Source organism: Eretmochelys imbricata, chromosome 11, assembly GCF_965152235.1.
Source record: "Eretmochelys imbricata isolate rEreImb1 chromosome 11, rEreImb1.hap1, whole genome shotgun sequence".
Classification (NCBI taxonomy): Eukaryota; Metazoa; Chordata; order Testudines; family Cheloniidae; genus Eretmochelys; species Eretmochelys imbricata.
The window spans coordinates 35,731,923-35,853,818 of record NC_135582.1 but is presented as its reverse complement, the minus strand read 5'-3'; the positions used below and the strand labels follow the sequence as shown (position 1 = coordinate 35,853,818).

The window sequence follows — 121,896 nt, the reverse complement described above, 5'->3', positions numbered from 1 at the left end:
TGTCTACACTGTGATTAAATAGCACCTTACCCTGAACCCCACAAGCCCAAGTCAGCTGGCATGGTAGTATGTCTACGCTACCCTTTGAATAGATATGGCCCAAGGAATGCTTGTGAACATGCATCCAGGCACGCTCAAGCCTCCAGCTAGGATGTATAATCTTTTTGCATGTGTCCACATTCCTGGAAGGGCCAAACCCCAGCCTGGGATCAGTTCATTGTTTTGGCACATGGGTGTTGCCTTTTCCAGATCTGCTCATTTCTTTCTGCTCCAATGTGTAAAAATACATTTCTATCTCACAGAGGTATTGGGAAGTTTAGTTAATGAATTATAAAGCACTTGGAACATGCGTATTATTAGTGGTCGAGCTCCACAAAGAGATTGATGAGAAGGGATTTGAACAGGGGTTATTCACCTGTCAGATGGGTGCCCTAAACCCTAGACTATAAAGTCACTTGCAGTGTTTCTGGCTTAGACTGGTTTCAACAGAAGCAATTGAGAGAGAGATACAGCAGAATAGGGGTAGTTCTGGGGTTAGGGTACTCTCCTGAAAAGAGGGAAACTCCTGTTCAAATTCCTTCACATCATCAGGCAAGAGAAGGAACTGAACCAGGATCTCTCACCTCTTGGTTTAATACCCTAATCACTGGGCTAAAAGTTATAAGGAATCCGGTCTTTCTCCCCACTAGTGGGTGAGTTCTGCGTGGAGTTACTCGATCAAACCCTGCATGAAAGAAAGGCGGGACAACACCTATGGTCCTATGGTTTGAGAATCCTGCTGGGGTGTAGGCATGATATAGGCAGCTGGTTGCCTGCCTGAGGTAGCCATATGCATGCTCAGAGGTAGAAATTTAGGTGGGGAGGGAACTTCTATAGCTGAAATGTTAGCACTTAGTGATTTTAGGCACCTAATTAGCTGAGTGGAGGTTTTTTTGGCTCACAGTAGTACCTCAGTCTGGAATTTAGGCATCTAAGCTCCGTGGTGGCTCCGGGCAAATGTGTATTAGTACTCACAGGTCCCAAGGATGACTCGACCCCCATTGGGCTGGGGCTGTACATACACAGTCAGAGACAATCCCTGCCTCAGGAGTTTACAAACTAACCAGACAAGTCCAGGGCGAGGGGGAAAGGCAGATTTTAACTTACTTTTTACAGAAGAGGAAGGGGGCCAGGGAGAGAGTAAGTACCCAAGGTCCCATAGGAGGAATGGGATAGAGGTGGGGATTGAATCCCAGGCTTCCGGAGCCGAGGTTAGTGCCTTAGCCACCTGCCTACGCAACCCGCGGTGGAGTCAACCCATTGCTAAGTGTCCCAAGGAGCTGCAGCTGGCCAGGGAGCCAGAGACTCTCACAAGGAACCGCCCCTGTACCCAGGTGCCGAGCGGGAACAAAACTGCCCTTCCCCTCAGTACGTTAAGGGTTAGTTGTGTCTCTGTTTCTGTCGCTGAGCAGGGGGACGAGGCGCGGCAGGAGAGTGACCCCAATAAGACCCCGCCCGGCGGGTCACAGCTCTGGAGTGGGCTCTCCAGCCCGCCCTTGTCCCCGGGCACCTCCGGGGCTGGCTGCTGCGCAGCTGACGGGGTCCCCTGGCTGCGCGGCCGTGCTGGGGTAGGACGGGCAGCGGGGCACTGAGTTTAGGGAGCCCCCTCGCCCGGGGTCCCTAGCGCTGGTGCCTCGGCAGCGCGGGGCGACTTCGGGCAGCAGGGGGCAGCCCGGCCTCCTGCCGCACGTGAGTTGGGGAAGGGGCTTGGGGGGCTGCTGCTGCCCGGGCGGCGCTCGCGCTCCCCCCGCCCCCCACGTCTCCACCCTACAAGTCCGGCCCGCCGGCACTCCCGCTACTGCCTTAGTGATCAGCTGCTGCTGGTGCCTCCCGTTTGGGCTGAGCCAGAGGATGGTACCTTAGAGGAGGAGCCGCCGGCGCCGCCGCGATGGCTGCCCCGCTGCCACATTTGCCGCGGAGCGCAGGGAGGGCTACAGAGACTCCGGCTCCCTCCCAGGAGAGCAGCGGTGACTTGGCTCCTTCCCCCTGGCTAGCCCAGCGGGCTCCTCTCCTCCCCCCTGCTGTGCCCCATTCCCAGGCGGGGCCCCGGCTCGGGCCGGACAGGTAAGGCTGAAGGGTGGGGGGCAGCGTCTCCGCCGGACGGATGCCGCCTGTCCCTCCGCTCTGTGTGTGGCTACAGGTGGCTCCAAGCTGCCGGGATCTGGCAGAGAGAGAGAGTCACTTTCAGCAGGGAAGCGTTAGCCCACCGCAACGCCCTAGAAACGCGCCGCCTCCCCTCGGGAGCCTCGCAGGCGTTTTGCGGGCAGGCTCCCGGGCGACAAGAGGCTCGGAGGTGAACGTGTGTTGGTTACACGAGGCGACGACCCTGTTCTGATGCTACTTACGCCTAGGTGGTGTGTGATCAAAACCAACCCGAGGAAGCCATCGCAGAGGTCTGATGTCTGAGCAATAGTGGGGTCGGACAGGAACAGGCTAAAAACTATTCGCACAATCTTCGGAAAATACTATCAAAGGTTTGCCACATCCAAGGCAGAGTAAGGAATTCGTAGCTGGAAAGAGATGTGCGGTATCCTGTAGCGGAAGCACCTTTTTCTTCAGTTAAAATCCCCCCCCCCCACCTTTTTTTTTATTGGCTCTGAACACAAACGTTAGTCCCCACTCCTGCAAACGCTTAAGCATACGCTTACCTTTCCTACTGCGAGTAGTCTCTGAAATCAATGGAATTACTTACAGTGGTAAAGTTAAGTACACGCACAAGTCTTTGCAGGATAGGGACCTTTATCATTTATGTGGCAATGTTTTAGGTCTTCTCTTCTTTAATTTGTCCCTTAAGAGCTTTTAATCCACGTTTTACTTTTTAAAGGGTTTTAAAATTGAATCTTATCAGCAGAAAAATATTTCACACAAGCCATCAACTTCCACTGGCTTTTTTTGGACCTAATTAATATTGCTGTTTGTAGTTTCAGAACTTGATCTGGCAAGGCTATGGGCAACATTATACACCACACTTTTAAAAAGTGAAATGAACCAGCTTGTAAGATAAGAGCGCTCCATTTGCCAGGAACATCTACTATTAAAGCCGCTTCTGTAAGAGTTATAACCACTTTAAGTGATATTTGTACCAGGTACTTTCACCAGTTGTTAAGCTCATGCTTCAAAAGGAAGATAGTTCAACTTGTATTAAAAGAGAGAGAGCTGTTAGGCTTTTATGAAGTGTCTGATAGTTTGTCTACATTAACTTCTCACACACTTCAAAACATTGTGAGCACAATACTTTCCACTCCTGCTAAACACTATCTATTCCCTGTAAATTAATGTTCTCTAAATACTTCAAGAAATAAAAGGAGCCTCAAAAGTAATTTAATGATGTGGAAGAGTCTAAACATTTTTATCATACCAATTAACAAGTGACCCATAGAATGACACTAATATAGGTAACTAAGAGGTTAAATATTAACCCGTCTTCAACTCCCAGAACTGGGGAACGGGGCGGGGAAGGAATGCTTGCAAAATCAAATCAAGATTTATGGTGTTTTGATTTCTATTGCCTAGAAGAATAGGCACAAATTTATATTTTACATGTCAGAAAATTGTGTAATGTAGTGTGCACAGCATTCTAAAAGCTTAGATGTTGCTGCTTAAAATTATTTATTTTTTTAAATGAATGCATAAGGGCTCTTGCAAACTGATTATGGAATTGGTAATCTGCTCAAACTCTCGCAGGTACTGGCTGGTGGTATTTGAAACAAATACGAAGTTAGATTTTTAAAAACATGACCCTATACTGAGTCTTATAGCTAATTAAGGAGTTATTAAAGAAAGAAGACAAACACGGAGACAGTTAGAGACAGAAGGGAATATTTTTCCTACGTGAAATTCCAAGCTATAAATCACCTTGGGACCGGACCCTACCAAAACTCATGCAGGTGCTTTACTTTTTATCATGAGTAGCTCTGTTCAAACAGATAGAACTACTCCTTATAGTAAAGTTAAGCATACGCCTAAGAATCCGGGGACTGAGAATATTTGCAATACTTGAGGACGGTATGGACACACTTAAGCCCTGGTGCTGTAAAGATTTACACTAGCAATTAACTTTACAACCATGGGTTGTCACTGGGATTTAATCTAGTCTTCCCCATTAATTGAAATTAGAGAAGGGTGTTAAATTTACGGGGGAGGGTTGGAAAACGACTAAATTGGCAACACTGCAACCACTGCCAGAGATGGGAGAGTTCTGGGGGTGTAAGGAAATCCTGCATGTGCAAAATTAATCATTTGCATTTTAATCAGTATACCCTTTTGACAAAAAAAGTGCTAGTAATGTGACCAATAACTAATGTGGCAAATCCCCTAATATTAATGTCCTAATATATACTGTATTTATATAAACCATGTTGTGCATTTTGTTGATGTAGGATCAAAAAGAAAGAGCTTGATGTGTTGGCAATCCCATCAATTCCAAACCCTTTTCCTGAGCTATGTTGCTCTCCACTTTCATCGGTTTTGTCAGCCAGCCTGTTGCCCAAGGCAACTTCAAGAAAAAAGCAGGTAAGATTTATAAATTATTTTTTGTTAAAACACTTAGTTCTACAAAAGTGTTTTTTTTTTTTACTCCAACCCTCAATGAAATATACAATTATCTACTTAACTGATCTATTTCTAAGTTCCAAAAAATAAATTCCAAACATTCTCAAGAAATTAAGATATACAGTCCAATAAACAGAGTATTAATGGTGATAATGACTTTTTGGAATCAAACCTAGGAGGTATGAATATTTTTCACAATTGAGATGTGACTGACTAACCTGTGACAGGTAAAGAGAAATCACGAGCAGGTTATGCTTTGTCATCCCTAAATGAAAAATTAAATGTATACCTTGCCCATCATTATAATTAGACTGTAGCAGCTGGGTGTCCACAGTAACTGAACAGCTTTTTATCTAAAGAGTCTAATGTTGTTAGTAAAGCTGTAAAAACAAAACATATTGATAATTAAAGGGCTCAGATACCAAGCTTTTCACCATGCTAGGTGGATAGCAGGTTTATGTCCAAATTCTGTGGCATACATATACAATATTGTATTTTAAGTGAATCTCTTAAATGCGAGTCAGAGGAAGCACTGTCACAGCTTTCAAGAGTTCAGGTAGGATTTGCACTCCAATAGTGGGTCATCTTTTCTGGCAAGAAAAAAAATAGTTGCTGGAAATTATTCTTTTGTAGTCCATGTTCCCTTGTAACATGCTTGACCAGGGATGGCTACTAGAGATCAAGAGTAGTTAAGCTTTCATTTCAGCATTGAATTGAAGAAAGCAGCGGTGTTCAAACTTTCAGTTTGTGTCTCAAAAACTGGCCTATCTCAACTCTTCAGGTTGTTTTTGTGTTTTTTTTTTTTTTTTTTTGGTGGGTGGAAGAACCTTTATCTGGGTGGAACACTACCAGTGGTGCTACCTCCAGGACATTGTCTCTTCATGCTTGTTCTCTGTGGGATCTTTCCTGTGAGGTGTTTTAGATGCAGGGCAAGTGGAAGAGGAAGCAGAGCTGATGAGTACCTACTCACTGTAGTACTGTTCCTTTCTCAACCTTCAGATTTTCACTAAGAAACTGTGGAAGCTAACATGGCTACCAGCAGCATTCATTTATCTGGAGTTGACCCCTCCATGGGTGCTGCTGTTCAACTGCAGGGAGACTGTCATTGGCAGCATAGCTTCTATTGGAAAATGTCCTCCTGGCGTATGTGAGGTGTCAAATCTGAGAGGGCCCTTTTGTGTGGAGGATCTCTTTGATAATCCCTTTAAACCTGTCCTATTACAGGGGGTGGTGTTCTGAAAGAAGTCCATCTGGATGGCATTTTCAGGCCCCTCTGGTTGTCCTCACATGAGTGCCCCTGTCATGGAGAAAATCTGGCCCACTGTTCCAAATGCTGTGTTGCTATGTCTCAACTTCTTCCCAGTCATAGTAAGCTCCTTTGTAATATGTGTCTTGAGGCTGATGCAAAGGATGGGTACTAGGCACTTATCAGCAAAATGCAAGGGTAGCACTTTGGATGAGATGCCAGTTCCTGACCTCTAGCTGGTGGCACGGTCCCTCTTTATAGGCTCTGTCTTTCAATATTGGCCTCTGACAACTTCTTGCTTGTGGCTTATAGAGCTTTGTTTCTCTCTCTCAACCCCTTTTTCCCTATGACACCTTGTGCAAGAGTGTCCATTACTTTACCTTTTCTGCAACCTCCCGCTGTGAAGGTTGGCAGTGTGTGGTGGGGGACTGAAGCTAGAGATCATCACTACTTTAACCCTCCCCACCTAATTCTGTTTCCTTCTCATCTTCACCTAGGAATAGCAGTGGTGTTTGCTTATACTATTATTGCTCTGAGTTTTGCAATAAGGGAGTAAAATTGACATCACTCTTGTCAGTTTCATAACTGCCCACAGGATTTTGAATGTCAGCAGTGAAACTGAGCTTACACTTGTAATTTTAATGCCTGGGGAAGCTCTAAACGGCAGCAGAGGAAGGAAGAATACATTAAATCAACTCATGTTTGGAAAATTCTTTGCCATCATAAGGGCTAGAAACTTTTTTTTAACATAAGTTTAAACACCTCATATTGAAGGCTAAGACCTGTATCTGCCTCCACTCAACATGTCAATCCTCCTACTTGAAACTAGTAAATGGATTTTTCAAGTCCTGCTTTAACATGCAAGAGCCCAAGTGCATAATGATGTAGCCCGTCAAGTTAAAAAGTGTGTGTTTTCATTAGTTAACTTGATCCTGAGGTTGGTGTATGAGTATAAATGTAAGTTTCATATCTTTACTGCTTTTATTGCTGTCTAGTTCAGTTAAAGGATCTTGCCCCAGGACCCAAATCTTTGGTCCCATTCCTACTCTTTGTACTATCTTCTTATTTCCCATTTAAGGAGAAAAATATTGTGTGTGGTAAAAGCAGTATCAGTGGATTAAAAATCTAGGGACTTCTTCAAAGATGGAGTTAAAATAACTATATTTCATAGGGCTTGATCCAATGCTCGGTAAAGGGGTCTTTTCTATTGATTTCACTGGGCATTTGATCAAACCCATAATATCTGTCCGCTGAGAACGCGGATTCAGATTTAAACCTTCTAATATTTTTTTACAGTAAAGTATATTTTCCTTGCACATGGGTAAACAGATGTGCAGAGAGCTGAAATAACTTGTCAAAGGTTTCACAGAATAAGTGTCAGATTCTGTGTGCTAAAATTCATAAGACCCAGTTCCCAGTGGTTGCTTTAGCCACTTATTTTTACTCCTTTGTAACAGAGCTCCAGTATATTTAATACATACACAAACACTACTGTGACTATATTATAACTCTGCTGAAGTACATGAATGTTATAGTCTGCTGGAAACCTCAAAGCCACCTACAATAAAGGAATTCATTATCTCACTAAAGAGAAAAATATAATTTGTTACTGTCAAATACTTTATTATATATAGTGCTCATGGCTAAAGGGTTTTCTCTTTCATACCTCTGATCCAGATATGTTTTCTCAGACTATCATATTAGACTGCTTCCTTCTTACCTTAATATATTTTCCTGATGGATTTAAGCAATAGAGACAAGTAAAGGAAAATTTACAAAGTTAGCTTCTACATAAGCCTAATGTATCATTATCAGCCCAGTATGCCTCTAAAAGAAAAATACCTAACATTATAAAAATAAGACAAACTAGATATATACAACAGAACCATTTCATATATCCATAAAATAACTTTTCATTTTATCAAACCCTTTTTCTATGCGAGTCTGACTAACTATTTTACAGGTACTTGGACCATTCTGGAGATGTCTTTAGGTATTTAATAGATTTTGGGAGGGATTTTCCCTATAATCTTTGGTCTCAGGAAGGAGAGGTTTAATTTGACTTCAATCTCATGGGCTATTCAAGATATCCATGGTTTTCCTCTATTAGTTTGTCCCACCACACTACAAGTCAAAGTAATCAAACACCTTCCTCATGTGGCTTCCAGTTTTAAAATAACTACAGTAATTCTCTAATTTGAAAGAGGTTTAGATTATTTATTAGGATATTATCAGACACCTGATTGGAATAGACCTATATCCCCTAGATTCAACAATAGTGTCCTCCTAATTTGCATATCGTTATTTGTTTATTTTTATAAACCCTTTTAGCTCTCAAATATCCATCACACAGCCTAATTCAAATTGTCAGCTCTATGTTATTAGGATACACCCAGAGATGGAGTTACCACTTAGTCAAAAATGAAAGATTGCTTAAAACTATTAACATTAAGTGTGAACTTTTACTTTCCCAAGCTGAAGTTTACTGTTCTGTTGATCTTTTGTCTTTGTTTAAAGCATTGTCAAATACAACACAGTGCATGCTGACAGACTAGGACACCTGTTTAAGGGGGCTGACTTGCAGGACTTGAGTTTACGTGGGCTAATAACTTGCTTTTATAGCAGAATGATCAATTGCCTATGTGCTTGGGAAGTGGGCCATCTGTGTTTAAACGTTATTCAGTTCTGCACTGTCAACACAGCTGTCACTCTCCCATTTCCTCATACAGTTTGGGAAGTGATTGATTGCAGTCCTGATATTATGGCAACATTTATTAGAGCAGAATTTTGTACCACAGGTGTCTGAAACTTTCTGTTAAAACATCGATATTCTAATGAACCAACACCATATAAACAGAATAGCTTTTACTGAATAAACTTAAAACTCTTAAAATTTGAACAGATAAAACTACACCAGAGCTTTGGTTTAATAAACAAAACAAACAAACAAACAAACAAAAAAAGACTCTGTACTATAGGACCAGCAGGGTCACAAGTCTTGTTCTTTTCAAGTGGTGAAAGAGGGACTGAGATGGGTATCCCAGGGAGTGAGCTGTATACAGGAAGTACCCCTGTACTTGGAAGAACTAATACCTGTCAATCTATTTTAGGTATTTGTAAGACTTGATTTCAGCAAGGAAGTGGGTGTGAGATTGCCCCTGGGTGGGTCTGATTGCAAGATCAGGCCTTGGTCTGAGAATACAAAATGCTGAGTTGTATCTCTCTGCTTAGAGAGAACCAATCTGTTCCCTGCTCTTTTATTCTCTTTCCTTAGTGTATGAGTAATACAAGAACAGAGACAAAATGCGTGTCTGTCAAATTTAGAACAAATAAAAGGAAACATTTCATACAGTAACAGGACATAAGTAATCAGTCTGTGGAATTCACTTCTGTAGGACAGTGGTCTCCAAAGTGGGGTGCGCAAGACGATCGATTGGGGGGCGCAGCAGGAGCAGCACCACCGTGGGGGGGTGGGGGGGGGGGGAAGGGGGCGGCCCTGAGTCCTCCGGCCCGTGGGGGAGCAGGGGCAGCAGCGCAGCCACCAGCTGGAAGGAAGCGGCACTTCAAAGCCGGCCGGAGAGAAGCGGCGCTTTGAAGGGGAAAGTGCCCTTCTCTCCGGCCGCTGGCTGCGCGGCTGCCCCCGCTCCTCCTGAGTCCTCCAGCCCGTGCTCGCAGGGCTGCAGGCCAGGGCCCCGGGGTCCTGAAGCCCCTGAGTTCTGGGTGGCCCTGCCTGCCGGGAGGGGGGGGAGGGGCAGCTCCCCGAATCGTGGCCATGGGGGTGGTGCTGCGCTGCGCAGAGCTTCCTGCACCAAACAGGAGCTGCCCCAGGTAAGTGCTCTGCACCTCCTGCCTGCCCCAGCCCTGAGCCTCCTCCCGCACCCCCACCCTGAGCGCCCGCTGTATCACAAAGTGTTAAACCAAGATTTTCAAAAATAATAAAACATATTCAATCACATTGCTCTCACTAAAAATATTATTTTTTTTTTAGTGAGAGCAAAAGTTTTTTGTACCGTTAATAAATAAAAATAAAAAAATATTTTAAAAATATTGTTTCATCTCTATCTCATCGTTTTTTAATTTCTATTTTTGTGTGTGTTTTATAACTTACACAATATATTAGTACAGTAGTACATGTATATAATTTATACATACATATATTGGGGGTGCATGCTCAAATTTTTACTGATAGGGGTGCGCCATCAAAAAAAATTTGGAGACCACTGTTGTAGGAAATCACTGTCAAGATGTATAATAAGATGGATGGATAGTTTTGGCCATAATTAACTCATGTATATATGCATGCTTAATGAAGAGTAATGAAATATCTTGCTTCAGGGCATAATATATTTCTCTGCAGGGATCAGGAAGAAAATTTAGCCCTAAAGTACAGCTTTGCAAAATTGGCCAAGTGTGTTGGTGGGGAATTTTGCCTTTCTCTTAAGAGGTCAACCATTTGTTATTGTCAGAAGTATATAAGAGTTGAATCTATGGTATGATCAGGAATGGCAAATCGCATTTCTATCTTTGGTATATTTTATTGGATTCTATGCATTACTATACTACATATATTTTTATGTTCCTTGTAGTTTCTTAATTTAAAGAGGAAAATAGATTATAGTTCTGATCTTTGTTTTTCTGATCATTAGCAGATTACCCAATCAGTACCCATTTTACTGTTGGATTCTATTTTATATAAATTACAGAAGAACGTATTGACCATTCATATATTTAATGGTCACACTTTAAAGCACAAAACAATCTAGTTTTATATTCTTTAGTATATATTTCCATTTTCCCCATTCATGTTAAATAAAGACAAGTATTTAAAGGGTTATTGAAATTATTAATGCCTAGAGTCAGTTAAGTTTCAGTTTTCAGTGCTCTATGATGACAAAACAAGAGTAATTTGCCTTGGAGTGACAGTTCTTGCTCAGCTCAAGGATAAGCCAAAAACTATTTCATCACAAAAGTCATTCAAGGTAATTAGTGCTTTGAGTTTCCTTGAATCCAATTTCAAGTGTAAAAATAAAACTACAGTGAATCTCAAGGTGAAGAACAGTTTATTCCTTGAAATGTTATCTTTGTGTGTTTCTCTCTTGATGTTCTCAACAAATGGATATTTTTATCATTGAGACCAAATACACTTTAAATAATTCCACAATTTTCATTTTAGAAAAACAGTGCTGTAAGAGAATCTTAGATACATATTTTAAGTTCCAGTATGATTGTTTGCTTCCTTTCAGAATTTCCTACCTTGCATTAGTAACTTTGTTTAAAATTTCATTGCAAAGAACAACTTTATGGCATAGAACATGGCCTTTCTTTAAATATTTACTAATCAAAGGTTAAAATTAACATTAACATTTGACTTTATAACCCTTCTCCTTTACTGCCACTATAGTTCAAAGTTTTTCAGCATTTCCATTTGAAACCTCATTTTTCACAGAGTTGCAAATAGAACTGTTAGTAATTGTGCATTGCTAAATATCTGACAAATTTGCTAAGTTCCAGTGACAAAACTTGATAAAAACAAACATTATCTCTTGACTTAGGGTTGATTAACTGAAACAGAAAGGGGAGATACCTGTGCTCCCGCTTCAATGGTTCATGAATTTCCAGTTAAGTATTGGTGGTTGTACTTGTGAATATTAGTTCATAGGCATACAGGACTCCTATCTTATTTTTAGATTCATTTTTGCACAAGATATAAATGCTTTTAGGACTCAAGAACCTTAAGGTTCCATTTCCTTCAAATTTTGTTATATTATGCTCAGATTTTTAAGGCTGGGAGTAAAGCAGGGAATTAAATGCATTAATGACTATTAGATTTTTTTTTTAAAAAAAAGCAAAAAATGAATGCAAACTACAAAACAATAACATCAAAAAGTGTTAGTGGTAAGTAGGTAGAAACTTAAGGATAACTGCCATGTTTCAGCTAACCTGGAAAAGTAGTCTGCTAAACAAAGGCTTGTTCTACATATGGATTTTTGTACTAGTATAACAACTTTTGGCTGGTGTGTGTGCACACACCTGTGTGTTAAATGAAAATAGTTATACCAGTGCAGCCCTTGGTATGGATGCAACTCTACTGGTATAAAGGGGCCTTATATTGGCATAGTTTATTTCTCTTTCTGTACACTAAGATATACTGTCATAACCACACTTTTATACTGGTATAACTGTTGAAACTAGGGGAATTGTGCCACTTTAACTATATCTGTGCAGTTAAAACAGTACAACTTTTGCATGTAGATGAGGCCTAATAAGCTGCCATGTATTCTCTACATTTCCATTTCTGGTAATTGGAAAGATGTATTAAGATGTTTCCAATCTATTGTCAGGATATATTTAGCTGATGCATCAATTGATGAATACTATGGTTAGATGTTGATAGATATTTGGCTGCATGTGTGTGTTCCCCCTGTGTGCTGCCCAAGCCCTGTGCAGACAGTTGGCCTGGCAGACCTTGAGCAAACTGCCCAATGACTGCAAAATTAATTAAGGGATGAAAGCACCTACCCAGGTTTGTCAACAAAGCATGGTACTAGTATGCTGCAGACTCTGCCAGCCCACTAATACAGGGATGCCCGTACAATGGACCAGCTCAGTGAACTGTGGGACTTTCCATTCCTCCCTAGGCTAGACAAAGACATTCCATCTGAGATAAATTTGTATACCCCGATACAAACAAGTTACGTACTGCTCCTTTGACAGAGTTATTTACTACCCCCTGACGTGGCTAGTTACTACACATCACCTTGAACATGTTGGTTTGATTAAAACATTTCATTACATACTGTTATCCTGATCTTATCTTTTAGGAGGGGTCAGTGTGTTCCTGTTATCCTTGGGGAATGTTTTTGTACCATCCTTGATATTAGGATGTTTCGGTACCACTTGATATCGGGATGTGTTTGCGTGAGTACGTTGCCTACTACATTCCCCTGCCTTTTGTCTTTTTATGGAGAGGATGTTTACCCATTATCTCGGAAAAGCATTATGCACAGACTGAAAATGACCCAGTGGGCTGAAAACTGCTTTTTGGCCATTTTGCTTTACCCATGATTTATTTCCTTCCTAAATGAAGTACTTTGTATGTGGTTTTTATTGAATTTAATCTTGTTGAATTCAGACCAATTTGTCAAGGTCATCTTGAATTCTGATACTGTCCTCCAAAGTGCTTGCAACCCCTCCCAGTTTGGTGTCATCTGCCATTTTTATAAACATACTTTTCCCCCATCCCAGAGAGTCAACCACTCTCAGACTTTTCTATTGCATAAAAGGGTGCTGGCAGGATCTCCCAGAGCAGCTGGTCTTGGAGTTAACATCCTACTGATATACATGGTGTAGCTCATGTCTCTGAGCTATTGTCTCAGACTGTCTCAGGCACACCATGCAAAGGTTACGCTTGGTTCCTGTATCCAGTTAATTCCTGTTGCAATCATGAGGGCTAGAATCTTTTGTTTAAATGAAATCTAATAGATAATCACGTGACTCCAAGAACTGGGACAAGACCCTCTTGTCTTTATTTTCATAGGCTCCAGAGTTCCCTGACTTCAGTGTCTCTACACTAAGTGCAGTCTCTGTCCCAGCCCTCTCAGCCCAGATTTGTTTCTCACCCTCAGGAGGGCAGCTGCCAGGTGTGCTACTGATGAAGGGAACCTGGAATTGTTTGCCGTCTTCCACAATACAGTGGGAACATGTCCTTCCCTTCTTTCCAGCCAGGTTGGTGCAGCAGAGCTCAGCCTGTTGCCTCTAATCTCTGGAACCAAATAATTTGATTCAGAAATGCCCTCATGGGAGTTGTAGTTCAGGTATCTCATGCTCCTGTTCTGCTCTATAGGCTAGGCATATGATACACTACAGCCTTTCCTCTTGGTAAGGACACGTGTGCATCGTGGGATACAAAGTCTGTTCGGGTAGCCTGGCCCATACAGGAGAAAAGGGATATGAAGCACAGTGGTGGCATGTCCAAAATGAAATATTTTATGTTGGAAAAATCAAAATTTTCTACAGAAAGCAAACACTTCACAAAAAACACAAAGTTTTGACAATTTTGTTGTTGTTGTCAAAACAGTATTGATGGAAAATTTCTGACCAGCCCTACTGTAGACTGTTTGTTTTTTTGTTTTTTTTAAAATCTAGGAGAAACTGACAAGGGGTGTGTGTGTGGTGGTTTTTTCTTCTTTTCTGTATTGATTTCCTTTTGCACCTTAGCCTCTATATGGAGACACATATAGAAAGAAGTGTCATCTTCATCTATGTCTCTAGAAAGGCCAGCTTGCAAGATATAGAAATTTCTTCCCACCACTCTGAGGTGCCTGGAGAGCTCCCCCTTATTTTTTTTATTTACCCTCCAAGGCAACACATTCTACATGGCCTTTTGGTAAGTGCTTTCTTAGGCCTGGTCTATGCTGGGTGGGGAAGATTGACCTAAGATACGTCGACTTCAGCTACGCTATTCTTGGAGCTGAAATTGTGTATCTTAGGTAGACTTACCTCACGGCGCAGGATTGACTGCTGCCACTCCCCCATCGACTCCGCTTTTGCCTCTTGCCGCAGTGGAGTACAGGAGTTGATGGCAGAGTGATCAGGGATCGGTTTATTGTGTCTACGCTAGATGCGATAAATTGATCCCTGATAGATTGATCACTACCTGCTGATCCAGCGGGTAGTGTAGATGTATCCATATTTGCTTCCACACCCATCACGCAGTCTTTGGAAGCGTACTTACTGTCCTCCCATTCCACTGGTACTACCTTGCTTTGGCTCAGTGCTCTTGGCATCTATGAACAGTGAATCCCCAGCTAAGTGAGTTGGTGGTGCACAGATAGATGAGAAAACTGCTTTAGCCAAAACTTGGAGCCTGCTAAGGTTATATGTAGTCTCCTAGAAACATGATATACTTTTGTTTTTATTTGCAACCATTTCTGTTTCTATTATCTCAGCTTAGCATCTTTTAAATCTCTGTTCTTTAGTAATACTTATTCTTGTTTTATTATAAATTCATCTCAGTGCTGTTATATTTAAGTGAGATGTACAGGCTGGTGTATATTCTGTCCCTTTGGAGACAGCAGATCTGTATTTCTGTGGGCATACAGTGACAGGCTGGATGCTGCAGGGAGATCCTTCTGGAGTGTTTGGAACTGAAGTACACCAACGGTTATCCTGCAAGGCAAAGTTAGGAGTGGCAGAGTCCTAAAGAGTTTGTTTGGTTGGCTAACAGACTGGGATGGCAGGGAGCTGCCACACATTATGGCATCCGCATACCCCTCCTTTGCTAAGGCAGGAGGGTGATAGGGTGGCTTTCAGTTCTGGATGCCGAGAAAGCATCACAGGTATACCGGAGACCTAGTGCCATACACTTTCAATTGAAGTTAATGGAAGATGTGTGGTTCATTCCCTTTTTACTGATTTCAAAATCTCAACCAATTTTCTTTTCCCAAAGAGCTAGAATGTTAGACATGCCAAGTAAGGATAACCAACCAAAACGAGGGTTGACTGGAGGCAAGATGTGAAGAAGAACCAGGGTTGCAATAATCTCATCCAGTTTATGTTTTAGACATATGGATCTCTGTATTCTTTTGCTAAGAGTATGCCTGCATTGTCTGGGCCTCAATCGCAAACCATGAGAGCAAACCTGTGCAAAGTCTCACTGAATTCAGAGATGTTCCATGCAAGTGCAATGTTCTGCTTGCACAGATCCAGTTGCAGGATCAGGGCATTGTACTGTATATTTGTAAACTAACTTGGTCATCAATACTGGATGAGATATTAACTACTTGATAGCTTTCTCCATAAGCTGTATTGTGCGAATTTCCCAGAAACTAAGATGTTTTGGGATCAAAGCTTTTATTATGACTCTGTCTCCACCTTGTGCGTTTTTGGCTTTTTTAATTTGTTACATCAATGTAAATCAAATTCAACATGGTTTCTATTCTTAGTTACTGTGCAGCTTTTTTGTTGCAGAAGAATGGTGTGATCCTAATGCATCTTTGGACTGCTGCATTCTAAATGGTTGTGAAGCTCTTAAGGGTGTGTATGTGTGTAACTTTATTTTATTCTATTTCTATCCAAACTAAAAATAGGAAACGATTAAATTGTGAAGATGTGTACTCAGAGGTCTCTGAAAAGAGAAAGTGACATGAATTTAGGGAGAAACACTCACAAAATAAAAATGTAGCTGCAACAGGAAGAATTTATATTGAAATATACAGAACATACTGCCAAGCAGATACCAACAGCTAAACCTGGTCAGTGACATTAAGATTTGATAATGTATATAAAGTAATTTTAAAAAGTAGCTGTTAATTAAAATTGCTTTGGCTTGTGCATGTATTTACTTTCCAGTTATACGCTATACAGGGATATCTGTGATGACACTTGATCATTCTAAACGGGCTGTCATTTGAAGGCTATTAGAATGCAAGGAATTTCTAATCACACTTGGATCCTAGTTGTCACCTACATAACTAAGTTTACCACTGCAATGTCAGTGCATTTAAGATTATTTCTAGCTTCCCAATGAGAACAGTTCATCTGGACATGAGACTGGCTTTCACTCACGTAGCCCATGAGAAACTGAGACTTTGCTACTTATCTTGTTTCTCTTTCTGTTCCTCAGCCTGTTCACTCCCCTCAGCACTAAAAACTTTGAATCGGGAGAACCCGGATGGTAAGGAAAGCCTGCTTTCAGTAAGAAAGAGGATGGTGAAAATTACTTAAAAACTCTAAGGCCACTAAGATCACAGTTTTATGGTAGGTTTCAGAGTAACAGCCGTGTTAGTCTGTATTCTCAAAAAGAAAAGGAGTACTTGTGGCACCTTAGAGACTAACCAATTTATTTGAGCATAAGCTTTCGTGAGCTACAGCTCACTTGAAGTAAGCTGTAGCTCACGAAAGCTTATGCTCAAATAAATAGTGAGCTGTAGCTCACGAAAGCTTATGCTCAAATAAATAGTGAGCTGTAGCTCACGAAAGCTTATGCTCAAATAAATTGGTTAGTCTCTACGGTGCCACAAGTACTCCTTTAATTTTATGGTAGAGCATTTGGCCATCCATTGGTTACTTAGAATGTAAGGGGTTTGGGAGAGGGGGACCATCTTTGTGTACGGTGTTTGTACAGCACCTAGCAAAATGGGGTCCTGGTCTATGGCTAGTGCTCCTAGGCATTCCTGAAATGCTGCTGCTACTACAACAAATAATTATTAATTTGGTGCACTTTTTTTTTCCTGCAGGGCCAAAGACTGATACAGCATATTGGGTTTCAGAGCACCCAGACTTCAACTTTCTACTACGACATTTCAGTCTTAAGCCTGGTCTATACTACACAATTAGGTCGACGCAAGGCAGCTTATGTCAACCTATCAGGGCTTCCCAGAGGATTCAGGGGGCCTGGGGTCTTCAGCGGCGGGATCCTTCTGCTCTGGGTCTTTGGGGCACTTTGCCAAAGACATGGAGCGGAAGAAGTGGCGGCGGGTCCTTCACTGCGGGTGTGTTCGGCGGCACTGAAGGATCCGCTGCTGAAGTGCTGCTGAAAACTCTCAGGGGGGCCCCTGAAAACTCTCGTTGGGGCCCCACAGGGGCCTGGGGCAAATTGCCCCACTTGCCCCCCCCACACCCCCCCATATGGGTGGCCCTGAAACCTATCTGTGGAAGTGTCTTCGCTTAAATTTAGCTCCTGCTGACATAAGTGCCTCTCTATGCCAATTTAGTAACACCACCTCCTTTAGTGCTGTAAACTCATGGTCGATGTAGTTAGGTCAATGCAGCATCAGTGTAGATGCTGCGTTGCTTATGTCACCTGTTACTGTCATTCAAGAGCCATCCCACAATGCTCCATCCTGACAATACAATCGATACAAGTCCTCCTGGTGAGGATGCACCCTGCTGACACAAGAAGCCAAGTGTGTGCACACACAAGTGACTTAACTGCAGTGGCTGTATGCCAACATAAGTTAGGTCAACATAATTTTGTAGTGTGGACTTATTAGGGAGGTGTAGGGGTTAATTCTCTGACCTTCCTTAGACAAGATAGGCTTCCACTATGTATGCCCTAGCTGCAGAGAGGAAATTAGGTAAATTCCAGCTGGGGAAAGTTTTTTTTTTTTTTTTTTTCCAAGCACCTAGGTTTGGGGGAACTTTTTCTTATGGTATGTTGCAGGAAGCAGGGGTTGACATCCTTTAGGAAAAAGAGGAGTAATCTAGTTTGGAGAAACCACTATCCTCCGGAGAGCACTCTCACTCCAGAAAAAGCCATATAAAGCAGAGTTCTGCCATAAGCAGCTGGTGGTGTAAGAGCTGCAGTGGTGCAGCTGCAGCATTTTAAGTGTAGACACTCACTACAGCGATGGGAGGGGTTCTCCCATTGCTGTAGTTAATCTACCTCTCTGAGATGCAGTGGCTAGTTTGATGGAAGATTTCTTTCATTGACCTAGAACTGTCTACATGGGGGGTTTAGGTTGGCATAGCTACATCTCTCAGGTGTGGACGTAGCTCTGCTGATATAAGTTCACAGTGTAGACCACCCCTTAGTTATGTCTAAAGCTCTTATCACAAGATATTCTTCCCTTGCAGGCTTGCGTAGGGAGAAGGGAGTTCTTAAAGACAGTGCTTTTGCAAATGGACTCATCCTGTCTTATAGCTCTAAAATGAGTCTCTTAGCTAGGGAGATCTAAAAGAGGTAACCTCCTCTTCACACAAAAAAGGCAACTGTGGGGGGAGGAAGTAACGACAAGATGGAAGAAATGAGATGGCCAACAACAAGGGAAACTCCCTCCTCTTCTCAGTCCCTAACTCTGATGCTTGTCATGGGAAGGCATTCTGTTGCTAATAAGCTGCCAGTTTGGCCCAGCCATTTTAATGACAGCTTTGTTAATATGTGAAATTACTCACTCAAGCAGCTCCAGATAGAGATTTCATGATATTGCTTAACTTTGAGAAGTCACTGTGTTTGTTTGTGTGCGTGCATGCATGCACATCTTTTTTTTTTTTTTTTAAATCAGTACACAGATACACTGTCACGTTCCTATTTCAGGTACATATATATATGCTGTGTGGCAAGTATATGTGCTAAATACTGGTATATATGTGTATGCATTTCAGAACTTGCTACAATATTCATGATGTGCAGCAAAGCAAGATAGTATAAATTGTCTTGTGACCCCAAAACTGAAATTTTCAGCTTGTGCCTGCACTTAGGTTATAAATAGGCTTTTATATTAGTTCTGTTATGAGAACTCCTATTACTGATTGCTTTAAGACCTTGAGTTTGTGAGCAGCTGCAAGCACTTGATAATGACATAGAAATGCTATCAAATGTTAAGAAAACATTCTTACAAACTTCCAACCCTCTTCTTCATTACTATGAGTTATTGATATATTAAGGGGAAAAGAAAACATGAAATACAATGGTTTTGTTATGACTGAGTTGGCAGAGCTTTGGAGTTAATCTTCTTTGATTTAACTTGAGGATATCAATTAGTACATGAATAGCAAAGAGTTGAAAAATACACAGATTTCCAGGAATTGCTTGTAACGAGGAGTTTAGCAATCTATAGAACAGGAGGGGCGGAATGGCCAGAGGAGCGGGAGAACCCTGTATTATGCTATCTAATGTGACTTCTCTCTCAATTTTTGTAGTCAAGAACCTAGAAGAAAGCAATCTTCAGCTGTCTCCACTGTGTATCTAAACTTAGGAACAGTTGATATGCATGGTGGGGACTAATATCCCTACAGCAGCTGTGCAGATGAATAGTCTAAGGCCACAGAACATTCCAGCATTGATTTTATTTTTATTTATAGGTTTTTTCTGTGTTCATCACCATAATATCTGAACGTTTCATAGATATTAATTTAGCCTCTCATATAGGGAAGTATTCTTCCTATTTTACAGTTTGAGCAAGACACTGAATCTTTCTCAGTTCCCCAGGCAGGGGCACAACCAGAATTTTCCAGGTTACCTCCCACTTTCCTCCCACACCCTGGTCATTACCTCAGGATCTCTTTCCTCTCATAACCTCAGGGATTCCCCAGGGACTCTCTGATCTCCTGCCCTGTCCCAGTGAACCTTGCAGGGAAGCACTGTTCAGGAGCCAGCACTCCCCTGCCAGGACTGAGGAATCTAGTTCCACCTGCTGAGAATCCAGCACACAAGTGGGGCCCCACCCTGCCCCTTTCCTGACCCTGATGCTGCTAGATATGCAGCTTTGCTTGCCACACTGGGCATATGTAGGGGTGGCTCATAAAATAGATTTGGGGAGGCTCTAGCCCTAGCCACTTGCTGCCTATGGCAGCCCAGGGTTCACAGAAGCGGGGACCTGCGTCTGGGGCATCCTGGTAAGTGGACCAGGCCTGGGTAAGAGAAACCTGCTGGGACTGGCCAGGACTACTACTTTTACCACACCACCTGCTCTGTGGCCAATTGGGAGGGGCTGCCCCCCCATAGTGCCCCTGTTCCTAGCTCATACACATAATCTGTAGCAAAGATGGAGGTAAAACCCAAATCTCCTGAGGCCCTGTTAGTGTATTAACCAGATGACCATACCTGTAGACTTTGGTATGAAAGTGTTTCTTGGTTGTATTTACTATCTGAATGTCTCTTTGGTCTCTTCTGACAACTGTTTGTCCCCACTGAAACAATGTTTTTAAAACCTATTTTAATATTAAATTAAATGTAGTTGCAAGTTGTGTTTTTGTGTAGAGCTAAAAACAGAGACTGACAGTTCCGTTTCACAGCAACGTTCAAGGTATCAAATTTGTTCTTGTTCCATGCTGGAATGTCAACAAAACCTTTTGAACATTTTGCAGAAATACATTTGTATTGAAATGTTTCTTTTTGAATCAAAACCTGAGCTTTTCAGTTCAGGAAGGTCTTTTTGGGTCCAGGGTGCTCTCTGGTCCCTTCTTATGAGAACTGACTCTCTCCTTGTACCCTGGTGCTTAGAGCATTGGCATGGAATGTGGGAGGTCCAGTTTCAAGTCCCTGCTCTGCTAGAGAGTGATCTGGGATGAAAAACTCTGCTCTAAGTCACACAGACTCTGACCTTCTTTCCCAGTGAAACTGATATATCTTTGCAAAATATTTTGGTGAATTTTCATTTAGTCAAAGATGGTCTGACCAACTTTAGTTTTGTTTGCCTTATTAACTGGAGATAAACTATACAAAGCTGATGATATTCAGCCATCTTTGGAACATGGTGCATTTGGGCAGGGGTCTGAAGATAAGTAGACAACTAACCAGTGTGCCATCTACCACATTTTTTTGTTGATGGGTGAATAATTTGTGGTACTTTTGAGAAATTTTGTGGCTACTAAGTTCCATTAGAATGAATTAGAACATTATACCACTGTAATTTTCACCTCTAAAATTCAATTAAGGAACAAGAATGAAAATATGTGATTTTTGTTTTTTAATAAATAGAACATAGACTGCATCCTTTAAATTACTCTTTAGAATAGACAGGCATAGGGATAAAATAGGTACACAGCATTGAAAATTAAATGTTACCTGCTTTACTTCAAGCCCATGTTATCTGACAGGAGTTCTATAACTCACTTTACTCATTTTAACTAGGGCTGGCAAGCGATTAAAAATTAATCACGTGATTAAACAACAATAGAATAGCATTTATTTTAAATATTTTTGAATGTTTACTACATTTTCAAATATATTAATTTCAATTACAACACAGAATACAAAGTGTACAGTGCTCACTTTATATTTTTATTACAAGTATTTGCATTGTAAAAAACAAATTGTATTTTTCAATTCACCTCATACGAGTACTGTAGTGCAATCTCTTTACCATGAAAGTTGAACTTACAAATATAGAATTGTGTACAAAAGAACCTGCATTCAAAAACAAAACAATGTAAAACTTTCGAGCCTACAAGTCCCCTCAGTTCTACTTCTTGGTCAGCCAATCACTTAGACAAACAAGGTTGGTTACAATTTGCAGGAGATAATGCTGCCTGCTTCTTGTTTACATCACCCGAAAGTGAGGAGAGGCGTTTGCAAGGCACTGTTGTAGATGGCATTGCAAGATATTTATGTGCCAGATGCGCTAAAGGTTCATATGTCCCTTCATGCTTCAAACCACCATTCCAGAGGACATGCTTCCATGTTGATGATGGGTTCTGCTCAATAACAATCCAAAGCTCTGCAGACTGACGCATGTTCATTTTCGTCATCTGAGTCAGATGCCACCAGCAGAAGGTAGATTTTCTTTTTTGGTGGTTTGGGTTCTGTAGTTTCCAAATCAGTGTTGCTCTTTTAAGACTTCTAAAGACATGCTCCACACCTCGTCCCTCTCTGATTTTGGATGGCACTTTGGATTCTTAAACCTTAGGTCGAGTGCTGTAGCTATTTTTAGAAATCTCATATCAGTACCTTCTTTGTGTTTTTGTCAAGTCTGCTGTGAAAGTGTTCTTAAAACGAGCATTTGCTGGGTCATCATCTGAGACTGCTATAACATGAAATATATGCAGAATGCAGGTAAAACAGAGTGGGAGACCTACAGTTCTCCCGCCAAGGAGTACAGTCACAAATTTAATTGACTCTTTTTTTTAACAAGTATCATCATCATGGAAGCATGTCCTCTGGAATGGTGGCTGAAGCATAAAGGGGCATATGAATCTTTAGCGCATCTAGCACATAAATATCTTGTAATGCCAGCTACAACATCGCCTTGCAAGCGCCTGTTCTCACTTTCGGGTGATGTAAATAAGAAGCAGGCTGCCGTATCTCCCGTCAATGTAAACAAACTTGTGTGTCTTAGTGATTGGCAGAATAAGAAGTAGGACTTGTAGGCTCTACAGTTTTACACTGTTTTTGTTTGTTTTTGAGTGCAGTTATGTAAGCAGAAATAAAAAATCTGCATTTGTAAATTACACTTTCACGATAGAGAGTGCACTTCAGTACTTGTATGAGGTGAACTGAAAAGTATTTCTTTGTTTATCATTTTTACAGTGCAAATATTTGTTAAAAAACCCTCAATAATATAAAGTGAGCACTGTGCACTTTGTTTTCTGTGGTGTAATTGAAATCAATATTGAAAAGGTAGAAAAACATCCAAAAACATTTTAGTAAATTTCAATTGGTATTCTATTGTGATAAGTGCAATTAATCACAATTAATTTTTTTGAGTTAATCACGTGAGTTAACTGCGATTAATTGACAGCCCTAATTTTAACACATGAAGCAGGGGGCTAACAGGTGGAGGATTTGTACATGTGAATGGTGACCTTTGAAGTCCTGTAATACATTTGAGCATATTAAAGGACAAGGTGACAAAAGCTGAAGTAATGCATGGACTCTCTATGGCAACAATGGATATTAGTTTGAAGACTAAAATTTGCATGGTAATTATGCCATATAAGTGAAGAAAAATATTCAATGTGATTTATCAGCTGAGACAAACTAACTCAACTCGGTTATTTTTGTCTTCATCTTCTGGGGTGCTTTGAATTAGAGATGCGCCTGAGTCCTGAACAGGTTGACAAGTAGAAGCTATTCAGCTTCTTTAGCCAGAGTGAGGAGTTGGTGGTATATCTGCAAATACAGTAGATGGGGGATATGACAGGGTCTTACTGGGGAGAGGAAATGAGTCACTAGGACTAGGCTTCTGATAAAGATAGAAACTGAGGTGTTGGGAAAGGAAACAAACAGTAGTAGACTCTTTATATCCATCTAACGTGTGTGTGTAGTCAACAAGCCCATGTCGGGTCCCTGGTGTCTGCTTCCAAAACTCCTCCAGCCCCACCACTAAAACTGACTGGGGAATTTTTCAATTAAACCTTTTTTTGATGAAAACTAAACTTTGTGTGGGAATGGGTTGGTTTTAGCACAACTTTAATCAGGAAGTTGTCTCAGGTCCACGATGGATTTTCTGGGCAGAGAGAGAGAGAGAACCTCTCTTGACCCACAGTACCCTGGTGGTTTTGGCACTCACCTGGGATGTGTGAGACCTGGGTTCAAATCCCTGTTCTAAATCAGGCAGAGCAGAGATTTGAAGCTGTATCTCCCGTCTTCAAGGTGAGTGCACTAACACCAGGCTATTGTGGGGTGGGTTGGTCTGTCTCTTTTTTGCAATATTTTTTGAAAGGTCTCAGGTTCATCCCAATGTGTAATGGGAAAATTTTCTGAAATCTTAAAAATCTTTGCAGGATAGGAAAACCAGTTCCTGCCTACCTCTAACCCACACCTAAAGAAACTGGCAGCATTTTACCCACGTCCCAGAACCACTTCTCACTATTTCTGTCTGGGGGGAAAAAGGGTGCCTTGGAGTGAGGCTGGGAATGAAATCTATTCCTGGCGCTCTGCAGGCTGAGAAGGGGGACACATGTGCCCTGCCCTGCCTGCAGAGTGGAGCAGGGAAGTAGCTGTTCCTTCACGTCTGCATGCCTGAAAACAAAATGATTATAGCCAGGAGTCCTGGATTTTGTGTAGTGTTAACCTTAAGAATTTATTTAAACCCTGAGCTTTGCCAGAAGGTTATAAGATGTGTGAGTTCCATGTCAGTGGTTTTTGAAACCACTGTGAACTGCATGCTAGTGGAACATATTACTTAGTGAGGCCTCAAATGAGTGACTCATGGTAATTATTCCCGGCGAAAGTTATTCCTGCTTAGCTTCTGAGGCCTTGAATATGATTCTACTCAGGATGATATTTGTATCCTCACTCTGTTTCATGTACTCTCTGCTAGGTAATTATGTGACAGGACTCCATGTTTCTAAAACTAAACTGACTCTTTATTAAGAGAACTATTCCCAGTGGTGCTGCATCTGCATCTAACATTCCATTCACATGTATGTAGAGAGGCTGCTCTGATATCTTCGCCCAAACTCTTCTCTCTTGCAGCCTGTGCTCCTTCTGTCAAGTTCCATGCATATTACTACTTACTCCCATTGGGAAAATAAATATTGAAACTTGACAGACGTTTGTCTCTTAGCACAGCCTGCAGAGCTTGTAAACTCATTTTAGAACAACTGTTCTTGGAATAGAAAAGTGAACCAGCATGTGTCTAGGCCTTGTTTGTCAGTCTGTCTCTCTGGCAGCATGCAAGTGCCAATTTCCATCTCCCCAACTCCTTAGCTATTTACTGGGTCAGTCATGATAACATGATGCAAAGAGATGTGGGGTGGGAGGACAATGGATCAGGGGTCACGTCTCAATTCATAGAATCATAGAATATCAGGGTTGGAAGGGACCTCAGGAGGTCTAGTCCAACCCCCTGCTCAAAGCAGGACCAATCCCCAACTAAATCATCCCAGCCAGGGCTTTGTCAAGCCTGACCTTAAAAACTTCTTAAGGAAGGAGATTCCACCACCTCCCTAGGTAACGCATTCCAGTGTTTCACCACCCCCTAGTGAAAAAGTTTTTCCTAATATCCAACCTAAACCTCCCTCACTGCAACTTGAGACCATTACTCCTCGTTCTGTTATCTGCTACCACTGAGAACAGTCTAGATCCATCTTCTTTGGAACCCCCTTTCAGGTAGTGGAAAGCAGCTATCAAATCCCCCCTCATTCTTCTCTTCCGCAGACTAAACAATCCCAGTTCCCTCAGCCTCTCCTCATAAGTCACGTGTTCCAGTCCCCTAATCATTTTTGTTGCCCTCCGCTGGACTCTTTCCAATTTTTCCACATCCTTCTTGTAGTGTGGGGCCCAAAACTGGACACAGTACTCCAGATGAGGCCTCACCAATGTTGAATAGAGGGGAACGATCACGTCCCTCGATCTGCTGGCAACGCCCCTACTTATACATCCCAAAATGCCATTGGCCTTCTTGGCAACAAGGGCACACTGTTGACTCATATCCAGCTTCTCGTCCACTGTAACCCCTAGGTCCTTTTATGCAGAACTGCTGCCGAGCCATTCGGTCCCTAGTCTGTAGCGGTGCATGGGATTCTTCCATCATAAGTGCAGGACTCTGCACCTTTCCTTGTTGAACCTCATCAGATTTCTTTTGGCCCAATTCTATAATTTGTCTAGGGCCTTCTGTATCGTATCCTGTCCCTACCCTCCAGCGTATCTACCTCTCCTCCGAGTTTAGTGTCATCTGCCAACTTGCTGAGGGTGCAATCCACACCATCCTCCAGATCATTAAGGAAGATATTGAACAAAACCAGCCCGAGCACCGACCCTTGGGGCACTCCACTTGATACCAGCTGCCAACTAGACATGGAGCCATTGATCACTACCCTTTGAGCCTGACAATCTAGCCAGCTTTCTATCCACCTTATAGTCCATTCATCCAGCCCATACTTCTTTAACTTGCTGGCAAGAATACTGTGGGAGACAGTGTCAAAAGCTTTGCTAAAGCCAAGGAACAACACGTCCACTGCTTTCCCTTCATCCACAGATCCAGTTATCTCATCATAGAAGGCAATTAGATTAGTCAGGCATGACTTGCCATTGGTGAATCCATGCTGACTGTTTCTGATCACTTTCCTTTAAGTGCTTCAGAATTGATTCCTTGAGGACCTGCTCCATGATTTTTCCGGGGACTGAGGTGAGGCTGACTGGCCTGTAGTTCCCAGGATCCTCCTCCTTCCCTTTTTTAAAGATGGGCACTACATTAGCCTTTTTCCAGTTGTCCGGGACCTCCCCCGATCGCCATGAGTTTTCGAAGATAATGGCCAATGGCTCTGCAGTCAGATCCGCCAACTCCTTTAGCACTCTTGGATGCAGCGCATCCGGCCCCATAGACTTGTGCTCATCCAGCTTTTCTAAATAGTCCTAAACAACTTCTTTCTCCACAGAGGGCTGGTCACCTCCTCCCCATGCTGTGCTGCCCAGTGCAGTAGTCTGGGATCTGACCTTTTTCATGAAGACAGAGGCAAAAAAAGCATTTAGTACATTAGCTTTTTCCACATCCTCTGTCACTAGGTTGCCTCCCTCATTCAGTAAGGGGCCCACACTTTCCTTGACTTTCTTCTTATTGCCAACATACCTGAAGAAACCCTTCTTGTTACTCTTAATATCTCTTGCTAGCTGCAACTCCAGGTGTGATTTGGCCTTCCTGATTTCACTCCTGCATGCCCGAGCAATATTTTTATACTCCTCCCTGGTCATTTGTCCAATCTTCCACTTCTTGTAAGCTTCTTTTTTGTATTTAAGATGAGCAAGGATTTCACTGTTAAGCCAAGCTGGTCGCCAGCCATATTTACTATTCTTTTTACACATCGGGATGGTTTGTCCCTGTAACCTCAATAAGGATTCTTTAAAATACAGCCAGCTCTCCTGGACTCCTTTCCCCCTCATGTTATTCTCCCAGAGGATCCTGCCCATCAGTTCCCTGAGGGAGTCAAAGTCTGCTTTTCTGAAGTCCAGGGTCCGTATTTTGCTGCTCTCCTTTCTTCCTTGTGTCAGGATCCTGAACTCGACCATCTCATAGTCACTGCCTCCCAGGTTCCCATCCACTTTTGCTTCCCCTACTAATTCTTCCCGGTTTGTGAGCAGTAATTCCTGTCAGTATCCAGCGCAAGCTGAGAAAGCTAATGCTACAGCCAGCTGACCAAATTTGGTGATGAATCTACTTGTAATATGCTCGCATCCCACCTGAGGGAAGAAGTAGAGGGGTTTCAAAATGTACACAGTACACCTGTTTCTTTGCCTCCTCTTGGTCCTGGTTGCAGTACCAGCACCTGGCTGTCAGCTGAGCACCACCAATTGACTAATCTGGGTTCAGTTTTCAGTACAGGGCTCAGAATCTCAAGGCTATCATGCTTTGCCCTTAACTTGCCCTGAAATGGATGATGTTATACATGGCTTGTACACGATATAGGCTGGAGAGGTCGATGTGGTGGTATCCTCCTACAACTGAAGAGCGTGCTGTTGGAATTCTATACTGTACCATGCTAGTTTTAAGAAGTGCAAGTTAAGTAGGTGGAAGATGGATGTGGAGGAATAGAGGTACATAGTTGATGATGATTATTTAATCTTAATTGTAAACTTCCTAGGTATCTAGAATTCAAGTTTAAATATTTGGATATATATACTGTGAATGTTGTTTTATGGCGTAACATTTTAATGCAGCTGTCTCTACGTGGGAATTAATAAATATTTACTCCAGCCCTACTTCAAGCATATCTGAAATCACATTCCATGTTCAGTTTGGAAATAAGACCTTGTTCCATTTTATGCAAGGAACCAAATTGCACTTTAAAGTCTGAAATTTTTTGTCTTGTGTACTTCAGTTTTACTTATAAAAAAATACTTTTTCAGAAAAATGCAACTCTACCATATAACGAGTTTCCTCAGTAACCTTGATCGTATAACTCTGATTCTTCCGGTAAAGAGAGAAATCCAGAAGGATGATTGTCTGACCTATTCAGTGTCTCTGGTAAAGAAATGCAGATGGTATGACTAGCAGACTTAACTGAGTATATACTGGTCTTTTATGGTCATCTAATACTAATGTATTAGGTTAAAATAATAGTTCTGTAGCATTTTCATGTAAAGGTCTCAAAGCTCTTTCGACAAACATTAATGAACCTAGCTTCTCAATGGTGGTATCCTTATTCTAAAGAAGTAGAAACTGAGGCACAAAGATTGTGACTCGTCCAAGTTCACATGCTGTATTTGTGGCAGCAACAGAACTCGGCTCTCATTATTCCTGGGCCCGGGCCTTTATAAGACCAGCCTTCCACCACTAGAAGTGTATCCCTATTGCGTGTGCTATTGATAAAACAGTTGATTGTAGCTGCTGATTTTCATGAGCTTTCCACAGGTTTTAGACATTTTCCCGCTCCCTCTCCTCCTTAGTTACTTTTTTTTAATATAAAGAGAGTGATGACAAATGTAGTTAGCTTTTCTAGAATTTATTATCCAATATGACATACATTTAAGTGTAGTTACTCTCAAAAGCACTATGGGAAAAACTGGCACCTTCTTACTCAGCTGATCTACTCCCTGTATGTATGTAGAGTAATATCTGCTATTTTAGTGATTTAAACTAGTTCAAAGTGGTACAAACATAGAGTGGGCTGGATTCTATTTTTTGTGCATCATCAACATGGACATTTACTAAGTTGCTGCTCTAGAGCCAGATCAGTAATAACTTCAACCCACAGAAGGCAAAGGAGTTGAACACATGTACAAAATGTGTTAGTTAGCCTGAAAAAAATCTCTCTTTGAAGTTGATGAATGAGGTAAGCAGACCTCAACTTAACTTTGCAGAGCTGGCAGTTGAAAGTTCGTCCTGTTCATCCTTTTCCTTTAGGAACCATAGTAAGAATGGGATTGACTGAATTGCTTTCAATACGCTTGCAATGCTTGCAGCTCTGCACTATAAGATAATGACTATAATCAAATCTCATGCTTCAGGGCTTCAGCTGGTCACCTGTAAGGATCAGGAAGGATTTTTTTCCCCAAATGCAGTTGTCCATATGTTATCTGGATTTTTTGCCTTTCTCTGAAACATCAGAGATGGGGTACCATATGGGGTGGACCAGTGCTCTGAGGTGGTGCAGAGAATCTTCTTTCTAGATGAAATAGCTAAAGGTAAATAGCTAATGGCATGGGGGAGGTGGAAATTGGCACTTGCATGCTGCCAGACACACATGGAAACGGTCAAACAAGGCCTAGACAAATACTGGTCCCCTTTTCCTTTCCAGGAAAACCACTGTCAGGTCTATTCCACCATCTTCTTGAAATATTATTTTGCCTGAGTATTTCCTGTATTTTATTTATATTCCATGCACACAGCTTGTAACTGAAAGTAGCCTAAACTAATTTCCCTTGAGATAGCTCACATGTTCAGGGTCATACTAACTGCCATATTTGGCATCAGGAAGGAATTTTCCCCCAGGTCAGATTGGCTGGGACCTTGGGGGTTTCTCATCCCCCCCCCCCCCTACAAAATGGAGCATGGTTTGGCTGCTGGGATCATCTGGACATATTTTACCTAATCAATTCTCTGCCACTGCAGGGACCTCAGGCATTAGTGGCACCTTAGTCTCTGCTGTTTTCTGCCTGTGGCACACAGTTAGTCTCCCAAGGACCAAAATGCTTTGGTGTCACTAAAATATTTTGGGTTTAATGTAGGTGAAAACTCATGGCCCGTGATATACAGGCGGTTTAATGATCTCTTCTGGCTTTATCTCTATGCAAGTTTAAAAGATGTCTTTTCTAAACTGTGTGCTGATTTGATTTGGAAATAATTAAGAAATGGAAGTATCCCACAGTACCATTTTAGAATGACTTTTGAAAACAGACATGTACAATGTGGGTAGGTATGGTTTTGAAAACAACATCATCTGAATTATGGCTTCCTGTTAAACTCAAACATTTGGTAAAACCTTGGAAAGTAAGAAAATACCTGGTGTGGTCAATATGTCTGCTTGGAGCAGAAAAAACACAAATAGTCTCACTGGGGAAAATAATCCTCTGCCTCATCTTATAGACAAACAGGAAAATATTATTCATACAATGAAAAGCATTGAAATTCTTGGCAGCAGATAAGGAACTTCAAGACCCGAGGGTAAGAACCAAAATCAGTTTAATATTTTTATTCTCTTTGCAGTAAAATGGTTGGTGCAATATATTGGGATTACTATTATTGTTTTTTAAACCTCACTTTTTCTAGAAGATTTTAAAAAAATCATCATGGGATCTTAAAGCCCTAATGCTGCAAACTTGTGCATGTGTAACTGTATTCCTGAGAGTAAAGTGTGAAGCCCCAATCCTGCAAACACCGTTTGTGTCTCAAGTTTTACTGCAAATTTTTTAAAGTCACATTCTGGGGTAAAAGGTGAAAAAAAATATATAATCAAACACTTGACATTTATTGTAGCCAATCTGAGAATGGTGGTAGTAGAAGGAGATGCTCATTCGAGATGCTATAGAATGGAGATTAAAATTTGACCTTCAAGAGTAACTGCATCCTAGAAAATTTCCAGCACATAGATATAATGAATTCTTTACCTAAAATCTTGAGATAAGCAGAGTATAAAGTTTGAGTACCATGTCTAATATTTGGGAGATTACATAGTTACCATGAGTTTGGTTTTTCTGTAGCCCGAGCGTGAAACGAACCAAAGTGAACACCGAGCATCTTTCATTGAGCTAACAAAAAGATTTTTGGCACATTTTAATTGGTTTCATGACTTTACTAAATGATTCAAGTTAACTCGACAAGGATCAGATTCCAGCCTCCAGTCTAGATCCCTTTATGACTTTGCGTCAGTTTACATAAGCTATTCATAATGTCATAATCAAGGCCAATAGATTTTGAAACTGCAGGAAAATGTTTGCCTGTACTTCCTATTATCTGACAATATTTTGTCATTCTTTAACAGCTATGGGTAACAGCATCAACATACTACAGGTTAAATTGTTGTTGTGGTTTATTTTTAAATCTGCATATTGCTCTGTGCAAAAGAGCATTAAGGCTCTGATTCAGGGCTGAATTCTGCAGAGTACTTAAGAATGTGATTAAGCCCTATTGACTTCAGGGCTCACCAAGGTGATCAAGCACATGCCTAACTTTAAAATCATGAATGGGCACATTGAATTTCTGAGCTCTAATTGTGCCCTATCAGTACCAGTGGCATGTTTAGATTATATATTTTTGCTATTTGAAAGACTCTTGTATTGAGTGTTTAATTATAGATGATAGTATTGTTTCTCTTTAACGCATCAGCATTTAATTCTTTAAATCACTGACTAATGTGGCTTGTAATCAGTTTTTCCCTCCCCACCACATTCTGAGCATAAATGGCTATCTTCATCTTCCAATTATTCTTCTCCCCGCCCCCACACCATCACAAGGATAAGGTGGTTTTGGCATGGATTAATATAGTATTTGCCAAGTCAGCTCTGAACATTTCAAGGATATGTACAGTACTCAGACATGCACTAAATAATTTACTCAGTGGTTTTTTTTAAAAAGACTGCAATAGCTGTGTATCTTGCACATCATTGTTTGAAATGTTATGAACTTTTGACTTGAACTGTTGTAGATTGTTTACCTTGTTAATCTAGTATGGGTAACATTTTAGAACCTACATACTTGATCAAAAGAGGCTTGTGTTTAAAACATATTTTAATCTCATAGTTCTAACCATATCTACCGCATAATCTGCTTTAATTTAAGTCCTTTTAAGAACAGCATGTTTTAAATGTAATCTAAATATGCCTACTTTTTTACAATTTAAAAGTATAATGATGTTCTGTCTAAACAAAAGGCACAATTCTTTCTCTCCGACCAGCAAAGAAGGCATACAATTGCTCTGTTTTTTTGAGGATGGGGGGATGGAGGTGTAGGGGAGAGGCTCCTGTGTGATTTAAATACTTGTTAATCTGGTTCTTTAAATATCATCCATAAACAAAAGTATCAGAACATATTTACAAGGACAAAGGAGGAGTTTGCAAGCCCTGTGATTGGTTGGTTGCTAGTTAGTCCTGTCCCAGAGTCCTCCTTAATTGGCTTTGGGTAGGGTTGGATTCACATAAGCAGGGTGACATTTATTGCATTCTTTCTTGTTTCTTTGCACGGACTCTAAGGTACTGGGTTCTGAGAACTGAGGCTCCAAGGAATATTGCCAGGGACTTACTTTATTTCATGTATGACCTGAACGGAGACTGTTAGTCTAATTCTGTGAAGAGCAGACATGAACTTATATGCAAGAAGGGTAACTTTGCCAGCGATTACTCCAATAGTTCTTCAAAAAAGGGTAGGGCATTTATTATAAGTTTGTAACATTCACTGTAGTGTCTGTGCGGGATAAGTGGTTGCACAGTTTAAACAAACAATGCTTTAAATACATATAATGTAGCCATATATAAGCGCATATGATTTTTAAAAATCCTATAATATCTTAAGAAAATAGTGAAATGTCTTTATTTCATTGAGTTGATTTAATGCTTATTAGACTACTTGTCACACATACCTTTTTCTCTATCCTAATTTTTGTGGTTATTGTACTGTACCTTTATGGAGAAAATTGTATGTATAGAATATCTTAGTTGGGCCGAAAATATCATAATTCTATTTTTTTAATGTTAAAATGTGCATTTTTTATAGGGGTTTTTAAGGGCTTGATCCAAATCCCACTGAAGTTTGGATCAGCGTCTATGTTCCTATACTCTCTTTCAGACTCTTTTGGCTAAGTTTCAGTTTAAAAGTTGAATGTAAGCATTAACGTTTTAAAAATAGTTTCTAACAGATTTTTTAAACTAAACTTATTTGTTCCAGTTCTTAAGGATTTAACTTTTAAAAATGTACATATGATACAGAATCATACAATTTTGATATTACACCTTGTGAATAAGAACCAGAGTTAGAAACTAGCCAGTCTACGTAGTGTAGATGTATAGACACTTAAAAACAACAAGGTGATGGAGGGAGATGTTCTTCTTTTCTAATACAGTGATATTAATTTATATTAAATGCAGGCATCTCTATTTTAAAAAAAACTCATATGATTTAAAATAAATTTGCAAAGGTAGGTTTCATTGCCATGTGTTGTTAGCTTTATTTTCTCGAAGTAAATGAAATCCTGGTAAATAGGGCCTTTTGTTACTCAGTTACTAAGATGGAATTTCAGTGAAACATCATTGTAGTTTTAAGAGGCTTTCAAGGCCATCTCTACAGAAATAAGACATAGTGCGTGTTTGTTATGACTTGTTTGGCCCATGGTGTCTACACCATTTGATCACACAGCTTTTGTATCTCTTCTTACTCAAAAAACAGTTTTGACTCAAGTGTTCTATCAAAAAAAGAACATTAGGAGAATGGTAAGATTACCCAGTTGAGCATTCAAAATTCAGGAAATGCAGTTAAGGTTTTACGTATAATACAAATACAGTTAAGGTTTTACATATAACTTAATTTTTCTATCTTATGCAATATGAATTATGATACTGTCCTAATTAGATGATTGCATACTATATCTAGGGTATAATATTCCACCCCCAACCTTAGATATGCATATAGCATCTTGTAAATGTCTGTGTCCTTGTCTTCTTACATTTTTTGTCCTAATAGTCCAATATAGCTTAACTGACTTGCCAGAGAAGAAAATCATCTAAAATGTTTCAATGTTAAGTTAATCAATACCCTCGTATTATGCATTTTATTTTCAACAATCCTTTCATGTATTTTAGGAAACGAGGCAGTTAGCGTCAAGATAATTCAGTTGTAAACTTAGGTGGTCTACATGAGCCACAATCTTTCATTATTGCTCTATTTTTGTTTATTGGGCATTTGTTTTAATGCACTTTGTCTAGAATAGACAGAGTAATACACAATATTACCCACTACACTTTGTGCTGTACACACAAACATAGGTAAAGGTGTACCTGTAACTTTGGAGTTCCCTGGTTTTTGAATACTTCACTGGCAGCCTTAAAGTTTTTGTCAGAATTTTCTGTGTGAACTAACGAAGGAAAAAGTAATTCCACATTTGGGAGTTTATTTTTGTTTTGTTAGATACCACCAGTGCCCAATCCTCTAAAACTTTATAAGGTATGCCTGAAAGACCCCATTGTTCCACGAACCTTAGCAAGTATTTAAGTGTTCTTTACATACTTTACAGATAGTGAATGGGACAAGTGTGCCTGTATAGCTCTTGCCCAAGCACTGCACAACTTCACTAAGTCTTTCAACATGCAGCTAAGTTAGATATGCATGCATGCTTAGTACAGCCTTCCTTATCTGCACATTTTATAAGCTCAGTGAGAAAACTGCAAAATGTACTGTGTGCACCCAGAGTCCAGTATTCAATGGATATCTGATCCAAACAAGTTTTACACTGGAATATTCAAAGGCGCGTGTCCTCAATCAGGGCTAATTCAATGCCAAATTCAAACTTCCTGCTGCAGCTTGTGTTCTTTGTATCTGTGCATGTGGCATACCTTCTGTAAGGATCTTCCTACCCACCCCGAAGGATGACTTAGCCACTTCTGTAGCACCATCTTCCCCTGTGTTTTCCCCAGGAATTGAAATTAGGGGGAGTGTTTGAATATATGGGGGGTGGGAAAGGGTTGACAAGGGTTGAGACTGTGAGGGCGAAGGTGGGCTGTATAGCCCCATAGTAAAAACGGAAAAATGTTTCACGACCATTTTATTAGATTTCACTCATGTTTTTAAAATCACAGAAATTAAAAGTTGGCTACTCAAGCCTACTATGAAGTACTACATCTACATCCTTCCTGGTTTCTTGTAATTTTGCACAACTCTTTGGTGTCTTCTTGTGTGTCCATTACTTCCAGTCCTTCATGATATGATCATGCAGAAGGTGACTTCTTTCAGAACACAAAATTCTATTCAATGAGGAAAAAGAATGCTCAACTGCAGCTGTTGTGATTGGGAGTAGCAAGAGATGAATTCCTACTTCTTTCATGCTGGGGTAGCGGGGTAGACACACACTCGGGCCCAGAGGGGTTTTTAGATAGCCCTTGGAAAGGGCTGGGGCAGGGGAAGAGCTGGGCTGATTGGCAGAGCAGCCGTAACTGGGGGCCAAGCCCCCAACCAGACCCAGTGGGCCTTATAAAAGCCAGGGAAGCCGGGAGCAGAAGAACTCTCTCTCTCTAGCTCTAGCTCTGAGAGGGGGGACCTGGCTGCAGAGATCTGAATAAGAGGACCTAGTTTGGAGCAGGGCTGGGGAAAGGCCAAGGGAGCCAGGGAGCTCTGGCCTAGGAAAGCCACAGGCTGCAGACCTGGGAAGGCCTATTAGGTACTGGGGTTGCCAGGGGGCAGCCATGGGTGGGCAGAGGCAGCAGGTCCAAACCCCACCTTGCCTGTGATGAGTGGCTCATACTGCAGTCTGCCCCAGGGCGCGAGGGCTAGCTGGTGACTGACAGGAGCCTACGACTGAGGCGAGGTAGGGATAGTGGGTGGGGGTTCCCCTGGGAGGGAGAGACCCAGAACTGTGGGGTACTGCCAGGGGCAGCACCCAATGAAAGGGGCACCAGTGTCCTGGGAGGGACATGGGAGCCGGCATCAGGGCGAGACACTGGCCTGAAGAGGGCGCTCCGGAGGCTGGAACGCTAATTCCTTGAGACGACCAGCAGGAGGCACTGCTGGTGAGTCTGCATCCGGTTACACCAGGAAACATAGCACAAAGATTGGGTCGAACCACTAGTGATGATAAAGAAGAAGCTGAAGTTAAATCTTCATTTGTTTGTATGATGTGCACTCTGTGTTCAAAATTCTCTATTCTGTCCTGGTAACACAGCATCCCCATTGCTGGTAGCACCTCACTCCACTCAACTGTAGGCTGTAGGTGTTTTATAAGACAGGCATCTGTAAAAGCTATGTAGAAGTTGAGCAGAATCCAGAAATCACTACTGTAGATTTGTAAGAATCAAGTCTGTGTACTTTTTCAACTGGCTTGACAAATACGTCTTGCCCTCCTCATGTAAGGAGTCAATATAAGTGCCTTCATTAGTCAACTTCCGGACTGAAGCCTTTGTTTCTTCCAATATGTTTTCAGTGGATGTCTGATTGATCCAAGGGTAGCTTCTACTGCTGGACAAAGATCTACTACTATTGTAGCAGATGCCTGGATGACGCTGTTTAATGACCCAAGTGGTTTCAACAGTAGACTTACCAGAGAGAGCATGGCAATAGTCTTTTCTGAACTTAGTAACAAAAACAGTCCACCATCCTCACTACTTAGATCTGGGTAGATACTTTCCAAAGCCAGTAATAATGGTTGCAGTAATTTTAAGACAACAGCCAAGAACTGCTAATGAGAAAGCCAGCAGGTTTTTCCAGGGTGGACTAATTTGAACTTCAGTCCCAGTGTATCTTCCTTTTGTTTCCAAGATGTTCAGTCCTTCTGGACTCTTGCTGAAAAGACTATAATACAGGCATTAAATTTATAGCTTTGCTAATGTCTTTTGAAGATTCTGCAGCTATACTAGTACTATCTGGAGTAGATGGCCTCTGCGGTGTGTATAGGAGAGTTTAGAGATATGCTTTTCTCTGAGCAAAGCCTGTACTCCACTATGTCTTCCAGAGAAGTTTGCAGCTCCATCAAATACACAAGCAGCCATCTGTTTGGGGTTCAATTTACAAACATTTAACTCTTAGATGTCACAGATGCAGCTGATGTCTCTTCTATAACCTGAACATCTAGAATGCATCTACTGGCCTACCACAGCTATCAAGATAACATATGCAATAACTTAATACTTGACACCCATTTGCATCGGTGCATTCATCAGCCATGTAGGGAAACTTTCTGAATGTGGTGAGAGAGTTCTTCACTTTTTCAACTACTGAGTCTTTCACTGTTGTACTGCATGCTTCTAACCAGTCAGCTGAGTTTCTTGCAGAAAGTTAGTGAGCATTTGCTGTGGTCTTGTTCAGAACCAGTGTCCAACTTCAGGATTAACAAATGACAATTCACTTAAAATTGGCCTCCAGCTTTTAGTGTGTGGTATCTCTTGCTTAAATAGAAAGTATGAGGCAAAAGCCATGTTGGCTCACGTAAACTGAGTTGTGTCTCCAACATTATTAACAGCATTATTAAGTACTTTAATTGGCTAAAATTGGCTTTGACAGTGACTGGCTTATAAGGCTTTCTGCATGTTGATGCAGTCCAGAGGCCATGGTGTTTTGCAGCCTTTTCATGTAGGTTGTCAGTATTGGCTTGGCTGATCAGCCTGGCAAACCAAGCTCGTCCACTTTTACTATATAAATCCATGATATACCCATATCTTGAATACTGTGTGCAGTTCTGGTCACCCCATCTCAAAAAAGATATATTAGAATTGGAAAAGGTACAGAGAAGGGCAACAAAAATTACTAGGGATGTGGAACAGATTCCATGTGAGGAGAAATTAAAAAGACTGGCTTTTCAGCTTGGAAAAGAGATGACTAAGAGTGGATATGATAGAGGCCTATAAAATCTTGACTGGGTATGGAGGAAAATTAATAAAGAAATGTTATTTACCCCATCACTTAATACAAGAATCAGAAGTCTCTAAAACATAGTCCAACAAACAAATGCTCTGGCCACTGTTGTTCATCATGCCACTGTTCGCTCCACCTCTCTGTCCCCAATGGTTCTGCACCATCACCTTCTGCTGCCACCTGCCGCTGTGACCTCTGTGAGTTGGGGTCTCAAAATTCCACCCAGCTCTCAGTGATTTCATCTCTGTGGGGGAACCTTGCTGCTAGTGCAGGCTGGGCTGTCTCTTCCACAGAAACACTGTCCCACAGCAGGTCTAAGCACTTAAACCTAATTATCTCTGATTTCAGCTCTAGTGGACACTTAACAAACCAAAAGGCTCTCTATGGAGCCTCATCAGCTCTATCTCTAAACAGGAGAGAGGGGCAGGTCAAATAGTGCTTGTGTCTCTTAGGCAGAGCCCATGCCACCAAACAAAACACCTGTGCCCCATTCCCCCTCTCTCTTTTCACTAGGATATGCCATCCAAACCTCCTGATCAGGGAGTGCAGTTCACTTCAGGGTGACCAGTGCTTAATTTGTAATGAGAGGGGTGCTGGGGCTCAAGCAAGTTTGTTACTTTCATAACTGATGTGGCAAGCCCTGAGGTCTCAGGGCTATGAACTGCCAAGCTTAGAGGTGCCGAGGCTCAGCCCTGGCAAGCCCTAGCACAAATTAAGCATTGAGGGAGACCCCCTCATTCAGGCAGACTACGTACAGTTCTGCTGCCCTTTACTCATACAATAAGGATAATAACATTTCATGACCCCCAAATTCAATACTAAAGTGATTTGTAACCCAACACCAGCTAAAAGTGATCACTTGGCAGCACAGCTCTGTCTGCTAGATACCTAGGCATATAAATACATATAAACACATATAAATACATATGTGTTCATATAAATACAGTCTGGTCCTGAAGCCTTTCCACCCACCCCTGGCTCATTACTAGCAGTCAGGGGAGAGCTCATTCAGACCTTGCTTACAAATCATAATTTGACATCATTAGGTAGGCCAAATAGCCCCCCAAAATGTGCAGACATTGTCATAAATAACAGCTGTATGAAGAAGCTAGTCTTTGTTCATACTTTTTCAAACCCGTTATGCTTTCTCAGGTACAAGTATTTTCTCACGTACTGTATATGCTTTTAAAGTGTGTATTGTTTCAACTTCAATTCAAATTTCCAGCCAACAACCAAATTGGCAGCACTGCATGTAATGGGGGGTGGGGAGGATTGGGGAAATTCAGGGGAGGTGTAGGGAAATCCTTGATCTTTCGTGATTGTGGGCAGCCACAATGGAGGAGGGAACAGAGACTGGGCAGGCCAAAGGCAGGAGTGTATCTGAGATGGTCAGTTTGGGATATGTATTATTCTGTCTCCTTGTGGACATTAGGCAAAAGATGTTTATTTCTGTATAGCCCCCTCACCTAATGCTTCTGGGAGCTACCATGGGCAGGAAGATACCCTTGTAGAGCAGCTCCAATAGAGTTGTGTTTCCAGGGAGCTGGGCATAAGGGGTAGTTGAGGGAAGGGATGCAGCAGGTCTCCATGGGTATAGTTCTAGTATTCTTGGGATCCTTCAGGTCTGAGAGTGGGTTCTGCAGAGAGCAACCCCCACTCCAGAACAATTGTGGGGAACTCCTTGCAGAGACTTCCTCCTATGAATCTCTCCCCGTAAGTTTTATTACAGCTATTTAAATCACTCTAGTGTAGAAACAAAGTTGGGGAAATGTTTATAATGGGGGAGAGTATCATTCTCCTTAACTTAAAAAGTTAAGATTTTTTTTGGTTAGCTCTTTCTAGTATATTTTTAGTAAATACAGAGACTGCATCATATAGTATAACATTTAGGATCCGATCATACTATTCTTGAAACCAAGGTCAAAGCTCTCATTGACTTGAATCACAACATCTTTAGGCTTTTCTTATGTTTCATACTATTTCAAATAGCAGATTTTTCCTTAGAAGAATGAATGCACATTTTAAAAGGCAGTCTCCACTGTTTTCTTTTTTCCAAAAATGTGCTTTTAAAATGTCACAAATGTACTATTTTTGTCCTATTTTTTTGAGTAATAGATTTATATACAATGTTAAAAATGGGGAAAAAAGTGTAAGTAAAGAATGAAATGTTATGTTGGTATTCAATGGTAATTAGGAATATATTGTCAGACAGTTTTAGAAATAGCAGCTCTACTTCTTATCAAACGAAAACAGCCTTAGTCCATGAAGTATTCTCAATTGATGGTCATCTATTCCATAAGAATTTGATTTAATATCCATCAGATATAGTAGGGCAAAGGTGCAGATTTTACCAATTATACAAAAAATTGCAATGGCATTGTTTTTCATGAGAAGAAAAATTAGTTGCATTACTTAGCTGATCTTTGGCTACCCTGCTAGTTCCTGATGGGTGCACTACTCACCTTCATTTTCTTTTTGAAAAGCTGAAAGGAATACATACTCCAAATATGTATCTGTTGTACCCTAATATAGACAAATGCTATTCATACCATTGCCACTCAACTACATCTCATAAGAATAAAATGCAGTACAAGCTTTATTGCCTCTAGAATGTACTTCCATGATTCATGCAATTCCTTTTCTACAGACCATAAATGGACACTGCTTGCTATGGATGTTATTCTAAACGGCTCTGTCTTTTTCTCCAAAAGGGTCTTTAAAAGTCAGCCGGAAAGGTGATTTATTGAATAGGCATGCAAATGTGCATATTAAGCGTTGTTCAAATCAGATCTGTACGTTTTGGCCCCACAATCATGGAATTAATGATTCAGAATTAATGTTTTCTCTCTCTAGTCTTTGGTAACTTTTTACTCTTCTATAAACTGTTTTTAAGGAGTCTGACTAAAAATATCAACCTGCATTAAAAAAACATTTATGTCTGTCTGAGAACCAGTTAGTCGGAAAACAATAAATACTGATGCATCCACAAGATTGGTTGTGGTAATGGGTAAACATAGACACTCATGTACATGGAATGAGGAATAAGGAATGATAAAAGCATTCCGTGACATTTCATGCTAGCTAGGATCTACTTTCATAAGGTTTTAGAAGTCATTCTGTGTATAAAACCCCTGAGTGCATATATAGCATGACACGTAACTGTCATGTCCATTGTTATTAAAAATATTACATAAGATAACTTAAACAATTGAATGCATCCAATGAAGTGAGCTGTAGCTGACGAAAACTTATGCTCAAATAAATTTGTTAGTCTCTAAGGTGCCACAAGTCCTCCTTTTCTTTTTTTAAAATAATACAAATTGTCATTTATAAGAACTGAGGGTCTGATTAGATTGGTTAAAGTCAGGATGGATGTAAGGAAGCAATTTGAAAGTTTCCCCACACACCTCTAGTGCCCCTAACTTCTAGCCTGCATCTGCCATTATACTTTAATCCTGGGCCTTTTCTCAGCAAAAATTGCTACTTAAGCTAAATCTTATTCAGAGTTAGTGATGAGAACATACATCTGTTAGGCTGAAAGGCATTTTTCAATTTGTATTCTGGTCCCCAGAGGTGAAAGGCTAGTGCATTAACCTGGGAACTTAACATAAAAGCACTCAAATTGACATACCAATGGTGTCTGTACATGGTTACATCTGGAGGCAGTGGTTTCTTCTTGGAATATTTTGTCTTCCTATCCATAAGGACAATTGGGAAAAATGGTGTTATTTAAAGATGCATAAATACCACCCATTTCATAAACACCTGAGCACCTTCTTTAGATTCAAACTGCAATATTATGTCTAAAGGCCTTACTGAACAGGGAAGTCTTGTTCCGCTTCTTGAAGCTCACAAAATCCAGGCTCTGGTGTATTGCCAGAAGGAATGAGTTTGTTGTGGGCACTAACTAAATTCAGATCTGCCTTCTGCTGAGCCTGGGGAATCCAACCCAGAAATCTACAGCCAGAATAGCTCACAAATTGCAACCACTGAGACTGGAGGCCGGCAACGAGGTAATTCCAAACAGGGTGGAATGGAGATTAGTGCGCTTTTGTACTACTCTCAAATATTGTCTTCTAGCACACTGTCATAAAAGTATGAAGTATTACAGCAGCCCAAATAACACATCCATGCTGGTTACAGACCTACTGTAATGTCTGATTACTGAAATGCTCGGCTTACTTCTCTGGTTATTGAAGTAGTGCTAAACCTGCTCCACATGTAGAGGGGTCTTATGTGAGTGTGAACTTTTGCCCTGCTAATAAATCTTTCCATAACTTCCCGTAGGTGTATAGCAGGAGCTGGCTTGTGTGGAGAAGAATCAGAATAAAAACGGTTCAATAGCAGACGGTTGATGGAGTTCCTTCTGAGCACTTTCTATGGGATAATACAGCGAATGCTGCTAGAAATTCTGACACCATAGGAGAATTGCAGCTGAAATAGGGAGGAGGATAAATATTGTAGGTGTTTTTTATTATTGGCCCAGGTGCTTATTATTGACTACTGTGCTGCATGCAGAAAAGTGCAAGCACCTTAAGGGTACATCTACACTGCAACTGGGAGCTCAGAAAGACAGACAGGTGGTAGCTCAGGCTAGCTGCCTGAGTATATACCTAGGGGGTCCGGGCAGGCTTGTATCAAGCAGCTAGCCTGAGCTGCTTGCCTGTGCAATCCCTGGCGCGTGCACGCTCATGCGCTCTCTCGCCCTCTCTCTCTTTATTATTATTATTTATTTATTTACTTTTTAAAGAGCATTGGCTCAAGCAGAGCTAGAGTGTACTTGTCTTCCTGAGCTGGGTGGAGTGTAGACATACCCTAAATGAAGGATGAAAACCCCTATGAATATTATTTATTATGGAGTCGTTTAAGGGCCAACCAAGAATGGGACCTATTGTGCTAGGCCCTGTACAAACACAAAGTAGTAGACAGTCCCTGCCTCAAAGAGCTTACCTAAATACATAAGATAGACATAGGGCGGGGGAAAGGACAAACCATCTACATCGCTGAACATCTGCAATTTGAATGTTTATGATCTTATTAGCCCAATGCTATGGACGGCAGCCAATGGCAGGGAGCAGCCATGTCTGTTGTCCTGGGCTGCTCAGTAATAAAACTGGGAGGAATAAAACTGTTTGTTTATGTTCCTCTAACTGGAGCGGAACTAAGGTAAAAATGAGGTCAGATGACATAGTCTAATAGACAAAGCACTGCTCTGACCGTCAGGAGACCTGGGTTCTGTTCTTGGCTCTACTGGTAACTTTATGTGTAACCTTTGGTAAATCACTTCACTGCTTGGTGCCTCAGTTTCCCCTTCCATTCTTTGTGTGTCTGACTTAGCCTGCCAGCTTTTCAGGGCAGGACCTGTCTTCTACTGTATGTATGCATAGCATTTAGCACAACGGGGTCCCAGTCTCAGTTGAGGCCTCTGTCTGCCGCTATCATACAAATAATAACGCATGGGGTGAAATGTAGTTAAAAGGACTGGGAGCTTGGACATATATTCCAAATGCATCTATTTTAATATTAGGCATTTAGATTGTTGTGAGCCCACTGTCTCCCCTGCATACTCTAAATCCTGGCTGTTTTGCCTGACATAGCTGTTTGAAGAGAAGATGCAACTGAAAGGCTGATCTTAGCTGAAAGAGACCTGTGATTGAATTTTAAATTAGTGTGATTTTAGGTCTTATTAATTTCCCCAGGTCTGCAGATCTTTAACTGTACACCTGTTTCTGAAACTTGAACCAACTTTTTCCATTGAATATTCAAGTGTCCCGGCAAGTGATCAGTTTAGGCTATGCTGAGAATAACCTGAAGAAAAGGCTTGAAAAAGGAATGAGCAGAGTTATGGAAGGGCTTGAAGACGTGGACAAGAAACTTCAATTTGATAGGGGGAGGAGACAGGGGAGGGGCGGGGGGGAACAGAAGAGTTCAAAGACAGTGGTGATATGGTCAGAACAACGGCTGAGGCAGATTGTCTTAATGGCTACGGGTTTTTGGTGTGTGTGTGTGTGCGTATATATATTGACTGGAAATGGGAGGGGAGCACGGTTTGTCAGTTTGGCCAGAGAAAAAGACAGTAGAAATAACCATGAGAGGCAATCATGAAGGCCTAAATGTGATTTAAAGCTGTAATGGACAGATCCTAGATGTGACCGTTAGGACAAGCATTGGATTTGCAGATGGCTTTGATGTGAAGGGCAGGGAGGGGGATCAAAATCGTCAAAGTTGACCTCCAGGTTATGAGCCTGAGTGACCAAGAACAGGAGGAGTGAAGAGCTGTTTGGGAAGGAAGATAAAGGTTTATTTTGGTGGTGGTTAAATTTTAAGCTGATTGAGAGACAACCCTAAAGGAGATGACAGAGAGACCAGATATGATTCAGATTGAATAGAGGGAGACAAGTTTGTGGCCTTGCCTTCTCTATGTATTGAAATGGCTACCCTTTGAGCAGGGGAGAGAAATAGTTGACAACTAATTTTAACACACACATACAGATTATTTAAACATTATTTCAGCAAATAGCCATGTTTGTTTACAAATATGCAATAAGGTATTTTTTTAATTGTTAGCCATTTCAAAGGAATAATCTTAAAAAACAAACACACACACACAACCTCCTCACTCCCCAAAAAACCCAAACCTAGCAGGAAAGATGAGGGTGTTGGTTTTTCCACAGTCTTTGTAAAAATCTCTGTTCCAGCCTTTTTGCTTTTTCTAACATGTGCATGCTAAATATTTTTATGATGTGACAAAATACTGTGTATTAGGTTCAGTTGCTGTATGATAGTCACTCAATGGCACTCTGAATTCTACACTTGCTGTGGCTTTTTCAGATTTTTAGTCCCAGAATTCACAATGATCTAATGTGAATTGTATGGCAAAATGTTGTACAGCTCATCTGAAATTTGTGTGTGTGTATGAGAGAGAAGTCATAAATGTGTGGGTTTTTTCCAAGTCTTTAAATCTCAATGGTGCAATGCATTCTTTCATTACTTATTAGCTGGGGTGGCTTGACAAGCTTTAGTGGCACAATTAATGTTGCATTCCACTCCCTCTTCAGTTCTTTGATATGTTTTTCAGTTTCCTATTGACTTCTTTGAACATCTAACATTCTTCATATAGTAACCAAGGAAATTGGCAGTGTTTAGTGCTCTTCTCTGCTCATAATCCTTTCCTTTTGGCAGAAATCCCTTGGAAGAAAACTGATTTCTCATCAATTGGGGAAAGTGCTTGGCCATTTCCTAGCCCTACTACTTTAGCCTCCTTTGAAAAAATTAGGCTTCCAGTAAGTCAGAACTTAACCTTCAGACTCTGTTATCTAGCCTTGAAGCGTATCAAGAGGCTTTGCTGAATAGTTATTTCGGCTAGGAGTAAATCTCTTACTTAGTAGACATGATTCTGCATAGCTGTATATAAAGGAATAAATGTAGCATATATACAGCACAAAAGGAATTGCTTAGGCTTTTTATACTAAAACTAAAGTATTTCCCATACCCATAACTAAGATTTTATGTGCAGCTTTGAGATTATTCTGATCTATATAAATATATAGTTAGTTATTGAGGTATTTGAGCTTTGTATAAAATCTACACACACTAACTTGCCCAGGAAGAATTCAACACAATGTACTGAATCATTCATCAGGTTTAGACTGGTCTTCCCCTTTTTTCTCCCCAATTATTTTCTTTCTCCAGGACTGACCCTAATGTCTCTTGCTTTTTTCTACTTATAGGCCTCCAGACCTTCTTTGCCTCTCTCTCTTCACACAAGCATGCTCTGGTCTCCCCCACGTGCCTGTCCAAATATCAACCCATTTCCCTTTTTTCTATCACCTGTAAGCACACTCTGTGCCTTCTATAACCATTGCCCTGAAATCCTGTCCTCCAACTCCATTCTGAATTCCCTCTGATCTGGCATCCGCCTTCTCCTCTTCACTGAAACTGCTCTTGCCGAGTCTCTAAAGACCAGTTCTCAGGGCCTCTACTCTATTCTTGCCTTCTTTGACCTTTGCGCTGTTCTTGACATTATTGATCATACTGTCCTTGAAATCTTGCCTTTCTTTGGCTTTCATGTTTGTCCCTCCTATCTTTCTGGCCATTTCTTTTAGCATCTTTTAAAGTGAGTCCGAGGGTGGCCAAGTGCACAGTTTTTGACTGGACTTACTAGTTGAAAAGGGGACCTGACGGTGTCTGGTCAGATCTACTGACCAGACAACCAATGTCTGGTTATTGTGGGTGGGGAAGGCGGGGAGGTACCAGGTCATCACCTGCACCAGTCCTACTCAGCGGGGGCCACCTCTTATCTGCATCCAGTGGCTGCAGCTCCCAGGCCTGGCTCTGCCAGGTGAGTTCCTCTTGACCTGGACGGGGGAGTGGGAGGGGAAAAGCACTCCCACTTTTGGGAGTGGGATGGGGGCGGGGTAGAGGAGTGGATGGTGGGGAGGACTCTGGGGAAGAGGTGGGGCAGGAGATGTTCTGGCACTCCTGCTGGAGTGTCCGTTTTTAAAATATTACCAAGTTGGCAACCCTAGTAAGTCCTCCTCCCCTTTCCTGTGAGATCAGCTACGTCTGACTGATGTAACTATGACAACTAACCCCAGGGTAGACACAGCTATGTGCTTAGGGCTTCCATTGATATCGTAACTTTGTTTAAGTAGGTGGTGGTCCTACACCAACAGAAAAACCCCTTCTGATGGGTGTAAGCGGCATCTACACTACAGGCCTATGCCTGTATAGCTATGCCTGTAGAGTCTCCATAGTGCAGACTTAAACATATTATGGTCAAAATTGAACTCCTTACCTGTTCTTCTAGACTGGCATCTTCCACCCCACCCCATTTTGTCACCTCTAACAACACTAATATCCTTTTGTCATTTAAGCCTGTAACTTGGGTGTCTTCTTTGAGTTCTTCTTTTCCCTTGCTGTGCACAGCCATGCTGTGTCCAAAATTTCCTGCTTCCTCTATAAAATCCCTGAAATCCAATCTTTTTGTTTCCATATTAGTAAAACTCTTATTCTGGCCCTCATCTCAAGTGTTGACAATGTTAACCACCTCCTAGCTGGCTTCCCTGACACCCACCTTGCCCCCCTCCATTGTATACTAGACCATCTTTTTTGTCTGTTCATCTGATAATGCCCTTCTTCTTTCTTCACTACATAAAATTCAAACTTTTTATCCTTGCTTTCAAGGCCTTCCACAACTCTGCCATTTGCTATGTATCCACATTTGTCACGTATTTTATCATCCCCATCCCCCAACCTTGAATATCTATTTGTTTACTGCCGCAGACGTTGTCACACTTGTTGTCCTTTAGGCATGGAATTCCTTCTGTAACCACAAGACAGTATCTTAATTCCCCCCACACACACTTTTTTTTCTGTTAACGTTCACTTGTCTTGTTTCAAGTTAGATAGACGCTGCCCCAGAGATATTTCTGTCTTCCTTTGAGCTAGATACTTGAGAAAAAACAAAGAGTCCTTTAGGCTTGACCACAGTACAAATAATAATCCATGAGAGATGTGGCATATATTTGTGCCAGGTCAAGGGGAAAATCTGCCTGGACAATGTAGGCTACTATCTGAGAATAATGCTACGATGAGCAGACAAGTTATCAACTTTTACATTTAAAGCTGAAATTCCCATCTATGTTCTTTCTTTAACGAGCTCCCGGAAGATAAACTGATATTAATATTGGCATTTTTACCTTGAAGCCTGTATGTTCTAGTTCAGCCTAGATTTCCTATATAAAATTGCTGCCCGGAAAGAACATAATCTGCTCCTCTTATTGAATAGCAGGAGCTGCTGCAGGATGAGTGTAGAGCAGTCTTGCTTGCCAACAGCTCCCTCCCCAAGCCTCCTACCTCCTTGAGGCAGGAAAGGTGGGGGTCCCCTGATTCCCCTAGGGCTCCCAAATTCTTTTAATTCAACCCTGAATGTGTCTGTAACAGATTTACTTTATGTAAGAACACCAAATTCTATTGTTCTCTGACAAGCAAAGAATATGTTGGACAGTTAATTACAAAGCATCATTTAAATACTGTATTGGTGACACTTGACACAAACGAGAACAAGGAATTCAAATGTATGGCTGATGATCTCCTGCCCTTAACTTCACTGACCACAGCAAACAAAAATGAGAAGTAAAGTTGTGTTAGCTGGATTTTGGAAGTCCTTTCTTTCCCTCATTTTCATAGGTGACTTTTTTTTGTAAGTGTACCTGTATGTGGGTGCTTCTTAATGTATTACTGGTTTAGTTAATGTGAGTGCAGTGCAAGCTTTTCTCTCCCTCTCTACCCATCTTTCCCTGCCCCCCATATCTTCGATAATGATTATACTTATACAGCATCTTTCATCTAAAGATTTCAAGTGCTTTATAATCACTGTTAGGAAGATAAGCAGTGTACCTGTCTTACTGATGGGGAATCATAATTACAAGGAGGTCAGGTGACTTTCCTAAAGTCAGTTTATCTGTTGGTGGATAGTGAAATGTCATTTATTTGTGAATTGCTTGCATAAGATCTTACAGCAAATCTCATCTGTAAAGTTTTTTTTATTGTTTGTAAATCCTTTAGGCTAAGCAGATAGTATGATGATATGTTAAATATATAAAGCACTAATCACATGAAGTCGAATCACTTCACAAATCTTAATGAGTTCAACCTGTTACCCTGCCATATCGAAATGTTATTACTCCCCACCCCAGTATACGAAGATGAAGTGGAGGCCTGGAGATTGACTTGCTCAAGGACATGCAGGAAGTATGTGATAGACCCAGAAAGAGAACCCAGATCTTCTTTGTTTACCCCTAAAGACAACCCTTCTTTGCTGCCTCTTTTGCCTCTACAGACTATTGTACTGATGTATTTTTGCTATTTCCTGTTTACTGCGTACATCTGAAGTTACTATAATAATATGAGAGCATTTTATTTGACTCTACCCTTTTAACTGCGATAGGGAACCAGTTACTTCCCCTCCATCTCTATGCTTAAAACTATCTAACATAACATATTTACCACTAATATTTGCATAAGGCTACAGCCAGTACTTGGATTGCCAAGTACAAGATGTATGTAGGACCCTGTCCTGTGTATGTGGTCTTATGTTATTTCTTCTTCTGTTTTCCTACCCACAACGTCTTTAGTTCTATTTCCTTCCCTCTGCCAACATCATTGTATGCAGTTCCTCATTCACTTTTAGAGGTGATCAGCTTAATGTTAAAACATTTTAAACCATTATATTTTACACAGAAACACTGAGTATTTCAAAACAATTGAAAATTTATGCATTCTTTTGTGTGCTTTTCATCTGGACTAAGTCACTTCAAGGTATGAACAGCATACTTGAGGTAGCTGTAACTGTGCTTGTTTCTGAATTCTTCCATATATGCCCTTGTTTTTTTCCTTGATTGTTTGTTTGATTCTGGAACCTGTTGGTGCTGGAGCTATGTGGAAATGTTCTTACCCTTGGCTGAAACAGAGCAATTTCCTTTCCACTGGATATTCAAAAGCAAAAGGATGGATGGTCCAGGCAATAGCCTGGGACTCAGGAGACCATCCCTGCTCTGGCACAGACTTGCTGTATGACTTTGCGCAAGTCACTTAGTGTCTTGATACTTCAGTTTTCCCCATCTGCAACATGGCAATAATAATTCCCTATCATACATGAGTGTGATGAGCACAAATTCATACATGCTTGTGATGTACTCAGATATTAAGGTAAAGGAGGGCATATTGGTGTTATGGTAATACAAATAATTAATCATACCTAATTAGCTTAGAATAGTGTGAGAAATCTGTCCTGATGACATTTTCCTTCTCTTTGACATGACTGCATAAGGTAGTTTCTGAGAGTTATGAGAGTCTTTCTCTCTATACATCTGCTCTTTGTGGGTAAATGCTAGAGGATGAAACATTTAAAAGAAGAATACTAGGAAGGTCCTTAAACTCCCTGGATTGGCATTCCACCACACCTAGGAAACCTACCTGGTGATGGAGACTCTACATGATGGGTAGGTGGAATCCTGTCTGGCCAATAGGCTAACACTAGCCTTTTAGAAATATATGGGTGCCCTTAACTGTTTTGCAAAATTTTCCCATTTCTAGTGGAATTATCTGAATAGTGATGGGGAATATTGTTGGGAGTTGTAAAATGTTTCGGCATGCCTCCATTGTAGTGCAGTATGCTACAACTCCCATTACCCTACTCTGCCAGCCTCAATAAGCAAACCTTTCAGACTAGAAGAGGAGAAGGTTGGGAGCTAGAGAACAAGTGCTCCAGGCAAGCAGCCGTTTAGTTAACTATAAGATAGCGGGTTATTGATGATCATGCATGATACTAATCAGGATCTCGGGAGGTATGAAGGACTTTTAAAACCTGGTTCTGACATACAATAATTATCTAGTTAACATACGTGACAAACTGTAATGAAGTACAAAATGTGCAAAGTTTTATTCACAGGGCAAAAAAAAAAATTGTGGTAGTGATGGTAGTGTCTAAAGTTAGACACCTAAATCTATATAAATGTGGACTGGTTTTCAGAGGTGTTGATCATCTATGGTTCAGAGATGCTCCGCATCTTCTGAAAATCTGGTCATTTTGATTTAAGTGCCTAAATATGGATTTCAATGCCTGGGTTTTGGCACTCAAGCTCAATAGTTTTGTCTGTTAGCTGTAGTTGGCTCTTTACTTGTATGGTAGTTTACATCTTATTTCATTGTTTAGACCATGCATTAAATTAATTAGATTTTAAACTCTTTAGGATTGAGAGTGTATCTTTCTGTATGTTTGTATAGTGTCTGCATACTGAGGCCCTCCTACTGTATTGTAATGCAAATAATGCAGTCTGAATAGAATACCAATAGGAATTAGTTTTCAAACCTGATTCTGTAGGATTTGCAAGACTCCTCCAACAAATCCATGAAGTTCACAATTGCTGCCCTTGGTCTGCTAGGAGACTTCTCAGCATGACAGATTGGGAGAAGCAGGGGACAAAAAAATCCCCTGCTCTGGTTACCTTTTATGCTTCCTTCCCCTCTGCTGCTCCCTCTTAATTTCAAGCAGTTACTGCTCTCCTATGTTAATGATATTTCAAAACAATTCACACAGTATTCATTTCCACCTTAAATATAAGTCAACCATGATTTGACAATCTGAAAAAGATGACTAAAGAAACAAACATAATCCAAATAAAATGTACACTGTGACACTGCTGGGTTTATTTTTTGGCACAAATGCTTTCATGAGTCTATTTCAATATTCAAAATTTAGTGATAATAAATAAATAAAAAATGACAAATTGCTCAATTCCCCCATCCCACCCTTCAAGCAATGTAGCCACTTAATGCCTGTTGCACTAAAGGTGGTGCCTTCCCTTTATGCACAAACCCTTCTCTGAGCTGAAGTAGAATCTCTTCCACTTTAAGACCCTATCTCTGTCTACGCTGAAATAAAAAACCTGCGGTACCAAGTCTCAAAGCCTAGGTCAATTGACTCAGGCTTGCAGGGCTTGGGCTGTGGAGCTAAAATGTACAGTGTAGATGTTTGGGCTCAGGCTGGCACATGGGCTATGAGACCTCTACCCTCACGGAGTTTCAGAGCCTGGGCTCCAGCCCAAATGTTTACACTGATTATTAGTCCCACAGCCTGAGGCCCTCAAGCCTGAGTCAACTGACCTGGGCCAGCTGCAACCATGCTATGAGTCTTCTAATGCATGTAGACATAAGTATCAGGGTCTGGGGCCCACTTTTAAAATGTCCTACTGTACTGACTTATTGCTTTATACCTGCCAGGTGCTTAAAATAAGTAAAGGAAGCAGACTTTGTTTTCCTTATCTTTCTGTTTCCAATCTTGGTAGGTGTCAGGAGACAGGAAATGGATAGAGAGTGAAGATGGCTGGCTCAGTTCAGGAAAGGTATAGCAAAAATAGAGACAGACATTCACTTAGTCAGGTGCCTCATAGGTTGTAGGTCAGGGGAGATCAGTGTGGTCACATTCGTGGCCATGACTTTATCCTCATTTTACTCCTAGAGAGCATTTCCCTTCTCCCTGCTTCTGGCAAGAAAGAAACGTATAGCTCTGCATTTTAAGGAAAGGAAGCATCTCCATACATCCTCTTTCAGGTGGCTCTATTCTTGGAGACCTTTTGAAACAAATAAATTCCTAAGAAATCTGCTCTGGACTTGTCTCAAATGCATGTACCCAGAGTATACATATGGTACAGTTTTATTTTCTTAATTAAAAGGAAAACAAAAGGTCACTCTAACTTACTTCATCAAACTGTAACAAAAGTTCAGAAAGATGCTACAAGCCGTCAGTTGTCTCCCAGCAGAATTTGGATCTTTTGCAAGGAACAGAACTAAATGGCACAGTGTAGCTATGTTTTACAAGGTATCACATGTCATAGCTGAGAGTAGTGGGTAATTGGCTGTCTTAGACTTAGGCAGGATGTATTCACCTATACTAAGAAAGTGAGGAGACTTAGAATATAAACTCTACTTTAAATTTTTTTGTTTTGTTTTGCTTCAGCTATAATGCTGTGGTCCAAGGCCACCTCCAAGGCTTCCCTGTCCCCAAGTCAAATGGCCTCAGTCAAATCATTATCAGGATGTGTGTTGCAGTCTTCAGTATTTTAAAAAGCCAATTTCTATATCTTCAGCAGTAATACAGAGAATAGTCATCTGCACTGCAACTCTTACACAAGTTTTTCTTTTAAAATGGCTAACAAAGGCCTCAGCATACACTCTTGTGCATATTCTTGCTATAAAGTGACATTACATGACACCTGACTTGATGTATATCTAAAAGAATCTCTATATGTAACATACGTACTGGCAGTATCATCTTCCAGGAGACAAGTTGCTGGAATGGGAGTCGCATCTAGCTCTGCAACCAACATGCGTTACTGTGGGCAAGTCGCTCTATTTCTCTTGCACAGTTTGTCTTATCTGCTTAGACAGTAAGCTCTTTAGGATAGGGCCCACTGCAATGCGGCACCAAATTTAGCTGGAGTTTCTGAGTGCTATATTAATATATATGATGAATAATACCAGTGTATCTTGAATAGTTGAGTATAGTATCTTTTTTCTCTAGGACTGGTAGGGGCTTCTTTGCTACGTTGTTCCAACCTCCTATGACCTTTGCAGAGACAGGAATCATTCCAATGCATAGATCCAGTCCCAACAACTACAGAGACAGAAGCTGTATGTCATTGGAAAAAAAAGTTAATGAGTCTGACACAAATCCAAGTCGGTTTTAAGGAACTAACTCCATCACTAACAAACAATCTCAGCTACCCCTCAGGCATTATTCCCTTCTGTTAAGGCGCCTCTTTCCCATTGTATTGTTAAATGGCAATTCTTACCTGCCATGCAGGCTCACAGTGACCTTGCATTCAGGCTGCTCTCCTGGCCTATGTCCCCTGGAAGGCTCCATTTGGATTTGCTGTCTCTTAGCCTAGGCACATGTTGCTACTACTGCAGCAATGTTGTCTTTTCTTGTGGCACTGGCTGCATGAGTGGGTGGGATTTCCTGCTGGCTGTCTAGCTAATACTCAAGTGGAGGAATGGAGTTCCAGGGTGGAGTTGGCCTTCAGTGCACTGCTGCTGATGCATGGATCAGATGCTCACCAATAAGCCCTTCACTGGTTAAGTGAGATGAGATTCAGAGAAGGGTGAAGCAAATGTTTAAGGGATGCAGGATTGCCTCATGAAGGAAAGCTTTAAAAGGAGCCAAATACATGTAGCTCATTTAAATTACAACATAAGGTAGTACAAAGACATGATAACTTGGTGTGTAAAGCTCAGAGAACCAGATAAGTTATGCACACTAGTATGATAAAAGGGTATCTAGCTACACTGGGAGAAAATGTAATAAAAGACTTTTTTTAAGTGGAATATCAAGAACAACTTTATAATGTTGAGATCTCTGTGTCATGGAGTTCCCAGGGAAGTGAGACACGTAGTGAAACGGCAATTTGTCTAGTTCAGAGTTGTCTCAAGCTACTAGAAAATATATACACTAGGGAAGAAACTCTGTACTGGTGGGAAATCTTAATGAAATGACCTACAGTTTGTTCTCTACCTTTCAATGATTTTAAAATAGCTTTTGGATTAAAATACTCTGCCCAGAACAAACAAAACTCAAGCTAATAAAAATAAAGGGCTCAGTTTCAGATTGTGCCATTTTACTGGACTTTAGAAGATCTAAAAGACCGTTTTTTTTATATGCATATTTCTCCTACACCTCCTTCATATGTTGACCAGTCTATCAGTTTTATAATTAAACTCGAAACACTTACGATAATTCAGGGATAATGTTAAGGTTCTAATACCACAATGAAGTTAATGAGAGGCCAGGCTGTTGCCAGGTGTCTTCTATATTTTTCATTGCTTATTTTTGTTATCTCTTTAAAAATGGAAAAGTAAAAATAAAGGCAAATGCAAAATATAGTGCTGTATTAATTTAGTTTCAAGGTTCCGTTATAACTGCATGCAAATCAAGAAATTCAGAAATGTTTCCTGAATACCTGAAACTCTTCCATGTTTTTTTAATTGGAGCAGTAGGTGCACAGCACTTCAGAGAGTAAGGCAATAGCAAGTTTAATCAATTCCATCTGATTTGGCTGTAGTTTGGATTTGGGATTAATCTTTTGTCTGGGTGCAAGGATGAGCAATTTCAACTCAAACCTTCTCTTCTTCCAAAAAGCTATATGGTATTTAAATAATACACATTTCCCTATTTTTCAGAAGCATGGATCTTTACTGAAATTTTCAAGTCAACAACTCCTCAATGCTGAAGATCACCAGAAAATTACAAATTTTATATAAAGAATATAATACAATAGGAAGAAACTTGGAAGTTGTAAAGATAGAAGATGAGCAAATAAATCTGTTCACTTGTGCTATGTCCCCTCCTACAATATTTTGAACTACTCTCTAGTTGCTCATAGACCCTGGGAATCTTTCACATGTATCACTTTTGTTCAGGTGCATGTTTTTAATTCTACTTCCATTCCCTTGTGTGTCAATCCCTTTTTTAGGTTCTTGCTTGTCAAAATTCAAACAGTCTTGTGGCATCCATCCTTTCTATTCCCTACAGAATTGTGTACATCTCAAATTAGCTCACCTCTCTTTGTCTAATTTCTTCCAACAAATTCAGACCTGGTTTCACTAACCTTTCTGGATAGCTACATTCTCAAGGTCCTTGAATTGTACCATTAGTTATCTGCAGCACCATCCTTGTCTCATATTAATGTGGAGATCCAGCTACTAGAAGGGGACAAGGAAGCGTTCTGCTTTTGTTGGATTTCATGTTACACTTTTAGTCATAAGGTGTGGAGATTAATAAGTTGTCTGGGCTGATTTAACCAATGCTTTGCAATTTTAAATGTATGGGCACTTTAGCTTTCCCTTTTTATACTCCTTGTTTTTGCAGGTAATTAAAGTATACAGTGAGGATGACACTAGCAGAGCTTTGGAAGTGCCAGGTGATGTAACAGCCAGAGATGTATGCCAGCTGTTAATACTGAAGAATCATTACATAGATGACCACAGCTGGACACTGTTTGAACACCTTCCTCGCATAGGTCTAGGTAAGATTGCCTTGTTCATGGCATAAAGAAGGTGGTATCACTGTGTGTGTGGTGTTTTTTTTTTTTTTTAAATATGTAGTAAGACTAGGAAGCTATTAAAACTCATTCTTCTGTTTCCCCATGTTTTTTTCTGGTGCATAGTCATAAGGCATGCTCTTTCACTGTTCCCAAATTACTTGGTCTGAATCTGAAGCAGGGGTCTCTAGGACATAGATTCTTAACACTTATGATAAATGGCTTTTAGTTCTTTCCTGCTTTTTTTGGACAGTTTTCCCCCTTTTACTTTCTTGACTTGCTCCTGTTTACCTCTAGCAAAAGAGCTGGGCCAGTATTCCAGTGCAAATGGTAGCTGTGCCACGCCAACACAACCAGCTGAAATTTTTGAGAGGGCATTGTCAATGAATATCTCATACAAAGGACAGAAGAGCTGTCATATTTCATACTTTTGTGTGGACAGTGGGAGCCTATCCCTCTAAATTACATCTTGTTCTACTGAAGTAGACTTGTCAACATCCTACCGAAATACAGTCAATTAGCTTGGTGAGGTTTTGATTTAAACTCCAGAGAAATTGACCTATATTATTTAAACACCCCCCATCTACATATTTAAATACAAAAGAAGCCTACATAAAAACAACTAAGTTTAAGATTTTAAGCCCACAAAAATCAAGACATTCATACTTCTGCTTCAACAACTATATTTGCCCTGTTGATATTATGTGTTGCCATATAAAGTATAAATGTTTCTACCTTTACATTTATGTGTAATGTGACCGATACCAAGTTTTGTGTGTTTCAGATAACCACTGTAATGTTATGTTGTTGTAGTGGTCTCACTTCCTGATTTCAGTGTATACATAGTTTAAAAACTCTGCAATAAAAAAGTAAAGTAAGGCATATCAAGTATTAGACATGTTAAAAATATGTAACACAGTAAAGATTTTGCCAAAGACATCAACTTAAAAGTTACTTTACTCACAGTCTAAATACCATTTTCAGTATAAAAAGTAGGACAATACCTTCACATTTTAGATCTTATGATTTTTTTTTTTGAGAGAGCTATAATGGAGAAATCTACTATAAATCAAGTCATAAAACTATATTATAATTTCAAACAACTCAGTTACCCCCCATCAGCAGATATGAAATCACCTGGATTCAATTTGTAACTAAAAGAATGGTCAGTATTGCTTTGCCATCACTGTGTTTTGTGCTGATTTCTCGTTGCTCCAGAAAGTCTGGCCCAAGCATAGAAGATTAGGGTTGGACGAGACCTTAGGAGGTCATCTAGTCCAACCCCCTGCTCAAAGCAGGACCAACACCAACTAAATCATCCCAGCCAGGGCTTTGTCAAGCCGGGCCTTAAAAACCTCTAAGGATGGAGAGTCCACCACCTCACTAGGTAACCCATTCCAGTGCTTCTCGACCCGCATAGTGAAATAGTGTTTCCTAATATCCAACCTAGACCTCCTCCACTGCAACTTGAGACCATTGCTCCTTGTTCTGTCATCTGCCACTACGGAGAACAGCTGAGCTCCATCCTCTTTGGAACCCCTTTTCAGGTAGTTGAAAGCTGCTATCAAATCCCCCTCACTCTTCTCTTCTGCAGACTAAACAAACCCAGTTCCCTCAGCCTCTCCTTGTAAATCATGTGCCCCAGCCCCTTGATCATTTTCGTTGCTCTCCGTTGGACTCTCTCCAATTTGTCCACAGCCTTTCTGTAGTGGGGGCCCCAAAACTGGACGCAATATTCCAGATGTGGCCTCACAAGTGCCAAAGAGAGGGAAATAATCACTTCCCTCAATCTGCTGGCAATGCTCCTACAAATGCAGCCCAATATGCCGTTAGCCTTCTTGGCAACAAGGGCACACTGCTGACTCATATCCAGCTTCTCATCCACTGTAATCCCCAGGTCCTTTTCTGCAGAACTGCTGCTTAGCCAGTCAGTACCCAGCCTGTAGCGGTGCATGGGATTCTTCCATCCTAAGTGCAGGACTCTGCACTTGTCCTTGTTGTACCTCATGAGATTCCTTTTGGCTCAATCCTCTAATTTGTCTAGGTCACTCTGGATCCTTCTCCCTACCCTCCAGCATATCTATCTCTCCCCTGAGCTGAGTGTCATCTGTGAACAATGTGTGTTTATGTAAAATGATACCCAACTGTGCAGCTTAGAGTGTATCGTTACGTGGCCTTTTGGTCTCCTTGTGGGTTAGCATAAGCAGGCAGAGTCCCTGGAATGATGACACAGTCACAAACTCAGTAACAATACAATGTGTGTTTAGTATTGGAAGAGAGAACAAAAGCAGCTCCCTTCCGGCTTTTGGTATTGCTGATTTCAAGCCCTTTTTCTTTGCCCTTCAGGAAGCATACTCTCTCACCATACTGTCAGGGGTCTTTCCCCTCTCAGAGGAGCCACACGCTGTATAGGCTGCCTGTGCACATGCCCCGCACACTGTAGGGCCTAGGAAGTGGACCTCTTGTGTGGACTGGTCCAGCTTGAGGTTGATGGTCGGGTGGAATTCCTTGAGGGCCTCCTTTCCATGGGTCCAGATGATAAAGATGTATCTGCATGGCCCCTCAGTATGCCAACATTTTTATGCCTGACTTAGAACAACTCTTCCTCAGCTCTTGTCCCCTCACTCTCCTGCTCTACTTGCACTACACTGATGACATCTTCATCATCTGGACCCATGGAAAGGAGGCCCTCGAGGAATTTCACCAAGATTTCAATGATTTCCACCCTACCATCAACCTCAGCCTGGACCAGTCCACACAAGAGGTCCACTTCCTAGGCACTACAGTGCTAATAAGTGATGGTCACATAAACACCACCCTATATCGGAAACCTACTGACCGCTATATTTACCTACATGCCCCCAGCTTTCATCCAGACCACATCACATGATCCATGGTCTACAGCTAAGCTCAAAGATACAACTGCATTTGCTGCAATCCCTCAGACAGAGACAAACACCTACAAAATTTCTATCAACCGTTCTTAAAACTGCAATACGCACCTGGTGAAGTGAAGAAACAGACTGACAGAGCCAGAAGGGTACCGAGAAGTCACCTACTCCAGGACAGGCCCAATAAAGAAAGTAACAGAATGCCACTAGCCATCACCTACAGCACCTAAAACCTCTCCAGCGCATCATCAAGGATCTACAACCTATCCTGAAGGATGATCCCTCACTCTCACAGAGCTTGGGAGATGGGCCAGTCCTTGCTTACAGACAGCACCCCAAACTGAAGCAAATACTCACCAGCAACTGTACACCACACAAGAAAAACACCAACCCAGGAACCAAACCCTGCTACAAACCCCAGTGCTAACTCTGTCCACATCTATTCAAGGGACACCATCATAGGATCTAACCACACCATCAAGGACTCGTTCACCTGCACGTCTACCAATGTGATATATGCCATCATGTGGCAGCAATGCCCCTCTGCCATGTACATTGGCCAAACCGGACAGTCGCTACGCAAAAGAATAAATGGACACACATCTGACATCAGGAATCCATAAAATTCAAAAACCAGTAGGAGAACACTTCAATCTCTCTGGTCACTCAATAACAGACCTCAAAGTGGCAATTCTTCAACAAAAAAAACTTCAAAAACAGACTCCAACGTGAAGCTGCAGACCTGGAATTAATTTGCCAACTGGATACCATCAGGTTAGGCCTGAATAGAGACTGGGAGTGGTTGGGTTATTACAAAACCTAAACTTAATTTTCCCCAGTACTAATTTCTCCCTACTGTTACTCTCACCTTCTTGTCAACTGTCTGTAATGGGCCACTCTCTTACCACTTCACAAGTTTTATTTTTCCTCCCTTGGTATCCTGCTGTTAATTGATTTAACTCATTAGACTGACCTCACACTTGGTAAAGCAACCCCCCAACCTTTCATGTATTTATACCTGCTCCTGTATTTTCATTCCATGCATCCGATGAAGTGGGTTCTAGCCCACAGAAGCTTATGCCCAAATAAATTTGTTAGTCTCTAAGGTGCCACAAGGACTCCTTGTTGTTTATACTGTGTTATGTTTAACAGCAGTACTTTAAAGATGAACTACAAAGCTAAAATTGTTTTTACCCTTTACTGCTCTTTTATGGTTTATAAAGACAGCCACAAATATTTTTGAAAAAGTTTTCTCCTTTGTAGCATTTCAAAGATATTTATAACTTTTTTTACCCTGAGTGCATCAGTTGTAAGATGCTTCTAGCTCAGAGAATAAGGTCAGAGTTAAAACTGGGTCAGGACTGTACATTGACTAAATGTGCTATTGGGAGAAGGCTAGGGATACTATTGTCTAAAGCTATTATACAAATAATAGAAGTATTTTCTCTCTTTATCAGTAAGACTGGTGTTTAAAATAGAGAAGAAAGTTAGTTAGTAAAAAAGCATTAAGGAAAACAAAATGAACTATAAACCTGAAGAAGTGACACTGCAATGGTTCATGGTCCAGTCTGTCTCAGTTATTGATACAATACATATTTTGTCATGTAATTGGACCGCTTCAATCCAAATGACAGTAGTTGTTGCTGAAATATCAATCTTTTAGTTGTCACTTTTCTTAAGATACTAGTCCCTTGTTCAAATATGGGAATTTTTAAACCTCTATGAAGTACTATGTTGAGACCTGTCCACTCCTTCTAGAGAACAAGATTGAGACCATCAAGTTGTTTCACTTAGGCATACAAACTCTTCCAGTAGTAACTACTGAGCTCACTATTGAGCTCTGCTGAATATGAACCAGCACTAAGGCACTGCATTCCCTAACCAATTCTCTGAGATGTCTGGTTCTCCTTCAGGTGTAATTTTAGTAAGAGACTATATTTCCCTTTTTTAGTCAGTCTGCCTTCTTCGGGCTGATGCTGGAGACTAATGAGGTACCAGTAGGTATGGAGATTAATTCTCTTTCAGGATGCCTCCTCCTTCTGTAATACTTAAACATTAGAGTTGGTTTAACTATTTTTAATTATGACACAAATTTAAACCCTTTTTAGGTGTGTGATATATTCACAAACTGATAATCTTTCTTGTAAGCAAATAAATTCACTATTTGTAAGTACTGGATGAATAACTTTCAGATTGTGGTTTGTGAACAGTTCGGTGACGGTTGCAATTGTACTGTTGTGTGATTTATCCACTAAAACACACACACACACACACGGCATTTTTTCAGCTGCCTGGTTGAATGATGGAAGCACTTGAAACAGGAAATAGCAAAAAGCTCATTTCCAGTAAAACATTTTTTGGATGAATAATAATTAATACTAAAATTCCTGAATCTGTCATGGACACAAACATTTTCGCTAATATCCAACAGCTATCCAAATACTTGTGTTTTTTTGACCCCATGAATCATAGTGAACTGAACATGGTGCTTTTTATTTGCAAATAAAGCCACAAGTCAGCTGTTGTTTATATAAAAATGACATTATTTATCAAAAAGTCATTGGAATATGTTCTAATCTGTGTACATATATTTGAGTAGATACATGCACATTGAAATGGGTATGTACCCTGAAAGGGGATGTGTTTACCAGAAATTATTTCAGAATCCAGTAGACATAAGTTTAAAAAAAAAAACAAAACTGTTTTTTTTTTTTTTTAAATTATTGTCATGGACAGAAAATGCTAAAATATATTTGGTTCTGGATAGTACATTTTAGAGATAATTGTTATGCTTTCCTCAAATGTTTAACTTACAATTCTTTCTCAAACAATTATGCTTATCACAGGTGTGTGGGATTTTTTTTTAATATCCACCGGATGTCACTGTTGTTCCTCATATACAGGTACTGTACCAGATTTATTTTAGCAGAATAAATGGTAGCACTTGAATCTTAGGCTGTGTTTACGCAGTCCCACAATTTGGACTATAGGGTGTACAAATTGCAGTGCGCATTGGGTTGCCTCACTGTAACTCCCCTAAGTGGATGCTAAGGGCATGAACTAAAAGGTACTTAGTTTGCAATTAAATAGTCCTGTTTAAAGAGGACCATGTTAATGCGAACTAGGTACCTTGTAGTTTGCAACAGCAGTGTCCATACAGTGGAGTGCACTAGTGTGTGCTATAGCTCACACCTCCATAGTCCAAATCGAGGAGCTCTGTCGACAAGCCCTTAGGCTATGTCTACAGTTGGAGAGGGGAGTGTGAGTCCCAGTTCCAGTAGACATCAGGCTAACATGCTAAAAATAGTCATATAGCTGCAGTTTTCACTGTTCTGGGCAAATGCACCTCTGTTATCCCTCTGTGGTCTGCTCTGAGGCTTCCAGCTCCCCCACCGTCACCTGTCTTGAGGAGAGACATACATCTCTCTCTCCCTCTCTCTCCTATCTGAGGATTTCCATGCTGCCCAGTTCACTGTCTACACTGTGAATTCTCCAGCAAAGCAGACTGCCTCAGCAGGCCTGTTTGCCTTTCTTCCTCAGAGCCTATAAACAGTACTAAGTGACCACATAATTCTAAAACAATCACATTTATTCTTAAAGTAAAAGAATTATGGAGAAAAGAATAAAAAGAACTACACACATGCAAATAAGATGACTAGAGATTACCCTGACTCCAATAAGGGCTCTGGTAGGTAAACAGTCCTGCAGACAGAAAAGGAGTACTTGTGGCACCTTAGAGACTAAGGAATTTATTTGAGCATAAGCTTTCGTGAGCTACAGCTCACGAAAGCTTATGCTCAAATAAATTCCTTAGTCTCTAAGGTGCCACAAGTACTCCTTTTCTTTTTGCGAATACAGACTAACACGGCTGCTACTCTGAAACCTGTCATTATGCAAGTCCTGAAGACGACATCAAGGACTTCATTCCATTCAGATCTGCAATACTGACATCATCAAGGGGTTTTCGAGTGGTTACAAGTTCATAACTGCCTTGGCTCAGAACTAGCATACCCATAAATCTGTGATTTTTGTTTTTCTCCTTTATTCAGTTTAGGTCTTTGTTCCTTAGAGACCAGGAATAGGTGATCTCCGGACAATGGGTTTCTCCACAAGGCGAAGCTTTCAAAGGTTTGGTCCAGAGGTGGGGAATTTGCATTCCCTCCCCAGGGTATTTTCCTAGGAAATCCATTTAATTTTGTTTTCCCTCAAAATATACTACTTATCTGGCCTGTTGTTTTAAAATAGCCCTTTGAAGCTCATAACACTTCCCAGGAGACATTTGTCATATCTGCTTCCTAGAGATGTTACATACAGTCCCACAATAATACATAACCATTTGCATTTTTAATACAACAAATTCCTAAGATACTTTAACTTCATTCAATAAGATTTGTCCAGAATATTGTAGGAAATAGCTGTATCTGTCAGAGCCGTAGCACGGTGAGCAGCGGCACAAGCTACCAACCTGAGTATGTACCCAGAGTATCTAGCTGGGTCTGTATTCTGGGCAGATAGCTTGTGCTGCTGCTTGCTGCTGACCATGCTGTCGTGACTGATGCTATTTTTAGCGTGCTAGCTTGATGAGAGTTAGCATGAGCATATCTGCTTGAATTTGGAATCACACCCCCAGCTCCAAATGTAGACATAAATCTTAATCAGTATTATGTGAACTTCATGCTTTCCTGGATGTAGTTTTTATTCATTGGCTATTGTGTAAAATAATTATATGTGGCACCATATATCACAAATACCCTTTTATGAATTAGGGACCTGTCTGCCACTCCAAAATGTTTGTGCTGTGCATTTCTTCCTGAAAATATTGAAGGCGGCTCTGACATACCCAGAGAGAGCCAGATTTTCTCAGTCTGGCGGCAGAGAATCCTGTGTTACCCTGTTGGTTATCCTGGATTTTTGAAGCCAAATTTTGGAGAAGAGGTGAGCAGTATTCCCCACCCCCGATGCAGAAGGACACGTCCTCTTCCTCCCCCACCTCTTTATACTCTGGAATGATCTCCATGCTGATCATCTTCTGCAGCATGGCAGAATCATTTAAAATGGAGTATGCAGATTGTCTGGGTGCCACAGAAAGGGGAGTTCTGCCATGATTGCAGCCTGTGGACCTTTGCTTCGTTGTGAGAAAGGTGATGGAGTTTGGATGGCTTATTAGGCCTCACAGAGTTGGAGACTTCTTCTGAGACACCTGAGGTCAGTCTTCAGCTCTTGGGACCTGGCAGATAGATCCATCTTTGTTGATTAGGGATTTCTTGCAAGTTAAGTCCAAATATTCATCTAATTGCCTCTCAGCCCAATCCACCACAAAGAAGAAAAGTTCCAGCATCCCTACTTGTATTCTCAGTTGGATAATCGAATCTCACAGCAAGGAGTCTGGCATTCTTTTTGCCTTGCCTTCCTCCCAAGTGGAGGATCTGGGGTCTTTCAGTGAGAGCATGTAGGCCTGAAGCCCTCCCCTCAGGCTAAGCCCCAAAAAGGGCACTATTTAGGAAAAGGAAACAATCCCCCAGCAAGGATGAAATCTTCTCCACAAAAGAAAAGTCGAAGAGCCCAATAAGGTAGAGGACACAAGCCAGAAAGCATTCAAGATACTCATCCTCTTCCATCAGCTTCAGCATCTCCCCTGAATGAAGGAAACTCTTAATATTTGACCATGATAAATGCTAGCCAGAGTAGTAGGAAATGCATTTGAGACAAGAGGGAGGAAAATGGTGGCCACTATCCAGATATTTCTAGAAAAAGAGGATGAACAGATCAAGTCCCGGGGTAAAACTCTTCCATCCAAAATGAAGACAGAATTTTGCCAACTCCCTTCTCTCCATGACCGGTTTCAGTTAGGAACCTAGTCTGCTGAGAATCAGTATTGTTTGTTTTCATAAGATGAAGTGGCTCTGAGGATGCTGAAAGATGTCCACAGCCAACTATGCTGAAAGCTTTTGTGGAAGTGTGGTCTACTGGTTAGAGCAGGGGACCCGGGGGGGGGGGGTGGGGGGGTGGGAAGGTTGGACTCGTATATGAGTTCTGTTGCTTCAGTTCACCAATCTGTAAAATATCGAAGAATTCCTTACTATGGTGTTGAGACTTAATGTCTTGAACAGCATTTTGAGATTGTAATGGTTTCTACCGATTACTTTCCTGGAAGTTCCTTTTGTATCGTTTATGTGAGCTGCACAGAGACTGTACTGTAGTCTTAGGGAGTCCTTATTCAAGACTGGATAGACAGCATTGTTAAGAAAAGTAAAACAATCCTGTGATTGGATTGGATTAAAGTATAATACTCTGTTAATAGTTCAATTCCTTTAAAAGGTAGTCTGAATCCTATTAGAAGTTCTATAATCTGCTACCTTAAAAATCCTTTGGGTAGAGTTCATACGCTATACCAGGATCTTTACCTATTATGAGGTGATGCACTATGTCTTGGTTTTTGTTCCAAGAAGCAAGTCTCCAGGAGATGGTATTTATTTAAATGTCACAGTGCCAGAAATGTAACAGTTCAAATAGCATACCAGAACAGCACTGGCTTTCTGTAAAAACTTGTGCAAAACAACAACAAAAAATTGTTTTAAGACAGCACCTCAGTTCTCCGTGTTTTTTTTCATAAATATGAAAGATGCATTTTGGAGAAAAGCTGTGTTCCTGGTTCAGTTTAATTTTCACAGAGAATTTTTGAGAAACTATATTGGTTGAATTATGTAGATATGATTACCACACAATTTTGCTTCATTTATTTATCCCTGTGATGAGGGGTTAAATTAGCTTCTCAACTGAGTTGTTGTTTGACTTTTTTTTAAGTCAGTGGGAGTGGAGGTCATTTATTTTCCAAATCCTATGGTATTTAGTAGATTATGGTATGCATTTTTCCTTTGGATTAGGCATGACATAATAATAATAGTGGGTTTTCAGGACTAGAGTCTAATGTTTAATTACAGTCCCTTTAATTAAGGTGGTTTTTACCTTGTCATTTCATAAGAGGAAGCCAGTTTGGTGGATTTTTTTTTTATAACCGTTGTTTATGCTCTTAAATAAATATATGGTTAACTAATTTCTCATACTTCCTTCAAGTGCTAAACAATATGAAAATACATTGGGATTAATATATAAATAAAATTAGTCAAATCAAGGAGTTACCCAATTCTAATTTGTATTATTAACTAAAAAGAGAACTGTTTAAGATGAACAATTGATCTCATCATTGCATGAGCACTATCAGTATATGTGGCCTACAATGAGCCCACCTTTTTTTTCCTACTTGTAGAATTTAGCTGTGTGAATGGTAATAATTCACTCAGTGGAGATTTGGAGACTTCCTGGCACAGTAATTAATCTAGGTTTGAAGACTTGGCCTTATTTGGGCTGTGGATAGTATTTTTTTGTTTTGTGAAGGTGGGTGTTGCCACAATAAGTGAAGACCATTGATGGAAAGAGGCTGCAATTGTACTCCTGCCCTTCTAATTCTTTCTGGGCCAAGATATTCCAAATTAATTTTTAAAAGATTTTGTGTGCCCAACTTGAGATACCTTAAATAGGGTCTGATTTGCAGAGGACAGGTGCTCCATGTTCTCTATTTGGGCCCTCAAAATGACTTAACCCTTTTGAAAATCTTAGCGATACAGCAAAATTTGGTTTTTAACAAAAGGATAGAAGTGTACTGTTTTTCCTCTTTAAGGTTGCTACTTCTGTCTAGGAGCACGCAAGCTGTTTGCACACATTAGCGTGATGAGGGGCAGCTGCCGGTGAGGTTGGTGCCCACCCTGGTGGGCAGAGCTGGGGGCGGTACAGCTGCGCTGGAGGAGCTGCCCAGGCTGGGCTCTGGCTCCTGTGAGTGGTGGCCTGACAGGCTGCTGTAGTTCCTGATAGAGCCCTGCAGCTTCACGGGTATCTGCTTTATAGCCATGGATATTCGCATCCACAGGTACAAATTTTGTATCCGCGCAGGGCTCTACTTTTAGTATTCATCCTATTAACAGTTTGCTGTCGTACCTGTAACATTGTCTCTTTGAGAAACTTAGAACTCCTTTTTCTTTTAGATTTTATTCCCATAGGCCATTACAAAACTCAGAAGTGGTTGGTAAAGTCTGCTTTTTTTGAAGGCCATTGTCCTTATTTTGCTGTTCTTGCTTCTTTTCCTTAGAATCACGTAATCACCATTTCATGATCACTTTCACCCAGATTGTCTTCAACTTCAGATTCACAATGCTGTTAGTCAGAATAAAGTCTAAAATGGCCGTTTCCTCAGTTACTTCCTCCACCTTCTGAAACAAACATTTGTCCCCAATGTACTTCAAGAATTTAATGGACATTTTGTGTTTTGCTGCATTACAATCACTCTGTTCCCACAGTCCTGGAAAGCAGTGTTGCAAGCTCACAATTTTATCACAAGTCTTGAGATACTTGATGTTTCTTAAAGCCCCAGCTCCTGGACTAAAGTGACTATGTAAGAGGGTTTTTTTTTTTGTTTTTTTTAAATTAAGCTTAAAGTTCTTGTGGATATGGAATAAAGCTTGAGAACATGAACTGGCTGTACCTTTAAAGGCTGAAAAACTAGAAGGAAAATACATAGAAACCCCCTCCTTCCCCCTTTCATTTCATGCATTTTTAGAGCTTGACTATGATTTTTTTTGGTGCTCTTGCATTTTGGCAAGACTGGGGGGAGAGAGAGATTAAATAAAATAAGGTGGTTGTATAAAATTGTATAATTTGCAGGGGGACCCAGGAGCAGTAGCTGAAACTATTTTAAATTGTTTATTTGTTGGAATTAATTAGATTTGAAATTGACAGTGACCCTTTAAGTACAATTCAATAAAGTTCCAGAAAAAATATTCCTCACTTACATTTAAAATAACTTGTTTCCTTATTGGTTCATGCCGTCAGCAAAATAAAAATTGCCCACCAAACTTTTTCCTGTGTACTGAAATGTATTCTTTTTTTCTTTGTAGCATGAAAGTTACATGACTTGTTTGTTTTTTTAATAAGTGATATCCAATGTACAGAAATAAATTTAGTCACAATCCTGCAAAGGGTTATGCATGGGCTTACCTTTATACACTCCAAGTAGTCTCATTGAAATCAACGATAGTGCTTCTAGTGTTTATAGTTAAGCACATGCATAACTCTTTGCAGGATCAGGGCCTTAAATACTTTTATACAAATGTAGTTTAGTGTTTCTTACATTGCAGGAAACTGTCAAAAATGAGATTAGAAACAGCTTGCAGAGGAGATGCAACAGTATTCTGCAACAATATTCTGAAAACCTTTAGAAAAAACTCTGGAGCAGACATAGGCGGATTGATTGGTTTTTATTATCCATTTATATAAGTCCTTTGTTTGCCATTTTGTTTAGATTTTTCTAAATCCCCAATTACTGTAAAGGTAATTAGCAATCAGAATTGGTTTTTAAAAGATTCAAATTCCCTACGTGGCTTTGCAGATCTAAATGTCTGGCATCCAACCTAGTTAATGAGCTCACAGCTATACAAATGGGATCGCTTATAATAGCTTTGCCAGCTCTTGAGTAATTTCAGGATGAACTCTTCCAATGTGAAAAAACGCTTTATGAATGAATGTTGGGTGTTTTTGTAATTAACCATTCCCCTTAATTAATTTTTGGCTCCAAGTCTCTCATTTCTCAAAGAAGGAAGTTATACAACTAAGAAGTCTAGCTGCCAAAATCGCCATTTCTCTATTCCAAGCTGTGTAAAAATGTTACAGTATGTAATAAGTTGGCTTTGGAAGAGGCAATATCTCATTTTGCATTTATATGAGAGACTTTAAAACCTTGTTGGTGTTTGAGGAGGAGGAAATTAGCTTGCTCACCTACTGCAGATATTCATGTTTCATGAGCAGAGTTGGCTTATAAAAGAGCACTGTATAGATTACTGACTTTGGTGACAAAATGTAAAATAGACTTGATGAATTGAAGGTGTTCATATTACTTCGTTCATGTTGGGTTGAACATAACTCTTCATTTGTGTCTGAGCCTAAGTTCTCATGTGTTTACCACGATGGTGGACTTGTGTGCAAGGCTATGTATTTTTCTTTGTTTTACAGAAAGAATGATAGAAGACCACGAATTGGTAATTGAAGTTCAGTCAAACTGGGGAATCGAAGAAGAAAATAGACTGTATTTTAGAAAAAACTATGCCAAATATGAGTTTTTTAAACACCCAATGGTAAGTCTGTCTTCTTAAAAGCTGTTACTGCTGCCCTGACATGTGGCATAGTGATGAGGGGGAATGCCAGAAATGCAGGAGGACTTAGAGTGAGCTGTAAAATGTAATGGAACCTAAATCTACCTGTGACCTGTTAAAAGGAAAGGAAGAATGATCTTAAATCACTATAGGTATGTCTATGCAAGAGCTGGAAGGTGTAAATTCCAACTTGAGGAGATATGCCTGCATTAGCTCCAATTGCGTCAGTGTGCTAAAAATAGCAGTGTAGTCGCCACAGCATAAGCTCTGGGACAGGCTAGCTGCCCAAGTACATATTTGTGGTCTCAACAAGGTCGTACTTATGGCAGCTCCCCACATCCGCCCCATTTGCCCCACTGTGACTACACTCTAGTTTACCACACTAGCTTGATCAGAGCTAATGCGGGTATGTCTCCTCAAGCTGGAATTTACACCTTCCAGCTGTGGTGCAGACATATCTTAAGGGACACAAGAGCTTTCGGTTCTATTCCTTGCTCTGCATGTATTTTCTTGAGCAAATCATTTAATCACTCTCTCCCTCAGTTCCCTATTTCTGAATGGGGATAACTCCCCATCTCACAGAGATGTTGCTAAATTAATGGTGAGGGGTCGGATATTATAGTGGTCCATGGAAATAACTTAGACCCAGTACATTGGTTGACCATGGTCATGCAGCCTTGGTGGGCAATATAGACTCTCATTAGCTTACCAATCAGGGCCCAACATGAAAGGTTACTTTATGTACTTTGTGAAGGATTTAATTTGGGAATTGTCCAGCTATTAGGAAAGACTATCATTTTAGATCTGGGGCCAAATCCTCAACTGGTGTAAACCTGCATAGCTACAATTCAGTCAGTGGAGCTGTGCTGACTTACACTAGCTCTGGCCTACAATACCTCTTTTGTATTTTTGCAAGTTTCCCCCATTTGATCCATATTAATATCACACAGAATAAAGAGAGCGTTCACAACAAATCAGAGGGGATTTTTTCTGAATTAGTAAAAGGTAGCAAAAAATATATTAACCAACATTTTGTTTCAAATAAGATTTTAAATGTTTTTGACAATATCTCCCACTTATTTCCTTTGTCCACTGGGATACCATATCAACTTTAACGAAACTTTCCTTTTTAAATGCATTTTCCCTCTTCCTAGATAGTAATATGTTGAAGCCTAGGGCAGGCCTATTAGGCGTGAAGGGGTGGGTGAATGATAACCTTAGATTGTCAGGTAATGTCTACACTTCAAAAAAACCAAACAAACAAAAATAACAAATCACAACAGCCAACAAACCACAACCTAGCAGCGAGTATGAGCCTGAGTCAACAGACTTCGGTAAATGGGACTTGTGCAGGTTTCAAACCCTGGGCTCCAGCCCAAGTGGGAAGATCTATACTGCTGCTTTAGCCCCATAGTGTGAGCCTGAATCAGTTGACCCAGGCTCTGAAACCCACTGGCACAAGTTTTTGCAGTATATATGTATCCTAAGTATTGTCCTTCCTGCAGTCTGACTTGATGCAGCAAACCCTGCATTGAAATCTTTTAAAAAAACAAAACAAAATAAAAACCCAACCAAAGTTTGAAGTTTGCTCTCACAAACTCAGCAGCTGAATCTACAAGATACCACAATATGAGGCTATTTTAATGGATTCCTCCCCTTTCCTAAATTCTTTGAGAGTGGGGAAATCTCATTGTCTTTTTGCTCTGTGCAATTGGGTGGTGGATCCGTTTATATGTCTAAGAGAAATCTGAAGGTTTTTGTACTCACATTTACAGAAGTTTTAATATGTTCTATTTTAACAGAATTATTTTCCAGAGCATATGGTGTCGTTGTCAAGCGAGACCAGTGGAATGATAGGCCACGCCCAGATATTGCAGGTATGCAGTATTTGCGTTAAGATAAACCAATTCACAGCAGAATACCTCAATTTCAGATGTCTAGTTTGTGCGTACATAGTATTTTGTCACTGACCGAATTGTAGTGGCCTATTGGATGACTAGAGAGACGTCTTGTCATGAACCAAAAAGGTAATATTCCCCCGCTATGCCGTTCTGATATAACTGCACCTGGAATGATTCAGTTTTGGGGAATTCATTGCCGTAAAGATATTGACCAATTGGAGGGAGTTCAGAAAAGAACAAAATGCAGCAAAAAATGGTTTGGTTGAGTTGGGTGGAGTAACTTGCAAGAAATGACTGAAAGATTAAAGTAGTGTAGCCCATCTAAAAGGCTGGGAGCCCAACAGTCCTCAACTGTTTGACAGTGGTACATGCAAAGGAAAACAAGGAGATTTTTAACACATTGCAAGTGGAGTAAAGGGATGAACTTAATGAAAGGAAGATTTAGACTGATTGGCAGAAAAAAAAATCTTATGGCTGGCATGGTTTGTTAGTCTGTGGAATGTTGCAGTCTCCCAAAAGAAGTGGTAGAACCTAGTACAATGGTCCATGACTTCCAGGTGTCTGGGCACTATGGTAATACAAATAATAAATAATATCCACAGTATGTTTTAAATATAAGCTGGATGCATCATTTTAAATGTAAAATGGGGAGCAATCTGCAGAATAGAAAACAATCCTGTAGTGGCCATGAGATGGATCCTAAACAAGGGGATCTTCCCTTTCTTTTATTATATATTTGAAATGGCAACACTTACACATGAGAAAGCTTTCACTGGTGCTAGAGAGAGCAACCTACCATATGTATTTGGGGCTATGGTGCTAGAGAGAGCAACCTACCATATGTATTTGGGGCTAAAAGGGTGTTGAAAAGGAACAGTGACAAAATAGGATTTTTTAAAAAAAGTTAAAACCGCAAGATTTGTTAAAATTGGAAGATAGTTTAATATACTCTGACAGGTTTCAGAGTAGCAGCCGTGTTAGTCTGTATTTGCAAAAAGAAAAGGAGTACTTGTGGCACCTTAGAGACTAACAAATTTATTTGAGCATAAGCTTTCGTGAGCTACAGCTCACTTTGGGGAAAGCACAAAGTGCTTTAAAAACATTAATGAATTAAATTTCAAAACATGCCTGTTATAAGTGTAGGACGCTGTCAGCGCTGATTCCCCACTCTGGCACTTCGAGTGCAGAAAGTGGGGGCCCACAAGGATTCTAAAAATTTAATATCGGCCACTCCAGGCTTGTATCAAACTCCCAAGGTTACAGCTTTTCTCTGACCTTGGATGGGTAGCCACTAGGATGACCAGATGTTCCGATTTTTATAGGGACAGTCATGATTTTGGGGCCTTTTTCTTATATAGGCCCCTATTACCCCCCTCTCCCGTCCCGATTTTTTATGCTTGCTCTCTGGTCACCCTAGCCACCACCCAAGTTCAAAAACCCCTTCGAGAACCCAGAAAGGCGCACTTGTGAATTCCTTCCTGTGGGGTACTGTAGAAAGGGTTCGTCAGGGCTTGTCACTCTCCGGGGCAGCAGGGAACCACACCGCCTCCCTTAGTCCCTGCACTGGTCCCTGGGGAATCAGTCGAGTCACAGGAGTCCTGGCTCAAGCTGTCCGGCCGGGGCTGAGCAAACACGGGTAACAGTTAGCAGTTGACAGGCCCAGGCAGAAATGAGTTTGAGGCTCAGGCCCTCAGGCAGGGGTAAAACGCAGGTAAATAGCATACCCAGGCTTCAGGCTCTGAGTGGCCTTGAAAAGGGGGAGACTGCCAAATAATGTGTGGGTGGCAGGGAGGGACACAGGCCCTCCCATTCCACTGCGTCCCAGCTCAGGGCCCTAGCAGCGGCCAAAGACCCGCGGCTGTGTCAGTGGGGATCCTGGCTGCAACACACTGATGTGGGTTCCGGCAGTGTTGCAGCCAGACTTGGGTCGGCTGCCCCCGGCCTACTTCGCAACTCCCTCTCTGGAGGCACCTGTGTCAAGGTGGTGCCCTCAGGGGGATCCATCACCATTGGATGCTCGGGGTAGGCTCGGCAACTCTCCCACACGCTGATCCGTGTCAAGTATCGGCTGGTCAGGCCAATCTCCAGGTCCGCCACTGTTTGCTGGAGTCCAGAGGTGTCTGGCCCCTTCAGTGGCTGACGCTCTGGGGTTGGGCTCTTACACTTCCTGTCCAGCACCTGACCCTCTGGAGGGCAGGCTTGGAGTGCTCTGGCCCTGCCCACTCTGGTGTCTGGCAGAGCTTATCCCTCTCCGGGGTGGTGGGGAACCACACGGCCTCCCTACAGGTACTCTCAAGCCCTTTCACCCCTCCCTCAGGGAAGAGCTGAGAAGGAAAACAAAGGAAATCAGCTGTTGCCATCAGCTAATTAAACAACATATGCACAAACCTGAGGGACACAAAAATCCAATCCTGTTCTTAAAAAGGGTAAATTTTTATTAAAAACAAAAAGAAAGAAAATACATCTTGAATTTAGGCTTTTTACTAGATTAAAAACCCCCAAAAAACAATTTACAAGGATTAAGCATCAAGATAGCTTCCTTGAGGTTCAGTTTAAAGGTTACAAGCAAAGCAAAAGCATCTGGGGTTAGCGCACAGGAGTCCACAAGCCATAAAGAAATTGAGAGAAATCTAATCGTGTCTTCCTAGACATTTCCTGATCTACTTACATATCTGGAGTCTGGTGGCACCTTAAAGACTAACAGATTTATTTGGGCATAATCTTATCAAGAAGTGGGTTTTTTACCCATGAAAGTTTATGCCCAAGTAAATCTGTTAGTCTTTTAAGGTGCTACTGGACTCCTCATTTTTGTGGATAGAGACTAACATGGCTACTTCTCTAATACATATCTGGGGTTTTAAATGAGTAGTTTCTAGGTATGATCTGATGATTTTTCATACCTGGCACAAGCTTTTACAGCATAGCTCCAACCCTGTCTCTGCTCTCCAGGAGAACAACCAGACAAAGGGGAATTTTTTCCCGAATTTTGAAAAGTTCTAGCCTTCCCATTGGCTCTTTTGGTCAGGTGCCCACTCCCTCCCTTTTATGGACTTTTTAGCCCTTTACAGGTAAAGCAAGTAGAGAACAGCTACTAACAGGGATTTTATAGCTGGCTGGCTGGGTGTCCATAAAAGGGAGCTACACCCAGCCCCTTCATTTATCACAGATGCATTTTACAGAAAGGAGAGCTAAAGTGAGTGGTTAGGTTTGTGGCAGAGTTAAGATAAAGTGTAGATTTCCTGATTCTAACCCCCTGCTGTGGGCAAAATGTTGAAACTTAGATGCTTTTAGTTCAGTCCCTAAAATCATCTTCAGGAACCAAAAATAAGAACATTTTAAAAAAAATCTACCTTTCAAAGGTGCTGACCCTTTGAAAATTGGGCCATTTTTCTTTTGCTGCCTAAATATGGATTTCAGAGTCTAACTTTAGGCACCTATATTTCAAAATTTTGGTCTCTGTGCTCATAGAATTTAACATCTTTTTATCTCAAAAGTGATCTCATAGTTCTGAAAGAAATATTTGACTTATTTTCAAAAACTAAAGTATATCTGCTAAAAACCTGTGCGCAGAGCCAGTTTAAGGCCTATGTACCACTAAGTCACTTAAGTCCTCAAAAATAGTGTTTAAGCAGTGCATAGTTTGTATGCTGGCCTTCTGCATAGGGTTCAGTTTTACTCCAAATATGAAATTACAGGTTAACTTGTCAATCAATCAAAACTGGATAAAACTGTTTCTTGTTAGTATGTTTTTTTACATAGTATTGTCTGATTATTTATATTTGGTTCAATAGAACTTACTAGACATTAAGTACAGAACACCTTTGTGACTTACAAAGCCATCATGCACATTTCAGCAAAAGCCATTCAGTAGATCATTTAAAGTATGCCACTCTTTCCTTGGTAACTTTCATTAACACAAGTTAATGGGCTTGCATTATTATCTGTGACATGCTTGGTCAAGTATCAAGAGCGATGTTAGTTTTAACAACCCAATTTTGAAATTCTCTTATGGTTTTCTGTGGGTTGAGATATATGCAAATAAAATATTCTCTAGCTATGTGTTAACCATTTTTCTTGCCTTTCGTTATAAGGCAAGAGTAAGAGAAGGTAAGAATTTTGGCTCCTTCCTTTTAAGTCAAAGAGCTGAAATACCTAAAAATGTACTGATTTGTTTTCCTTAGTTCTTTTCTAATAATCAGAGTCATAGAAATGTAGGGGTGAAGGAGACCTCAAGAGGTCATCTAATCCCACCCCCTGCATAGAGGCAGGACCAAGTATACTAGACTATCTCTGACAGGTGTTTTTGCAGCCTGTTCTTAAAAACCTCCATTGAAGGGGGTTCCAGAGCCTCCCTTAGAGGCATATTCTGGTGCTTAACTATCAGATGTGCATTGATTTTTAAAAATTGTTTCTGGTAGCACTTCTCAAAGAGCTAGAAGTTTAATCCCTGCCCCCAACAAGTGTTAAGTCTAAAGAAGAAGGTGAAGGGGTTGCGATGCGTAGATGGTACAAGGCTGTGTCATAGTCTACTTTAGGGAGGCACAGTATTTGTACATACATTCCTTGGGCATTGAGTGTGGAATCACTGAGCATAGCTCATATTCTGGGTTTTCATGAATGTGATCAATTTTAAACATAAAAAATTAATAGATCAAATGGATTTTAAACCTGAGGCCTTCACAGTAATATTAATAGAATATTCTGATATTTCATTTTTATCTGTTTCTTTGAGAAATTATAGGTCTCGTAGTATGAATGGATTCATTTATAGTTCACCTATTTCTAGTAATTAAATGTGAAGCTGATGTCTTCAAATCTAATTTAAAATCAGATTTTTTCACTTGTAAAACCTATTCAGTAGCTTGCACCAGTGCTTTCTATGGCAACACCCTCCACACCTTTTCAATAACAATATATGGATAAAATTTCATGTTGTTAGTTCTTACAAATACTCCCATTGAGTTAATCATGTACATAGGATTAGGTCCCATTTGAGCTAACTTGGATAGTGGGTGAAATCCTAGTCCCACTGAAGTAAATGTTAGTTTTGCTATTGACTTTGATAGGGGTTAAGAGTTCATCTTTTACTTATATGAATAACACTTCTCTGTTCTTCGTACTATTCAAAACTTTTGGCTGCAGTGGTTTTTGGGACCAGGATTTTTTTTTTTTTTCACTCTGCAGAATATTGTTAATAATTTTTTACTTTGAGAGCAACAATTTCACAATTGTTAGTCTGTAAAATTATCCTGATTATGCTTTTCTACTTTTTCTTTAAGGGTAGCTCTGTTTTCCCCAAGTCTGGTTCGTCAATAGATGCAATTGATATTCAGGTTCTGTAGGTGTACTTTGAGTTCAGAGTGCAAATCTTGTATTGACTAATTTAGCTGCTTCTTTCTTATTGCCTTTTCAGCAGAATGCAAATACATTAGAAAATACGTGTAGATTGCTTGTGAAAAATGGCTTGTACATATGCTATGAAACAAAGTATTTTTATCTTAATATAAAATACATGTTAAAGAACAGGGCGCACTTCCTTTCTAGACAATTAAAATAGTTTTTGTATGAAATATATACACAAAAACTATGTTAAAAGAGCATGAAAGCTGCAAAGCACTCAATTCTGGCATGTCCTAACTTTTGAGTACTTGACTTTGCAACCTTAATGTTCTCTTTAATGTAGTTTTGTGTGTGTAATTTCTGAGGTCTTTAATTTTCTGTTTTTCAGTTTGCCTTTTTAATCCTATGGGAATAGCCACATGGGACATCAGCAGGGTTTGAGTCTTTTTAGATCCACTTCACAGACCAGTAAGGTGTCATCCTTTGTGGACTAGAGAGGGATGAAACATACTTTGCCAGAGGGTTTCACAGACATTTGCTGATGACAGAGAAATGTTGAGACTCTGGAATCTTGAAGAATCTCCCCTCAAACCTGACCCCTTCTGCCCTGTTCTCTTTTTTCCCTCTTATCAGCCCCAGTTCCTTGTCTCATTCCTATTTTTCACTCCTCTGTGCTCCTCACTCCAGTCCCCATCTCCTGCTCTGGGCTCCTCAGCAGAGTTTGTCTCCTTTATCCCCCATCCTGGCTTTCATTCCCAATCTCCCTCCTAGCTCTATCCTCTTTGGAACCCCACTTCAGGTAGTTGAAGGCTGCTATCAAATCCCCCCTAACTCTTTTCTCTTCTGCAGACTAAATAACCCCAGTTCCCTCAGCCTCTCCTCGTAAGTCATAAGCCCCAGCCCCCTAATAATTTTTGTTGCCCTCCGCTGGATTCTCTCCAGTTTGTCCACATCCTTTCTGTAGTGGGGGTACCAAAACTGGACACAATACTCCAGGTGTGGCCTCACCAGTGCCGAATAGAGGGGAATAATCACTTCCCTCGATCTGCTGGCAATGCTCCTACTAATACAGCCCAATATGCTGTTGGCCTTCTTGGCAACAAGGGCACATTGCTGACTTGTATCCAGCTTCTCATCTGTTGTAATCCCCAGAACTGCTGCTTAGCCAGTCGGTCCCTAACCTGTACCGGTACATGGGATTCTTCCTTCCTAAGTGCAGGACTCTGCACTTGTCCTTGTTGAACCTCATCAGATTTCTTTTAGCCCAATCCTCCAATTTGTCTAGGTCAGTCTGGACCCTATCCCTATCCTCCAGTGTATCTACCTCTCCCCCCAGCATAGTGTCCTCTGAGAATTTGCTGAGGGTGCAATTCATCCCATCATCCAGATCATTAATAAAAATGTTGAACAAAACCAGCCCCAGGACCGACCCCTGGGGCACTCTGCTTGATACCGGCTGCCAACTAGACATTGAGCCGTTGATCACTACCTGTTGAGCTTGACAATCTAGCCAGCTTTCTATCTACCTTACAGTCCATTCATCCGATCCATACTTCTTTAACTTGCTGGCAAGAATACTGTGGGAGACCATATAAAGGCTTTGCTAAAGTCAAGATATATCACGTCCACTGTTTTCCCTGTATCTACAGAGCCAGTTATCTCATCATAGAAGGCAATCAGGTTGGTCAGGCATGACTTGCCCTTGGTGAATCCATGTTGACTGTTCCTGATCACCTTCCTCTCCTCCAAGTGCTTCAAAATGGATTCCTTGAGGACCTGCTCCATGATTTTGCTGGGGACTGAAGTGAGGCTGACTGGTCTGTAGTTCCCTGGGTTCTCTTTCTTCGCTTTTTAAAATATGGGCATTATATTTGCCTTTTTTCCAATCATCCGGGACCTCCCCTGATCACCATGAATTTTCAGAGATAACGGCCAAGGCTCTGCAATCACATCAGCCAACTCCCTCAGCACCCTTGGACGCATTAGATCTGGACACATGGACTTGTGCATGTACAGCTTTTCTAGATAGTCCTTAACCTGCTCTTTCACCACTGAGGGCTGCTCACCTCCTCCCCATACTGTGTTGTCTAATGCAGCAGTCTGGGAGCTGACCTTGTCTGTGAAGACAGAGGCAAAAAAAGCATTGAGTACTTCAGCTCAAAGCATTGAGTCTCCCCCACCCTGGGTCCTACATCCAGTCTTCATGCCCATCCAGGCCCAAACTTCCACACACCTCCCAATCTCTTCTCGACCCACCTCCCTTCCTTGTAGGGTGACCAGACAGCAAATGTAAAAAATCGGGACGGGGGTGGGGGGTTAATAGGAGCCTATATTAGAAAAAGACCCAAAAATCTGGTCTGTCCCTATAAAATTGGGACATCTGGTCACCCTACTTCCTTGTCCCATTCTACTTTCTTCACTGCCTTCCCCACCACATTCTGTCCCCTCTGCGTTCCAGACAGGCTGCCATACTGCATGGGCACCAGCAGGGAGAGCATTGAGTGTCAGTATTCTTGGTCTCAGTTCTGATGCTTGGTTCTGCAGCATCCAGGAGTGGCAATTGCAAGGAAAATCCTGCTTACCTCCCTGAAGCTTGGGGCTGCAGCATGCCCAGTTCAGACGGAATCTGGACAGTTCACTTGTCAAGTCTCTACTGAGCATGTATGAGCTGTGTTTTTCCCCCACCCCTCCAAGGTTTATAAACTGAGGTAGCTGGGAGTTATTTGACAAAACATTTGTTTTCAGAAAATGCTTCTTTGTTGGAACCTAAACTTTTCGTGGAAAGGTTTCTCCGGGGAAGGGGAGAGAGATGTTTAGCCAAAAGCCCAGGAATGTAGGAGACCCAGGTTTAAGTCCCTGCTATGAATCAGCCAGAGGAGCAACTTTCACATCTCATGTGACTGTTCACCAGAATGTTAGCGTTTTGGTTTCTGGTTTTTCATAAACATTTTTGATAGGACTTGGGTTTGCCTCAATGCAGAATGGAAAACGTCTTTCCACCCAACTCTATTTATAATATGGTCAAATCTGGGCTGGCTTCCATGGGAACAGCAAAGGTGACTTCCTGCCAAATTTCATGTCCCTGCTCCAAAGAATGAAGGCATTATAACTGCAACAAATATGGTAAAATGGTTTTAAGATGGGCAAACCAATATATTTTTCCATAACCTTGTTTGGAGAAATTGATGAACTCCTTTTGTAGAAACGTTCCAAAAATATTCAGCTTGAGGCAGATGCCCAGCATGGAAAATTTCAGTATGGATAGGAAAAGTTTGGCAAAGGTTTAAGCAATTGAAAACTGGACTTTATAATGGGAGTCATTCGGCAACTTCACCTATTTACAGTGCTACCAGCTCTGCCTATAATATAACTGAGCCCAAAATGTTATTTTTCAGTTAGTAATTTTCAAAGATACTTCCAAAATATACCCACAATTTATGTGCTAAATGTGCACATATAGCCCTCCATTTGTGCCTTGCAAGAGGGCATGCTCACAAATTTATTGGAACATTTTTGGAGGCAATTCTTAAATATTGATCAGTAGTAACACACATGGAGCAAAAAGGAAGATTTCAGCACCAAATTTGATTTTATGGGACTGAGTTAAAATCTGAGCAATTAAGAGAAACTTAAAAGCAGTCTGGGTACAAACTGGAGACAAAAAGGCTCTAATTCAAATCTGAAAGTTTTAAAAAAAAGAAGCTGGTTTTCTCTGAAATTAGTCTTCGTCCCATTTCATCTGTGAGAGTCAAGGTCTCTGCTCAAGAAGCAAGATGGTGCATCTAACTTCAAGGGCGCTGTTAACTGCTCTAGCACTTCAGATGTTTCACTGTAAGTTTGGGGAATATAATAATGAATAAGATTATATAAGGGGAAACGTAACTTTAGGCCGAGATGTTCTCATGCAAGAACATCTACCTCTTCTAACTTTCCTCTCCCTTAGTTTTTATGTTCATCTCAGACATTTGAGTTTGCATCCTTGTGTTACCTGCTGAATTCATTTCTCTTTAAGTAGGTTTTACAGACATACAAACCAAGTTATAAATGTCTGTGATGCTGTTGTATAGTAGAATCTGTAATACATAATGACATTTTACACCAATGATATTTACAGTTCATTTGCTATAAATCATATCGTATACTTCATCCCCATAGAGTAAAATACATTGAATATTACTGCATTTTATATAACCAACCCATCCTTTTTTTGAGAGGAATCCTCTAATTTTCTATACTTTTTACCCAGTGTTACTTGGCTCCCTAATAAAGCTTTTCTTTGTCATTGATGATTTCTTCCAGCTGTGATAAACTTTGGTCTCAACTTGGTTGGGTTTTTATCAGAGTATATTTATCATCCTACTATCGTTTACAACTCCATAACCCAAAGAGCAGGTTATTTTTATCGTTGTCTAGGATTTTCAGTATTCTTTCATCATGGCAGTAATGATTTTGTCTGATGCTGTTAGTCATGATGTGTTTTGCCATGCAATCTTTTGCTATCCTGGGAAGAAAAAAAACCTGATTTAGTCTTGCCTCATTCCAAGTACTGTTGTTGTGGACTACTTTAAATTGATAACACTAGTATGGGTGCAATGTTGGTTGCTAAAGCAGAGCTTTGTTTTGCTTTCAGCAACTTTGGCCTGCTGTTGAAGGAATGATGTTTTGGTTATCATTTTGTCATGGGTATCTTCCTAGTGAGAGGATAGGTGCAAGGATACAGGGCCTAAAATGGGTGTCTTATGGGGTTAGGGAGCCATTAATTGAATCTTCAGACAAAATGGGCAAAGGTACTAAAATTAAGAGCCATCAGGGAGAGGCGGGGAGAGAGATTCTTCCTCACAATCTCCCTGAAGAAAATCAACAGCTGGACTGTACGAGACAGTTAGATTGACCTAGCTGTATCATTCAGGTGCGTAAGCCCCAGTGTAGACAAGGCTAGGATGACCAAAGAATTCTTCCATTGATCTAGCTACTGCCTTTGAGAGGTGGATTTACTGCAGCGACCAGAGATTCCTTTCCATCACTGTTGTAAGTCTATACCACAGCACTGCAGCTGTGCTACTGCACTATTTCTAGTGTAGACATACCCTCAATCTTTCAAACTCTCCTAAAGCCTCCCTTTGAACTTGGTCTGTAGAATTAAATTACAGCTTTAATATAGTGTTTTTATTCACTCTCACATGTGCCTGAAAAATAATGTATTTGTATGTTTATGTTATTGATCTTCCTTTTTGTCATTTGCCGAAAAACCTTCTTAGCCTTGATAATATCTCAGACACGTACACTTTCAAGTTGAGATTAGGATGTCTTTGCCTCAAACTTCTTGCTTCTAGAAGCCCGCATTATTTGATTTTTGTGGGCTCATCAAGCAACGTTCAAAACCAAAAGCAATAAGAAAGCAAAATTAGTGTTTCCTTTCTTTTCACCAATCACAATTTTTATGCCTCCTTCAAGTGCACTCTTGCATGATAAATATCACTTATGGCTACTGAAATGAAGCTGTGTTGTGGAACAGTGCCTGCATTGCAGTGAAGATGTTGTTCCCTTCAACTGTGAGCAAAGCTGGAAAACAGTTTGCGTAAGCAACTCTAGGCCCTGATTCTGAGATTGTTCTGTGCATGTATAGTCCTGTTGATGGGACTATTGACATAGAGGACCTTGTCTATTCCACAATTCTGTGGGCAAAAATTTTACTGAGGATTTTAACCTTTGCTGCAGAATTGTGCTCCACAATCTTTCCTCTTCATTTTAAAAAATGTGTTTAGCTCTTATGGCCATGGGGCAAACCTCAGAAACATGAAATGAATGGTAATTAAAGCAATCTGTCTGCCTGAATCTGTAGCAAGGCTGAAACAATAGCTCTGAGATACACACTGCTCTAATATAATTCAAAGCTCTATGGGCTCAGTGATTCGGTAGCCATAAGAATTTAGCATATTTCCTGATGGAATTAGCCATTTTTCTGCAACCAGGTGCCTGATACTTTGTTCTGACTTCCTGCTCTCCTGGATTCTGCCCGCAGCTTTTTGTCTCCAGCTTTCCCTACAAGCGGAAGTTAATTGGCTCATAGTTTACAGATTCTAAGTCCAGAAGGGGCCATCGTGATGATCTAATCTGACCTCCTGTATAGCACAGGCCATTGAATTTCCTCAAAATAATTTGCAGAGCATAACTTTTAGAAAAAAACATCTAATCTTGTTTTAAAAATTGTCAGTGATGGAGAATCCACCATGACCCTTGCTGAACTGTTCCAATGGCTAATTACTCTCACCATTAAAAATGTATTCCTTATTTCCAGTTTTAGTGCATGCTTCCTGCCCTGTGCCATGAAGCCATCCTATTGCTGAGACGCTACAACAGGCATCCAACATTCAGACAGTGAGCAGGGAGTGCAACTGAATGCATCCGATGAAGTGAGCTGTAGCTCACGAAAGCTCATGCTCAAACAAATTGGTTAGTCTCTAAGGTGCCACTAGTACTCCTTTTCTTTTTGCAAATACAGACTAACACGGCTGCTACTCTGAAACCAGAAATACAAGTTCATGAGCTAGACAGCTTGGAGAAAAGCACAACTGCCAAGGACTCTGAAGCCAGGGAGATGAGCCATTGCAGCTAGCTACAGCATTCCCCTTTCCTTGCCATTCAGGAGGGGAAGGTGGTTCTGACCTGACTGCCTAGAAAACATTGTGCATAGTCCAGGCCCATGGTGTGGAGATTGGTTTGTTTGTTTTGTTTGTTTTCTATGATGGTTATTTCAGGATGTGGGTTTTTTGTGGCAATCAATAATTGTATTTCAATATTTATTGCTGTATGCGTTTGTGAGGGTGTAGAGATGTGGGAATGAAGGGTATTGCACGATAGAATAAATTTAATATTGCTTCAGAACATGAGTTTCGGATGCACAATTTGCTGCAGAGTACATAAAGTTACACATCTGCTTAAGACTTTGCAGGAACATGGTTATAGTGTATCAGACAAATTACTGTGTTAGTAGCAGAACATAAGTCCTTTTTTATTTACAACTGAACCTCTTAGCTAGAGCAGATATTTTCCTCCTTTAGGTAAACTGATCTATTTAATTCTTTTGACGGGGATGTGCTGGGAAGAGGTAGATTGGTAGGAGTTGCCTCTGTCAACTTTTTCTGTTCATCCTTGAAAAGAAGGAATGGAGTGCTGATCCCAGGAGGGCTCATCACTTTCCTTAATAGATGTGTACAGGGCAGAGCAGAGAGAGCTATAAAAAGCCTACTATTTTAGAGGTGTTGAAAGTACCTGTGTCGGGAAGGGATGCTGTGACACCTTGCAGTGGAAAGAAGGTACTAACCTTCCTTGAGCAGTTGGGCGGTTATAGAGAAGAGTGAATGGAGTCCTCTTCCCAGGTGTCTGAAATCCTTAGAATAGCTGCAGGGACTTGCACAAAGGACTCCAAGATGAGAGATTTATATGAGGGAAATGGATTGAGAACCCCTGGCCTGGAGCTGAATCTGTTTCTTGGGTTGAATTAGGAAGTGTTCCAGTATCTGATACAATTTCTTGGGCATTCTGTCAGATTTTCAAAAGGCATGATACATTCCTTTAGAAAATTCAGTACAAATAACAAGGGCAATGCATTGAACTAGTAAGGAATGCTCTTTATGGAGTGTATATATCCCTTTATCTGGCTATTAAAGGTCAATTCCCTCATAATAAATGGTATTTGCTTCTCTGTAGCTTCAATGTTAGTAAAACTATAGCGTCACATTGGACCAGAACGTTGTGGTAGCATACTGTGTAGATATCTGCAAACTATTCTAGGGAATAACAAATTTTTACCTTGTCAAGGACTTGGAATATTTCTCAGTCTAATGTACTTGCAAAATAATGCAGCTAAATTTTTTTTCGAAGGAGGAAGGCTCTTTTCCAGAGGGTTTGAAATTTAGCTTTGATTTCAGGGTCACTTTATGCACACTTTAATTTTCTGTCAATGCTCAAAGTGTGTATGTTTGGGTTTGTGTGAGGTAGAGTGAGAGGGGTTGTATGTATAAGTGGTGATATGCTCCGTCATCCCCAAATGATGGCATGTGCCTACCTCTTATAAACTTAACTTGTTTCCTTTCCAGTGGTTTATCAGCTGGCGGGAGTTAGAACTGGGAGATATGGCATTAACCCACCACTTTTAAAAATAGAACAAAAACAAACAAAATACCTTAAAGCATTGTTTTTAATCTTACAAACTACTGCCATGAATATCTGTCTGAACTTTCAAGTTTGTAGAATGCTGTTCTTTCTTTTAGGGTGCAAGAACTTAGGTTTTATATTTTATATAGTGTTATTTATTGCCTTCTCTAAATTTCTGATAAATCTTTGAAGGATTAACCTCTTCCTTTAGTTACCAGAAGCTTTGTTCAGTGTCTTCTGTGCTGTTGTAAGTAGATGGTCCCCCTGTTTTGAGGCATGTGTATAATTTTCCATTTTTGAAGTGTGTATTTTTAATTTTAAACATTTAAATTTTGGTATAATGTTGGCAAAACTGTGGAATAGTATGTCAATAGAAGAGAAAGCTGGCTTCAGGTGGGAAATACATATGCAATATTTTGTTTCAGATGTTCCTAAGTTCCAGCACATATCCTGAAATTCATGGTTATTTGCATGCAAAGGAGCAGGGGAAGAAATCATCATGGAAAAAATTATACTTTCTTTTGAGAAGATCTGGCCTGTATTTTTCCACTAAAGGGACATCAAAGGTAAGACTAAAATATGATAGAGAACAATATGCATAGGGTAAGCATGTATTTTCATTTGCAGTAGTTTTTAACCTAATTTTATTTCAATCCATGGTAATTAAAGGAAAAAACCTTGCTCCCAAATTTCCTATTCAAGTGTCCATTCTAAGGATAAAACATGTGATTGATGGGAGTAAGGATATGTAAGAACAGGGCTTCAGAATAAATTAGAATTTCCTGTATAAACCCGAGTACTCTGGCCTAACAAGTCTGGTTCATTCTGATTGTATTAATTTAAATTTATTTTTCAGTCAGTCAACACCAGAGCTCTTCAAAAATAAATTCTGCATTTCAGATGTACTGGTTGAGAATTTTGAAGGGTGAGAACATAAGCAAACGTTAACTGTTGTTCCTGAATGTACCATTTGGACCTGTCTTTCAGAGCATGTATTTATTTTGAAGCAAATGAAAGGAGAAAATTTGCAGAAAAATAATTTGTAGGAAAATGTTTGGAGTGCCTCAATTTTTATCATGGCCTTTTGTATCCATACCTCCTCCCCACTTTACTTGTTCAATTTTTTTTCTATACTGGAAGCATAACTATTGACACCTGTTAAACAGGGTGCTTTGGAGAGGAGAGAACTTTTATGTAACCCACTTAGGAAAAAATGGTTTTATGTCCATCTGAACTTCTGTGTTAGCTGTCAAAGTATTTCCACAGCTATCCTCATTTAATTGAGGAGACAAAGAATCAAACAAAAGAAACTTGACTGGTTTCAGCTTGGGGAATAGAACTAATATTTAGAATGGGACTGGACAGTAATGGCTAAAATGTTGTTTTCTTGGTTCAGATGATGTGTTTTAAACAAGGGAATTAAAAATAAACTGCAAAGTGACTTCAAAAGTTCTTACATTTTAAGATGTAATGAATCGTTAAGCATTATGGCTTATATCTCATATGCTTTTCCAGAAATCAGTTCATTGGTGCTACATATTTTTCTCATAAAAAATTGAAAGTTTGCTTTTTTGGCTTTGTCTAGTTTTGGGCATTTTCCTCTGCTGCAGCAGGTAGGCTGTTCAGTGGCCTTTTTCTGGATGTCTTCAGTCAGTTCAACTTCTACAGTCATAGTATCAGGAAAGCTGCCATTTGGAACAAGATAAGAGCCTCAGATGAGTGTAGTTATTGGTATTTAAAGAGGCTATCTGTCTAAAAGGAGAAGTGCTCAGTGTTTCTCTCCCTGAAAATGTTCTGTGTAACTTTCTCTTTTTTTATTACGCTTTTCCTAACTTACTGTTAGTTTCCTTTTAAAGGTAAATTGCAAGTTTAATTTTTGTAAATTTCCTTAAGCTGTGTGTGTGTGGTATTTTTATTTACAAGAGGAATGCTGCTATTGTGTCTTAGGGCAAATGCACAGAACGTAATTTAAAACTGCTATACAGTTGTCGTCTCTCCCCCTCCCCGCAAAAGGAACAAGCAGCTCCCTCCAAAACAAACAATTCCTCCACCCAGCCTCTTCACAAGGAAATGCTGGATGATGAGATAATCATCACGTTATGCAGTCAAGTTTGTGTCTTAAAATGGAGTAAAAATTCCTATTTCTCTAAAAGTAGGTGGCCAGTTGGTGTGACATTTCACACCAGGTTAGTTTTTATACCCTTTCAATTTTCTGTGTAGTATGGTTTTGGTTTCTCCTTGTGCATTTTTAATAGTTAGGATTTAAGCTCCACTTGAATGGTTTTTCTTGCGAGGTTTGCTTTTCACTGTTGAGTGATATCTCAAAAAATACTATCTATCAACGCAAAGCTTGTTAGAAAGTTAGGACTTGAGGAGATATGATGCAACAGGGAAGCTTTTAGTTTTTGATTTAGGGCCATTTTTTGGCCATTGTTCACATTATATATGAAAAATATATGCGTTGTGCACAAACCTTATTGATGGAGGCCAGGTGCAAACTAACGTGATTAATAGGGTTGGGTGCATGCAAATCTGATTTGGATCAGATATATAAAAGCCTCATAGATGGAAAGCACATAACTTGATTGATGGTAAGGGCCTAGGCACATGAAACCTGAGTGGTTGATAGGGATGTATTTTTAGCATAGATAGAACTATTTTTTTTTAATATGAATTGTAGTATATTTCCAGGAGAGATATTTATCATGTATTTAAATAATTTACTGTATAAATATTAATATTTTTCTGATTTTCATATAGTTATTTATTATTTCCTTCATTGGTTTATAATAAAGCAAAAAGGTCTAATTGTTTTATATTGCTTTTCCTTTCAGGAACCAAGACATCTGCAGTTTTTCAGTGAATTCAGCAGTAGTGATATGTATATGTCTTTGGCAGGCAAAAAGACGTCTGGAACACCAGCAAACTATGGATTCTGCTTTAAGGTACAGGCTTAATATTTTGATAGATATATGCTAAAGCAAGCCACAGTTCTTAGGTAAGCTTAAGTTTCTATGAGATTTTTTTTAAAAAAGATTCAGCTGTCTATTATAAAATAGGAGAATTAGTGGCTTTTATTTCAACAGGTATTATCTGCAAGATATGCATTAATGATAAACAATGTGCTGTGGCCTTCTAGCCTAACAAAGCAGGAGGCGTCAGAGACCTGAAGCAGCTTTGTGCAGATGATGAGCAGAGTAGGACCTGCTGGATGACAGCAATTAGATTACTTAAGGTACAATCTTCTGTGAAGTTAATTTCTTGCCAGTAATTTACTAGGTTAAGTGTTTTTACATTCTGGAATAGAGAAGCAAGGGTTACTTGTAGGTTTGTGTAATACAAATCCTTAATTTTGTACACTGTGGGCTCTTTTTGACTTCTCCCAATAAAGAAGATAGATACTGAATTTCTAGTACAATAGAAAAAGCTGGCATTGCTGCTACTGGTGCTGGCCCCGATTATGATGCAAGAACTTATTTGAATGGTAGAAGAGCCTGTTTTTAGTTGCAAAGTAGGCAGAATGGGTCATATGGTGCCTATAAATGGCTAGAATTAACATACATGTAAGTTATTTCTTAAGAAAATGAAAACTGTAGCCATTTACTCATTCTGGTCAACTTTTTGTGTTTTTTTTTTTTTTTTTTTTGAGGGGAGCAAAATTTATACATTCCAGTTTTGGACTTAGAGAATTCTCTTAAATGTAGTGGCAGAAAACAATAATGGAAAAATATATTTCTAAGGAAAGGATTCCTATTGTCTGTGCAGGCAGTTCTATTTTTAAATTAATTAAGCTAATAAAAGTCAAAATCTTTCAAAATGAAATCCATTGTATAGTATTCAGGAGCTCCTGTATAATCATTTTTATTTAGTACTTCAAGGTGGTACTACAAAAATCCCCACAATAAACTAATAGTGATAAGGCACGTTATTTTTTGATTCTAGTATGGAATGCAGCTGTATCAGAATTACATGCAACCATATCAAGGTAGAGGTGGCTGCAGTTCTCTGACTATATCACCTACGGTATGTACTGTAATAACTTATTGAGCAAATAAACTTCTTAAAATGGAACCTATGGCAGAAGCAATGGAACCTGTGTCTGTGATCCTAGAAACGTTTGTGTGTGTGCTTCATTTTAAGCACTTACCAAAATCTTTAGGGAGAATGATCAGCTGCCCTTATTGACATTGGAGCCGGAGGCTGAGCCAGTCAGGAAGCCCTTACTGATTCCCTGACATGCACCCCCCTGTGTCTCTTTCTGTGGCGAGTGGATCTTGGTGCAGGAGAGAATCTAGCCCTGTATTTGAACCATGCTCTAGCTAAGAGGAATATTAAGCAATTCACCACTTTTGTATAAAGAAACCAATCAGTCCAGCAGCACTCTTGAAAAAGGACTAATATAAATGATCAAACTGAGATTATTCTGTATATTCATTTTCAGTATAAAAAGCAGTTAATTTTTCACATCCCTGAATCATAGTTCACAACTGTCTCAGCAATGCAGGTCCCATTCTCTAAACTCCCCTACAGGCAAACATTGCCTTTTATCCAGTCCTTGTTTGTACCTTGGTAAAAGTTTAAGTAGGCTGTAATTCATTGGCCCAATCTTCAGCTCAGGATATAGCCCCAGGATTTGAAGTCATTCAGTTGTGATCTCTGATGAAGTAATTGCAATTAAATGTTTTTGATAGGATAGGCTGTCCTAATACATGTTGTTGAAATCTCTTCTACTTCCATTTATCTGAGTTCTAAAGTAATCTTTCTAGGGTTGGAACTGAATAGGAATATTTTAAGGGCAGAGATTTTTGGTTAGGCATGTGTTTTGTTCTCTACACATTGCTTCAAATTATAGAAGGGTAGGGGTTTTTCTATTTATTTATATCCCAGTGCCCACCAATGGTTACTGTGGAGCTAGTGTACTTAGTATTAAGCTCAATTTATAAACCTGAATGCCTAAGATACAAGTGCTTGTGCTAACTTTGAGTCTTCCCTGTCCATGAATCCATGTTTACTCAATTACATAAAACATTAAATTACTTCCGTCTTGCAAACCTGCCCCTCAGTTAGAATATTTTATACACGAACTTGCATTTACTGTTTTTATGCTCCTTCATAACAGCCAGGAGCTTAACAGAAAGCACTAAAGTAGATCTTACAATCCATTAAGGCATACAATCTAACATTACTCAATTCCTCTTAGTGGTCCCACAGAAACTTCTATTGGAAGTTTAGACTGTGAAGCCGAGTGTACATTCACACATACCCCAAGTATTTCGCAATTTTGGTTGACTTTAATGGCATAGGGGATGGGGGAGAGAGATGGGGGAGAAACAAAGTAGAGTATGAGAATCTTTCTCCAAGGGTCTGAAGGACATCTCAATTTCCCTTCCTGGTTTTAGGGGTGTTGTAAAGGGCTTTTGAACAGAAAGGAAAGTGCCAAAGCCACACAATAAAAATAAGATTGTTATTGGTATCTTCTATTCCAGAACGGCTTGATGTCTCAAAAAAATAAGCCTTTTTGGCTCTTTGAGCACTAGCAGAAAAATCCTTGTCTAAACATGGTTAACTTCAGCCTGTACAGGCTGGCCATGCTATGTCACAGCTTTGGACACAGATGAGTCCATGCTGAAGTGTGGAGTTTTAATAGGCTCTCCTACTTGTGTAGCAAAGTGGGTTTCCTGAATGGAAAAATCTCTCTTCCTCCCCATACCTCATCTCAGCCTGCCTAGTCACATGGAACTAAGTTTAGTGAGTTGAGTAGCTCTGTTTTGTTTGAAAGAGGTCTGCATTTTGAGCACCAAATCATATTAAGTGGTGCATGTTTAGCAGTTTTCAAAAGCAGTAATAGTAGGTAGGCCCATCGTCTATCCACTCTTAAATTTAGATGGGACCTTGGAAAAAGCTATATTTTCACAACTGTACCATAGCAGTCACATCAGTGTATGATTTAGCCATCAAAAAGGTTGCATTGTTTTTTCATGGTTTGCAGTTTTCTTTCCTTATCTTTTTCTATTCTATTCAGTGTGGCCATTGAAAAGGAAATTGCATCCTTGTTTGACTTCCCCTCTCTCTTAATGTATCAGAGTCACAGAACAGCGATGGAATATTACAGAATCGTCTTGGAAATGTTTAGTCCTTTGGAAGTGGTTCACTGTGTTGGTTTTTTGTTTTTTTTTGTAACCGTATTTGAGTTTCAGGGAAGTTGAAATTACTTCTCAATGTGTGAGTACAGTTATTTTGTACGGATCTAGTTTGATAGCATTAATGAGACTACATACTCCAATTCCGACCTGTGTGGCTTTTTTGGTAGATGAAGGCTATCGTTTGAAGTAAGCAAAGCAAAAGTTTGTGTCCAGTGTCTCATGACAACTGTCTTAACTAGCCATAAATAGCAAGCTGAGATACTTTAAATCCACAGCCTCAACTACAGCTGGTGAGGACCAGTCTTCAGTAGCTTAAGCATCTTCAGACCAGGTACTATAGGCTGCAGTGATGCAAAAACAAGACACATTATAAGTCTTACAATACTAAGTAGCCATTACCTTCTCCTTCCTCCCACAGTTATCTTGCCGACTGGCCAAACCTTAAAGTTCAGCTGGATAGTCCCCCTTGAAGAGAATTAGAACTACAAATGTTGTCCAAAGTGAAACAAATCTTGGTTGAGAGGGGAAAGCCTTGCAAAAATTTGAAACACAAACTGGCAAAATATAATATTTCAAAATAAGGTTTAGAAACCTCCTAAACTTTTTTTTTTCTTTCAAATCTGAATTCCCCTCTTTTTGCCCCCTCCCTCCCCCAGAGAAGCATTTCAGAAAATTCCTTGGTAGCAATGGACTTCTCAGGACATAGAAGCAGAGTTATTGAAAATCCAACAGAAGCCCTTTCAGTTGCAGTTGAAGAAGGGTTAGCATGGCGGGTATAAACACCTCTACTTTTTTCAAAGTATTTTTTCTAATTTTATTCTCACACAGAAAGCTTTGACACATTTTTTTTCTCTCCCACTCAGAGAAAAGGGTGTTTACGACTCAACACACATGGAAGTCCTACCACTTCTCAAAGCGCCACATCCAGTGTAGGTATGTGTGAGTTAATTTACAGCCGCAGAAGAGATGCAATAATGTTTGTGATAAAACAATATTGTTAAAACAAAGATCTTTATAATTTTTCTAGCTATACACAGAACACAATTGTGGTTTCACCATAAAATCTCTAGGGATGAAGCTCAACGACTTATTTTACAGCAAGGACTTGTAGATGGGTAAGCTGATTCTTTTTCTTAACTTTTTTGGGTTGTAGGTATGGTCAGAAAAATAACTATGTAGAAACATTATTTGCTTGTTGAAGGGTTTGTGTTGTGATATCTGCTTACTTAATGTAAATAATATAAAAAACATTCATATTATTATAGTTATTGGAGAATGATTTGGATTGTATTAGGCATCTTTCTTGTTCAATAAAACAGTGCTCTAAAGTTCTGATCCTGCACTTGAGTGGATGGACTGCTGCATTTGCACAGAGCCATGTTGAAATCAATGGGCTCGGATTGGCACAACACTCTGTTTTCTGCACTGTCAACTGTAAGATCAGGGCCTAAAATTGAATTCCAGCATCACTTACTCATGATGAATCAGAAAACACTGCTTGGCTTTCAAATCCAAGGTTGAGTTTCTAGTGCTGGCTGTTGGAAGAATCCATTTAATTTGTAAACTGAGCAGAGATGCTATGAAAGTAATTGCGAGAGAGCGTAAATGTTGAACTTTAGGATGAGTCATTTAGTCTTCTAATGATAGAATATTTAAAGTATTTCTCTGAAAAAAGTACAAAGATAATACATATTTATTTGTCCAAATCTTCATATTTATTTTATTGCTTCTAAATCTCTTCTCCTGCCTTGCTGTAATACAGCTGCATTTTGTGATTAAAGTTTAGGGCTTCCTCAGTCCCATAATTTACCTGTATACGTTCCCCTCTGATTTTGGCCTACCTGCTGGCCTTCCAGATATGAACTCTTATCATCTGTCTAACCTATTATATTGGGCCACCACTTCAAATCTTTCTGAAGCTTAGAGTAATGGAAACCCCTTCACATCACTGATTTAACACAGTTTCCTATATCTGTCAGAAAGGGCTGCACAAAAAGTGGCTCACAGGGCTGAAAACGTTCTCCATTGTGGAGCTCTGAATCTTAGCTGCAAAACCAAGAGCTCCATCCTCCTTGAATTCTGTTTCACTGCAATGATATTAGAAGCTGGTCTAATAAAGGGAAGTAAGATTTCTAGTAATAAACCCAGCAAGTAATGTTTCTGAGGTGTGCAGATTTAAAGTTGAGCCATATTTTAGTAGAACCAAAATGCAAAACCGGGTTTTAAATGGAAAAAAATGAAAAGAAACAGTGGATTGAGGAGCAAAGAGCAATACCATTTGAGCCTTGAAAGGTCCTAGAAAGTGACCCAAAGTTACCTCTGTACCATGTTAGTGTGTGATAATACCCTGGTGTCTATAGAGAGATGTGCATTGCAGTTTGATGGGAGGGATCTTGTCGAATAGACTGTCTAGAATTATTTGAAACTGGTTGTACCAGTAATCATGGACTGGCAGCTTGTGTTGAACACATATATCTGCCCAAATTGTGTACTAGACATTAGCGGAAACTGGCATAGAAGTCTTTCACAAATACCGATAATACAACATGTGACAAATGTTTCACTTGCTTAGTTGTCTGAAAAAATGAACTACCACCATGAATGTAGAGGCTTTGCATGGGGGTAATAAGATGTTCTTTCTGTATAGGCTTGCCCATGTATCAGGCAAAATTCTGCATTCCTTGAGCAGAGCCTTGGTGGGTGTCAATTCAAAGATACTGTTCCAGGCAATGAAACCCGCTATGCAGATGCAAACAGATTATAGGCTGCTGTTCTAATGTGTGTCCTGATAAATAGTGTTCATACTGGCTTATAAAAGAGGAAAGTTAATAGTTTAACGAGGGCTATCATGGAAAGGAACTGCAGCAGGCTGATAATGGTGCCATCACGTGAAGAGAGTGCTGAACCTAATTACAGATACCAACAATTTTTAAAGCATTTTTTGAGACTCATCATGGTACAACTGCTTTCTCAAGGGATGAAGGGAATACTAATGAGTCACAGATCTAATCTCCAGCAATTTTACAAACTTGTCTATTTTCTGGAAAGTTTGTCTCTGAGCGCTGCATGTGTCTAGGCCGTTTTTCTTCCCAAGTTTTACTACATGCCATGTTTAGGTGAAGTAGTGCATAATAATTTTGAAAGCATTTGTCGCTAAATCTTTATTTTACTTTTAATCCAAGTTTATGTGTTTGTTGGTTTTTCTGTGGAGCTTAGGAAATGCAACAAAAAAATAAAATACATTTATGGCTGACACACAACTGATGTGGTGTGTGTGTGTGTGTGTGTGTGTGTCTATATATATTAATGCATACTCTGTGATGTTTCATTTTGGATCTACTAAATTTTAAGCAATGATATTTGCTTTAAAGCATGGCAGAAGCTTCAGCGAGATTATGGTTATGATATTTGACTCTTAGTGGCTATTTGAAGGTTTTTTAGTTAATAAATTGCTGACAGGATTTAAAACTATTAGGCTTCTGATATATGGAAAGGATAATGTTGTCATTGTTGTAATCATAATCATCATAAGACCCCAGTTCACTATGCATTTGGTCAAGCGGGGAACTTCTTACAAATCAGGGTTATTTGGGCTTTGACACCCGAGGTATGCGTGTTTGTATGCGTAGGTGGGGGTGGGGGGTTGATGTTTTTAGACATAGGGTGTGCTTAATGGGGGAGGATGATGGGTTTTAGATGTGTGTCAAAAACTATCCCTGGATACTTTTGTTTGTTATGTAGGCTTTAAAGCTCCTCAAGCATACACAAGGATAGTTTAGGGTTGAGGGACCCCATCATCTAAAAGGAAATAAGCCACACTTAACACAAAAACAGGGTTAAGAAAGGCTTTAACTAGTTTAAAAAATAAATAACTAAAAAAACAAAGGATGGGGCCCAGTAAAGACAGGGCTGTTGAAATGAGTGGGCCTTATAATGTGCCCTAAAATGAAATTATGAATGTGTTGGCAGAGTCCTGATCCTCCTTTCCAGCCTCTTCTTTTGTGGTCTGATGTAATTATCCATATTGTTGTTTAATTTAGACAGTAGGCTGCTTAGGATGGGGGCCTTATTTTGAATGTCTGTAAAGTGCAATGCTCAAATAATGAAATTGTTTGTATGTTTTCTGGACCAGTTTGCCCATCCTTAATGTTAAGAGTTATAAAATACCATATGATTTATACATGGGATCTAACTGTAGCCTGAAAACTTTTTTGCACAGCCCTGGAAAGGGCAAAGAGATGATTTTTAGGCAACTAGATGGTGTGGGAGAACTTTTTAGAAACATCTAAGTATATTAATCACTCTATAACTCATTTAAACCCAATTAGGTACTTTTACTGGTATAATATATGCATAGTTGCCGATATATGTATTTTTTTCTTCCCATGGACATGTCTCCAAATGAGCCGAGCACAAGGGTTCTGAGGTCATCCTGGTGAATTTTAGTTTATTTTAATATAAAATGATCAGGAACTTCAAAATTGCTAATAAATCCTCCTTTATGGTGGTTATAACAATACCTACATTGGTGATGGGAGAACCTCAAAAGCTTTGGGACTTACATGAATGTGTAGCAGTTTGGAGGCCTATATGAGCCAATGGAGGGCCCTATAAGTTTCCTATCATCCTTGTTTCCCACACAACTTTCCTTCCCCTAACAGCCTCCCGCTTGCATGTAATTGTCTGTTAGAGGTGGTGTGTGCGGGGCCAAGTTGCTCACTACCCTTACACCCTGCCAGCATGTGCATGGGGAGGATAGCAGACTAGTTTTTAGTCTACTGGTGACTACAAGAGGCAGCCACTCATATATTCTCTACCCATGTGGATTTCTCCTTCAATGGATTCGTTCTTCATTTTCCATTTTTTTTATTTTGGAGTGGTTACCCCTCTCTGTTCTGTATTATTCGTCCAGTCCAGATTGTCTCCCCTCCAACTGTACCAACCGCTTTGTTCTATATCTTTAAGCTACAGTGATTCCTCGCTTAATGTTCTAGTTATGTTCCTGAAAAATGTGACTTTAAACTAAACGATGTTAAGTGAATCCAATTTCCCCATAAGAATTGATGTAAATGGAGGGGGGGGGGCGGTTAGGTTCCAGGGAAATTTTTTTCACCAGTCAAAATACAGACACAGTTTTAAACAAACAATTTAATACTGTACACAGCAATGATGATTGTGAAGCTTGGTTGAGGTGGTGAAGTCAGAGGGTGGAATATTTCCCAGGGAATGCCTTACTGCTAAATGATGAACTAGCACTTGGCTGAGCCTCAAGGGTTAACACCTTATTGTTAATGTAGCCTCACACTCTACAAGGCAGCACAAATGGAGGGATAGCCAGCGACACACAGCGTGTGTGTGTGTGTATGTGTGAGAGAGAGAGCTTTAAGTAAGCTTTAAGTAAGCTGACCCCACTCTAAGTACACTGCCTTTTTAAGTAGATCAGCAAGTTAAGACAGCAGCTGCTGCCACCAAACTCCCTCCCTCCTGAGCCCTGTCATATCCTGCCCTGCTCTATAGAGATAGGGTAAGCAGTGGGGAGGGAGACACCCTGACAGCCTCCCTCCTCATCCCTCCAGCTGCAACAGTGCCCAGGACAATGGCTGTCAGAAAAACTGGTCTGGAATGTCTTTTCAAATCTTAGAACAGCCCAACGAAGATTGGGTCTGTTGATAATTAAGAATATTTTACTTGAGCTCTGCAATAAAACCAGTATTGTAAGCTTGAGAGTTTGATCCTGAAGGGGAATTTTCCTGCTCTACAGATGTTAATGTTTGTTGTATGCAGATATTTGCCAACTGTAACAATATGGTCAGCGTCAAGTCTTGTACCATATCTCCTATAAACTTTCCATGGAACTGCTAACTTTGCAAGCTATGTTATATGCTTTTGCTCTTATGCCACATGAGCAACACTCACATAGACTGGGAATTTCGAAAGCCCTTAATGGAATTAGATGTCCAAATTCCAGCCATACTATTTGAAGATTAAAAGAAATAAGTAGCAATGTATCAATTGGATATATTCTATTGAATATAGAAACGGAAATGTTTTCCTTTGCTCTGAAGTACTTTCTAAGGTAAAAATTCCGTATGTCAATCGACTGGTGATTGGTGCCTGTGGCTTTTTCTGATGAAAATAAATAAGTTTTTACAATTCCAATGTGAAAAATCACAGGCTGCCAATTCTTGGCATTCTACCCCTGTATAATTTGTGATTTTGATAGCTGTCAAGATCTTGGTCAAAACTTTGCTAAAAGTGCAAACTCTTAAACATGTTTTTATGTCTGTGATAAAAAGCTACATCTTGACATTGACATACATAACAGCTGCTGTATCTATCATTGTGTAGATGCATATTTTTTTCACATGAGAGACAGTGTTTGATTAAATAGACTATTTTAAAGCTTGTATTTCCAATTCTGATATTTTCTCAAAACATATAAAGATTTAAAGCAGAACTCTTGAAATTAAACTTTGTTACAAAATTGATGGATTGACTTATTATTGATGTTCATTAATACTGTGTTTGCAATTCATTACAGTGTTCATTGGAAAGCTACCATAAATTTCTAACAATTCAACATGAGCTTACTTTGAAAATTCCTAATCTCTCTCCCTAGGGTTTTCTTGGTACGGGATAGCCAAAGTAACCCCAAAACGTTTGTATTGTCAATGAGCCATGGACTAAAAATAAAGCACTTTCAAATTGTACCAGTAAGTAACACTTGTTAATTTGTATATAATTGAAAAGGCGTAATAGCATGCCAAACTTCTGAAGTTATTTTTTCTGGTATATGGAAGATGGTAGATATTGGTACTACAATATTAGACACTAGAAAAGCTTAGAAAAGCTTGTCTCGCTCACCAACAGAAGTTGGTCCAACAAAAGCTATTCTCTCACTCACCTTGTGTGTCTAATATTCTGGGACCAGCACAGTTACAACAACCCTGCATAGACAGAATTAAACACTTACGGAACTTGCAGCTTGATTTGTTATAAGATTTGGCAATATCGTTTGGGTTTTGTGTGAGCTGTCTTAAGATGAAGGCAAGTCTATTTTTCAAACTAAATAGAAACACCTCTTACGGGATGAAACTGTTTTATTTTCAAATGTCTCACAGCCTCCTGGCCCCACACCTTTTTTTTATTTTTCTTAAATTTCAGTTAGATGGACCCACCTAGCTTAGAAATCTTAGCCACATGCACAGGCACTGCCTCTGTTCAGAGCCGCTTCCTTCATGTCTCAGGGCCCAGTCTTTTTGGTTCAGTGCCCTGTGACCTGGGTGCCTGAGGCAGCCCTCACTGGAAATGCCAAGGTCAGGGTAGGCTGCAAAAGGGAGAGCAGATAATACCAAGACTGGTGGGTAACACTGAAGTTAAACTCCCCAGCCAGTCACTAACTGTGCTTCTGACACCCCCCCCCCCCCGACTGGTTATCAAGAAGCTCTCAGTCAGCACATAGGACCCGTACAGTGAGTAGTTATTTAAAAAACTCTGCTCACATATATAAAATGCTCTCCTGATCCCAAAGGGTCAGCCACATTACCAGGTCAATATAGGTTTGGATCTTACCCAAAATACAATGCTGTCAGCCAGTCCTTTTAATGTCTAAAACTAAAGGTCTATTCTAAAGGAGGGCGGGGTGAAGAACAAGAAGAGAGATGGTAAAGCAGTCACATACATACAAAGACTTCACAGTCTATCAGGTTCCTAGCAGAATTGGTGAGTCTGCTGGCTTGAAAGTCCCTCTGTAACACACAGAGTCCTTTGTTTAGAGCTTCATTTGTAGCAAAATTCTTCCAGAGATAAGAAACAGGAATGAAGACAAAAAGCAGAAGGTACAGCTGCCTTTTATCATCTTTTGCTATGCAGCTTGATCATCTTTGTTCTGAACACAAGCTGCTCAGCACATGGCCTGGAAACCTTAGAGTTCTGTCCATAAGCATGCCCCTGCATGCCTTGCTGAGTCACAAGGTGTATCCCTTGCCTTCTCTCAATGGGTCAATTGTATAGCTGATGTTCCTGAATGGGTTGTCAAGCAGGGTAGGCAGTTCTAATGCCAACCTGTCTGGGGGTGTCACCAAGATGCACAGCAGAAGTTTGGAACTACAGACATACCATGTATATATGTTACAATACAAATGTGATACAAACACATAACAAGATATCATACCTTGCAAATTATAATATTTTTGCAGATACTTTACATGGCATATCTGCTATCACCCATTGCCATTTTACAATATTGGTGTGTCCCCCACTTTCCATACAGCGTCACAGGCCCCATTTCCTGCCCCATGTTGCCTTGGTGTATCTAGGTACAAGGGCCAGTAGGGTAGATAGGTATTCTCACTCTTCCTCAGTGTACATTCACTTTTTGGTTAAAATTGATATAATGCTTTTACAGATCAATTACCTGGGGTTAATCTTGAAATCCCTTGTGGATTTACTGAGGTACAGCAATATTTCCCTTACTTTCTCAGTGAAAGCAATTACATCACATGTGATGCTCTTGACATGACAGTGGAGTCATCCTATCCATTCCACTGATTCTGGAGGCAGTATTAAAGTTCTTCCACTTTCTTTCCATCCTGCTTCACGTTGAAATATATTTTCATGCACTGCTTTAGCCCTAGTGCTTTGCCTTTACCTAGGAGCCACAACTACTACTTCTCAAAGAACCTCCTTCCCAGACTGTCTTCTATCCAAAATCTCCAGACCTCTTGATAATTAGGTTCCCCTGTTGGGTTTTTCAGGGGATTCTTCTATTCTGCAAGACTGGGCACTTCCCCAAATGTTCTTTCCCCTGACTCACTGGCTCCAATGAGATTTCAGAGGGCCACCATTTGGTATTTCCATGCTTCACCCTGCTCCTGTAGCCAGTATCCTAGAAACCTCCCTCTTTGCTGCAAAATGGAGCTGAAACACTTCAGGGGATTCAGTAAATCTGATCTAGTGCTTGAAAACCAGCCCATAACCCCTTAAGCATTGTGAACCATTAAGCAAAGTCAGTGCCAGGACAAAAATGTCCACAGTTTTGCACTGCCTTGACAGATGGGGTAGTCGTGGTGGTATCTCTGGCCTAAATATCTCAAGGAGAGGACTCTTGGCACCAGTGTCTTTCCTCTTTGGACCCACCCTGTGTTCCCTATAGTCAGGGCCACTGATGATGCACCTCCATTATCCAGTTGTTTCCTATCTGTCCTTGGATCAGATGGAATATAGTTGAAACAGCTTTTTAGATTCCATAAAAAAACCGAATGATTCAGTCCCATCAGCATGGCACCCCTTTGACTTGCTAAACAGAGACCACCTTCTCTTTCCCCTATCAGGAAACAGGCCCCTAGCTCTTTATCTTCTCCTGTGGAGGAAACTTCGGTTCTTCTTTAGAAAGTTCCACTTCCCTCTGACCCAGACGTACCCCTTCTTTCCTTCTCAAAAAGCCAGTCATTTCTCATACACCTCTGCAGGTTGTTCTGCCAAACAGAAGCACTGTGCAAAAAATACAAGTATTGTTCATCCTTTATGGCTGCTAAAACCTCTTTCTCCTGCAATAGGATCCCTGGTGGAGGAAGAGGAAATATCTGCTTGGTAGCATTTGCAGTCAAGAGTCTAGCCTTCCAGATCTGAGAGAACACATCAAAAGAGTTCCTGGATTTAATAGAGAGCAGCATTTCTCCAACGTCTCCAATATTAGCAATCTATTCAGCAATTCGTGAAGGGATGTTGCATATTCACAAATGGATGTGTGATTGGGAAGCTGGAAGGGGGTATGGTAGGAGACAATTTCTCTGTTATGAGCTACACCATCTATGAAAATGTTTGAACATTCCTTTTAAAAAAAATCCTTCATTGCTGTATGTTCCATTCCCAATTTGTGCTTTATGACTCTGGGCCACCACTACCAATTAATCACCATATATTCTGCTCTTAGAATCATAGAATATCAGAGTTGGAAGGGACCTCTGGAGGTCATCTAGTCCAACCCCCTGCCCAGAGCAGGACCAATCCCCAACTAAATCATCCCAGCCAGGGCTTTGTCAAGCCTGACCTTAAAAACTTCTAAGGAAGGGGATTCCACCACCTCCCTAGGTAACGCATTCCAGGGTTTCACCACCCTCCTAGTGAAAAAGTTTTTCCTAATATCCAACCTAAATCTCCCCCACTGCAACTTGAGACCGTTACTCCTTGTCCTGTCATCTGCTATCACTGAGAATAGTCTAGATCCATCCTCTTTGGATCCACCTTTCAGGTAGTTAAAAGCAGCTATCAAATCCCCCCTCATTCTTCTCTTCCGCAGACTAAACAATCCCAATTCCCTCAGCCTCTCCTCATAAGTCATGTGTTCCAGTCCCCTAATCATTTTTGTTGCCCTTCACTTGGACTCTCTCCAATTTCTCCACATCCTTCTCGTAGTGTGGGGCCCAAAACTGGACACAGTACTCCAGATGAGGCCTCACCAATGTCGAATAGAGGGGAATGATCACGTCCCTCGATCTGCTGGCAGTGCCCCTACTTGTACACCCCAAAATGCCTTTGGCCTTCTCGGCAACGACGGCACACTGTTGACTCATATCCAGCTTATCGTCCACTGTAACTCCTAGGTCCTTCTCTGCAGAACTGCTGCCTAGCCATTCGGTCCCTAGTCTGTAGCAGTGCATTGGATTCTTCCGTCCTAAGTGCAGGACTCTGCACTTGTCCTTGTTGAACCTCATCCGATTTCTTTTGGCCCAATCCTCCAATTTGTCTAGGTCCCTCTGTATCCTATCCCTGACCTCCAGCGTATCTACCACTCCTCCCAGTTTAGTGTCTTCTAATGTCTAGAACGCTAATCACTATTCAGCTGTTCAAGTTGAGAGAGGAAAGGGATACAATTACACTAGTTCTTGGACAATCATCTTCTAATAAAAGATCAGTCATTCAGAATAACAACCTTGCAAACATGCTGAACATGTCAGATTCTTGGACACTATGGTTTCCTCATTTGTCTTCTGAAGAGCTGTTTCCCTTAAAGAAATATTCATGTAATTCAAGGCAAACATCAGTTTGGGAATAACAAAAAATATTGTTAAATTTTAATTCCTGATTAACAAATGCCTCAGCTCTCCTAAATGTTTCAGCTCTGCAATGTCTATCATGTTGGCACGATCGTTGTATGCATACGTAGAGTCCCATGGATGACCGTGCATCTTCATATTTCTCGCTGGAAAATAGGCATGATCAGACCCACAGTGTGACATATATGTTAACACTTCCTTACCTAGTAGTGTTTGGCCCTGGACTGGTGAAATCTGAAAAAAGGAAGCTGCCTCCAGACTTAGAATGGGTAGGATAACCCAGTAGTTGTGGCCAGTGCAACTGCTGCTTACACTGAGAAACCTTAATTACAGGTAAGAGAACTAATTTTATCCATTCCAGAAGGATGGTTACATCTTTCCTCTCTGCTGCAGTAACTGATACTCCAATGCGATCACCATTTTAGGGTCTTTTATGCACTACTATCCACTGCCTATAAATTGCCTTCTTTCATTAATTGATCAATATTACTGTTAAGTATCAAATGTTTTAGTACCATGAGGCTTCAGATTCCCTTTTCTGCTGATTGAGGATATTCTATTAGCCAAAGAATTAGCTTAAGAATTAATTGGGTGATGCAAATTATGGGGCTATTCATTTGTAATAGTTTAAAATTGGAAATATTCCCTGTAAATCTTTGTGTGTGTGGGGGGGTGGATTTTAAAGTTAGCCAAGGTAACCTTACAGTGGGTATTCTCCTCCCTCTCTCTTCCTGGGGCTAGCATGCTAATGGCGATCTGGAACAGCAGGAGTCTTTTTCTCTTTTTCCTCTCCCCTGCTCCCCTATTGCTGCCTCCGGCATCAATGAACGTGTGCTGCCGCCATCATGGTAACCAACAATAGAAGGCTCCTGCCTAGAAGCACCGTTTGCAGTAAAGGCTACGTCAGTGCACAAAAGTAATTATGAATATACAGCCACCCGTTGCTACACAAAATATACTAGGTACACAGAACATTGTGTATTACGAGCGTAGGGCAAAAGGCAGTTATAATATTACACCTCTTTCATAGAATATCAGGGTTGGAAGGGACCACAGGAGGCCATCTAGTCCAACCCCCTGCTGAAAGCAGGACCAATCCCCAATTTTTGCCCCAGATCCCTAAATGGCCCCCTCAAGGATTGAACTCACAATCCTGGGTTTAGCAGGCCAATGCTCAAACCCCTGAGCTGTCCCTCCCCCTCTTTCTTTGGAGAGAGAGAGAGAGAGAGTATATCTAAATTCAGTTTTCTTGATTTATGAAGGCTCAAGGTTTTTATGGTTCCAATTTAAATCTTTGCATGTGTGATCATCAGATGTTCTCTGAATAAAGGAGAAGGCATAAGAGGTGTTGACATTAGCAGTCTTCATGGCCTAATGTTCTAATACATATTCAGTCTTGCTTCCTTTTACCTTATGTATTTAACTAAAATTGACAAGAAGTTAGAGAATGCACTACTTTTCTACTGGTCACTTTTAATTTGCTATGAATGAACACTAAGTTTCCCCCCTTCCCCACAGACTATAAATAAATCAGGAGCATGAATCTACACAAAGATGTCACAAGGCCTGATTTCATTAAAGATCAACAATGTACATATTTTTGAATGTCTGACAAACACTGTGGCTCAATAGTGTTTTGTTATCTTTTTGTTTGTTCCCCCTTTACAGCTAGAAGATGACGGAAAGCTATTTTATACACTGGATGATGGTCACACCAGATTTACTGATCTCATCCAGCTTGTGGAATTCTACCAGCTCAATAAAGGAGTATTACCTTGCAAGTTAAAACACTATTGTGCCCGAATTGCTCTTTAACAAAAACCAAGTCAGTTCACCAAACAGGAAAAAAAGGAGATGCTAGAACACTTTTCTAAGGCAATTTCCTCGGGGCAAAAATCATTATATTGAAATGGTGGTGAATTTCAGATGCAAAGAAAAGTTTATATGCTCCATACAGAAAGCCCTTTGCTTTGTAATTGTCACTGCAAAAATCAACTTCAGAAAAAAGTATTTCATGTGAAATCATGTGAAATTATGTAATGTTGCAGCACTGGAATCTTTTTCAAATGCAAACAGATATTTTTAATATTATGCAACTTTATTTACCAAAATAAAATTGGAGGGTGCCTCCTTGTTAGTAATAGATGACTAATAAATGAGTTAATTGCATTCAGAAATACTCTACACTGTGGAATAGAAATTGTGTGTGTGTGGAGTATAACATGAACTTTGGGTGGAAAAACTCTAGAAGTTGGATTGTACTTAATTTGTAAATAAAACAAAATTATTTTGCGCTATATTTTTAAATGCTATTTTGTGGCTTCTTGCATTCAAAAGTGAAAATATTCTGAATTAACCAATTAAAATTATTTCTAATGTCTTGACTAATTCTGGATCAGTTGTGTTATGAATTGTACTATTGCTGCTGTAATAGTACTCTTTATAGGTTTTCTCCTTTAAGTAGTGATTTGAACCACATTTTATTATACAGATTTGGAGCTGATGTGCATATGAGCGTGCATATATGTATTTTGTAGTGCACATAACGTGCATGTGTATATGTGCAATCTTTTATTTATCCATAGGCACTTAAAAGGGCCTTGATTTTAGTGTTATATTTTGGAAGTAAGGGTATGTGGAATGTAACTCCTTCCCAAGTTAAGAGTTAAACTGGATTGTGGTTTTCTCCAGCTTTGTGCTGGAAATGGCCCAACTTGATTATCATACACATTGTAAGGAGAGTGATCACTTTAGATAAGCTGTTACCAGCAGGAGAGTGGGGTGGGGGGAGGTATTTTTTCATGCTTTGTGTGTATAAAAAGATCTTCTACACTTTCCACAGTATGCATCCGATGAAGTGAGCTGTAGCTCACGAAAGCGTATGCTCAAATAAATTGGTTAGTCTCTAAGGTGCCACAAGTACTCCTTTTCAGTCTGCTTGCTGATAACATTGCACTATTGACCAATTGGACAGCAACTAGTTCAAATTTGCAGTATTAGCTTCCAGCCTTTTTTCCAAAGGCCTTTAAATAGTTACTCGTGTTCTAGTACTTCCATAAAAACTTAAAAACAAAAACACAAAAAAAATACCCCTACTCAACATGTGCCACACACCAGAGCCCCTTCCCTCTTAAATGTAAAAATGTTTGTTTTCAAAATGACAGTAGAGCCTGACCTCTCTACTCTTGAATACAACAGTGTTGTACCACATCTACGCCACTGTAGCACTTCAGTGCAGTGTAGACACTACCTACACCAACAGGAGAGGTTCCCTATTGAGGCAGGTAGTCCACATTCCCATCAAAGGAAGAACTCTTCCATCAACTTTGTTGTCTACGGTGGGGGTTAGGTCAGCTAACTACACCACTCAGGGGAATTGATTTTTCACACCCTTGAGTCATGTAGTTAAGCTGGCATAATTTTCTACTAGAGACCAGGCTGAAGAGAAGCAACATTCCAGAACGTGCATTGAAGATGCAACTTGTGTTGCCCATCATCTCATTCAAATTAATACTGAATTTTAAGGTTTTTGCATCCCAAATACATTAACTTTAAAATTAAACCTGAAAATAAACTCAAATTTTATTCTAAGAATAATTTTAATTAAAAAGCTCCAAAGTTGCTATTGCATTATTTAACGAAATTTGTTGAACCCCAATTTAACCATGTATATAGGTTTACTTCCGGGCATTGCACGGCTCCAGGGATTGCAAATGTGAGAAAGAGACACACATCCTCCACATCACTAGGCAAATAATGACCACAGGTTGTCATCTGACACTTAAAACAAGTTGTTTACTTTGGTCCATTTCATAGTAGGAAAGTGTCACTTTCAAAAATACTGTAATTGCTGTTCTGGCACTCAAGTCATCAACCTGCTCAGTAGAGAAGTTAACCACTGAATGAAAGTGGAGACCGAATCCTTTCACCTTGGGTCCCTCCAGGTCAGGGATGAGAAATGTAAGTTCAAGAGTTTGAACTGCCAACTTTGCTTTATCTATTCTATGGACAGAGGACTCCATGGCTCTCCAATCCAGAACTTTTCACAAATGCTAAATTAATGGAAAAATATAGTACAGTGAGCTGGCAGACTGTCTGAACATTTTTAATGCTTTTCACCTGGGAAGTATTGAAGACAAAAATGTTGTCTTTTTTATTTTAACAATACTTCTGACAAACTAGCCTAAAGCAGAAAACTAAGCTGAAATTCTTCCAAGAATTTGGTATTTAAAAGACAACACAATTTTTTTTTATCAAATTATAGTGGTAGAAGTACCTGAAAAAGCAACTTGAGTGAGAGGTTAACATGTAGAAACTATTGGTGTTCCGAACAAGTCTTAAACAGGCAAAATTGTACAAACTTGTTTATCAAGCTCTTTGTTAGCCACTTGTAGAGGTTATGCAGGGTGGATGGTGCCCCATTTCCAGTAAAAGTTGGAAGCCATGTAGTGAATAAGACAGGTGAATCTCACCCAGGATAACTTAGTTCATCCTTGCCTCTGCCATGAACTTTTAATGAGATGCTGTCACTTAAACCAAAATTTTGCCAGGTGGCCCCTAATTATGTATTTCTCATTTTCTTGGTGCCCAAGTTGAGAAGGGAATCCAGAGATGATGAGTTCCAATGCTGACTTTGACTTTGGAACTCTGTCAGCTTCCTCATCTGCAAAATATGGATGATACTTTCTCACCTACCTCATAGGGATGTTGTGAGGATTACTTAGTGTCTGCACAGTGCATGGAAGGTATAAAGGGTGAAATTTGGGACACTTTGAAGTCAATGGCAAACTTCTGTACGTTAAAAATATTAAATATTTTGAAAAATTGTTCCAAGATGTCTCAAGTTGGATGCCCAGTGGTTGAGGAACCATAATTAGTGTGCGTACTACCAATTTTGGCGATAGTCTCAGGGGCTCAGTTTGCACTCTGTGAAATGGGGATGATAAACATTCCTATCTCCCACGTAGCTGAACGTGCACTCATTAACGTTTGAGAGACACTTTGATACTACAGCATTGACTGTTACAGAAAACCACCTGAAAAGTGAATTCAGTATTCCAGTGCAGAATTTGGATGGTGAACGGTAAATAAGGCATAGTGACACACTGTATGATCAGAATAAAAAATATTAAAAAGCTACCTCGTTCTTAGAGCATATTTTATCCTGTGCCCTGAGGGAGGGAATCTATGGGGAAGAAATTGATGATATAATTAAAGACTATCAAATACATATGTTAAAAGAGCAGAATTCAGTTTACATGACATATCTGCCATTTCCTAACTCTTTTAATGTAAAGTAAAAAAACTCCAAGATTTTATTAAGATTGTAAATGTTTTTTACTTAACAGGCAAGTCTTCAATTCAACAAAGCACTTTATGTGCTCAAGTCAAATTGACTTAAAGCACATGCTTAAAGTTATGTACATTCTCAAGTGCTTTGAGTCATGGTTAACCAAATAAATACTACAGCATTAGATATATAATTGGCTAAAAGTTGGGGAAGAATTCAGTCTTCTGTCAAAAGTTGCCAGTAGCATAGGCATTCTGTTTTTGGGATTGTAGTATTCTGTGTTTTCTCTGAGGGAAGAAAAATATATTTTGTAGATTTTTTTTTTAATTAAATATTGAAAACTGACTTTACCTTTCCTGGTTCAAAAGATCAGTCATCTTGTTTTTAATATGATATACAATTTGAAATTGTCATTTTCACCAAAAAAGAGCAGCTGACTAATTTGTAAGTTGAATGTTCAACATTTTTATATATATGTAATTGGAAGCTTCCACAATATACTTTAAGTAGTCTATCAGTCAATGAGATTTTACTACCTTTTTATTAGTTTTCCAAATATTTTAGGGTTTTTTTTGCACATATATGGAAGCAAGACATAACTTGCACCAATTCTCCCAATCAGTTAATAAAATTATTTTTTAATTACTTCTCTGATATTTTAAATGGTTATCCTTTAGCATTGGAATGTACTTTTTCCTAATTCAGGCCATAACTGAAGATTTCACTAAAGTCATCTAAGATGAGACACAGTGTGTTATTTGAAGCTTTCAAGCTTTCAGAGGTTAAACACTTGATGGTCTATGCATAATCAATGTGCATGGTAGCCCAATTAATGTTAACTTTAATGAAATGCATGAATATTTAAAATGTAATGAATCTGACTTTATAGTTGGCTTTATAGTCCCACTGAAAGAAATGTGAACAATATTTAAAGTTGGCCTCTGGATGGCAGCAGTGTATCATGGAATTCCTACCATCTGCTGCTGTTTGTCTATTCCCTTCCGGAAATATCTGTGACTTGCGATCGCCGCACACCTTCAGAACACCCAGTGCTTTTTCCTTTTATAAATTATTAACTTGTTCTGTACCAATTAGTTCTACCAGTTGCTAGGTTTGTTATCAAGTTAAGCTTCAAGACAAGAACCTGAACTCAATGAATGATTAAAAATTTATTAGTAGAGATGATTAAATATGCAGATAGTCTGTGAAGCTTGTTCTTGAAACCATTACATTACCTTTTTAATACTAATGATTTGTATAATTAATTAAAAAAAAGCCTGAAAGATTTTTTTTAAAGCAGAGTAGGACATGAGAGAGGATTAAATGCAGAGGAGGCATTGAACCTATCACATGAGATGGTCGTAAAATTATTTGCTGACAGAAAATTTTTGCTTTTCTCCCCCTTTAAAATAATTGTCATTAATGGTTTCAGAATCCCCACAGACTAGGGCCTATCAACTCAGTGCTGCACCAGACCCTGTTATAACAACAGCTGCAAAACCTGCAGCCATATCTCCCCTGCTACAATGATCTATACCTCCCACAGCACTCCTTTCAAGATCTATGGGGCCAACACGTGCCCATCACATATGGTATACTTCATCTAATGCACTAAATGCCCCAATAACAACTATGTATGTAAAATGAGACCATCACTATGCTCATGAATGAACTCACACAGAAAAATAACACACAAACACCATATTGCCCGGGGCAAACACTTTTCACAGAAAGATCGCTCCCTATGTGACCTCTCAGTCTTCGTCTTCAAAGAAAATCTGCACAACACCTTCAAAAGAGCTTACATTCCTAATTTTGCTAGACACTAAAAATCATGGTCTTAATAAAGACACTGGATTTATGGCTTATTACAACAATCTGTAACCCACTAAACCCCCACTTTTGTCCTGTGACTGCAGAGGTGTTAATGGGTCACTTCACCTCGAATAATCCCTTGGAATGTGTGTTAATTTCTTATGCTAAACAATCTGTTCCACCTTTGAGTACCTTTCCCAGATCTGAAGAGCTCTATGCAACTCGAAAGCTTGTTTGTTTCACCAACAGAAGTTGGTCCAAAGAAAAATACTACCTCACCCACCTTGTCCTTACAGTAATTTAGGGCTTGTCTACACATACAGTGCTGCGCTGCATTTGATGAAGTCCTCTCCTGTCAGCATAATAAAACCAATGGGTGGTGGTATAACACTGTCTACACTGTGCTTATGTTGGTGTAACTTATGTCGCTGGGGGGTGTATGTGCTTTATTCACATCCTTGAATGACAAGTTATGCTGACGTAAACTGCAGTGTAGACATAGCCTAAATATTGATATTCTGGCAGATGTACATTTAGGATGGGTAAATTACACATTGAAGTGTGCTTGGATAAATAGTGAGCTACATAAAGTAAAAGCTTAATTTTTTTTTTTCACTTTTCCCACTCCTAACTTGTGAATAGTGTTTGAAGCTGCAGCTTTTTATGTGCTTTTAACATGTTTTCCAATATATGAATATATTTGAGATCACTTCACTTGTAATATCCATTTCAAATGTGTGTTGGCTTCTGTATTTGATTTTTAGGGTGTGATTTGAGAACATGTAGACTATCTGAGGATAATTAAAATATTCATTTTTTCCTACTGTTTGCCTCATCCCAACTTAGTAGCATTTTTAATATTGCAAATGGGGCTATACACAATGTTTTAATTCTATACAAATTGTACTTTTTTCATCATGGATATAGGTTAAAGCCTGAAATCTTAGACATAGTCTGTGGACCCCCCAAGGGGTTTGTGGACCGCAGGTTGAAAATCACTGGTGAAATAAAATGATGCTTTCATTGTAGTTGCAATGAAAATAACAGCTCATACACTCTCTGTCTCTCTCTCTCTGTATGAAAATGTTCCTGGTTTACACTAACTGACGCATATGGAGAGAAATTAAAAATAGCTTTTTGCCTTATTTCCTCTTTATGTGCTCTGTAAATTGATAACACTATTGGCACTTAATGCTATTTGTTGCAAAAATAGGAGTGATTTTACCTACAATAAACAACTGGTAATAGGATGCTTATGCTTGAAATGATATTGTTCTCTGTTTTGTACAGGACCTTTTATGTTGCTGGTGGTCAGTAAATAAAAAACAAAAGGAATCTACATTATACACATCAATGAAAACTATATTAGAAGCTAACAAACACAACAGGAATAAACTGTTGTTTCACCCATTACCGGAGATTAGTTATTAGTGGTTCACAGTTATGCTGGAAGGGCATAACAAGTGGGGTCCTGCAGGGATCAGTTCTGGGTCCAGTTCTGTTCATTATCTTCATCAGTGATTTAGATAATGGCATACAGAGTACACTTATAAAGTTTTCAGATGATACCAAGATGGGAGAGGTTGCAAGTGCTTTGGAGGACAGGATTAAAATTTAAAATGATCTGAACAAACTGGAGTAATAGACTTAGGTATATAGGATGAAATTCAATAAGGACAAATGCAAAGTACTCCACTTAGGAAGGAACAATCAATTGCACACATACAAAATGGGAAATGATTGCCTAGGAAGGAGTACTGCAGAAAGGAATCTGGGGGTCATAGTGGACCACAAGCTAAATATGAGTAATGAGTAATGCTGTTGCAAAAAAAGTGAACATCCTTCTGGAATGTATTAGCAGGTGTGTTGTAAGCAAGACACAAGACATAATTCTTCTGCTCTACTCCACGCTGATTAGGGCTCAACTGGAGTATTGTGTCCAGTTCTGGGTGCTGCATTTCAGGAACGATGTGGACAAATTGGAGAGAGTCCAGAGAAGAGCAACAAAAATGATTAAAGGTCTAGAAAACATGAACTATAAGGGAAGATTGAAAAAATTGGGTTTGTTTAGTCTGGAAAAGAGAAGACTGAGAGGGGACATAACAGTTTTCAAGTATGTAAAAGGTTGCTAGAAGGAGGAGGGAGAAAAATTGTTGTTCTTAATCTCTGAGGATAGGACAAGAAGCAATGGGCTTAAATTGCAGCAACGGAGGTTTATGTTGGACAGAGTGTCAGGGTGGTTAAGCACTGGAATAAATTGCTTAGCGTGGTTGTGGAATCTCCATCACTGGAGATTTTTAAGAGCAGGTTAGAGAAACACCTGTCAGGGATGGTCTAGATAATACTTAGTCCTGCCATGAGTGCGGGGGACTGGACTAGATGACCTCTCGAGGTCCCTTCCAGTCCTATGATTCTGTGATTCTATAGGTAGCTATAAACAAATTACCACACCAATTTCACAGCATATTTAATGGTGCTGAGGTGCTAAAAAGGGATTCCCCACAAAATGACCCAAAGAAAGAAGCGTAGCTGTAGAAGAAAATACTTGTAATAAGCCAATAGCTTGCTCTTTGCTTAGGATAGTGCCATTTACTGCAAAAGGATTTTTGATTGTCATTGTTAGTTCTATTAAATAAGTAATATAATGAATAAAATGACTATATCAGTCATCAGAAACATGTTCCACTCCCACTGCTTCTTTCATTTTGAACTAAGGCTAAACATCTTATGTGAATTCAGAGTCAGAAGAATGAACCTACTGTTGCCATCGCGTTAGTTCTAAAGATCAGAAAGAACTAGCTGATGGTATTCTTTCTGGGTTTTTTCTTTTCTCTCCCTGCACAACTTCTTTTCCTTTATCTTTTTTCTCTTTGCACAATTTCATCTCACCTTTCATTTTAAATCACTTTGAACTGCTACTACTGGTGAATGACCTATCATGGAGGAGCATTTGATTGCTGGATATATTTTACGCTCTTCAGGGACAGGGAATGTGTCGTGTCTATTTTCTGTAAATTTGCAGAGTGATATAAGTGTTCTATAACAACAAAAGTGCAACTGGAAGTAATTTGAGTGGTACACCCACATGTTTCATGAATATGACAAATCTGCTGCTGGGGAAAGGTGGCAATGAAGGGTTGCACATGTGCTTATTGAGATGCTTGGGAAAGAGATGCTTTCACAGCAGTAATGGTGAAAAAAATTGGCATGGTGATAAACTGTGATGGTGATTAACTTGCAATGTGACGTGAGTGGCAAAAAAGACAGTGCAATACTAGGTTGTTCAGGCAAGGAATAGCATCATGGAGCAGGGGCTAATTGACTTCTTCACAGAGCAGTGGTTTGCCTGCATTTGGAGTATGCTGGACAGTTTGCTTGCCCCCAGTTCAAGGAAGAAATCAACACATTGGAAATGATCCAAAGAAAAGCTATAAAAATGATGAAGAACTTGGAAGGCCTGACCTTCAAGCAAAGGCTAATAAACTACTGTAACTTGGCCAAACATAGACTGTGAGAGTGGGTATTACAAGTCGACAAATAAATATAGGAAGGGCATGAACATTAACAAGGGGAAGAATAACTGAGGATTTTAGGATGAAACCAAAAAAAGTCTGAGCTCTAGGTCAAGAGGTTTAGGGAACAAATTTCCAAGGGAAGTGTCGGAGGTATTCAAATTTAAGAGTATACAAGGTTGTGGAGAAAGTCATATAGGAAACAATTGTGCACTAGTTGGTGACACACTAGATAGTCTTATTCTTCGGTAATCCTGAATTTATAACTCAAGAGCCTCACGTTGCTGGAAGGGTCCTTGCAAGGATTTATTTTGGAATCTCTGTTTGACTGGAGATTCTGATGCTCTGGCTGGTATCATACTGCTGGAAAGAAACAGCCATCACAAGGTTTCTCTCCTGTTCAGTCTGTATGGAGGAATGTAGAACAAATAAAGAGAAGTCAGGAAGAAACGAGAGAAAGAAATGCCACCTTTAATCCAGTAGCCAGGAAGCTTGGGAGAAAAATGGAGTATGAGAAAGACAAACTAATCAGTGAAACATTCTAACGTTGCTTTGTCATGTTGCACCAATATGTGATGACAGTTGCAATGAGGCAGCATCACAATGTGATTGATTTGTTTTGTGGCCTTCTCTCACTCAAGTTTTTTACACTGAGCTGCTTGCTCTCCAGCCCTTCCAGACTAATGGTTCCAACAGGTATTTTTAATGTTTTACATTCTATGAAGAGACACTTTAATAAATAAGCCAGTTGTTGTAGAGTTGTAGCTTCTTGAATGAAGTTCTCGTACTCTTCAAAGTTTTATCAGATATTTAAAATGTAAAGGTAAGTTAACTGCCCCTTCATGATGATGAACCTGCCACCAATCAAGATGGTGCAAGGAACTGAACAGGTGGAACCCTAATCAGCATGAACTTTTACAAAAGGGAATTTAATTTAAAAGAACAATCATTCCAGGTGACCTCAATAAACCAGAAAGCTATTATAAAAGTAAATATACATGTTGACAGCTACACCCATACATTTGGAAACTGCAAATATGTTCAGTGTAAAGTAATGAAAGTTCTTTTTAAAAGCTCTTATTCTGCCCTTGTATTATTTTAGGAAGCACTCTTCTTTCCCGTTATAGCTTTCTTTTCACGTTATCTCTATGTGGGACATTGATTTTTAAAAATATTCTGATTATTTTTCATAATATCGCTCCTGTCACACCCTGCAAGTGCAGGTATTCATACATAGCATTTTGAACTCAATGACAAATAGGCGCAACAAAATCCTCCCCACCCCAAAGAAACAAAACTTATGGTCCCCTTTATTGTGTCCTTCGGCAGCATGTCCTTAAACTCAGCAAATGTCACCTCTGTTGGAAATGAGAGAGAGGAAATTCCAGAATCAAGGAATACTACTAAGCATGTTGCCTGTAGGAGGAAGATGAGAATCTATCTGTCTTATAACATGAGCATCACTTTGATATCTGACTACAGAGTATGAGACTACATTATTGTAGTGAACACAAGGTGTCTCTTCTTCTCTTCCACCATTTTGTCTCTCTAAGTACTCCTGTGGCTTTCACATGAGCAGCGTCCAGGCATGCATGGACTTCACAACCCCAACAGTGAAGTAACAAGGTAGTAGTATTCCCACTTTACAGTTGGGTCCTGCAACAGATACAGAGAGATTTAAGGGTCATGCCCAGTGCTATACTATGTTTGTAGAAGAGCCAGGAACTGAAGCCACATCTCAGTTCTGTAACTTAATCACAAGACTTTCTTTGTTAGGGAGAAATTTTTATAGACCCCTTGTTTGAAAAATGTGAATTCTGGGGTATTGAAGGATGAATGGGTCAAACTTTTCTTTCTGAAGGCACTGAGGCTTGTGGTCATTCTAATCTCTTTTGGAAGAGAGTTCAGGATCTGTGGGTTAGTTGCTGGGTAAGCTCTGTCTCCAGCTTCACTCTTGAGACTGATAGTTCTATTGCTCTAGCCATGGGAGACTGTGATCTTATAGGATGAGATTTATAGATTCCAAGGCCAGAAAGGACCACTCTGATCATCTAGTCTGACCTCTTGTATAGCACAGACCACAGAACTTCCCCAAAATAATTCCTAGAGCATATCTTTTAGAAAAACACCCCATCTTGATTTAAAAATTGTCAATGTTGACATGACCCTTGATAAATTGTTCCAGTGGTTACGGTTAAAATTTTACAGTTTATTTCCAGTCTGAATTTGTGTTTAACTTCCATGTTATACCTTTCTTTACTAGATTGAAGAGCCTATTATTGAATATTTGTTCCCCATGTAGGTATCTACAGCCTGTAATAAGTCACCCCTTAACCTTCTCTTTGCTAAGATAAATTCAAGAAGCTCAATCTATTTATCACTATAACACATGTTTTCTAATTCTTTAATCAATGTTGTGGCTCTTCTCTGAAGGCTCTTCAATTTGTCTACATTATTCTTGAACTGTGGGCACCAGAACTGGACACAGTATTTCAGCAGCGGTCACACCAGTGCCAAATGTAGGGGTAAAATAATCTGTCTACTTAGATTCTCCTGCTTATGCAGCCAAGGATTACATTAGCTCTTTTGGTGACTGCATCACATTGGGAGGTCATGTTCAGGGGTGGTGATTATCCACCCCTATCCCCAGTCATGTGATAGTGTCCCCGCGTCCTGTCCGTATGACCTACATTCTTTGTTCCTAGATGTATACATTTACAATTAGCCTCATTAAAACACAAGTTGTTTGCTTGCTTCCTGTTTACCAAGTGATCCAGATCACTCTGAATCAGTGACCTTATCTCTCAAGTAAGTTGGGTCAGTCCCCTGAAGGCGAAGAGCAAAACCTTGACTTTGATGTGGAATTCAACAGCAAGCCTGTGAAGACAGCATAATACTGGGGTGGTATGTGCCCGCAGCTTGGGCGGCTTAGAGGGCTGCTGAGATTTATCACCTGGAGCATTTTAAAAATTGTCTGTTATAGTAATTGAGCTTTGAGGTTACTAATGCATTGTCATGCTGCACAAGTCTGCGTTCTAGTATTGTGTAGCTGTCTGGCCTGCAACAGGTGAAAAGGGACCTTATTGCAGCAGTGTTCTGAAGTGGTGAGAAGTCTAGGTAAAGAACAAGACTACCACCCCTCTTAATGATCTGAGGCCACAGCTTCCTCTGGAGGTGATAAGGTCCTCCACCCCTCAGCAGTAGTTACTACTATGTGAGTTTAAAACAAGAACAACAACAAAATATTAAGGATTGGTTCTTCCAACCAAATCAGAAAATGTCACTGTTTTGAAGGTGACTGGAAGATTTCAGCTTCCTTATTGGATCTGAGTAGTGAACAGAGGTCTGGCAATGAAATATCCTTTTAGGGATAAGGGATATCACTTTTGTTATGGAGTAGGAAAGCTTTTAAAAGTGGCTGCCGTTCATATTATGAGTATCCACATTTTGTACCTCGAAATCCGAAACAAATCTTAACATTTACCCTATCCACTGCCATATGCAGCAGTTTTCTTTTAACTCATACATGAGGGTGCTTGGGTGTTTTTTCAGCATTAAAATGTCTGGGGTTTGTAAATCTGAAAAATCTCTAACCCGCCTACACACATTTTTCCATGCTATGAAAAATATAATATGAAAATCTATGGGGCTAACACATAAGTTTGACATTATGTGGCAACTTGGGTTCAAGTTGAATTTAAATTATTTTGGTATAAAATGTATTTGGTTGAGTGGATATATCTGAAAGGTTGTATTATGCCAAAGAGCAAACAGTGTCTAAGAGGTACTGGTGAAATTCACATGATGAACCCTAGCTGATAAAATGGCTCAATAACATGCCAATGGAAAAGTGCCTTTGTACAGACTAACATGTCAACAAAATTCAGTAGCAAACATAGTTATAGTTTAAAAAATTAAGGACCAAAAAAATTCTGATGAACAATACAGTATATACTCTACATGTGCTGTGATATTTATAGATCAAGGACTGAGGTAAAACTGTAACACAAATACTATAGGATTTTATTCCACAATAATGGTAATCTGCCCAAATATTGCTAAATTTGCATTAAAAACTTGTCCCATCAAGCTAAAAAACACAGTTTTGCTGATGAAAGATCTTCTATGCTGTGAGGTGGACATCAAATCAGCATGAAACCAAATATGCTGTAATAGCTGTTGAATACCAGGAGGAAATTGACAGAGAGACTCATCCGAATGACATTAATTGCTGGCATAATAGTACTGTTCCTGGCATCTTTCAAAGTAGTTGAACATAAGCTCCTTAACTAAGCTTTTTAGTAGTGAATACCAGTGGAAACCATCTGGTTAAGGAGAATCTGTTTGTGTAAAATACTTCTTTATTTCCAATTAGGGGCTTCAAACAGATTTTCATTTCCCTCATAATATATTTTAAATGTGATTTATGAGCAGTGGAAAAATAATGAGAGTATATTTCATATATAAAATAAATTAATCAACAGTAGTTATCCTGATTTCCTAAATCATAGGTAATCCCACAGAGTTTGAGGATGATTGGCTATCATTTTATGGAAGTCAGTTATCATTGGTGAATCTGCAGGTGGTTAATGAGACTGATCCAGGATCCACAGATCTTGTCAGAATTGAGACAGTCATTTCTCAATGGGAGGATCTGGATTGTTGAGTTGGGCTGCAATGTGTTCTTTCCTCCTTTTCTGTTTCTCCATTTCCTGTCATCTAAATTGTATCTCAAAATACTGGGATCCTCGCCACAAGATCCTTTTCCATTTTGGTAGAGTTTGGGTTTCCCATGACTTCATGTGCCAGTTACTTTTCAGGTGGTCCATCAGGGTTTGAATGGCCCAGGTCCCAAATTTCATTGTTCAGTTTTGACTGCAGTAAGGTGATCCATTTGGATGTGGTTATCCAGTCGGGGGAGGTGAGGCAGACTACATTTAGGTCACCTTTTCCAGCCCCCTCCCTGTGCAGGGTGAGCAGAGTGGATCCTAAAAAGGGCTGCTCAGTCGCAATTGCAGCTGTCGAGTTGCACTCCTGCCTCTGTCCAAATGCAAAACCAACCATCTGACAGCCATCACCCGCATGCTAGTCCATGATTAAGAGCTTCCTGTCATCACTGTCCTGCACCTGTCGCCACTTGCCAATCACTACAGGACTTGGACATGAATATGGAAGGTGCCTATGCATGGATTCATTTAATGTGGAGACACAATTGCACACCAGTTTCCACAAGGTGCTAGACAGGATGAGGAGCATAATCCAATGGCAAGGAGATGATTGGAGATCTTCATCCTGCTGCAGCCTTCATCCACCTTCACAGCTATTAAGAGAAATTGTCCCTTCAGGTTCAGACAAATAGGGATCCAGTTTCCCCCCCAAGTCCTCAGTGGCAGAGCAGGCGGATGAAGAGACAATTTGTCTCACTGATTTTTTACGTAGAGCAGGGTGGGGAGGGGAGGGAGAGAGGGGAAAACTAACAAACTAAAAAAAAAAAAATATGCAAGCCCCTGTGATAGCCCTAAGATTAGGGTAATCACCTCAGATGTAGGAAACCCAGGTTCAAGTTCCTGTTTCACCTGATTTAGATCAAGGACATGAACTTGTCTTCTCTTATCCCAGGTGAGTGCTTAACTGCTGGGCTATTGGCTATTCTGGGGATTGTGGGAGTTTCTGTGTTTGGTGTGTGTGCAAGCTGTCCTTCTGTTAGTTTGGTTTTTCTTTGTTACTGGTTTGTTTCTTTTAGGAATAGTGGTGTTTCCCCTTCCCCTGCTTTTTACCTATGGGGGCCACAGGGGACTCATTCAGAGGTCCATTTTAGATGGGTTTAGCACTCTTACCTACAGATCTGGGGTTTGATGTGTGCCTGCATATCCTCTTCTGTGGAGGACCTATTGCTGAGTGTAGGTGAGGTTACTGGCTGTGTCAACATAAAACCTGCCTCTCAAGCAACTCTATAGTGATCTTTGTGACCCAGAAGCAGTTTGTGAATTGGTTGGTCCTGACAGGGCTCTGGGTCAGGTGTCTTTTGTTCCAGTTTTCCCTTTGTTTACCCCTGTAATGAAAACAGTTTTTCCCCAGTCCCTCCTTTCCTTTGCAATAAGACCCTGGTATCTGATCTTTCTTCATATGGGAAAGTAGTTTCTCCTGTTTGGATGATCCTACTAGCCTGTAAGAGTTTAGACATCAGGTATGATGTTAGGGTGACCAGATGTCCCGATTTTATAGGGGGCAGTCCTGATATTTGGGGCTTTTTCTTATATAGGCATCTATTACCCCCCCACCAACTTCTGTCCCAATTTTTCACACTTGCTATCTGGTCACCCTATATGACGCCATTCCCAACACCAGGTTTATGTGGTTTTAAATGACCCTAGGCAGCCCTGGGGATGGGACATATTATACAGTGTTTGCCACCACTGGGAGTATGAAATGTTCCTTGTGTGGTGAACCTGGTCACCTGAGGGGATCTTGCCCATGTACTGCTGACTCTGGAGAAAGGGGGAAGGAACATCATAGGGCCAGCAGAAGACAAAGCCTCTGTCTGCACAACTTGGATCTGCTCCCCCTCCTCTCCCTAGATGGTCTGCTGCTGTTCAGGGGACAGTCGCTCTAGAGAGGCCCTCTACTGTGGCCCCATCACCTGTGCTGAAACAGAAATGAGTCCTAGAGTCTGAAGAGCACCTCCTTGCAGAGCAAGGGAAGACAGTTGCTGGAGATGGGGGTGAGAAGCAGACTAGTGAAATAGATCTGTCTGGGGCGGTTATTAAAAAGGCCAAGCTTCTGGAGGCTTCTGATCTGCTAGCCGTGGCTGAGAGTGGAATCTTACAGGCCCCTGTGGAACAGGATGGCATAGCTTTGGGTGATGGCTCCATGCCTGGCATAGTGATCCTTCAGGCCCATGATTGTACATGCCATCATGCCTGCAACTCTTGAGAGGAGGGAGCTGTCAGCCACTCCCACAGAGTGCATCTCCCTTGTGAGTGATGAGGGTGCTGCCACAGTAGTGCAATGCTCTTCTGAGCTTCTAGAGTCTGAAGGTGGAGAAGAGGATGATGATGACCCCTGGGTCCTTGCTGGTCCCTGATGTCCCAGCCAGTCAGCTGAACAAGAGGGTGGGCAAAGTGTGCACAAGATCAGTGATTTCTTAGGTAGCACTAAAATGGAGAAGCGAGTTGAGGTTAAGGCCTAATTTGCTGTGCTTTGCCTATTTAACTACTCTTATTCTGAGAGACACCTCTATCAATTGCAGGAAACATTTCTCTCTCAGGAAGTTGCTGAGTAAGGTTAGGAAGCATTCAGGGACTGTTCAGGGCATATTGTCTCCCCCTTGGCTCATGGCTCTCCAGATACCCCACTTTCCATTGTTTCTTTCTTCTCTGTGGTGTACTGGGCATTCCTGACATCCCACCACTGTTTCAGGGACTCACACAAGGGCTTCTTCTGCGGCTGCCAATGCTACCAGAACTCAGCCTGAGTGAAATTCAAGTTCTGCAACAGTTTAGCAATAAAGTGCCAGTAGGAAGCACACACAGGAAGAGAGAGAGACATAATTATAGTCAGACAAGCGTGTGGGAGAAATATCAGCTTCTGAGGTGCTTACTGAAGGGAAAGGTGTAGCGAGTCCTGGTTTGGGCCTGTTTCACCCAGCTGCATGACACCGATGTTCCCACTTGATTTTATTTATTTATTTTTGGTTTTGATAAAAAGACTATGGATCACCAGAAGATTCACAGCCTTGGCTGCCCAGTGGTCATCTGATGACTGACACTACAGAGATCTGGAGAGTAGCTGTTTCCTTTTACTGTTCTGTATTTGCCTGAAGACTGATGTCCAGGTAATGGATGAGCTGTACCAGGCATTGCCCAGTCTGAGTGGCAAGGAGATGTGGCATCCAAATGCACCTGTCTTTGTAGGAGCTCTCTTGCAGACCTGCAGCTCTCTATGGGTAATATCCCAGGTTTCAATAGACAGACCTCTGAATTTTATAAACACTGTTGGAATCTGATTGGTTCTGATATTTTCCTGGTTGTGCTGAAGTGTGTCCAGGAGAAGAAAGTGCCCCTCACATGCCACAGGGCACTAATTACCCCTGCTGCCAAAGAAACCATTATGATTTAGGGAAATAAGACCTGTTTCCCTTCTCTGTTCTGATGCTAAAATCCCGGATAGGATTTTATAAAATAGGCAGATGGACTCTTTGATGCACCTTGATCAAACATATATGTATCCCTGAACTGCTGTATTTTTGATAAATTGTTTTTAATTTGTGATATTTTTACAATAAGCAAACCTCTTAATCTGCATGTGGGGTTTATTTCAGTGGACCAGGCGAAAGCCATGGTGAACTCTGTAAAAAGCTATCTTTTAAAAAATTTAAAAGCACTTGGGATTGGGCCAGTGTTTACATCATATATTTTTTATTGTATCATACCATTTTTAGTGTTTTAAAGATTAATGGGGGTCTTAGCTGCTGCTTCCCAGTATGCAAAGGCATTCATCGGGGTGCCTTCTGTCTGGGATGTTCTATGCCCTGAGCCTGGTGCCAAATGGCCAGCCTCTCTCTGCCATGGATGCTGGATGCTTCCCCGGTTTGTCTATTGACCTGTGCAGATGACATCTCCACTTTTATCATGTCTGAGGGTGCTGTGCAGGCACTTTGCCTCTGTATGGGAGTATACAAACAGGCATTCTCTTCCCAAATCAATTGGGCTAAGAGTAATTTGATTTTACTGGGTTCCTGGCAGTGCAGCAGTCCCCAACTGTTGCCCCAGCAATTGCAATGGGGCACTGTTAGAGGCTGGCTGGTCCTTTAAAGCAAGCTGGCCTCAGTCTGGTCCATGACCTAGCAGTAACCCCTCAGACTAGCTCCTGATCTAGCCACTCTGGGGCAATTAGTAATCTCAGCTGGGTGAAGTGGAGTTAGTGACTGATCTGAGCTGCAGAGGATTACTTAAATAGAGCTGAGTTCAGTTGTGGGAGAAGACCCATAAGAGAGAGGGTAGAGAGTTTGTCCTCTCTGGGAAGGAGCCGGGGGCAGACTGACTGACTGAGGAAGACCATAGGGACAGAACTGATCCCCATGGCAAGCCCTGGGGGCAAGATACAGGGAGAGACTGCAGAGGAGGCAGGACTCTACTATGGAGAGAAACCTACAGACAGTAGCGCAGGTTCCTGTGGGAGGAATCCCTGAGACTGCCCAAGGGGAGCAGAAAAATTATCTGGATTTTCATTTGGACTCTTTAGTTACCCTGGAAGGCGTTTGGACTTTATATGTCTTGGCCAGAGGGTGAGGAGGCACTGGAGCAGAGGATACTAACAGTGTTATACACAGATGGAAGAGGGTGCTCCAAGGGTCAGTGTACCCCATCCCAGGCATCTCTTGGATTAGAGTGTTGGGTTTTTGGGGGGTGGGGAGTATCTGAACAGTAGATGTTAAAGCACTGGGAGGGGGAAGAGGAGAGGGTGCTGGGTTGGCTGCAGAAATGGCATTGGCTTCTTCCTAGACTTCCTTTTCGGAGGTGGATTTGGATTGCCAACAGCCTTGTGGCCTCAATGTTGTTGCACTAGTTGGTGTGTCTGGACCTCCCTGGGGCTCCTGGACTTGAGAGGGCCATCGACCACTTTTTTCAGGAACAGTTACCATTGTTTGGACGCTGCTGTTGCTGTTAAATTGGGGGCAGGGGTAGAGTCTCATCAACCTGATCAATAATATGGCAGCTTTTCACCTTCTGTCCAGCAGCTGCTGTACTTGGACTCCCCTTGCTCTCTTCTCTGTCTCCCCTCCCCACCTCCCCCCATCCTGCTTTGACTCTCGTTTGTTTCTGCTCACACCCGGTCACTTGGAGCGCCTGGGTCTTCTGATGTATGTGGGGTCTGAATGAGCTCTCCTGTGACATCTAGTGATACACTGGGGAAAAAGACTTCAGGAGCAGATCATATTGGCATAGACAAACTTACTTTGCCGAGGCTTTCAGCAGGCAGACCTGCTTTGTCAAAATGATCAATTTTGGCTGGTTTTGGGTTACAATTCACTTTAATATTGAATGCACAGGTAATGATCTGTTATCCTTATTGTATGAGTAGAAGGCAGCAGAGCTATACTTTGTTTGCCTGATTAAAGGTGTCCCCCTAAACTAAATCGCCCTTGTTAAGAAGTGGGTAGGAAAGCCAAATCCCATTGACGCTGAGGGGGGTGGGCACAGATATGCCTACCTGATGGTGTGGACTCTGCCTAGAGAGTACTAGGCACAATTTGACCCTTCGCTCGTCAGTACTTTAAAAACAGAG

The 121,896-nt window shown here is 40.4% G+C and overlaps 1 protein-coding gene across 1 annotated transcript; it reads left to right on the top strand.

Annotated features, from left to right (window-relative positions):
- Positions 1-1,927: 1,927 nt before the first annotated feature.
- On the top strand, positions 1,928-102,807 carry GRB14 (growth factor receptor bound protein 14). The gene is made up of 14 exons (XM_077830055.1): positions 1,928-2,103; positions 4,419-4,551; positions 55,133-55,289; positions 68,255-68,376; positions 70,197-70,271; positions 84,218-84,358; positions 86,627-86,737; positions 86,932-87,027; positions 87,735-87,815; positions 90,592-90,708; positions 90,799-90,868; positions 90,963-91,050; positions 96,555-96,648; positions 102,661-102,807. The coding sequence occupies exons 1-14, from the start codon at positions 1,928-1,930 to the stop codon at positions 102,805-102,807; spliced, it is 1,608 nt and encodes a 535-aa protein (XP_077686181.1).
- Positions 102,808-121,896: the final 19,089 nt, after the last annotated feature.

Coding starts and splice junctions, on each gene's coding strand:
- GRB14 (XM_077830055.1), top strand. CDS start 1,928: ATGGCTGCCCCGCTGCCACATTTGCCGCGGAGCGCAGGGAGGGCTACA. Junction 2,104..4,418: donor CCCCGGCTCGGGCCGGACAG/GTAAGGCTGAAG, acceptor TTGTTGATGTAG/GATCAAAAAGAAAGAGCTTG. Junction 84,359..86,626: donor CCACTAAAGGGACATCAAAG/GTAAGACTAAAA, acceptor TTTTCCTTTCAG/GAACCAAGACATCTGCAGTT.